General features: G+C 40.5%; 6 protein-coding genes, 1 long non-coding RNA gene and 1 pseudogene across 13 annotated transcripts; 6 read left to right on the top strand and 2 right to left on the bottom strand.

Moving 5' to 3' along the window:
* The first annotated feature begins 29,779 nt into the window (after positions 1 to 29,779).
* LOC103719034 (homeobox protein knotted-1-like 2) lies at positions 29,780 to 38,941 on the top strand. Of its 2 annotated transcripts, none has more exons than XM_039127914.3 (6): positions 29,780 to 30,741; positions 34,967 to 35,087; positions 37,154 to 37,347; positions 37,421 to 37,552; positions 37,727 to 37,863; positions 37,958 to 38,941. In XM_039127914.3, the coding sequence occupies exons 1-6, from the start codon at positions 30,085 to 30,087 to the stop codon at positions 37,959 to 37,961; spliced, it is 1,245 nt and encodes a 414-aa protein (XP_038983842.1). In that variant the 5' UTR covers positions 29,780 to 30,084; the 3' UTR covers positions 37,962 to 38,941. The 2 variants fall into 2 exon arrangements, with proteins under 2 accessions (XP_038983842.1, XP_038983841.1); XM_039127913.3 differs by having other exon boundaries at positions 37,950 to 38,941.
* Positions 38,942 to 47,469: 8,528 nt separating this feature from the next.
* LOC103719035 (pyruvate dehydrogenase E1 component subunit alpha-1, mitochondrial-like) lies at positions 47,470 to 54,204 on the bottom strand. Its single transcript, XM_008808093.6, has 8 exons — positions 53,286 to 54,204; positions 53,114 to 53,193; positions 51,000 to 51,077; positions 48,764 to 48,859; positions 48,611 to 48,682; positions 48,270 to 48,323; positions 48,117 to 48,182; positions 47,470 to 47,818 (listed from the first exon to the last, which is right to left on the bottom strand). Exons 1-8 carry the CDS (start codon positions 53,980 to 53,982, stop codon positions 47,774 to 47,776), a joined length of 1,188 nt encoding a protein of 395 aa, XP_008806315.1. The 5' UTR covers positions 53,983 to 54,204; the 3' UTR covers positions 47,470 to 47,773.
* A 7,988-nt stretch (positions 54,205 to 62,192) lies between these two features.
* Positions 62,193 to 69,657, top strand: LOC103719036 (serine/arginine-rich splicing factor). Its single transcript, XM_008808094.5, has 6 exons — positions 62,193 to 63,039; positions 65,196 to 65,247; positions 67,708 to 67,800; positions 68,691 to 68,755; positions 68,859 to 69,011; positions 69,093 to 69,657. The coding sequence occupies exons 1-6, from the start codon at positions 62,365 to 62,367 to the stop codon at positions 69,159 to 69,161; spliced, it is 1,107 nt and encodes a 368-aa protein (XP_008806316.2). The 5' UTR covers positions 62,193 to 62,364; the 3' UTR covers positions 69,162 to 69,657.
* A 768-nt stretch (positions 69,658 to 70,425) lies between these two features.
* LOC103719037 (uncharacterized) lies at positions 70,426 to 74,045 on the top strand. The gene is made up of 3 exons (XM_008808095.6): positions 70,426 to 71,368; positions 71,518 to 71,606; positions 73,727 to 74,045. Exons 1-3 carry the CDS (start codon positions 71,330 to 71,332, stop codon positions 73,872 to 73,874), a joined length of 276 nt encoding a protein of 91 aa, XP_008806317.2. The 5' UTR covers positions 70,426 to 71,329; the 3' UTR covers positions 73,875 to 74,045.
* Positions 74,046 to 75,459: 1,414 nt separating this feature from the next.
* On the top strand, positions 75,460 to 97,310 carry LOC120111289 (dynamin-2A-like; annotated as a pseudogene). The gene is made up of 22 exons (XR_016397849.1): positions 75,460 to 76,320; positions 76,529 to 76,579; positions 76,690 to 76,810; positions 77,018 to 77,125; positions 79,335 to 79,396; positions 79,718 to 79,835; positions 79,995 to 80,337; positions 81,088 to 81,235; positions 82,246 to 82,347; positions 82,438 to 82,557; positions 83,174 to 83,257; positions 83,849 to 83,976; positions 88,672 to 88,756; positions 88,916 to 89,054; positions 89,433 to 89,509; positions 89,614 to 89,670; positions 91,969 to 92,119; positions 92,215 to 92,378; positions 92,611 to 92,724; positions 92,816 to 92,883; positions 95,220 to 95,392; positions 96,888 to 97,310. The product of XR_016397849.1 is annotated as a dynamin-2A-like (transcript).
* A 272-nt stretch (positions 97,311 to 97,582) lies between these two features.
* LOC120111290 (uncharacterized) lies at positions 97,583 to 102,446 on the bottom strand. 2 transcript variants are annotated; one of them, XR_016397851.1, is made up of 3 exons: positions 101,833 to 102,446; positions 100,641 to 100,808; positions 97,583 to 97,773 (listed from the first exon to the last, which is right to left on the bottom strand). It is a non-coding gene; the product is annotated as an uncharacterized LOC120111290 (long non-coding RNA). The 2 variants fall into 2 exon arrangements; XR_016397850.1 differs by lacking the exon at positions 97,583 to 97,773 and adding an exon at positions 98,089 to 98,132.
* Positions 102,447 to 106,670: 4,224 nt separating this feature from the next.
* On the top strand, positions 106,671 to 107,183 carry LOC103719038 (uncharacterized). The gene has a single exon (XM_088707928.2). The coding sequence runs from the start codon at positions 106,671 to 106,673 to the stop codon at positions 107,181 to 107,183; it is 513 nt and encodes a 170-aa protein (XP_088564054.2).
* A 5,438-nt stretch (positions 107,184 to 112,621) lies between these two features.
* LOC103719039 (nucleobase-ascorbate transporter 6-like) lies at positions 112,622 to 117,800 on the top strand. Of its 4 annotated transcripts, XM_039127916.3 has the most exons (15): positions 112,629 to 113,107; positions 113,249 to 113,464; positions 113,923 to 114,020; positions 114,124 to 114,300; positions 114,387 to 114,487; positions 114,574 to 114,649; positions 114,849 to 114,908; positions 115,081 to 115,265; positions 115,532 to 115,628; positions 115,800 to 115,886; positions 115,980 to 116,038; positions 116,143 to 116,234; positions 116,875 to 116,952; positions 117,065 to 117,225; positions 117,371 to 117,800. In XM_039127916.3, the coding sequence occupies exons 2-15, from the start codon at positions 113,341 to 113,343 to the stop codon at positions 117,587 to 117,589; spliced, it is 1,614 nt and encodes a 537-aa protein (XP_038983844.2). In that variant the 5' UTR covers positions 112,629 to 113,107; positions 113,249 to 113,340; the 3' UTR covers positions 117,590 to 117,800. The 4 variants fall into 4 exon arrangements, with proteins under 4 accessions (XP_088563768.2, XP_038983844.2, XP_038983845.1 ...); XM_088707642.2 differs by lacking the exon at positions 113,249 to 113,464 and having other exon boundaries at positions 112,622 to 112,924; XM_039127917.3 differs by lacking the exon at positions 113,249 to 113,464.
* The last annotated feature ends 8,235 nt before the right edge of the window (positions 117,801 to 126,035 follow it).

Below are 126,035 nucleotides of genomic sequence, written 5' to 3'. Positions count from 1 at the left end.
AGATATCCGACTCGGGGTCGGACTGCTGGATCAAGGGGCAGCCGACTCGGGGTCGGGCTGCGAAGCCGAAGATATCCGACTCGGGGTCGGACTGCTGGATCAAGGGGCAGCCGACTCGGGGTCGGGCTGCGAAGCCGAAGATATCCGACTCGGGGTCGGGTTACTGGATCAAGGGGCAGCTGTAGTCTTCTTGGGCGCGCGTGCCGGTCACGTGGGGCATGGTGGCCGAGTTCCCCCGTAACAGTAGCCCCCCACTTCCGAGCCTGGAACCAGAAGGGGAACGGGTGAAGGAAGTGATGCTTCGAGATTGCCGCCATCCCTCGGAGAGGCGCGCGCGCTTCGAGCTTCCCGCCTTCTTTATGGCGTATGGCGGTTGTTGCTGACCTGGCAGTCTGAGGATTTCGGCGGACATCCTTCCTTAATGGCGTCGATTCGCCTTTGGGGCGCGAGCGACCCTTCGGCAGCCAGGCGTCCTCTGGCGTCACCGAGGCGTCACCCACCTTTCCGCCTATTTAACCGGGGGTCCTCCTCCGTCCGCCTTTCTCTTTACAGACACTTCGAGTTTCTCCTTTGCGCTGCCGTCATCGCCGTCGGACTGTTCGCTTGCTCCTCCTTTGACACTCTCGGAGCCGTTCTTCCTTCTCTTCCGGTGAGTTGCCCCATTCTTTAATTTAGGGCTCTCCATACTCTCCTTTTGTATTAGTGTACTCCAGTCGTTCCGGTCCTTTCCCCCTTCTTGACCCTGTCCTGACCGTAGATTCACTGGCCATTAGGGATGGGCGAAGTGAGAGCAGACCGCATTAAGTCGGAGTTGGTCGCCGAAGACCTAGATAGGTTCGTGGCTCGATACCACCTTCCCGAGGCCTGCAATGTTACACTCCCGGGGCCTGAGGAGAGGATGTCCCATCCTCCTCCAGGGAAGGTTGCCATCAATGAGGGCATTCTTCAGGCCGGGTTCCGCTTTCCCCCCTCAGACTTAGTCGTTCAGGTGCTTCGGGGTTTAAGAGTGGCGCCGACGCAACTGGTGCCGAACTCATGGCGCGCCCTGACGGCCTTTCAGGTTCTCTGCCGCATGCACGAGGTTCCCGCCACCCTGAATGTCTTTTGGGAATGCTACGGCCTGAGCGGCCACCCCCAGGATAAAGGGTGGTGGTGCTTTGCGGCGCGGCGAGGGTGCGGCCTCGTCAAGGAGGCTCCTACCTCCATTCACGGCTGGAAGGGGCGCTTCTTTTTCGTTGACGCAGATCCCTCTTGGGGAATCAGGGCAACCTGGGAGACGCCGATGAAGTCCCCGATTGGCCTATCGAGGTTGTCGAGGGAGGAATCCGATGGCGTCGCCGTCTTGAAGGAGTTGGTTGCCGAGGGCCGGCTCCCCCCGGTGGCTCGCCTTATTTCCGAGGATACCTTGGTGAACGTCGGTCTGAGCTCGGTCCCCGCTGACCGTGAGCCCGCCACCATTTCTTTTTTAGCTCCTTTCTCCTCCTTCGTCTCGTTCTTTCCTTCAGTTTCTCAACCTACGACCACCTCGTCCTTTTTGCAGAGATCGACGACGTCATGCGGTCGGACAAGGCAACGGCTGTTGGTAGGACGTCCCTACTGGAAGCAGTCCGGAGGAAGAAATGAGCTCCTCCGAGCGGGGCCCCACCGGCGAAGAAGTCCCGCCGGCAGGCGACTCCGACGCTGACAGACGGGTCCGGACCCACCGATCAGGGGGACGCCGCGGGCGCGGACCGGGAGTTGACGCTGTATCAGCCCTCCGATGCCGAGACTACCGTTTCTCCGGAGGCATCACCCGGGCGCGCCCGAGATGGACGGGTCGGACGTGATCGGTCCCCAGCCCAGCCTTCGACTCGGTCGGCTCCGGATGATACGAGGAGGGACGCGCCGAGGCCCCGGCCGAGCGGGACCCTGTCAATTCCAGGGGCGGTCCCCGCCCCGAGCATGGTCAGCATGACTCTTCCCCAAGCGATGGGTAAGGGTAAGGCTGCAGAACCACCGTCCGACTCCGGGGAGAAGTCGGGGTCGGCCTTCACTTTCGCCGGCGCCCGAAACCTCATCGAGACGGTACTGCTGGAGAAGGACCGCAGGCAGGTCCGGGAGATGAGGGTCCCTGACGTTGGGGCTGCCAGCTGCGTCTGTCTCATGTCGGTGAGTGTTCTTTCGGTCGCTTTCATCATTTATAGGCTCTGTTGATCCCCGCCTGACGCCCTCGTTTTTCCTATCTCTTAGCTCGCCCAGTACATGATCCGCCTGGAGGAGTGCTACGAGGAACAGGCGAGGCTTCTGGCGAGGGCCGAGAGCCAACTGAAGGCAGTAGAGGAGGGAGGTCAGGCTGCGGCGGGGAGGACGACCAGGGACCTCGAGACAAGGCTCCAGGTGGCCGAAGAGCGGGCACTCGGCTTCGCCACCCTCGAGAAGCAACTGTTGGAGGCTCGGGAGCAACTCAAGGTTGCCTCGGGTCTCGAGGGCGAGATCAAGAAGGCGGAGGAGTGGGCCGAGAAGCAGTCCCGGAAGGCTGCCGACTACCGGGAGAGGTGGGAGAAGGCCCAGCGGTCAGCCGACAACGCCCGCAACCGGACCCGGTCTCTTGAAGCCAAGCTGGGCGAATTGGAGTCGGCCTTGGAGAAGTCCCGCGCGAGCGACCAGGAGCTTCATTCGCGCCTGGAGGAGGCTGAGGCTGCTCGCATCGCTGCCGAGGCGAAGCACAAGGAGGCCCAAGCTGATCTGCTGAGGGTCTCCTCCGAGGCGGATGACCGGATTGTGGCGAAGGTCTTGGAGGCAAAAGCTCAGATTATGGAGCGAGCAGAGGCGGCGCTGGCCGAGAAGAGTGCGGAGATCGGGCGTCAGGCGGTACAGGCTTATCGTCAGTCCGCCGAGTTCACCCGTGACATGTCGGGGGCGGTACAGGCCTATCGTCAGTCTGACGAGTTCGTCCGTGACATGTCGGACGCGGGGTCCGACTCCTTTGTCTTAGGCTTCGAGGAAGGCCTGGCAAGGGTGTCGGCTAAGTACCCCGAAATTGACCTGAGTGGGATCTCCCTTCTCGACTCCCCTCCGGCGCCATTGCCTGTTGATTCTCCAACCGTCTCCCTACCCCTTGCAGACGTGCCGGGCGTTCCCGACCCGGGGGTTCCTCCAAGCTGACCCTCTGTACTTTTCTTTGTGTGTTGGCGTTTTGCCAAGTTGTATGGGTCTCGGCCCTGAAACAATAAAAGTTAATGCAAATAGAGTTTCTTCATTTCACTTTCGTCCTTCTTCTTTCTAACTCTTGGTAGCGTCTCGCTGACTCCCGACTCTTGAAATTCTTCTGGCGCTAGGCCAGGTATCTGAGGGTTAGGCCTCAGGAAATTCTTCCGGCACTAAGCCAGGCATCCGAGGGTTAGGCCTCAGGAAATTCTTCCGGCACTAAGCCAGGCATCCGAGGGTTAGGCCTCAGGAAATTCTTCCGGCGCTAAGCCAGGCATCCGAGGGTTAGAACTCAGGAAATTCTTCCGGCACTAAGCCAGGCATCCGAGGGTTAGGCCTCAGGAAATTCTTCCGGCGCTAAGCCAGGCATCCGAGGGTTAGGCCTCAGGAAATTCTTCCGGCACTAAGCCAGGCATCCGAGGGTTAGGCGTCAGGAAATTCTTCCGGCGCTAGGCCAGGCATCCGAGGGTTAGGCCTCAGGAAATTCCGCTCGTTGGTCGGCCAAGGCTGGCGCAAGCCGAGGCGACCGGTCGGGGCTTCAGGCTAGTCTGCTCCCGGGATGATCATCGGGTTAGCCTGGCATCCGAGGGCCGAGCCTCGAGAAATTCCGCTCGTTGGTCGGCCAAGGCTGGCGCAAGCCGAGGCGACCGGTCGGGGCTTCAGGCTAGTCTGCTCCCGGGATGATCATCGGGTTAGCCTGGCATCCGAGGGTTGTCAGGCCTCAGGAAATTCCGCTCGTTGGTCGGCCAAGGCTGGCGCAAGCCGAGGCGACCGGTCGGGGCTTCAGGCTAGTCTGCTCCCGGGATGATCATCGGGTTAGCCTGGCATCCGAGGGCCGAGCCTCGGAAAATTCCGCTCGTTGGTCGGCCAAGGCTGGCGCAAGCCGAGGCGACCGGTCGGGGCTTCAGGCTAGTCTGCTCCCGGGATGATCATCGGGTTAGCCTGGCATCCGAGGGCCGAGCCTCGGGAAATTCCGCTCGTTGGTCGGCCAAGGCTGGCGCAAGCCGAGGCGACCGGTCGGGGCTTCAGGCTAGTCTGCTCCCGGGATGATCATCGGGTTAGCCAGGCATCCGAGGGCCGAGCCTCGGGAAATTCCGCTCGTTGGTCGGCCAAGGCTGGCGCAAGCCGAGGCGACCGGTCGGGGCTTCAGGCTAGTCTGCTCCCGGGATGATCATCGGGTTAGCCTGGCATCCGAGGGCCGAGCCTCGGGAAATTCCGCTCGTTGGTCGGCCAAGGCTGGCGCAAGCCGAGGCGACCGGTCGGGGCTTCAGGCTAGTCTGCTCCCGGGATGATCATCGGGTTAGCCTGGCATCCGAGGGCCGAGCCTCGGAAAATTCCGCTCGCTGGTCGTGCGCCTGTCGCTTGCCGCCCGACGGGATTTCTCCGTGGCCAGCTGCGATCGTGTTTCTCCTCCTCTTCAAGCGTTGCCTGGGGAACACCAGATGGGCATTAAATGCTAATTGAGGGGTTACCTGGGAAATCGGATCGCCAGTTGCTGCTTGCGAGGAGTGTCAGTTAAGCGGCCGCGATACGCGCGTTCTTCGAGGCGGATGCGGCCTGGGCGCGAGCGGAGATACGTGGACCTAGGGGTACAGGCCACCCGGAGTGTCCTGCACAAAGAATGCGATTAAGGAGAATGACGCTTAGGAAATCGCGGGAAGATACGCCTCGAGAGCCGGATCGATGCAGGTGCGATGGGGCCTGCCAGGCCGGAGCTGTTCAGGTTGCCATGGATCGTGGGCCTCCTCTCCGGCGCATGGTTGAGAGACCCCTACCGAAGGAACGGGAGGCGCGCCCTTCGCGACTTCCGCCAACTAGCCGTTTCATCTGGGATCAACAAGGAGGTTCTCCCCGGCGGAACTTCGCTCTAGGCGTTTCATCCGGGATCACGTCTCCCCTCCTTGAAGTTCGGCCTCCCGATTGAGCTCCGCACCAGGCGCCTGATCCGGGACCGCGCCTCCATATGCTCTTCTCCCTTGTATTCCTTCTCTCCCCTAACACTGGGGAGGACCGGAATATCCCTTGGAGGTGGCGTTCCCCTGGAGGCAGCGGGAGCTTCGTCTGCGGCGGCTCCTCGTCTTTTTCGTGAGGCGTGGATGGCGCCTCCGGTTGGAGGCAGTGTGGACTTCTCCTTCGTCCACTTCTTCTTCATCCGCGCCGGCTCTTCGTCTTTTTCGTGAGACGCCGATGGCGCCTCCGGTTGGAAGCACCCACTTCCGGCGGGATTGCAGCCGCTTCAGATGGAGGTTTCAGGATCCCAGATCTTCAGCTCCTCGGAGTCTCCACCTCTTCTTTACTTTCTTTACACCCTAATTCCCCTCTGGAAATTCCTTGTAATCACACGAGCACGCCGTTGTAACCAGAAATTGTTGAAATGAAAAGTGTTATACATTTTTGAACTGTCTTTCTGGCATTGTCGTTCTACTGGTAATACATCCACAGGTTAGCGGAATTCCAGCTCCTTGGAATTTCTCGACCATCTAGGGCCTCCAACTGGTAGGAGCCAGGTCGGTTTACCCAGCGAACCCTATACGGGCCTTCTCCCAGGAATCTTCTTCATCTGTCTCGGGACCGGGAGGTCCTCCCGCCCCTTGATTTCCATGAGGATCTGGGCCCGGGGAGTCAGGAGAGGAGTGTACCGGTTGAAACGTCGGGGCGGAGAACGAGGGCGTAGGGCGCCGTGGTTCCTCGCCGGCGACAGGCTTCTGCGCCGACGTTGAGGCGTCGGGCTCCTCCTCTGGCGTGCCTCTTTTCGCCTTTTCTTCCCGAGCTTTGGAGGGATCTCGGCGGCCTCCTTGCTCCGGTGGGCGGCCGCCTCCTCGGCGTCCGCATACTGGTTCGCCCGGGACAACAGCTCCGGGAAGCTCCGCGGCAGGCGTTTGTCCAGGGAGAAGGTGAGTCTGCCCTTTCGGAAGCCACGCTTCAGGGCTGAAAGAGCCACCTCCTGGCTCAGGTTCCGGACTTCCAGCGTAGCCTTGTTGAAGCGGGTAAGATAATCCCGCAAGCTTTCTCCCTCGTTTTGCCGGACATCAAAGAGGGAGTCGGAGACCAGTCGCCGCCGGCTACTGACGGCGAAATGGGTGATGAAGAGGCGAGTAAACTGGTCGAAGGACTGGATTGAGTTAGCCTCCAAGCCGGCGAACCACGCCCTTGCCGGGCCACGGAGGGTCGCCGGGAAGGCCTTGCAGAGGAGAGGATCTGATGCTCCGTGGAGGAGCATAAGGGTCCTGAAACTCTCGACGTGATCCCGCGGGTCCGTCGCCCCGTCATAGGGCTCGATCGCCGGCATTTTAAACCCCGGCGGATTCGGGGTCCGCAGGATCCTCGAGGCAAGCGCCGGCTGGGAAGAGATCTCCAAGTCGGCGAAGGGATCTTTGGAGTGGCCCTTCAGGACCTGGAGTTGTCGGTGGAGATCGTCCACCCGCCGGTCCAGGGAGCGCGACCGATGGGTGGGAGACAAGGAGCACCGAGAGGGGGACCGACTGGAGCGCGGGTTCCTTGAGGACTGGGGGGTCTGGGAACGCGCCCGGGCCCGCCTCTCGTACCCCGCGCAGCTCCGATGGGAAGGTCCCGGCAGAATGGACCGTGCTCGAGAATCTTCCTCGCGCCGGCGCTCCTCCCCATGGGAGAGAAAGGAGCGCGGGTTGAGGAGGACAGGTGAGCGCTCAGGGAGCAGCGGCTCCTGGGCCCGCTGCGGCGCCCGAGACATCACACCCTGCAGGTTCTGCACTGCCTCCGCGAGGGTGCGAACCTGCTGGGCTAACTGGTCGAACTGAGCGGCTTCGACCATCTGAATGGGGGGTGGAACGGTGGAGTGTTGCTGAGAATGTGTTGGAGACGCAGCGGCCTCCCGGCCGGAGGCGCGAGAGGCCCCGCGACCGGAGGCATTGGAAGCTCCACGACCACCTCGCCGTGCCATTACGATCGCTCTGAGATTCGGGCCCTCCTTCTAGCGCCAACTGTTGCTGGTGGTCCAAACCGAGAACGATTGGCACAGCGGTGTGAACGGGGTTCCGTTTGAGTTGCCTTGGTTGGTGTTGATTGCGCTCCACCTTCCACCGGGAAACCTGCAAGCAAGCCTCGCACCACCACCCCCCCTTCTCCCCCCAGCCGCATATATACCAGGTGTTGCTGGTGGTCCAAACCGAGAACGATTGGCACAGCGGTGTGAACGGGGTTCCGTTTGAGTTGCCTTGGTTGGTGTTGATTGCGCTCCACCTTCCACCGGAAAACCTGCAAGCAAGCCTCGCACCACCACTGGGGTAGTGGGGGCCCTCCGACGATCAAGTCAGAGGAGATTGGAGGAGAAGGAGAGATAATAGTAGCAAGTAAGAGAATGCACTGGAAGTTCTTGCTTACCCCCCCTTCTCCCCCCAGCCGCATATATACCAGGCTGGGGGGTCCTTCTGGGGGGTTGGTCATCGTGTGGCACGATGGAGTTGCCACTGACATGGCCGTTACAGGGCGTCGTGGGGCAGCGCTGGGTACGGCCATGACAGGGCGTAGTGGAGCTCCGCTTTGTACGGCTGTTACAGGAGATCGTGGAGCAGCGCCGGATACGACCGTTGCAGGGAGTAGTGGAGCAGAGGGTCGCGGCGTGCTTCAGGGGAACAGCCTGTCGTTGTCGAGAGATTGCCGACTCGGGGTCGGATTGCTGGATCAAGGGGCAGCCGACTCGGGGTCGGGCTGTGAAGCCGAAGATATCCGACTCGGGGTCGGACTGCTGGATCAAGGGGCAGCCGACTCGGGGTCGGGCTGCGAAGCCGAAGATATCCGACTCGGGGTCGGACTGCTGGATCAAGGGGCAGCCGACTCGGGGTCGGGCTGCGAAGCCGAAGATATCCGACTCGGGGTCGGGTTACTGGATCAAGGAGCAGCTGTAGTCTTCTTGGGCGCGCGTGCCGGTCACGTGGGGCATGGTGGCCGAGTTCCCCCGTAACAAGTATATTTTTCAAGCTGGAGGTACTTGCCATATTATATTATTCATGGGAAAATAATCTTAATATATCCCCAACGCATTTATTGGAAACAAAAAGAACACCTGCAGTGAACATGAAAGAAAAATAGGTAAATAAGTCACTAAGTTCTAGGGGGCTTAGCGAGGCTTCGCAATACCTCCAATTTTATCATACTAACTTTTTTTTGGTAAAAAAGATATTATTAGGCTAAGGTAACTTACGTTTCCAACAAAGACTAGGAGCCCTTATACGTAATTGGCCTCTCTCTCTCTCTCTCTCTCTCTCTCTCTCTCTCTCCTCTTTCTTTTGCTGTTTTTACCTTTTTTTTTTTTTTTTTTTGTTGAAGGTGGGGATTACTAACTTACAGTTCCTTTAATTTTGTCGAAATACAATATAATTAGAGCTGATTCATAGGTCGGGCCTCGAGTCTGAACTCTATTTATTTTTTAATCACAGACCGGTACTATCTAAAATTTGATATTGTTATGCCCGTGTTATATTCCTGCTGGTTTAAGCCCGTTTGGGAACTTATTCCTATGTTCATGAAAGCGTTCAAATTTATGGGCTAAGCTTAGTCTATGGGCCACGGTACCCAATTCAATCCCATTGACTCCTTGTTCGAAAATTCTGGCCCAAAATTTGTCAGGTCATCATCTCAAAGTTTGGCCCATCAACTTTTATCAGAGGACGACTACTGATTTCTACTCCATTCTCTGCCCAATTCCTTGTGTCGCAGTCAGATACATGGATGTCTCCCATCTCCCCATGGCTCGTTTGGTTTATGGGGAAACAAAACAAAAAAATGGTGAGCAAAAAAAAATAATAAAAATGGACGGCTCTGATCGGTGCTGCCTAAGACTGCGGCAATCAACAATGCTGTGCAACTTCAAATAAACATATTCGTTTAATGATATAATTTTGAAATTGAAAATAAATTGTCTATGTATGATTACATGGAGAAAGAGACCTGAAGATGATTAGATCTGCAAACTTAGAGCTAACTCCATCCACATTGTAGTTAGAAATATAAACCAACCATTTTCCTCAATCTTATTTTTGAGTTATTGGTGTCTTGAAATTCGTCGGAATTTCAGTGGCCATCAATTTGATCCAAGATGTCTAATTGACAACAAGCTAAAGCATTTTTGTGAAGTGGCTATTGCAGCGCAAATTTGGAGCTTGTGTTCAAGAGGAATGCTAGAGAAATCAAATCCTAAAAATTGAAATGGAAAAAATAAGTAAAGCGCAGAAGAGGTTTACAAAGCAATTTGGTTCCTTCTGCCCTTATGGATTGTAGGCATCTAATCCAAAGGACATGGACCAAGTTGTTCGGATTTCGGATCGTTCTATTCAATGTTATCTATTCAAGCATATCTTATATTTCAAGCTTGCACTGAGGACTAAAATTGGATCGGATACTAGCATATCCATATCTATATTTGTTTTAAACGTATACGAATACAAATTGAATACAGAATATACGGAGACAAATCAGATAATTAAACTTTATTACTGCAGAATCAAAGATATTACTAAGTAGGTTATAAATCAAGTTAATAGCATGTGAATCTAGTCATTTATTTTTCTTAAAAGTTTATAAGTGTCATATAAAATTAAATAGAACTACAAATGGAATCGAATATTTGGATTCCATATCTATAGTTTTTTTTCTTGTAACGAATATGAATACAGATATAGATATTAGTAGGATGCTCAAATTTTTATACATATCCAAATAGATTCAGATACGAAAATAGATGCGACGGATATTATTCGATCTATTTTCGTCCTTACTTGCCCTTTTATCTTCACTAGCTGCTTGGGCTTGTTGGGCCAACACATTTGGAGTTTTATTCTAGCTCATTGGAGCGCCATCATTCCAAAACTTAAAAGAGAAAAATGATTATGATAAAAAAAACTGTAACAGGTAACCATTATGGAGGAGATAATCATAAGCAAGTGCAATATAAGATGTTCTGATTTGCAAATTGCAGTGTGGGGAAACAAAAGCACTTTGTCGTCGTTCTGGCAGCCAAGATAATTTGAAGCCTAACACTAATACACTATGTATGTCTCCCTCGAAACAAGTCCTCGACCGTTGTCCTCGGCCCTGTGAAGCTCCCACCGATAACGTTGAAGGTGTTTGCAGGAGATGGTGAAGGAGAAGAGATGGCAGGATTTGATGATAGATTTAGGCTACGTATGCCTCGTTGCCGTCGAACCGGATAAGAGATGTGCTGACTGCAAGGTGAGGCCTTGGAGCAACCTCGAGGGTCATGGAGCGCACAACTGCAGTTTCGATGGTAAGGCCTTCGTCGGATCTCCAAGTCCGAGGCGGCGATGCAACACTCGAAGACGCACCGGAGCAATCCATCAGCTCCGGTGGCCATCGTCTTCCTCAGTGCAGCGGCGCCGCCCCTTGAGCTCTTTGCTGTTTTGGTTCGACTGTCTTCCTTAGGCACGCTTGCGGCTGTATTTATAGCTGAAATAGAGAGCAAGAGATGACAAGGCTCGCACCCTAAGTTCCGAGGCTTGGCCTGGGGGACTCCGCACTAGAATCTAAGCAAAGCTTGTCACCAGGAGACGAGGGTGGCTGCTGAGGACCCCAGCTAACCTTGGACCTCATCGATGGCAACTTGTTAGGGAGAGGGGAAAAATAGGCAAAAAAAGACAAGGGCATGAACCTTATCGACCATTTTCAATTCTGGATATATCCATCAAAAAAGAATTTCTGGATATGATTGGGGTGCCATGAAGGAAACTAATCAAGGTGGTAGCGTTTTACCCGCCAAGTCTTCTCTCAAAGTAGAAGCAGCTTCAAAATTGTAGGTTCTTGTATAAGTTTTTAGCTTTTTCTGAAAAAAAAGAACTTCAGAACTATAACATACATACAGGAGCGGCCCAATGTATTTGGGGGCCTAAGGCCATTTTGTCTTTGAGGCCTTTTCTACAGTGGGCCGGCCTAAGGCGAATTCACAAGGGGCCTTTTTTTTCATTTTATCTTTGAGGCATTTTCTACGGTGGGCCTTCTTTGGGCTGGGGCCTTAGGCGACTGCCTCAGTTGCCTAAGGGTTGAGCCGCCCCTGCATACATACCGCTATTTCTTGTTTCAATTTAACTGTGAAATTTATGATGCCATAATGGCGGAAGTTTACTCTCTTCATCGCTCTAAATTCAAGCAATGAATAGGAGACTCGTTTATTCGTTAGGTCAATCCAACCTGCTTCACAGCCGGTCATGCTTTCAGAGAAGCAAACCAACCTGCTGATTGGCTCTCCAGCAGATGAGCAAATGAAGAAATTTTCTCGGTCTCGGAACTCCATGCTGAACGCTCTGATGCTTCCGAACTGCATTTTTTTTCAGATTTTTGTAACCTTTCCTCCTCCTCCTCTCTCTCTCTCTCTCTCTCTCTCTCTCTCTCTCTCTCTTTCTGAGGTCTCTCACTAATGTAACCACAGTCCCCTCGGAAAAAAAGGGAAATTAAAGAAAAAAGTAGTGTCCTTAAATTTGTCATTGGCCTCCAAGAGGTCAATGGTTTGAAGTATTGTTGGTTATATTTATGGGCCACAAAAACCGGCTGCACATTTAAAGCCTTGGTTAGGACTTCTTCTATCAAGCTTTATTTAGACTCTCTAATTAAATGATGATAATGATGATGAAATTCTAATTGCAACTTTAGTGAGATATGGTCATGCCAGGCTTATATCACGGACAAGAATTCCATGTACTTAATCAGACATGCATGGTCTTAGAATCAGCCACCAGCCACCTTGTCATAAAGGATGCCATAATTTTTTATGACAGCATCTTATAGAAAGAACTGACTCTTAATCAAATTACATAGATTTCGGGATCTAACAGGATTAGGTCAATTGTAAGTGCTCCTCTGTTGTTCCTAAAAGCAGCCGGGTTTTCTGTCAATCAAATGGCTACAAAATACCTACAAATATTTCATGTTCAATAGCTGCATTCAATACTAAGCAAGAATAAAAAAATGAAGTGATCGATCAAGGCACCTTGAAACCTTCTTTGTGCTACGATAGTCACTTATAACATGATCATCATGGATTGAATAGATTATGACCAAGCAATTTGTTGATCAGCAGGATAATTTTTTTTTTTTCGTCCACTTAAGTTTTCTCCCCATGTTTCCTGCCCATTCCAAACAACTAAATGAAATAAGAAGTCTATAAGATTGTAGAATTCAAGGCACTTGGTCTGGTCTTATCAGATGGCTGATGTAGTTTTAAAATCATCCAAGCGAGCCATATACGGCATACCGAGTGATTAAAAAAGATGGTGGATGGAACGAAACCATCCTAGGAATAGGCTTGAGTCAAGTTCAAACCAAACTTGAATGGGTTTGGAGTCGGGATTCAACCAACACTCAGCTGAATACGCCCAAGATTTGGCCACATCGCGCACTCTGGTCATATCACGATGCGTGTTCGTGGAATTTATCAGGACCTTTTTGACCTTCTAAATTTTCACGTTTCTAGCTATTATTATTCGTGACAAAAAGAGAGGTACAACTTTTATAATACAGTGTCGAATCATCTGGTTTAATGCTTTGAATGTTAGGACGTGAACTCTTGCTATATATATATATATATATATATATATGACCTCACCCATAAGATTTCTATATTTTATTTCCAGATGATACAGGAGTTCAGTAAAACTTAAATACATAGTATACAGACAATTTTTTGGGCAAGGAAGTTTAACTAATAATTATATATTAATAAAAATTTTATTTCGTGATGTGGAATATTATTTGATTTTTTTAAGTGTTATGAAAAGCCAGCAGTTACTCTACGGACTGGAAAATGAGAATTGCCTAAAATGCTCTCCAATTTTGTATTTTCTGTTTTTTTGGATATATTTATACTAAAATTGTATGAATTATCCGTTTTAAATAAAAAATTTTTATTACAGCCTAAAGCATTTAGCCATGATTACATTACAATGCAAGTCCCAATAAAAGAAACAGAAACGTAAATGAGATTTCTAGCCATGCACTGAAGCCTTCTTCGTCCGCTTTGTAGAAAACTAATGAATTCTTGACGTCTTTGACAATGTCCGTCGGACCTTTAATGAGCTGGATATTTGGGCTGTCATGGCTTATAAATGGTGCCAATTGGCTTTCACGGTTGACTCGTAATTTTATTAATTAAAAAATATATAAAAATTTTATAATATCATAACTTTGCTGTTGTAAGTCATTATCACTAGTTATAATTATTGTAATAATGCAACAAACAATCTCTGAAAGCTACAAACAGAAAAAAAAAAAAGAAAGAAAGAAAAGGTCTACCTTGCGGGCAAGTTCTTTGATATCTGGATTTTAACGCGCAAAAGCTCCCATGCCTTGCACGTCACGTTGCAAATGCCTTCAGCAACAACAAAATAATTCAAACACTGGCTTTTCTGCTCTAGTTTTTAAGCAAAATAAGAATATATCATGACATTATAACAATCTATAATCTGTCTTTGGACCATGCTTGTTATGTACCAAATTTGGTGTCAATTAAAATATTGAATTGTGGGATAAGGACATCTATACTTAACCGTTTAATCTTTTTAACTTGATTCATTCTCTCATAGGTAGGATTAGATTATCTATTTGGTAAAATGATTATATTCGGATCTAAATTTTTGATTCATTTAATAAATAGATCGAATCCGATTTGATTATTTTTTTAATTTATTTTACATTCGACCTGAGCTAATTAGATCCGACCTAACTTATTGCCATCCCCTAAATAGTATCACACCAATGGATCACTCAAGTTCTTATTTATTACTTATTAGGTGCAGTGATCTGATCATTCCCGACCTAATTAATTGGCTGAGTAATAAGAGCGGAATGCCGACATTGTTGGCGACCCAACCCTTTCTAGTTCTTCGTCGGCAGGCTCTTTTTCTTGTCTTTAAAGCAGTACACCCACCGCGTCGAACCATTTGGGATGCCCCACGAAACCACCTTCGTCTTTCACCAGCAACTCCTTCTTCCTCTATATTCGTTTGATAGAGAAGAGAAGAAAACAAGGGGGAGCCAAAAAGGCTTCTTCTTGTTCTTCTTCTTCTTCCAATTCCGGTGCTCCAATGGCCGCTGCAGCAGCTCAGGTGATGCTGCAGAGCGTCTTCGACGGATGCATCGCCGCCTTCGACACCGAGATCCAGCGGCGACCATACCACCGCAACTGCAGCTGCGCCTTGCACCGATCCGGCGGCCTCCCGAAAGACCTCCCTTGCAGTACCAAGGTGTCGTACCCCGTCCGGCGATCGTGGGGAGCTTCCCTTGTGTCCCCGCCGATGTCCACCGCCGACTCCGCAGATGTTTCAAAGAAGGGAAGAGTCTAAGCTAGTCTCCTCAGCAGCAGCAAATGGAAATTTGGATGATCCTTTGAATGTTCTTGCTTGTTTGTTCTGCTACCCGAGGTGGAGGGCAGTGGAGTTTAAATATTACTGTAATAACCCAATAATGTCCGCAAATGGAGAAGAAGCTTTTTGGCTCCTCAAATGTACATTGAATTCAACTTTCAGATAAAAGATGATGGTGCAGCAATAGCTACTATTATGAAATATTATCTAAAACGTTAAAATTTATTAGAACTGCTCTGAATTTTTTTCCTCGATCAAATGATTTATCAATTTGCATTCTATAAACAAAAAAATAAGGAAATATTGATTGTTTAATTATGGATTTATAATATACTCATGATTAATTAAATAAATAGTTAAGAAACATATTGATGTTATTATATATTACTATGGATAGTGTTGTTTTTCTATTGTCCATTTTCTTGCCCTTTTCGCTAGTTTTAACAAGATTAGGTGCATAAATATTTTAATTATTTTATTTTTGTTATATTTTTTATTTTTAGTTATTTGAATTTAAAATGTTTCCCTTTGTTGAACTTGTAACTGTAGAATCAAAATCTAGCATTATAATAGCTATTATGATGAGTTCCAAGATACACTGTTATATGTTACAAATATATGCACATGCATACATGCGCATATAACGAGCTTTTAATTAACAATTATTATCAGTTTATTATTATCATGTTTATAATGATTGCTGTACAATTAAAAAAAAAGTAACAATTAGAATTTTAGCTGATTTATTTTCTTTTTCAAAAAATTACATATCCATTCTAGATTTTTTCTCTACTTTCCAATGAACAGTGAGATATATTTAAAATAATGTTACTACTTTCTTCTTATAGCATGTTATTTTCTCATTATAATAGTTAACAAAGACAGTTGTACTGATCATTATTTCTCTTTGAAGATACATAGTGATCATTATTTTGATCTCAAACAAATCCAACAATCACAAAAAAAAAAAGGGGGAATCAAAGGGTTGTTAAGAAGCTTTACTTTTATTTAGAACTTGGGTTGTTGTTCACCTTCCTTCTTTCACAATTATGGCTTATATACAGGTTATAGACCATCTTATATACAGGAAAGTTTTATAAAAATCATTATAACCGTGTGTTAAAAAAAGAAAAGAAAAGAAAAGAAAAGGCTAGAAAGTATATATAAGCTTTTTTGTTCTTTTGATCAGTACATTACGGAAATATCATCTTTGCATGACTTTTGATTCAACTTTAATTTCAACATTATTTAAACTAGTAGGGACAGGATTAATTGAATACTCCTAGGTTGACTGGTTAAAAAAAGAGGGAGAGAATATATGACGTTTTTTCGTGATGAACAGAGCTGTGGTTTTAGAATCTGTCAATTACCGTGCAGCACCTGGCACGAAGAATTACGTTGATCGACTCGTGCAATGCGTCAAATGTATGACTAGTTCAAGCATTGCATGCTTTCCATATCTCACGGCATATCGCGTTGGGAATCTAAAAATATGAGATGGAGAAATACTAAACTGTCCGCGACAACTCCAACGTCTTCTTGAGATTAGATTTGTGGATGGGTATAGCATGAGTAAGCTAGAGTACTAGACTATGGTCATGTTTGGAAGAGCTATTAGCGGTAGACAGGGGCGGCCCAAGCCTTAGGCGACCTAGGCGGTCGCCCAAGGCCCCGGCTCGAGAGAAGGCCCCCGCGGCCCCGCGCGACGGCATCGTAGCCTCGTAGGCTACTAGGCTCCTAGCCTTTCAGCTCGGCCTCCCGCTCCTGGCTAGCTACAGTGTCACTGTCTGTAGAGTAGAGGCAAGGCCGCAGGAGCCAACGGCTACCTCGACAAGACGCGGGTGCTCCACTCCCATCGACCATCGCCCATCATTCCTCTCTGGCTCTCTTTAAAATTCTCATCGTCTCCACTTCTCCTCCACTCCTCAGTTCTGTTCTGTACTTCTGTAACTCTGTTCGACTGGGTCTCTGGCTCTCTTTAAAATCCTCATCGTGCTCCCGCGCCTCCGCCAGTCCGCCTCCCAGTCCCCGCCTCCACGGGCCCCGGCATCCCGCGATGGTCCCCGCCAGCCCGCCTCCCCGGCATCCAGGCGGTCCCACCGCCCGCGACCTCCTCGGCTCCTCGCCTCCCTCCCGGGCCCTCGGCTCCCGTGACTCGTGAGGCCGTGTCGCCGTGACCCCGTCGGCCCGTCCGGCTCCCGCCTCCCGTGACCAGTGACTAGTGAGGCAGAGGCAGTGCCGCAGGCCGCAGCCCGCAGGCCGCAGTGACCTCCACCGCTCCATGGCTCCACCTCCTCGCCAGTCGCCTCCCTCCCCGGCCCCGGCTCCTGTGACCCCGTCTGGCCGTCACTCCCGTCTCCCGTGAGCTGTGACCTCCTCCGCTCCTCGCTCGCCCCCGGCCCCGGCTCCCGTGAGGCGTGAGGCCGTGACGGCAGACGGCGTGAGGCTCCCTCCCCGGCCCCGGCTCCCGTAGTCCCGTGAGGCCGTGACCTCGGCGGGCCCGTCCGTCCCCTCAGTCCCTCCCTCACGTCTGACGGTCTGACTTCTGAGACTAAGCCTGTCACTGCTGTCAGTCTGACACTGTGACGGTGACTCAGTGGGCATACACGGTGTGATTCTTCTAATCCCCTTTTGATTGTGATTCTTCTAATCCCCTTTTAATTATATTTTCAAATTTCAACATCCAGCGTTTAATTCCCCTAATTTTGTTGCAATTTCTATAATTTTGTTACAATTTTTCACTTCTATTTTATACTTATTAAAAATTTATTATTATTATTATTATTATTTTAAAAAAGGCCTCATTTAGTGAGTTCGCCCTAGGCCCCCAAATGTATTGGGCCGCCCCTGGCGGTAGAGCTGATGAAAGTAGAGCTATCTAAAGTAGAACTTTTACAAAAAGCTATTTCCTATTTGGTAACTATATTTTTAAAGTGTTGTGACATTTTAATATGTGTTTGGTAAACAAACTGAGAAAGTATTATTGTGTAACAAAATTATCATAAAGAACATTGCATAGTATTATATAACAGGACATAATAAAACATAACATATATTAATACATAATATACGATATAGTATAATATTACTATAATGTAAAATAATATTATTATAATATAGTAATATAACATTGCATAGCATGGCATAATAGTAATATAATTATTAAAGTAAACTGTCCTCGATAGCTCCAACGTCTTCTTGAGACTAGATTTGTGGATGAGTATAGCATGAGCAAGCTAGAGTACTAGACTGTGTTCAAGTTTATCCCATTCAATAGTTGAGCTCGAATTTGGCTGGTTCAAACTCCAGATTGGCTAGTCTAATTCATTATTCATATATATTTCAAGTTGATTTACACAAACTAACAATTTGCATGAGTATACCAGAGGCTTTTATGTAACTTTACCTGATTATGTCTCACCATTACATGCTGATTTAATGAACTTTATCCCAAGGCAAACCTCTCCCTCTCTATGTACATATGTATTGATTTATATTATATATTATGGTAAATAAAATATTTAATTAGTATGTAGATATAACTATGCCAGTGTTTGATAGCCATTCATCTTTCGATCGCAGTTATCAAATATAACATAATATTATATGGTGTAAAGTGTGTACCACGAGAATCGTGCTCACCAACCTTATTCCCATTTTCTTAACCAGGCAAAGGTTGTCCATGCTGCCCTTTTTCCCCTTTTTTTTCCTTTGAGAATTGGCCAGGCTATTCTGTTGTCAGTTACGTGTCAAATAATGGGAATGGAAATGCCGTCAAAGTCAACAATTTGACCAAAACAATACAACATCTCAGTCAAGCAAATGCTCGAATTCCAACCGGCGGAACCTGCAGGTCAAGCCAATTCCATGTATTCATTTTTTTTATTCAAACAATCACCATATCTCCTGTTCCTCTGTTCTACACTTCTTGGATTACCGTTTCATCAGCTCAGCGAATTATAAAAGGCAGTCAAATATTTCTAAGTTTTAGTCATTTTTGTTGGTAAGAATGTCAAAAGTCTTCGTTGGAACCTCCACCACCATCCATAAAACCGGTTGGCAGTTGGAAAACAGAACTACCAGGCAAGGAGCTGGGCAGATTCAATCAAGCAGAGGGAAGATTTATGGCCACTGGAGCTCAGGGATGGATCCAGTGTGCTCTTGAAGGCTGCATACCAGCCTTCGATTCAGAAATCCGACAGAGGCCATACCATCGCAACTGCAGCTGTGCCTTGCATGGCTCTCGTTTCAGATCCTGCCATCTTCACTGCAAAGCCCAGATATCGTACCCCATTCAGCCCTCCTTCAAGCCACTGCATCACACCACGTCAGCCTCTTCTTTTTCTAATTCCACTTGCTGCATAAAGACATCCTTCTCACGCCATGAGTTGAAGATCGAATGAAAAGAGCGAGCATCATCTTGGTGCGAGGGGCCAAATTGACATCAATAATAATTGTAGTTGCTGCTTCGTATCATCGACGCAGGAGGCTTTTAGATTCTTTGCAAATAGAAACAATGTAATATTGGTGGTTTTTGTCGGGCTTGCAGGTACACAACTGTTTGGAAAGATAAGGAATGTTAATGCATCATCATTACTGAAAAAACTGGCATTATTGCAGACTAATTTGTTTGGCCTGGTTAGGCATGATTTTTTAGTAAGAATAATGTTGAACAATGATCGAAATTATGTTTTAACAATAATGTAGTCATTGAAAAATAAATGCAGGGCCTTATACCAACCAACAGAGGATCTGGTGGGGGTTGTGTTATAAGGTAGATGATCCATATATTCTATAGCCCAACACATGCAAAAATTTGGAGAATTCTCAGCATCGTAGAATTACTGTTTGCAGAAATTTTATCCACGATAAATACGGTATAAGAGGCAGGGAATTCCCTCTATTTATATATATAGGTAGAGCTAAAAACTGCCATAACATTTCATCGCATCGAATCACACGCATGGAATTCCTACATACATATAGCTGTATTGTTCGAGCTAAAAGGTCACGTTACCATTTATTTTTCCTAGATTTCATAGTTTACATGCATTGTCTCTGTTATTTTGCCCATTACACAAGAATTGAAAGACAGCTTACAAGAACATGCTTCAGATGACTCTGAAACTAGAAGTTCTATTTTGGGATACACCAAGCTGCATTTTCTGTGCTCTAATAGACAATATAGTATCTCAGATGTACCGCATCATATAACAATAGCAAGAACTCAGCTTGCTGGTTTTAATTTCCAGAATATGTGCTTCTTTTCGTTATAGTTTTAGTTATCGAAGCAGAGCAGAATTGCACTGGGGGAAAAATAACGCAACTGCGCTATGGGCTGGTAAATTTCCAACCTCGTTAATTAACTTTGAGTTGCTGTATCATTTGGATTGTGTATCGTTTCTGTTTCATTATTCCCACCTATCTTTGGTTATGTTCCTGAACCAGACCTACATGGTAATGGTTTTTGCTGTTAAACCAAGCTAGTGCTGCCTAATAGGATATACTAAAGTGCATGGTTTGCTTCAGAATATGCAGTTCTACGATTGAGGATCTATTTACTTGTCATAATGCTTTCTCTTTCCTAAGTTTGCTGGTTTTAAAGAATGGTTTAGCCCTCTGGTATTGGCCATAATTCACAAGAACATTCTATAGTATTAGTAAGAGGAAGGGTTGAGAATTTATCTAGTATGAGATATCACATTGTTCGAAAAACTCTAGATGCTGTCAGAGTAAAGGATCTCGAAAGCCCATCTTCAAACCACTTAATATTCGGCTATGTTGGTTGGGAAGTCTAACTAGTTACCAGGCAATTGGAAGATGGAATTGTTCTTGAAGTAATGGTTTAGACATTCCATTTGGAGGTTCCACCGCTTGTTCCAGTGTGCCTGAGCAAGAGCAGACTCAGCTGCGTCGCGGGTCCCCTTTCCATGTAATTGTAGTCGGGACTGCTTAGGGCGTATCTGTTTCAGTACTTAATGCGAGTGAAGAAGTGGTTCGAGTGTTAATATATCTGGCGTTCGCAAACGTAGATGCTGTCATAAGTGCAGTCAGAACTATTTAAATCCAATTGGTTTCGTTCATTGGGGGGCTTGAGCTTTATTTTTCTTTTTCTTGAAGTTCATCTCTTGTATGGTGCAGTATTATTGATCATACAATGGACAGAGTCGTCTTCGAACGTTGTGATTTTCTTGTTCGTACTTGCTGACGGCATTGCGATAACAGCGTCTCCTTACCTCGTAATTTAAAGTTTATTTTTCATGTGATCATTTAACCTTTGAAAAATGCAAAACTTGTTCATCATTTGATGGCTTTGTACGCATGTTAAGATTCTATCTAAAAATTCGGATATCTAGATAAATTGGCCTAAGAGTATAAAAGAATCCCATAAAAATCTTTAACCTATCCGATGTAGCACTATTATCTCTCAACACCTCCTTCCATGTATAGAGCCCAAGAGACGGATACATTCATCAAGGGTTGGTACAGTTCATGCAGGTTGAGCAAAGTATCAAATGCCGACTAAAATGGAGCAGCGAATACATGGATGCGTCATAGCAACTTACACATGTTAATCATCATCATTGATGGGGCTAAAATATGTCAACCAATTAGGAGATGACGTATGGCATAGAGGGGTTTAATTTTATTTGAATTAGAACTTTTGGGCTAGCTAGTGAATCAAGGACTCTAAAGCTCGTATCCATCGGAAGAACTTTTTGCCTAAAAAAGAAAGCCCAATGCTTAAAGAAGGTATCGAACTCTTTTTCAATTGCTTCCTCTAGCTTTCTTGCTTGTCCCTTACTTAAACATCAGAGGCCCGGTCGAAGCCAATCTGACGAGCCTTTCTCTTTTTTTTTGGTATATAGGACAACAGATATGTTGTGAACCAGCGGAGCGTTGATTGTTTCGGAGCCCTCTGATCATCAAATTAGATTTTAGATGGCATTCATCATCATCATCATCATCATCATTGCTATTTTTCTTTTTCTTTTTTTATGGAATGTGGAGGTAGTAAGTTACTTCTCCCACTCAATTTAATTAATTTGAAGTAAGTAATGTACAAAAGGAAAGAAAATTTGAAGAGATACAAAGGAAGAGAAAAGAAAATTAAGGCGAAACTAAAGAGGAGATGCAACTCCAAATTTGACCATATCATTCAATCATTTTCTCCAGCCTCTGGTGTTCTCAAAGATTAAAAGAGTGGAGGATCCTTTGAAGGACAAAAAAATATAGATGCCTATCAACGAAGAAAGATTCTTTTGTTTCACTGGAGCCAAATATGCCAAACTATAGACAACAGCAACCGATCACATGCTCTTCTGAAGGTTGGTTGAATATACATTTTCCTCCAAGATATCCATAAGGAGTGAAGATTAAGTGGCCATCCTCTAACATTTACACAAGATTTCAAAGTAATCCAGATACTCCTGGTGAATGGACATCTAATGAAAAGATGAGAAATAGATTTCATATTACAACCACAAATAGGACAGTCTATTCTCACAACCCATCCCTTCTTGATAAGGACCTCGTTTGTATGAAGTTTGTTCTTCAAAGCAAGCCAAAGAAATATCCAGATGGCTTTATAATAAGGACAATAAGTCCACTGCTGTTGAGAAATCTATATTAAGAGCAATGACATATTGGAACCCCAGGGACAATGGGCCACGAGGAGAGATTTTCCACGGTGATCATCACCACTATTATTTATTGTCAATACTCTTTAACTTCTTGGAGACTTGCATGCCCACGTCCTTTGTAGATCCCAAGGCAGCCTTGGTAAGCCAGCAGTCTAGCCCGTTGTGGGCTATGCGGTTGGATGGCAGCCCAGGCTCGCAGGCATTCGGACGGCCTTCACAAACTCAGTTCAATTTTTTCAGGCTGCCCCAGTGCTCGCTACTCCCCTCTCAGGGTGACCTCAAACCGTGTCATCGATCCCAAGCCCCAAACAGTGAAAGCACAACCACTCCTTGTGGCCGACCACCAAGGCCGCTCTCATAGCAATTGCCTTTCCCCAATTATTTCTGAGAAGCCCAGCAGGGGAACGGATGGCTCCGTGCCGCGAGGAGACAGAGGTTTTGATCGAAGCACGATTTCAATTGTACCGAGGATAGAAAAAGATGCATGCGATCACGGTGAGGCATGCACGCAGGAACAGAGAATTCCTCCTTTCCAACAAACATCACTGTTCTCTCGTTTATTTCCTTCTCTAACCGTTCCCAGGTGACGTCCGGGGAGTACATGCCGTGCTGGTGATAGCAGAAACCGTGCGAGGAGCGGCCCGGAGAGAAGAATCCGTCCTTTTGATTTTGTGGCATGAAGCGTCACCACACTCCACAGCGCATGCTATCGTTAGCTCCTCTTCTTTTTTTTTTTTTTCTTCCTCGAAGTTGGAGCCATTAGAGCATCGATTTCATCTACTGCCCATTTAAAAATGGAGAAAGCCACGGATGCGTGAGCCACGGTAATATTTTGTTCTGAATAAAGTCACTGCATACGAGAAACACATGCCATGCAGCCTCAGCTTTTTAACTGTTGGTACTACACACGAAATCAGCCGTTGCACTCTCTGTGAATGAGACTAATCGATGGATGTCATTTCATGTCATCCAAAATCGCATAAACACCTTCGGAAGGTTTTGGTTAGAGGTTGGTACATATGGCGCCTATGAACAAGCAGAAACCACACACTTCCCCATGCATTCAAAAAAATAAATAAATAAATAAAGAAAGAAGAGGACCGAATGACAGTAAGACGTAGGGCTAGAATTGCAATATATATTTTTTTTCATAAAAATTATATAACAGTGCGGCTGTATCATATAAATCCCAATTGTTGATCCAAACTTTCCTCAAAAGAACTGCCGAATTTGCTACTAGATTTGAGGATTAGTATCCAATTTTACAGAGTCCTCCTGCATGTTCCCTTAGTTTAAGCGAATGTTAAGATATTCATTTAGTGTTTTGATCAGATTTCTATCTGATGGTTTTTGATCGCAAAGCTACGAGGCATATGTTCTGGATCAGTCTCATCTTAGAACATTAATGTATTAATTTGAAACATCATCATATGCAAGACTCTGTGAAAATCAATATGATCTTTGTGTTGGAAGTGACTTCCATTAGTCCGCATGTGTTTTATTGCTTTTGGATAATCTTAAAAAATAGTATTTTTTAATCTCTCAAAAAAGTTAATCTCTTCTTTAAGTGTTTTAAGTATGAAATATCATAGTGTACAGTTGCCCGGATCTTTGAGATAAGATCACCTCTCTTTTAATAACAAAGACAATGCTAATTGTAACTCCCACATAAAAATTCACACATGATAGGTCATGTTTGTTTCTAGAAACTCATAATTTCATCTAAAAAAATCAAAAATGACCCAAAAAGTTAAAGAAATAAGCACTAAAGAAAAAATTTAACTGGTTCAGTTTGAAAGCACACTAGCCAATTTCTCCAACAATCCATCCTATTGGAGAGAAAAAAAAGTATGCGACCAAATTTTCTATGTAATCACAAAGGCTGGTGTTATACCTTTCACCAAGGCTGGTGTTGTACCTTTCGCTCAAAGAAAAAATCCATCTTCTTTCGCACAAATCCATCGAATTGCATAATAGTCATTTTGGGATTTATATAGATAAATGAATGAGAGAGTTCGAAGTGCTTGAAAATTTATACAAGATGCGATCCAACAACTAATAAAAAAAATCAATCAATTTATACAATCCTAACCTGAAAGCTACAACCCACTTTTAAGACAACCAACAAAGCGGGGATGTGGATATCAATATTTATGAAAAGGAAAAGGAAAAAGGAGGACCCTCACGGGACTTTGGGTGGATAGATGATGATTCTCCAATGAGAACATCACACCCTTCCCACATTAGTCCTGATCCTCCAACCTACCAGCTTTAATATGATTTCTTTAATTGTGACATAATTTTATTATACTAAGCAAAATCTCCTTGGTTGGCTTTTACCCTGGTGGTTGCTTTGGTTCCGAGGAAAGACCCCTACCCTTTCGTGCTAGGTCCTCCGTAGGGACACGTGGCAGGTGAAGACTGGGTGGTATTTGCTTTGCTGCGGCCCAGAGGAAAGGCTAGGTCGCTGCCCTACGATACCTCGAGGCCTTGGATGCTGGGCCACAAGATCTCTAATAATTTCCCAGTCGACACGTTTCGACTGGTCGTCACCCCGGAGGGGCGTGCCTGCGTGGGGAATACGTCAAGAATACTTGGGGCTAATCGGAAAATAGCCAAGCAAGCTGTGGATCTTTTAAGGCTGACCAAAGCGTGTCGTCGGACTCGGCCGGAGTCCGGTTTTTGGACAAGAGAATCTTTTCGGCCTGCCAAAATTTGAGCTTGTAAATATCTGTCATGTACCAAAATCTGTCAATTTTTACAACTTGGATTCTAAAGCATCTGTCGTCGCCGGGGTCCCCAGCTTTTGGGAGTTCACGCTCTAACGTCAATGTTAGGAGGAAAATTCTTCAATGGCATCGTCTTTTGCTTGACTGTAGAAAGATGACAACTTTTATGTATGTGCTTTGTTGCCATTGCTGCCGCCCGTGTGTGGACCGAGGGGGGAGCTCGAATAATTCTGAAATTAGCTAGAGATGGGCCAAGGGACCAATAAATTTTCTTGATCGGATTTATTTAAAAAAATTTGGTGGATCGATAAAAATTGTCCTAAACCAAATTTGACCGAATAAGAATTAGGTTTGGATTCCACACTTGCATGTTTCACCCAACCTAAAAATGAATTCACTCTGAAAAATGTCAATCCACCGGCCAATTTGACCAAATAGTCCTTGAATAAAGTGAATAATAGTTGTAGAGAGATAATGTATCATATTTATCGTTGATGGAGAAAATATTAGACACTCCGACTTCAGAACTAACCGATCTCTATGTCGTTGGATGTAAATCGAGACGAATGACTTCGGCTCGGTAAACTACTTAGGCTCCGATCGAGGAGTTGTCGGCCATGGAGAACAATCGGTACGCATCGACTAATAGCACCAACAACTGACAGTCCTCGTAGTCCGTAGTCGCGATGGCACCACATCCTACGCCCCATTAGCGCACTCTATCGCCCATGTGGACTGGTATCCATACCGCAGCCATGCCACCGGCTACTGCCTAGCCATCATTGCACGCCACGTCGGCCCAAGTAACGATATACTGGCTTTTCTATATAAGAAGAGCAATTTGGGAGACCTCAGGTATATAATATACACGCAATATGCTACCCTTCTCATAAAGTCATCACTCTGCTGAAATTTTTTCATTCTATATTCTTGCCTCATTGTTTAGACTTAGGCATTAGAGGGTTCCCCCCAAAAATCGTCCGGCAACTAGACTTCTTGCAGGCCACCCAACGGAGGAGTCCAGCATCAAATGTCTCAACCAACCTACTCGGCCCATCTCTAGCCGATCTCAAGATCGTCCGAGCTATGCTCCTGCCTCAGTTCGGATACGAGGGCAACAACTTTATATTTGAAATATATAATATATATTTATTTATGGTCAATGCAACTTACTTTTGTTCAGATTGGACTAAGTTATTATTCTAAAGTAGAAGCAAATCTCTAATTGCATCCATAACTAGCTTGAATATTGGTATGCACAAAAATTCTTCTGAATGTGCATAAAATCTCAACTTTTATTATCTTCATTGATGTGAGCTATTACATTTGGAGATGTTGGCTCGTTAATAATGATAACTAAGATCATAATCATAGAAAAATTTATAAACCTTAAAATATATCAAGAAAGAAACACCTCAACTCATCGTGGGAATGGTCGGCGGTGAAACATCCAAGCAAGGGCCATTGCTAAGCATAGGAAGGGATGAGTGTTTTTCTTCTTCTTTTGAACTATGGGAAAATTGTTTTGCTACTGACTAGAGCCTTCCATATCTTAGCAATGCCTTATTAATTATATTTCAATATAAAGGGTGACCACTAGTGCAATCCATAAAGTTATTGGTTAGTGGTACTGATGACTTGAGTTATGCCCTCACCCAATTTTTCTGCCACCCTTCCAAGCAAAATTATTACTATTCATTAATACAATAGTAGCTATTATTAAATTTAGAACATATTATCAAATTTACAAAAAAATATTTAGTAATTATTATCTAGTCATTATTTTATGATAATCATTAATTTGTACATAACTATTTTTTAAGCTAAAAAAAAACACTATGCATTTCGCATGAATTTTCAAATATCTTCTTACATGTCCAATTATTGTAATGCTAACCATGTATTTTTCAAATTGTTGCAATATTGCTCACCCTCCTTCCAATTAGGGTCAGAGTTTATGAACGACGCTTACTTATCCGCTAACATAGATGTAGTTTGTTGAAAGTGCTTATTCATCAGCTAATGTGGCAAAAAGTGCCTACTTATCAATTAGTATGGAGGTAATTAGGTGATGATTGAATATATCATCACTAGCACCCCAATGAACAAAAACCCACCCTCAAATCCTAACCCTAACCCCCTCCCCTCCCCCAACCCTCCTGCCTAATACGGCTGCATAGCCACCATCGGTGACCCCTCAGCTGCTGTTGTTGCTGCACTCGTCTCCCTAGCCATCACTACCCCCATCCTCTTCTCTTCCCTCTCCGTCTCCCTCTCCATCCAAAAATCCTAGCCCACAGGAAATAAGAATTAGGAAGGCCAAGTACTAGATAAAGAAAAAGACATTAATAAACATGACGCCTCTCAAATGGAGCTTTCCCCTTCACAAAATCACCCTTCCTCTATCCTTTCACTTGAAGCGATTATCTTCTTATGGAGGCCACCACCAAGGCCGATATATTGAAACCTTGGAGCCTAGCATAGATCCCATGGGAACAAAGAAAGAGAGCAGAATAGAGAGAGAGAGAGAGAGAGAGAGAGAGAGGAGAGGCTTGGAGCTTGCGAGCTCCATAATAGCGAAGGCCTACATGGCGCAAACATTTCATCTCCCCCCCCCCCCCCCCCCCCCCCCCCCGCCCCTCCTATCGTCTCTCCTGATGGGTGGTTGATGTAGTGAGGTTGGCTTTAATTCAATAAATTTAGGTCGAAAATTAGTTGGAAAGTAAGTCTGGTATCTTCTCTTATATATTCATATAATAGGATGCAAGCAATCTTTTCCACAATTGGGCCACTAAGCAATGTATTTTTTTGTTTGTTTATGACTCACCTATCATGGAAGACAAGATGATATGCCAATTTTCTCATCTCATTCTAAAGTTTATCACTCATCAGAGCTTTGTGAAGCTATGCCTAATGGACTGGTTTCCTTGGTTCTTGAGGGCAGACAAACATTTGAACAATTTCATGACTAGAAGTATATTACTATGGAGCCATTTGGTCTGCATATGTGATGTTGATCCTCCATCTCCATTTTGGCCTATAAGAACTATCATGAAGGAACTGAGATAGTTTGAGCACAAACGAACGAAGGCTTTAGGACTTTAACCTTATCGCATTTATAAGATCAATCAACGTAAGTCTTGTACTTAAGTAGTTACTTGATGTAAGAAGTGGTCATGATTGGCTTGTTGGTTTGTGTCAACTAGTTGCAACCAAATGCAAACCAATCAAAACACATTCAAAATGAAAATTTTTTCATAGTCCCCAATCCACTGGAACAAAGAAAGAAGAGGCCTCTTCCACACCTTCTACGGCATCTTAGCCTATGTGGTTCTTGAGATCCTTACCCGCAAGGGCTATGAGGATGCGAGAGCCGATATTTGGTCATGCGATTTAATCCTCTTTATCCTTATGGTGCGGAAAGAGAGGGTGAGGGAGAAAAGGAGGAGGAGAGAGAGGGAGATGGAAAAGAAGAGGAAGAGGGAGAAGGAGGAGAGGATGGAGGCAGCAACAGTTAGGATGACGTAGGCCAGGAAAGACAGGGACGACAGTGGTGGTTGTTGGAGGGTCGCTGGTGGGGACTGTATGGCCGTTTTAGGAAGGAAGGTTGGAGGAGAGGATGGGTTTAGGGTTTGAGAGTTGATTTTGCTCATGGGGCGCGGTGATAACAGAATCAATTATCACCTAATTATTTTGGCAAGTAGGCACTTCTAGAACTACATCATGGAAAAAGTGTTCATGATATACTGTTTTCCCTCTCCAAGCGCATCAGCTGCCCAAGCCTTCTTTCTTCTTTTTTCTTTTCTTGTTTTCCTTTTCCAAACCTAATGATCTATTTGAAGGATTGATCCAACAATCGTAGTGAAAAAAAATAGCATTTCTTGATATTTTCTTTTGTTTGACACCAATGAAGAACATGTAGATGGTTTTTGTCAACAAATTGGCATGAATCACCCTTGAACTCCACGTCCAATACATGGCCTCCATGTAACATAGAAATGGAGCCCACTTCACCCAGAAGCTTTCATGGCCCATGCGGCGCTTAGGCCGCATTCATGGACAAGCATGCAGGTGTATTAATCGTTACTGATATGATTTTTTTTTTGTGTGTATGTATGCACCCAAAAAAAAAAAAATTCATCGTTACTGATATAATAAAATTCTCAGGTTGGGAGATCGAAGTGGAAGACAAATAGGACAGGCCACCGGCCAAATATTGAACAACAACATCATGCACATTACCATGTCACCTTTCCCGAGGGCGCAGAGCCGCAGGAAGGTCATCATCGACAATTCACCTTCCATTCCTCCTCCGATGGATGGATGGCTGTGTTTCCTCGCCAATTAAATCGCATGAAAAGCAATCCCAGAATATCTTTCCCAGCCCGAATAGTTTACCGTAGCCTGACGGCAGCAGCGGCCGCGAAGGAGTCGTAGCCGGGGGACCACTGTCCCCGCTCCCACGTAGCCCTCTCCGCCTCCATCCACGTGTCCTGCATCGTACTCGAGGTGGGCCCCAGGCTCGAGGACGACACCTTGCCCGGGGACCACCCTACCCCCCCTATTACCGAGGGGAGGGGGACCACGGGCGCGCAGCGGGCAAGCCGCGTTGAAGCCGGCGGCGCCACCCGGGTGTGTCGGCCTCTCATTAGCGCATTGGCGCAGCCGTGCTCCCAACTCCCCGGTGATCGCCTCCTCCCCGTCGCTGTCCTTCCCGCACCCTCCGATATTATCATATTTATTTAATATTAATATTTTCTTGAGAAAAAACTATTATTTGAATTATAAAAATCTGCGATTATTGTTCTCTCTCCTTCTCTTACCGGCCGGTAAACGTCGATGCATTTGACCCTCCCTCTCCCCCCCCCCCATAAAGCCATAGCATCGCAGAGGCTGTAAAGACGGCCGGATTTTTTTCAGGCTTTTTTCTTTTAACCACTGAAGCGGTTTCCCCATCCCTCGGGTCTCCTTCCTTGTTACATTATAGCGATTTATTTCTTTTTTTGTTTTAAATGAGGACCAACGAGATCAAGTCTTTGGGTTTCCTCGTGCTTTGCTTTCAAGTTTCGGCGTCTCTCTCTATGTAGCTATGTCGGTTTCTTTCCTTCTTTCTGTCACAGCTGGGTGAGTTGGGGGAGCAGGAGGGGTTTGGGTGAGGAGGGGATATTTTGTGTTATTATTATGGCGTTCCACAGCCACCTGTCGCACGAGATGGCGCTCCCGCCGTATGCGGAGCAGCAGCTGGGGGAGGGCCCGGCGGTGCTCACAAACTCCGACGAGGCCGTCAGGAAGGCGTCCGGCGGAGGAGGGGGAGGGCCGTCGTGGCTCAGCAACGCCGTCCTCCGGCAGCAGGGGCAGCACTACGGCGGCGACGGGAGCTTCCTCCACCTCCAGACCGCCTCTGACCCGTCCGCCTCCCCGGCGGCCGGCGCGAGCGGGGGTCGGTGGTTCCCGCGGCCGCAGATGCGCGGCAGCGACGAGGAGAACCCGGTGTCGGGCGAGTCCATGATCGCGGCGGCGATGTCTCACGGGGGCCGAGGAGGAGGAGGAGGAGGAGGAGGGTCGAGCGTGCAGGGCGGCGGAGCGGGGGAGGGGGAGGCGGACGCGGCGGCGGGGGAGGGGACGTGGCAGAACGCGAGGTACAAGGCGGAGATACTGTCTCACCCGCTGTACGAGCAGCTGCTGGCGGCGCATGTGGCGTGCCTGAGGATCGCGACGCCGGTGGACCAGCTTTCCCGTATCGACGCGCAGCTGGCCCAGTCCCAGCACGTCGTCGCCAAGTACTCCATGCTCGGCGCTGCCGCGAACACCGACGACAAGGAGCTCAACCAGTTCATGGTCTGTTCCAACCCTTTCTGTTCTCCTCCCTTCTCCGCTATTTTTCTTCTTTTCCCCTCTCTCCTCTCTCCTTTCTAGTGCAAGATAATATTCCAAACTCTTGCTCTCTCTCTCTCTCCCCCTCCGTCTTTGTATTTCTTTGTTCGCTTGCTAATTTAGCTTTGTTTCATGATCTCATGTACCATTGTTCGTTCTGGATTTGGGACTGGGTACCTTGAGTCTAAAGAGGAGTCGAGTGGAAATAAGTTAGGAGTGACATGATTAGTTTCAGTAGGGTTTTATGCTCTTTTGAGCAATCTGGCAAGCATGCGGAAGGTTAGGGATAGATGAGTTGGAAGCAAGAATTACTTAAAGCTGGTCCATTTTGTTTCCTGGGATCACAGCGGAGGTCTCAGGCTCCGGAAGGGGAGGAGGAGGGCTTGTTTTGTCGTTTCTGAAGGAGCATGTGAAGAAGCTAAATGTTGAAGGGGGATGAATAGAACTCCTGCAAAACAATCAGCTAATAATTTCCTAGAATATATTATATTATATTTTTATTATAATTATATATATATATATATATATATATATATATATATATATATATATATATATATATATATATATCAGAAAGTATGGCCAGCTTTACCAGCAAACTCCAGACTACATAGTAAGAGCAGCCAAAAACTTGGGAATAGCTGCTCAGAGGCACCGCAGCCAGTTTCAGCATATGTAGTTTGAGAATATTTAACCTACTGAGACTTTCAATATTTTCTGGGTTTGCCTTATGTTTAATGTGGTAGGGCCAGCAGTTGGTCGTCATCTTCATGCTATAACAAACAATGATTTCACTTAAGGTCAAGTAAGATAATTATGTTTCAACCTCAACCACAAATATATGTTGCTAGCATAAAAACTTTGGTTTCTAATGAAACCCTCCTTTTCTACTTGGCCTTGCCTGGTCCTTAGTAACATCATTTGAAGCTGAAATTTCAGGGATTCCAGTGACATAGGGGTGTAGCTCTGCCAAATGCCATGACTGCCGTTACTGCAACTCAAGCTACCATGGATTAGGTTGAAACTTCTGGGCTTTTTAAGCCGGAGTTGTAATACCATTAGGCACTCCAAAAGAAGCACTAGAACAGGGTTGTAGTAACCACCCTACTACATGCAACCAAAGACACCTTTTACCATGGAGACCTTTATCATTGTTTGTGTGGAGTTTTAGCTGATCTCAACTTGTATCAATGATTAGTAGATGACATGACAAATTCATCTGGGGTTAAATTCAAGCCTATGGATCAACATATAAGCAATTTTCTCGCAGTTGATCATTTTTATTAAAGGTTTGAGATGGATTCTTCTAAAGCTTCATGTGAAGACTTCACTTTCAGCTTATCTGCAGAAAAAAAAACTCCAACATAGAACCCCTTTACCTTAACTCTTCCAGTCTCCCTTGATATTGGTACCTTCCTCTGAGCTCCTTATTAATAACACATTAAAAAGCAATGTCTTACTTGAATACTTTAAAGCTTATATGCAGCTGAAACGATTATAAAAAACATTGTTAGACATTCTCGTAAAAAGTAAATTTAAGAAAAGATTGTTCAAAAAGATCAATACAACTTATTGAGCTTGCAACCATTCAGAATTAAGAGATCTCTTTGTGGCTTGAGGAATGGAAAGCAAAGAGATCTTCTTTTTTTTTTTTGATAAATAGAGGTCTCTTGAAAATTCAATCTGTAGTTTTCTCTCCTGAAGATTGAGGAACAGAAAAAGTCTCAACAAAGATAAGGAGGTCTAAATTATCTACTATGTGCAATCAAACATGAAGAGAGTCACCTTTCTTTGACCATGATCTCTAGATCTGGAACTATACACTAGAGGAACCACCTCAAACAATGTGTAAACATCAAACCCAAAACTTTTTTTTTAGGGGTACTCATTCATTCCTATAACCCATCTACAGATAAACATTGGAGGAGCAACTTCCTAGAACCTGTACTCATTAGGTTTTGGAATTTAAATATTCTCTAGGGAGGTTTTCTTAGATGCTTTCTTTCTTGTGCAAGAAAAACTTCTCAGTATGGCCTCGCTTGGGGCTAAAGAATAATTCCAACAATATATATTCATGTGGCAATGCTTCAATGGAGCAAGTTGGAGCTCCAATAAGAATTCATCCTTATGTAGTATTCATTGTAATGCTAGACCATTGCCCAATTATTAGACAACTTGAATTTCAATTGCATACCTGACCAATCTGGTATATAAATATGTTGGAAAAAAAATCTTCAAATGTTTTGTCAAACTTGACCTTGTGTGATGAGACCTTTTAAAACAGAAACATCCAGTTTGTTGTCCAAGTTAGACAGAATCTAAAGGTTCTCTGAAACGTATTTACTTCTTCATGGTGCAACGGGAGCGCTTCAAGAACTGTTTGATTTAGATATTGACAAATGTGGATGTATGGTCAATTGAGCGTTTATTCTAGTAAAAGTTGTGTTTTAACCACAAAAACAAATTATAATTTGGTCACTGTAACTAATTAATATTTGACTTTTAAACACAGCAGGTTCAGTTGTTCGATTAAAAGTATATCCAAGTATCTGATGCATGAATTTTTTGTTCATATTTGAATTTCCTTTGTAATCAAGTGGATTCACCGTATTAGGAACCAGTAACAGTCTGTACGATTTTAACCATTCTTTTTTTTTTTTTTTTGAGAGAGAAGGAATTTTGACCATGAATGTAAGTAAAGTGGAAAAGTTTGGGTCTTTCACGACTAGAGAGTTTCGGTAGCTGTGTGGTTTAGTTTAGGTAGTTCTGTTTATATGATTGACAGTCCATACCTCTTGAAATAAGATGAAAAATATTGCAATTTTTTTTTTTTAAAAAAAAACCATGATGGTGCTCAATTTTAAACTTCAAGGAGATTTTCCAATATTTTACAAACTAAAATGTGGCAAGTGGTTATATCTTTCACACTTTATTTACTAATGTTGTAATTTGTAGATCTTTGGATTTTTATGAGTTCTCACTAAATCATTATTTTTTATATTTAGTACTTCATATTTAATGGAGAAGATTGATGCAATAAATTTAATTTGGATATGGATTTTGTCGGTTGTGGTGATAACTCAGACAAACTTCCAAATTGACGTGCTATGTGAAGATGGTACACACACCCACGCACATAATACATACATACATACATACATAGGGGATTGATAACCTACTCTCTGTTATGGTAGGTTATCAATCTACCCATTTTTCATTGGACAAAAAATATCCTTATTTTTTGTAACTTTTAAGAGTGCTTTATGTCTTTTACAATCTCACATTAACTCACCCTCTCAACCCCCAATTAATGCTCTCTCCCTCTCTCTCTCCGGTGTGTGTGTATGCATGTATGTATATGTATGTATGTCTATGTATGTATGTATGTCTATGTATCTATGTATATGTGTGTATGTATGTATGTATGTGTGTATGTATGTGTATGTATGTATGTATGTGTATGTATGTATGTGTATGTATGTGTGTGTATGTATGTATGTGTATGTATGTATGTATGTGTGTGTGTATGTATATGTATGAGAGAGAGAGAGAGGGAGAGCATTAATTGGAGGAGTTAAGAGGGTGAGTAAATGTGGGATTGTAAAAAGACATAAAGCACCCTTAAAAGTTACAAAAAATAAGGGTATTTTTTGTCCAATAAAAAATGGGTAGATTGATAACCTACCATAACAGAGAGTAGGTTATCAATCCCCATATATATATATATATATATATATATATATATATATATATATATATATATATATATATATATATATATATATATATATATATTTATATATTTATATATATATATATATATATATATATATATCATAAGACAGTATCTGATCTACGCAGCTTCCTGAGTAATATTATTTCAGGTCAACCAAGAGAAAATCTAAAGTCATTGTCTCTGTTAACCTCAAATAAGATAATTCACAGTATAAAACAACTAGAAAATCTATAGCTAGTAATATTGACATGCGAATCCTTGTTGGACATGCTTTGAGGCTATTATTTACCATACTGCAATTTTTTTCATTTCATAAGCTAATATCTCTGCCATACATCAGAATTCTTATCTTGGGCAGAGCACTTGAACAAGATATTGAAGAATTGCTACCTTGTTTTAGTGTTTGATTGCTCTAATCCTAGTTTATGATTCCTACTTCCTTGTTATGCTTAGACACACTACGTCTTGTTACTCTGTTCCTTCAAAGAGCAACTACAACAGCATGTTCGTGTTCATGCGATGGAAGCAGTGATGGCCTGCTGGGAGCTTGAGCAATCTCTACAGAACCTGACAGGTGACTTTCACATTCTGCTTCCTTAATGCGCATATAATCTGCATACTATGAGGAGTTGAGTTTTATGCCTTAAGAAGCTTCAGTTTGAGTGTTAGCGAAGGTCAACCAATTCAACTGCATGGGCGTGCTACCATCATCCATTCTTGTGTTTGACAAGAATATAGCACGGCATGATGTTCTAGCCACTACATATTATACGTTTTAGCAAGAGGATAATGTTTTACTGGCATTTTATACACAATATCCTTGCCCTCCTTCTGGAGTCGGGGCAATAGAAAGCAGTGCATATAGGTTAACCAGCTCAAAAATTGTAGCTAAGAATACCACATGTCTATCAAACAGCATATCAAATCAACGATTTCTTGACATTTACCATTTAGAGTAAAGTACGCGTATAAATCAGGAACTCTTCAGTGGTGAACCACTGTGGTCTAACTAGATCAATTTGTTGCCCTCCATGATCTGAGAATTGTCCCAGGAACCTAGATGAATAGTAATATGAATGGCCTCCTCGTGCCTTTAATTTTTATTCCAGTACCATTTGAGAACTTGTCAGATGAAGAGGGCTTCTTTGCCAGTTTCACCTACTTCATCCAGTATTCTTCAATGCTTCCAAGAGCACGCGAGGAACGCTGCTTTCATTTGCATGTAAATTACTTGTGGTTTTGCATGTCTTGCCAAATTTGAGGCAAGTATGGTTGCTTTCTTCTTATGTGGAACAATAACTTGTTTCGCCTGCAAAGGCATCCATGACAGGTTCCATTGCAGGTTAAGCCTAAAGGGTGCTTGAAAATCTTATTCTGATCTTATAAATCAATGTACGAATCTTTAAGCCTGATAGAAGGTTACATTTTACCTAGCTTCTTAAACGTCTTCTTCCTCATCACACCATATTCAGAAGGTGAACAAAAGAGTGGTGCCTTGTGTGACATATCACATAGCTTATGAACACTTATTCCGTATCATCTGTCCAGAGAAGGCAGTTATATATGGGCCCTGTTTTCTCAAATCGATGCTGACAATCTTCTCCTTCCTGACTTTTCATTGCTCTGCTATATTAGTAACTTCCTTTTAGACCTACTGCCAGGAATTAGCTTCTCTGACTGGTACTAGGCCAACTAGATATTTCAGCCAGAGAGCAGATCAGGAATATCTTATGAATATATCTTCCCATGGAATGAATAATAATTCCACTACCCTCTTTCTTGGTGTTAAAAAGTAAATATTTATATAGGTCTTTCATGCATTGTGAGGACCCAATCTATGATCTTTAAGATCGGGAGGATGACCCACGATAGATTCTTATTGAGAAGTTATGGTTCTTATCCTTAAATTTCAAATCATGTCATACTCAGAATCCCATACTTCTTGCTTAATGCCTACCTGATACTGGATAGGTCACATACCTTTCAGACCTTACGAAGGACAGATTTTATTAGGCAATCACGCCCACCCATGAACAGGCCTTTACTAGGCATCTTGGCCTCCTTGCCTGGATAAAGGTTTTAAATCAGCATTCTTCTCCACCAAAAAAAGAAGGTTTTTAATTTAACACATCTACACCTTTACAGCAGTTTGGGAAGAATGGTAGACCTCATATTGTGTTCTTATTTTTTATTTTTTATTTTTCATCACGGTCTCATGGTTTTCTTCGAAGATTCTGCCATTGAAATAATCTTCTCAAAATAGTCAATCTATTTTCTTCGAATCCTGCTCCTGGGCGCATCTTGACATGATGCAAGATCTTCAAACGATGTACCGATTATGCAATACAGAACTGCTACAGGCCATAGTTTACAGTTTATTTCCTTAAATAAAGGCCCAGAGACGTAGCGATATATTTTAATTAAACATCTCCTGGGCTTTCATCAATGCACTATGCTCGATTCTAAAGTTTTCTTGCTTCAAATAAGCTGCTACTCAAAACTGCATACCTAGAAGAAAGTTGCTGCTGTTGATTAGTTCAACTTTTTTCATTATAAATACATTGGTTTTAAGTTAATTTTTGAAGAGGTGTCATACTTTTGGTGAGATGTTTAATGAGGAGCAAAATTATGATATGGCAGGCGTATCTCCTGGTGAAGGTACAGGCGCAACCATGTCCGATGATGATGATGACCAGGCAGACAGCGATACCAACTTGTTTGATGGAGGTTTGGATGGGCCTGACAGCATGGGGTTCGGTCCTCTTGTTCCAACCGAGAGTGAGAGGTCTTTGATGGAGCGTGTCAGGCAGGAGCTGAAGCATGAGCTGAAGCAGGTAAGGAAGCACCATGGGAGTGTCATTAGCAGCGACATCACTATTGGGTTACTGAATCTTCTTCACATTGTAGGGTTACAAAGAGAAGATTGTAGACATTCGCGAAGAGATCCTACGCAAGCGAAGAGCTGGAAAACTCCCTGGAGATTCCACTTCTCTTTTAAAGTCCTGGTGGCAGTCCCACTCTAAGTGGCCCTACCCAACAGTAAGCAATTATACACTCATTCGGTTCCTCAAATTTCCCAGTCAATAGTAGAATAGTTTCCTGCTTCTATACATATTTTCTCATGTGTTCTTTCTGTATTGTTCGCATTTTGTTCTCTCCTGTAGTGTTCCTCATGGTCCTCAAGGTGGTTAGTATTGTTTTTGTCTTCTTCAGGAGGATGATAAAGCACGGCTGGTGCAGGAGACAGGTCTGCAACTAAAGCAGATCAATAACTGGTTCATCAACCAAAGGAAGAGGAACTGGCACAGCAATCCCTCATCCTCCACTGCACTGAAGAGTAAACGCAAAAGGTAGACACCAAAGCAGGCTTATATAGTTAATCAGAATCCTATAACCATTGAGAGGTTTTCTTCTTATTTTGAATTTGAATGAGAAGTAACGCAGGTGACAACAATGCTGAGCACTTCATGTGAATGATGGCTGAGGATTTGAACTGCCCCAAAATGAAGCTTAATTTCTATTCCAGTCGTAAGTAAATATAAGCACAAAAATTCTCAAAGATGGGCTGCATGACAATCTGGAGAGACCGTCACATGTAAACTACTAACTACTCTGTGGTTTCTAGGGAAACCCAGTGTTACAATGGGACAAATCGCCATAGTTCTGTAAGCACTTGATATCCTAATAAGCAGCAGCTTTTCAGGTTCGTAGCCACGCTATTGCACTATGTGGTGACGTCGCTAAAAGGACAGGGTATCGCAATTACAATGCCAGAAGATTGTGTGGAACTTATTTCCTGTGTTGGCAGATTAAGCTCTTGTTTGCCACTCTGTGTATCTTGGAATAAAAAGATGGAGGTATTAGTGTACAGTATAATATTTTTGTAGTGCTTGTCAGTGCAGTGAACCGTAGCGAGTTTATTGTGCTTTTGCTAGTCATTGAACAACTGCTTGAAGCGTACTAAGATATGGGTGCTACGTAATTCTAGATTTTAAATTCTTACTGAATTCTCTTGTTCTGTTCGTACCAAATTTTCTGTTTTATTTCAATTATTTGGCGAACAGGTCCTGCAATGCACCAGCTGATAGAGGTGGCCTTTTGAAGCAAGACATAGGTAGTACCTAATGACATATTTTGGCAAACATTGATTCGAGTATTCTGTAGTAGATTAGATTGCATTCGCATGCTTAGATATTTCATCCGACTTGCATGTTTTGCTTTCATTCGTACAAGACATATGACATTTGTGGTCTGGTACAGAGCCTGTCTCAATTTGACAACCATATGCTAAGCTGGATCGATAGAACTAAAGGCAATACAGCAGAAATGCTGATCAGCAATTCGTATAGAAATGTTTGATGATATATTCTCTGATCTGATTATTAGAAGGCTGGATCCAAGCGCTTTGTTGGGTCTCCTTATTGCCTGGTTTACTGCTTGTGCCAAGAGATTGAACAACAAAAGGCCAACAATGGCAACAAGATATGGATACATAAACATCCAATCTTTATCTGTAAAAAAAAAAGAGAAAATATTTACTACTTGTATCCATATTTTTTTCCATTCATGAAAAATTGCATGTAGCCCCTAATTTGAAATGAGACAATGATATGGCTTTATTGCTTATGTGCATCTGCCATATGCAAAAGTGCATTTCAGATGGATCCATCGGATTTTTCAATAAAATTTTCTAACTATATTTCCAAGACCCATAATACAGCTGCTGAGGACTAAACAAACTAGATGTCTTACCCTAACTAGGACCCTCTAAAAGCAGACTTCTAAAATAGGACTTTTCTAATGGGAAATAACAAGGTAATAGCAGCCAACTAAATCCAACCATATATGGACTATTTGGACCCCACTTTAACTGAAAATAAGACTTGAAAAACCCTAGAAAAATAGCCCTAAAAATAGCATGAAAATAGAAAAATAAAAGCCTAAGGAAAACAAAATAAATTCTGCTATCACCCTTGCATTTTTTGAGTGCATAACAAAATCATGCAGATGCAAGTCCCAATAATAAGTTGACAATTGTACTTAAATTGGGGGAATTCTAACCATTTGTGAGTCAAACAGGCTCTTGGCACAAGTCCTTGTTCAGCACATTTGGTTTGGTGGGTTGTGAAGATTACCTTCCTCTAGTAATGCAACATATGGTTTTAATGCATGGAACCCCTGGGACGAGAGATTCCCTACTAGCTACCTTGCTGAGTCTTGGAGGCTGTAAATGTGCACCCCCTAGGACTTTCCAAGGATCCTGGTTGCTAAAAACTGAATCTGAAGAAGATGGTTCTCGAAAAAAAGCTTCCACATGTGCAGTGACTTCTTGTATTCAATGACAGCAATGGTATATTTCCACTAAGGGCAGCGAAATGATTGGGCGTATCCTTGGAGTGCAACTGAATGGCCTCAACTTTCCAATCAGCAACATGTACCATGTTATTATGATAAGCAGGAGTTGAACCAGAAGAGTATGCAGGCATCCCAAGGAGCTGCCCATTATTAAATGAGTTGAGAATAAAAGAATAAGAATAGAGAATTATATTTCTGTATGTGTTTTACAATGTACAGGAGCAAGCCGCTTTTATATAGACTAGGAGGCTGATGAAAGTTTAGTAAGGCCTACTAAGTTTGGCACAATCAATCACAAATCAATCAAAATGAAATTTGGTAAGACCGATTAAGTTTGACATAATTTCCTATAATGATTCTAATAAAATGGATGCTCGATCCTTACTCCAATATGATGCTAGGTGCTTGGCTAGTGCCAGCAGTTTGATGATCATGCAAGTGACTCACATCCGAAGAAGAAAATGGCAGATGCTGAATTGGTTTAACACAATTTTCCTTGGAAACAAGTCCCACTGGGCCATCAAGTTTTACATCATTAGAGTTTCTGAATTCTTGGACGGATTTAAATGAAGTGCCTCCATCCTCCCATCAATAGGTCTGACATGGTCAAATGAGTTTCCAGTCACAGAGTCTTGCATCACAGGTTCTGCTGCCTGACAATTTACACTTTTCACAGCATTAGCATCAATACCAGGACTGGTGATCACTTCCTGCTTGACTGAATACTGAATAGCAAAGTCTGCGATGACTGCTGCTGCTGCTGGTGGCCCCCTGAAAAAGGTCCTCAATATGGGCTTGAGGAGTGCCCAATAACATTCCACTAGACGTTGGTGTGTCAACTGATACGATTGTCTGCCTTCTGAATTCTGATCAGATCAAGATTATTTGCCTTCTGAACTACTGGCCTCTCGCTGGCATATTGTGCCTCAGGAACCTGAGGGAACCCATATATGGCAGCCGTGCTCTATGCTTTGGGTTCCACCACATTGTCACCTGAAGCTCCAGCAGCCAAATGAGGAGACTCATACACACACACACACACACATATACATCCATACATACAAAGACACACACACCGATATATGTGTGTGTAGATCATGGTATGTTGTACCGTACCGAACCAGACAGTACCGGATGTACCATATCATACCGGTTCGGTACCAATAGCGTACTAACACTCGGCACGCCTGGCGTACCATGTACCGTACCGACCGTATGCTAGTATGGCACCAGTATGAGGTCCGGTACTGGTACGACGAACCTTAGTATAGATATATATCTATACATATATACATATACACATACATATGTATGTATACGTATATACATATACATACATATGTATACATACGTATATACATACATATATATATATAGAAACACATATAAAAATATTATTGCTGTTATTAGTATTATTACTATTATTAGTACTATTACTCTTTTTAATACTATTATTATTAGTAGTAGTATTATTAGTATTATTAGTATTATTACTATTTTAGTATTCTTATAATTATTCCTACAATTACTATTTTTAGTAGTATTACTATTTTAGTATTATTGCTATTTTTTAGTCTTATTGCTATTTTTAGTTTTATCACTATTATTAGTACTATTACTATTAGTACTATTATTAGTATCGTATTTATTTTTAGTATTGTTACTATTTTTAGTTTTATTACTATTATTAGTATCATTACTATTATTAATATTATTACTATTTTGTACTACTACTATTATTAGTATTATTACTATTTTAGTACTATTATTCTTATGAGTATTATTACTATTTTAGTAACGCTGCTATTTTTAGTATTATTGCTTTTATTAGTATAATTACTACTATTAATAGTATTACTATTTTAGTATTATTGCATTTGGTAGTATTAATGCTATTTTTAGTATTATTATTATTATTAGTATTATTAGTATTACTAGTATTATTACTATTATTAGTACTATTACTATTAGTAATATTTTATTGTTATTAGTATTATTACTATCATTAATATGGTTACTATTATTAGTATTATTACTATTTTTAATATTATTATTTTTTAAAAATATTACTATCATTAGTATTATTAGTATTATTACCACTATTTGTTTTATTACTATTATTGGTATTATTATTGTTATTAGTACTATTACTATTATGATTAATATTAGTATAATATTACTATAATATAATATAATATTATTATAATTATAACATGATATATAATATATCGGTATAATATAATAGATTGGAATCCAATCTAATAATAGATTATATTATATTATTATATATTTAATAATAATATTATAATATATCGTATAATATAATATAATGTAATGTAATATAATCTAATATATTATCTTTTATATTATTAATCAGATATTATAATAATATTATATATTATCATAATATAACTATTACTATTATAATAATAATATGAAATTATGATTGTAATAATATGTTATATTACGCTTATAATAAAATAAAAAAAATATGTTATATTATAATTATGTAGTACTACAACAATATAATATATTATACTATTATAATATAATAATACAACATAATATATTATTAATTTATTATTATATTGTATAATAATATATTATGATATGTTACGTTATAAGATGTAATACTGATATTTATTGGTGGGGTCATTAGAAAAAATTTATTAAAATTAAAATAATTTTCAATATTAGTTAGAAAGCACTTTTGGAGAGAAGCTCTAAAATAGAGCTTTTCTCAAGTAGACCTTTTTAGCTTTTTGGCAAAGCTAAAATAGCTTTCTGATTTTTTTATCGAATGCTACTATATCATCCAAAAGTACTTTTGGAGGGCAAAAAAGTGCTTTCTAGTCCTCCAAAAGCTTTACTAAATAGGGCCTAAGTCAATGTGGTAATTAGAGAATAGAAGGAGGTTATCTCTCAATCTGTTAGGGCGTTCTTCTTTCTTACCTCTTTTGCTCTCTTTTTTTGTGTATATCCAGTGGAGGAGCCTACTTACCACCAGAGAATTATGGCATCTGGGTCGACCAGAAGTGACTGGCATGAGTACGACCGTACATCGGGCATGAATATTTCACACACGGATAACGCCATGCCTGTCACATCGATGATCTCGATAATTATTGGGTTCCTAGGTTAGGATGCAACCAACTGCGGAGAGTTTCTGATATGCAAGCTCAGCAGTATGGCGCTGAGCCCGCCGTATGGCCGCTCTCGATCCACCATGTGGCCACTCCCAATCCATTATGTGTTGGTGTCATGGCATGTTTTTATTAGTTAAACCTTTTGGTGAACTATAGCTAGTTTAGAGGCGTATTACTACATACGCCCAAAGCAATAGGACCCACCAGAGGATTTGGAGCTTTGGATTTTGGGACAACTGTCACCTGACACGTGGTCATGACCACAAGGGGGCTAATTTAACATAATCCCTGTGAAATAAATTAGATTGTCGCCTGATGTTGCACCTTTCTTTGAAGGTTATTTTTTTATAAATATCATTTTTTAAAAAAATTGGAAACTACCATTGCCCGGGAAAGGATCATACATATGCAGTCTTATCCAAACATATGACGGAATTATTTTTGTATTTTGAATTGATGATATTTAAATCATTCTGAAACAACCTTACTATTATACTAAAGTCTACACTCAAATATGACCTTGTTATTATCTTGAAATAGTAGTATAGCTGCTAGAATCTGAGTTGAGATTGGTCGCCGCCCAAGATCGATTGAGGTCGGTCAATACCAAGGAGAAAAACTAGTCCACCAAGAGTCAAGAAAGAATTTTGGGATGTTGAAGGGTTATCAGCACCACTCCAGAAGGCGAGATTGATCTGAAAAGAAACCTATTAGCTGAAAGGTTTCCGATAAGAAATCCTCCAATGCTTAAGTTAGTGAAACTTTAGAGCATCAATGAGAGAACGAGAGAGAAAAGTGGCAAAAAGTTCGAATATATTTATTTGAGAGTCTCCATCATCCCTATATATAGGATGGGGTGAGAGTCTGTTAGTTTAATCATCAAAAGGTGCAATAACCATGATAATAACGTCATGTGTTAAATGCATAATAATGGCTCCTCATGGTGAGCGCACAACGTTAATTGTGTTGCAGTATATTTATGGCCGATCTGGTGCTCCTGTAATGATCCTCAGCATTATTCCACAATTGGACCGTTCACAATAACACGCCAGCCAATACCGAGGTCATTCTCCTTGGATAAGTCCCAGGAAGATCGGAACAATCCAAAATCAAATCAGAATGGTCAATATTCTGCCCATCAAGTAGCATTAGTTGGACTTTAATATTGGATCCACGGAAGCATGCAGCTACCCTCCACTCATGATGGGGATTCACTTGTGATGCAATGCTTTTATACTCTCCAAACTGCAAGACAATAACTTATTCAAGGCAATAGCCATCATCACTCGCGGCCTCATCCAATTTGCTAACGTGGTTCCTGAGAAAAGGAATATCCAATCTATATTCCATCTATTTAGCTCTTATATACCTTTGAGAAAAGAAAAGGTGAGCAGTAGAGTCTAATTTAATTGAGGAGTCAAATAAAAAAAAAACGCAAAACAACTTGGGAGTTTCACAAAAGAATTTGATTGCAAAACAGTAGATACAGCATATATATATGATAGTTAACATGGATAATTGATTGCAAACGCATGTTTAGTTTCTATATCGAATATTCATCGAGCTATTTTGAATGGAATTCTAAATTATTATATATATAATATACACAATATATATATATATATATATATATATATATATATATATATATATATATATATATATATATATATATATATATATATATATATATATATATATATATATTCTCCATGGTATTACCCAGCCTTTTGTCCTTGATCTCATTGGATTGTTCAAATCGAGGAGACTAGAAAATATAAAAAATAAAAAATGACTTATAAATATAAATAGAATCATAAAACGACTAATTAAAAATATAGCATCGCAGCCCCGATGGTGTACACAAACAAGTCCGCGGAACGCAAAGAAATATCCCGACAGGAAAACCCTACCTTGTCCCAGCCGCCGGAGCCGGCGACACCGGGAGCCGCGCAAGGGACTTCCGGTGCCGGAACGCCTCGGAATCTTCGCTGCCGTCGTCACCCTCATCGAAGTTGAGGGAGTAGCTGAGGGGGTCGTACCGGAACCCGCCGGCGCGGCGGCGGGGCCTACCGATCCGGGACACGAGGATCCAGCACCTCTTTCGGAGCTCCGCCAGCACCTTCACCTTCGACCGGGGCCACGTGGACAATGACCGGAGCAGCGACGCCGGCCTCGCGTTCATTGAGGCACCGAAGCAGCAGGAGAAGAAGGCCGAGCAGCGGCTCTTCTTCTTGAGAGAGGACGGAGGGGAGGAGGAGACATCGTCGCCACGATCGCATCTCATGGTGGTGCTCTAGGGTTAAGGTTTGGAAGGGATAAACCCTAAAAACGGAGTTTAATTTTTTTAACAAAAGAAAAAAAACAGAAGGGAAGGAAGAGGAAATGGATCGGTTTGGGGAAGGCGTTGGAAGGAAAAACGGAAGTGATTTTTATAATAGATGGCATGGCTAAGAATGGCACCGGGCGCATGCAAGCGTCCCAAGAACGAATCCGCGGACTCCAAGTGAATCCTAATCACTCGCGCTCGCACGTAAGATGTGGATGCGACTCACACGAGCCCATAAATTTTCATAAATTTTCTTGTGCTGGGGGATCGGCAACCGTCTAAACGAAAGGCAAATGTCGCTTAATTTACTGATTATCCACTTAACTAATTTTGTGATTAGCACCATGGTATGATTTTCTTCCCAAAATTAATGATTGTTGTTATCTTTCCTGATCGTCGACTTAGGTAACTTAATGATTATCGTTTTGGCATACTTTCCTTTCCTAATTTTAATGATTATTGTTATAATATATTGTTGGCATGATCCCTCCTCACGTGGGACCCATCTCATTTAATTTATTTTTAAAAAAAGATAATAACGAAACCGCAGACGAGGTTATCTCAAAAGCAAAGAAATAGGAAGTCATGAGGCTCTAAGAAGAGAAAAAAAGAAAAAAAAGAAAAGAAAAAAAAAAAAGAAAAAGAAAGAAAAGGTGTTACTTTATCTGTATGGTTGGTTGTGCGCAGATTTGGGTGAAATTTCAGCATTTTATTTTCAGCATTAAAACTACAGATTGAACGATTTAGCTTTTTAAAAAGCCTTCTCTATTGATTATTTCGAACATCAATAGTTGATGAGATTTATTCTCTATTTTGTTGTTTATTATTGAAATTCATCTTATCAGTAGGGGGTGCAAATGAGTCTGATCGGGTTATGAGTAACTTCGACCTAACTTGGTTTCTTGTTCGGATGCTAATTTAGATCCAGACCCAACCCAATAAAGATCGGATCGGGTCAGATCCATATATGACCCGGACCCAATCCAAAAAATTTAAGTCCGATTCAGATCTGGTTTGGATCAACCTATTCATGGCTTCAAAACTTGTTTGCACTCCCGCGGGCTATGGCCTGCGAGTCCAAATAATTTTATAAATTCTGGTCGAGTCGAGTTATAGAATTGAAAATCTAAAATTATCCAAATTTCAAATTGGTCGGTCAGGCCTCAATTCAATAAACTCAGACCCGATTCTGAAGATAGAATGGGTCTAAATTTAGGATCCAACCCGACACCATAGGTCCTCCAGAAGAGGTTGAGTCGAGTCTAAGCAGGTCGGGTCGCGGGTCAACCCAACCCATTTGTAGCGTTACTTATTGGTGATGCATGTTGTTGTTGTAAAAGTCAAAATTAAATCTTGTTGATATTTGTACAGTCTTTAATTGAACTAGAAAGGATCTATTGTAATTTCATTATTCTAAATAGTAAATTTTTTTGGCTAAACCAATCCCCGTGGTTTCTTTTCCTTCGTATAAAAGGATTTTTCACGTTAAAAATTGTGTTGCCCCTTGTATGTGGATTGCTTTATTATTTTGCTTGTTAATTATTTGAATAGATTGTAAATATAATTGTCGCTTGAAAAGCCATTTAATCATTGCTTCCATCTGATTGTGATAACATCTAGAATAATCATTATTAACTACAAAGGAAGTAAGTAAAATACCAATCTGATTGTGATAACATCTGATCAGCATTTTCTCTCTTTATTTTAAAATAATCTTTTTGGATCAATCTTTATGTCAATGCGTGACATAATATTTTCTTTCAGTGATGCAGATAGTCATAACCAAATTGCAGTATCATCTTGAGTATATTTTTCATTATCTTTAACTGTAATGGTAATCTTCTTGTCACAATAAACAACATTATTCAACAGTGAGTCGTTATCAGAGGATATTCCCATAGGTTGAAACATTGAGCTACGGAGTATATTTATTTCTCACCTTACGATAAATGAAATGCCATGCCTGAATCCCGGCAGGTATCTCAAGGATTTCAACGCAGGTAACGTAGCATGGGATGGCATTAGCAGATGATTCCAAGCAAGCTCAAGTTAGCACTTATGTCAGGTATTGCTGCAATAAACCTGTAGCCTCCTCTCAGACGCCAGTGGGCCAGGAACGAAATAAATAGATAACAAGAAGATCCGCTTTATTCCGAGTGCACTCATCCAAGCAAGAATAACAAACGTAGTCTAACCGTGCAAACATGAAATTTCTGCGTTCCGCTCAAATTTTAAAAGAAGGAAAAATGAAACATTATGGGTGTAAAAATGCATGAGGGATAAATACAATAACCTCAATCAGAAAGTTAAATCAAACTCTATACCAAACAAATGGTGGAGAAATAAACCAAAAGTCTATGAATTTGCCCTCCAATTTTATTATGGAACTTCTGTGAGAAGATTTTTCTTGCAGTGATATGTGGCCTTGCTTCAGGGAAGAAAGGCTTTCACCTCTTTCCTATCTGCACCAAATGCCTGTAATCAGAACAAGAAGCAATTCAGTTGGCACAGTCAGCAAGAACTTGTCATAAACGTGCACATGCAGATGTCAGAACATTGAACAAGAACATTGCATGAGCTGAGATAAACATAATGGTCTGTAATAAAGTTCAAGAGATTAAGCTTAAATTTTAGCCATCATAGGTAGAGAGATATCCACATCATCGATTTGGGGATATCATAAAAGCACAAAAAAATCCTAGAAGATGGAACGATCTAAGAATAAAAAATACTAAGATGCGAGTGAAGAGACTGTGTTTCCTAGTTCATTTACCTCCACACCAAAACCTTTCACATAGACATTAGTAAATAGCTCGGAAGGATCGGGCATAGGGCTCTCCTGAAAAATGGGGAAGGGAGAAAATAAGATTACCCAAGCACAAAGTTGCAATGAGCTGTCTAACATTGTTCCCAATTTGGTGCTTACCTTGGCCTGAGCAATGGCCTCATCTACCTCCTTTCTCACTTGTTTCTCGGTATCCTGCACAAACATTTTCAGACGCATGATACAGAGACAAAAGAAGTATAACTAGTTTCCATCTATAAACATTCACATGATAAAATCTGCAGACTAGATCAGATCAAACTAATTCTGGAAGAAGACGCATTAGTACACATAACAGGAATCTCAGCCGACCAGCCTTGGCTCAGCTAGTTGGCAATTTGCATCCCTCTCCAATTGGAAGAGGTCCAGGATTCAAACTCTGGTGGTGGCGCCCCCAGTGTATTTCTCCGAAGCAAAGGAAACATAGGGATTCAATTCAATACCTTGAGTTCAGCAGCAGTGGCTAGCTCATGGGATAATATTAGCTTCCTAATTCTTTCGATTGGATCACGCTCCTGCCACATTACACAAAAGGCCAGATGAGATGAATACTTGCACTATACAAGCAACGCAATTAATATCTGAAAACAACTGACCTGCCTCACACCACTAATCTCATCACGGGTACGGTAGGTACTCCCAGGATCCGACATGGAGTGACCATGGTACCTGTAAGTGTCCATCTCAAGAATCTACAAACCAACATTAAAAGAAAAGCATATGAGCATCATAACTGCTTGTCACCATGTAGAAAAATAAGACTTTATTCTCTAGATAATAAAATCATTGGCTGCCTATAAAATATACATCATAGAAGAAGGAGAAGAAGCTTCCCAACTGCTTGTATGAGTACCAAAACAAGGTAACATGTTTCCAATAGGTCCAGACATGATGTGCATGAAACATAGCTGTGGACTACATTTACTAGCAGGAACATATCAAATATGTGCTGTACTGGAGGGAGAATATCAACCATGTTTCCCAATAAGTACTAGCGTAATGCATGAATGTTACAAGAGCAGAGTAATGTAGTTGTCAAGTCCTAGTGCCATAAGCAAGGTGGACAACCAAAATCAACAACCCAAACTATTCATCATATTCGATTTCAACATATCATAGAAGCACATGGATAGAAGTTCTATATGGTTCTTTCCAGTCCAACCATTGATCAAAATTAATCAGCTGTCATAAAAATTAAAAAAAAAACGGTCAGCTTGTGACCACTTAACACACAGGTACAAGCCACTAAAAACATTTGAATTTTTGCTTAGATATTTTGCACAATGTATATTGTACAATGTGATAAATAAGGTGGAAACTTTGTTTAGGTACAAGTCCCTAAATACCCTCTCTCCCTCACATAATTCCATACCTCCGCATTTAGCCATCTCTGACCAGACTCCCATCCTTCTGACCTCTTCCATGTCCCCCAATCCCTAAACTAAAACCAACCCCATTGTCTCCCCATTCTGCAAGGCTCATTTCCCTCCTCATTCTGGCTCTACTCTAAACCCATTCCTCCCACAATCCTCATCCTCTTCATTCCTTCCCCTCAAATCTTTTGCAAATCCATGCCTGCCTCTACACCAGGGCACCTCCACCTCAACATTTTTCACCTCTTGGGAACAACTTTCCATCCCAAGCTTGACATGATCAGGTCTGATCCAATTGGATCAGATCAAGCCCCCAGGGTGCAATGTGGGTCACTCATTCAAGTGCAAGGAGTTGTTAAAGGTTAGTTGCATTCCTGGAAACTTTTTATATATTTGGGATTGCAAATAATTTGCCATCAAATTTTTACTTTCATTATTTTCATGTGCATAACTGATTGAAAATGAATGAATCATGTATGGTTGCAATCAAATCATATGTGATGCAGCAATTGATTTAATGAGAAGAAGTATTTGATGGTTGGATTTGATCTCAACATATAATGAAAACTAGTAGGATGATAAGATTTAGAAATCATATCGGAATTTTAATTGTGAGTTTATGAACGAATATCATTGTGTCTATGCATATTCATCCAATTAAGGAAGTTTAAGTCTAATTTTCAGATTAAATGATTTTGATTAAAGCATTTGATATCTGTTTTCCTAAAACTCTTTGTTGAAGCAGTACTATGCAGCGATTTTGGTTACCCATCACTTGTTTATGTGCTTAAAAATAGCTGTTTCTTGACAAACAATTCACATGCAGGCACCATATCCAACTAAAATCCTCACCAAAACCATTTTATAATGTTCAAAGAAGCCATAGCTTTGAACCAAGCCCCGCACTAGTTTCCAGGAAAAATAGGTCTAGTATAAATTCAAATAACAAAATTCAAGTGGGTGAAATTCCCAATTGCCATCGACAAAACAGCAACTTCCCTCTGCCACTTCTCTTTCATATTACCTTTTTACACCTTTAATTATGACACAAGATATAAATTTGGTTGCATTTAGTTTTAACTAATTAAATAGATATTATATAACTAATACCACAATTCATAATTTTTCACATATAGATATAAATCTGAAGCAAAATTCGAATTAGCGTATCATATTGTGGCATTAAAAAAGCTAAAGTTGGAAGAAGAAAAGAACAGTTTCAAGTGCAATTTAACAGTAGGGCCATGTCCTTGTGAAATATATTGTATCTGAGTAACCTGGTATATCAGTATTTACGATATCATGTTCAGCACAAAATTTTTGAAACCAACATGCATGAAGCTTTCGAGTCATAGGGACCCAGAAAGAAGTTAACTTGTAAGATCAAATAAAAATGGATATCAAGGTTCCCAAATATGAATAAGGAACACAAAACAAATGAGGAGGGTTAAGTATTCACCAAGGGTCCATTCTTCAGAGCATAGTCTTTAGCAAATTTGCAGGCTTGCTTCACAGCAAAAACATCCATCCCGTCAACCTGTTCTAAAAGAAAGCAAGATTAAGAAAGGATGCTAGTTTTTTAAAAAAGAATGTTATCGATAATAAACCTGTGTTAGGCATACAGTGTAGCAGTGCCTTCAAAATGCAGATCATGCAGAGCAGCAAATATATGCTAAAATAACCTACCGTCCGTTATGTGAATCAGAACACTCATGCTTTGAAAAGATATGCACTAAATTACACAGTATAAATTTACCATAACAGCACATTAAGGAATTTCAGAAACTGTTGTCGTGAACAAACTGAAAAGGCATGAATTTTATTTGCTGACAATCAAACAACACCAACATCAGAACTTTGCTAACATGTACTCCTCTTCTCCCAGTGCTTTTGCTAGAACATTGTCTACAAATTGCCACCAATGATTTGTAATGGTACGATACTTGATTCTTGCAATGCAAACAGATGGACTTTCAAGCTCCTAGAGAGGGAGTGGCACTAGCATTTTGAAAGGTGAGAAAAAAGTATATCCAGTAAACCAATTTCCTTGATCTGAAATAGCTTTCAAATTTCAGCCAAAAAAAAAAAAAAAGCTTTCAAAGGAATAATTTGCAGTATAGACATATACATGGAAATAAAAGATAAGTGTTAATTGTGAGGACATGTTTTACCCATTGACAAAAAATTTGAAAGAGCATCAGATAGTGGCAGTGAAGTATTTTGCAGCAAAGACAATGTTATAAATGTTGAAAACTGCAAATAAATGAAGTTTTCAAGCAACCTAGAATTGTTGACATTTCTTGTACATATCCTCTTAATTTAGCAGTAAACACACTTCCATAATAGAGATCCAGTTTTTAGGAAGCAATGGTTTTCCAAACCAACTAAATAGAGACTTATCAAACACATAAAACCAAAGGTAGTACAACCAACTAAAGTTAGACAACATGGAGTTTCATTGTGCAAACTACTATTCTAAATTTCCACATATACCTGGCTCTCAGAAGAAAAATAAGAAAATATCATTCCATATAGGTCATGCCAAAGGCTCAATACCATTTATCCATCAATTTAACTAGAATAGGACTTCACCCAACTTGTGAAAAGCACTATAATACATAGTCTCACAGCAGATGGGATACTATTGCTGACTCTAACAAAAGAAAACGTTACAACCGCAGAATAAATCCAATCTTACATGGCAATAATAAATCGTAATATAACTCAATATTTCAATGATCAGGAATTCATGCTATTTTGCTATATATAGAAAAATTTGACACGATTAATTTGCATGACTGGACAGCCAAGTGGGTTTGTCTTAGCAACAAAATGGTTTTATATCTAGCTAAGAGTGTTCAGTTAAGGTTACAGCCTTCAGATCTGGAACTACAGTTAACATAGAGTACCGATGAAAGTTAGCACATTCATACACCAAATAGAATGCATGCAAGTGTGATTAGATGGAAACAATTAAGATTGCACAAACATAGCAATCTCGGATTTGCTTGCAAGGAACAACAATACATGCTCGGGCATCACAAATAAAGATAAGCACCAAAATACCATCATATACACATAATTTACACATCTAAGCTAGGATATATTTTCTTGATAATCATTACATCACTATTGTTCCAAGCTGATGTATGGAAGGGTTTGTTTTTGCTGATTTGGATCTTCATGTTCAAAGTGTGGATGATTGGATGTCTGACTTGTTGCTATAAGGTGTCACAAGATGACGATAGGGTCTAGATATTACTTTTAGATAACAATGTGAATAGTGAGGAGCCAGATCTAGGTTTCTTGGTCTCCTAAATTGTCCGACAACAGATACTAATGGACTAACAGAAACCAACCAAAAACATAGACCATCAAAACTTAAAATGTAACAGAAAGCGGGGGACAGAGACTGGATAATCTTATTCCACCTTAAGAGTCAAACCTAGAATCCTATTACTAACAAAAAAACAACAACTATAACGTGATCCTTTTCTCCAGAGAGAGAGAGAGAGAGAAAGAGGTAACAACGTGATGGTAATAAATTGATAAAAAAAATATCTTCCACCTCACCTTCAGACCGGGGACATAATCCCCTCTCTTATAGTATGCAGGGCTCTTTGCCGCCCTCCATTCCGCCGTCCCCATTCCATCTACGAAACAACAAGAAACCAATGAGAAAGAAAAGACTTTTTCGCTCCCCTGCCCTAACACAAGATTAATGGCCAAAGAAGTCCAGACTCACAGTGATTGTTCTCGCAGACCAAGATGACGGGCAGATCCCAGAGCGCCGAGATGTTGAGAGCCTCGAAGAGCTGCCCCTGGTTGGCAGCCCCATCGCCGTACATGGCGAAGGTCACGTTCCCATCCTTGGAGTACTTCTGGGCAAAGGCAACGCCGCAGCCGAGGGGGACCTGGGCGCCGACGATGCCGTGGCCACCGTAGAAACCGGCGTCCTTCTTGTAGAAGTGCATGGACCCGCCCTTCCCCCTGGAGCAGCCGGCGCGGCGGCCCATGAGCTCGGCGAAGGCCTCGAAAAGGGAGCCGCCGCGGCCTAGGTAGATGTTATGGTCGCGGTAGGCGGTGATGATGCCGTCTCGCTTGGTTATGGCGGCCTCCATGCCGACGGCGACGGCCTCCTGGCCGTCGTACAGGTGGCAGAAGCCGCGGATGAGCTTGGCCTTGTAGAGGGAGTCGGCGGCGATCTCCATGCGGCGCATCACGGACATGTCGCGGAAGAAGGAGAGGAGCTCGTTCGGGTTGGTGTCGACGGAGCGGGAAGGAGGGTCGATCTTGTGGCTGATGAAGGGGAGGCTGGTCTCCACCGTGAGGACCCGCTGGTCGGCGGCGTCGGCGGAGGAGGAGGAAAAGGGTCGGAGGAGGAGGATCCGCCGGAGGGAGGCGGCAGAGAAGGAGGGGGAGAGGCGGCGGACGGCGGCCATGGGGCAATGTGGGGAGCGAATCCGGGAGGGGTCCGAAGCGAAGAGGGGAAGGGGAAAAAAGAGGGTATACTTTGGACCGCAGGATGATCGATGTCTTTCGCCTGTTATATCAGCGAATGTTTTGACCGTTGGATGTCCTGATCCGACGAATAAAAGCGATTTTGTTGTTCGTCGTTTATTTTGAAGCTACAATTCAAACCTCTGATGTGAGAGAAGTCAGGCAAGGTTGGTGACTTTTGGGCCTCGCTGGAAATCGTTGAACCATCCCTACCGTTTAATTTAATTTCCGCTATTGGCTGCGGCCCCGAGTTTCCTTTCCTTTTCTGTGGTCCAATGGCCCGCTTTTAAGAATTTCAAGGCCTTTATTTATTTGCATCAATCGGACTGTCATAGATGGCTGCTATCTCGATCCAATTTCTTCTTTCCTTTTCCTATCTTTTTAGTTTTTATATAAATAATGATGGAAGCTTTATTTTACTAACCTATTTTTTTTAATATAGAGAGAGACTGTGTGTGTGGAGGGTCCCGGGTTGTATACATCCAAACTGGAGATTCAATTTTGTATAGAATTCTCCATTTACCATGTAAACTAGGTATGACACCGATCTTAATATGGTTCACTATTAATACAATTTATAAATTAATATGTAACATATATTAATAATATTGATATAAATATATTTAGCCATCATTATATTTTATTATTTAATATGTAATAAAAATTTGACTATTAAAATACAATTTTTGCACAAATGTCCCTAATATAATGGTTTTTCTAACATTGTTAATAAAAAAAACATATTTATTTTAATTAAAAAATAAAATAAAATTTTAAAATTATTTTTTTATCCTCCATTGCAATCGGCTTATAAATGTTTCTTTTTGCACATCTACCAATTAAGAGTATTTTAGTTATTTTAATTAAAACCGTTAATTTTTTAACGGCGTTAAATGGCGCGGCTACATATGCAAAAACAAGGATAAAAAAGGGTAGAATAGCAAAACAAGTATTTTACTCGGATATACGTGCAAATATTAATTTTTAGAGGGTATTCATGCAAAATTTGATATTTAGGAGGGTATTCATACAAAAAAAATCTAAATTTTTAGTATATTATTATTTATTTCATTACGTATTGCATTTTAAGAATAATTTAAAAAAAGAAGAGAGAAATTAGGACCCTCCTGCATTGCTTGAAGTTAATGTTAATGGAGCGAATATTAACGAAGGGAGTTTCTATATGAAAGTTTAGCTTATGTAGAATTCTTTGTTTGTCATATTAATGATAATATTAATAATATTGATATTAATGATAAAAATTGTTGCTCAGGAATTTTTAAAATTCGCTGCTTAAATATAATAAAAATCAAACTATTAGACTATTTTATTTATATAATTTTATTCCAAAAGTAATTAAAAAAATTGTATTACGATAATCAGATAAAACAAAAGTGCAGACAATTATAGAAATAGAAATCTTTGATGTTTCTTGGGGAATTGCAGCTTTGCCATCCTTCCTCCAGCCATCTCTAACCTAATAGGAAAATTATCGGCACTAATGATGTCATTCTCTTCTAGTATCTCCACCGTTATTTTTTCTATTTTGCGTCTCACAGCTACCATCAATTCCTTCCATCAGGGCTCTCCATACCCTCAACTAAAGCCGATCATAAGCTGAGTTTAAGCATACAACATATCAATTTTAAATAAATCTGATCTTAGGCCCAGCTAACAATAGGCCCAACGTCTAGCCCATAATCAACCTTATCCTCTATCCTCAACTCTACCTACGCACCATTAGCAGTTTTTTGGTGCTTCTTTTTTACTTGGACATTGAAAAGTGCCATATGGTGGCAGAAAGGGTGGTGCGGGCTTTATAATCAAGGGTCCAGACTCTAGAGTGGTTGTAGCTGATGGGTGCCAAATCTTTAATATTTCTGTTCATAGGACAGAGCTAAGGGCAGTTTGGGTTGGTCTATATCATGCCTGGTATGTTCTACGGACTAACGCAGTCCTGCTCGAGGATAATTGGCTATAGTGATCGACTGAATCTAGGGGTGCACGAGTGCCATGGTTGGTTGCCGCCCATTGCTCTCGAATATTTAAACTATGATAGGTAGAGACGTTGCTTTTCAGGCTAAGCATGTCTATAAGAAGGCCAATGGAGCTACAGATTGGGTGGCTTCGTATGTAGCAAACTACTATGAGGGAGTTTTCTGGTTTGGTGAAAAGGAGTTGCTTGGAGTGCTTCATGACTTATTACATTTTGATTTTTTGGATATATTTATACTAGAAGTATACGAGTCATCCATTATAAAAAAAATATATATTGAAAAGTATAAGCACTAGTGGGCTAGATTCTGAAATTTATCACACCGTCTGCTCCTCCACCATCATCTGGTGCAATCTCTCCTAGACAAAAAATTATATCATATATGATGTGCACCATAGAGTCATGCACGTGGATAATTATAAGCACTCGTTTCTGTAGCGGTGCGCTGATACGAGCATTTGATAAACGATATTTATGTAAACGAGCGGTTGTAATTGGCAGGGTGTAAGGTTGAATGGTGGGTCTAAGTTCTCTTTGCAGATGTTTTCCTCCGACTACCCTTCTTACATGCCGTAGCATTTCCTTTGGCTTCCATCTCCCCCACCCCTCTTCATTTTCGCGAATTCAATCCCCCTTCTTAGAGGCCAAACCCCAAAACTCCTTATTCCCATATCCCTCCTCATCCTAGCCTTCTTTTTTTTTTTTTTTTGTGTTAAGGCGGATGGATCATACTTGACAAGTATGGATATACCCAATAAAATAGAAAAATAAAATACCTCGGAGTGTCCGGGACAACTCTCCATCTCCAGCCTATAGGGTACTACCGGAGTAATTGACTACATAAGCAGCCACCCAGTCCGCACCCCTATTAGCTTCACGGAACATATGTTTGGCCTGAATTGCCCCTCCAGCCTCCACCATTATCCAGATATCTTGGAGCAAAAAGTGGGCACTACCATCATCCTAGCCTTTTTTTTTTTTTTTTGCTAGTGCGGGTCGATCATACTCGGCGAGAGCGGATAGACCCAATAAAGTCGAAAAATAAAATACCTCGGAGTGCCAAGGGCAACTCCCCATCACCAAGCCATAAGGTGTCTCCGGAGTGACAAGCTACAAACGCAGCTACCCAATCCGCAGCACCGTTACCTTCACGGTAAATATGCGTGGCCTGAAAGGCCCATCCATCCCTCGCCATGGCCCAGATATCCCGGAGCAGGGGATGGTCACACCCGCCACCCCTCGGACCCCCCTGGATCCAACTAATAACGGTGGCTGAGTCGCCCTCCAGGATGATAGACCTAGCCCGTAGGACGCATCGGGCATAGCGAACGCCCGCCCAGGCTGCACTCAGCTCCGCACATGGAACCGACGTATCAAATAACTGACTGCCACCAGCAGCCACGACCCTGGCAGACGGATCCCGAATAACAAAACCCGCGCCTCCCCTCAAACCACCATCCAGAACAGACCCATCAAAGTTGACCTTAAGGAAACTCGGGGGTGGGGGTTCCCAGGTGAAAAACACCGTACGGGATACTGATGAGGCAGGGTGGGAACCCCAGATGTCCCGAGCTATCAAGGTCCCTCCAACAGGACTAGTCGAACACAGCTCAGCCGCCCGAGCGCAAGCACTCTCGACCACGAATCGCAGTGACATGCGTCGTTCACCAAACAGGCGAGCGTTCCTGGCCAGCCAAATCTGGTAGGCAAGACAGCTCGCTCGAATAGCCGCCTGACGAAGCACTGGGGACCCCGATGCCTGACGCATGGTCTGTAGGAACACATCCCTGCATCGCCATACCCCATGTGGGACCCCTGCCAGACGCCAAGTAGCCCTAGCCCATGTGCACCGAAATAGGGCGTGGTCCACCGTCTCGGTCGCACCACAAGCCCCACACACCAGTGGGATCCTCACACCCCGACCGCCGAGAACAGCACTCGTAGGAAGACGGTCCCAGGCCACCTTCCAGAGGAACAACGCTACCCTCGGATGGAGCCCCAATCGCCAAATCCAGGCACAATCCGGCCCTGGCTCACTACCTCGCCTAAGGAGACGGGAAAGGTCACCCATCCTAACCCGGGACCTGGTCGAGGAGCTCCACACACGAACATCAGGTCCGCCACTCTGTGGTAGAGGGAGTGAGCGAACCCGCTCCGCCAAGTACTGCCCGAAGAACCTGGCCAACCGAGTCTCATCCCAGCCAGCCACCCCGGGAGTCATGAGATCACAGACTCGAAGACCCTCCCCAGCCTCAACACTAACCGTAGTCGGCCAAAGCCGCAAAGGAAGGCCGTCGACCCATGGGTCCCTGGCAACATCGATACTACACCCGTCGCCGATCAACCATCGGGTGTGACTAGACACTAGCGGCAAATACCCCGCAATCTCGCGCCATAGAAAAGAGCAGCTCCGCCCTCCTCGGGCCCAGCCCACTGGGCCAGGCCGTCCATAGCGGCTAGTGATGATCCGACTCCAGAACCCCCGCGGCTCCAGAATGACTCGGGCGGCATGCCGGGCAAGGAGCAGCTCTCGTCTCTCGAGGAGAGATACCACCCCTAAACCACCCTCGCTGAGGGGAAGGCATATGCTTTCCCACGCCACCAGGTGCACCCCCCGTCCTCCTCCATGTGAGCCCCATAGGAAACCCCGAAAAAGTTGCTCAATCTTCAGTAGAACAGACTTTGGCACCACCGTATTTGCCATAAGATAGACGGGCATAGAGCTCAAAACTGATCGAATCAGCGTGACTCTGCCCATCATCGACAGGGATGCTGCCCGCCACCCCTCTAGTCTACCCAGAACCCGCTGCACCAGTCCAGTACACTCGGACACACGCAATCTCCTGCCCGAGATCGGAACGCCCAGATAGGTCCAGGTACCATCCTGCTCGGGCATCTCCAGAATCCTTCGGATCCCCCGTCGGACCGCAAGTGTCGTACCAGGGCTAAAGGAAATGGAGGATTTCTGGACATTCACTCTCTGACCAGATACAAAGCAATAAGCAGCCAAAACCCTCCTGATGGTCTGAGCATCCACAACGCGGGCCCTAGTCATGAGGAGGCAGTCATCAGCAAAAAGTAAATGTGATATCGGCTGGGCCCCAGGAGTTGGGACGTAGGCCCCAAGCTCACCGGCAGCACATACATCCCGCAGCGAGCGAGATAAGACATCAGAACAAATAATAAACAAGTATGGAGATAACGGGCATCCCTGCCGAAGCCCCATAGTAGATCTGAAGAAAGGAGATGGGGAACCGTTGACTAAGATAGAAAACCTCGGTCCCCGAACACACCCCATAACCCACCTAATCCATGTCTCATGGAACCCCAAACTCTCCAAGGCTAACCTAAGAAAGCTCCACCTGATTCTATCGTAAGCACGTTCCATATCCAGTTTAACAGCCATCAGGCAATGTCGCTTCGGGGCCCGTCGAAGATCCCACATCATCTCTTGGGCCACCATGACATTGTCTGAAATATTCCTACTACCCACAAAAGCACCCTGCTCGGGACAGATAATGTCAGCAAGGAAGGGCTTCATACGAACCATGAGTATTCTGGCGACAACTTTATATAAAGTTGTACACAGACTAATCAGCCTAAAATGGCTCGGCTCGACCGCATTCTGACGCTTAGGTATAAGAGTGACGAAAGTGGCCTTCCAATCGTCAGGCATCCCAGCCCGCCTAAAGAAACACAAGACCGCTTCCACCACTGCACTCCGAACGATACCCCAATATCTACGGAAAAAGAAAGGTGGAAAGCCATCTGGGCCCGGAGCTCTATCCTCCCCTAGAGCCCAAATGGCCTCACGCACCTCTCCCTCCGTAACTGGTCGAACCAACATAGCGTTCTCGGTCATACCAATTTGGGACTCAACCCTCGGGAGCTGGCCCGCAACATAAGACCCACTGTCCTCCGTCCAACGAGATCGAAAGAAATCGAGCAGAATACGGCTGATATCTGAATCGCCCTCCACCCGATGGCCCTGGTCATCCTGCAAAGACCGGATCATATTCCGCTGCCTTCTGATGACCGTTGAGCGGTGAAAGAAACTAGTGTTCCGATCACCCTCTCTGACCCACTGGATTCTGGATTTCTGTCTCCAGAAGATTTCATGTTGACGCAGGATCGAGTGATGAGAGGCGAGCAGTCCCCGGAGGCTAACCATATCGGCCTCAGGGAGCACACCCACCTGATCTTCTCTTCCTTGAAGGTCGGCAATCGCGGCCTCCACACCTTCCAATTTCCTAAAGATATCACCCACAACCTCACGATTCCACCGCCGCAGCCGTCGCTTAGTCAGTTCCAATTTACGTGAGACCCTCTGTATGGCGTCGCCGCGAACCGGCAGACCCCAAGCTCCTCGGACAATGTCCCAGGATTGAGGGATAGACAGCCAAACCTTCTCGAAGCAGAAGGGGCACTGATCATCCTAGCCTTTTGGTGGCACGAAAACTACACGAGTAGGCAGAGGAAGCAGTCCTACAATAAATAGCTTTACTTCTTTCCCAGTGAATTTCAGCACAAATTTCTCCATAAAATTTGATTTGATTACAAAATCCTTAGCGTTTGGAGTAACAATAATATGAATAGAAGAACCTCGTTGAACCTCAAACCAAAAACAAAACTACAGATCCCTAGAACAATCCATCCATCTCAGTTTCCAGTTACACCGTGTGAAATTATACATAAAGATGGGGTTTTAAATTGCTAGAATCCTCTTCAAGATCCCCTTTGCACATCTCGTCTGTCATCGGCTTTCCGACAGCCAAATATAGGCGTTTGCGAACCAATTTGAGATCTGAAAAAGACTGATGCATTATTTTTTTAAAATTTTTTTTTGCTAAAGCGGGTAGATTATACTTGACGAGTACGGATGCATCTAATAAAGTCAGAAAAAAAATGCTTCAGAGTGCTTAGGGTAACTCTTCATCTCCAGCCTACAAGGTGCTATCGAAATGACTGGCCACATAAGCAGCCATCCAATCCGCAGCTATATTGGCTTCTCGAAAAACGTGCTTGGCCTGGAATGCTCCTCCGTCCCTCAACATTGCCTAGATATCTCAAAGCAATGGGTGATTGCTTCCGTTACCCCTTAGACCCCCATGGATCCAACTGAAGAGGATTGTCATGTTAACCTCAGCAAAGCATGCTGGTCTAGTTTCTGTGCCGGCGGTGGGATGAGACCAAAAGCAGCAAAAAGAAATTTTGCAATCAGTGTGAAGGGATAAGGTGGGAAGGGAAGGATCGAAGTAGGCAGCGCAGAGGGCAGGGGAGGAGTCGTTGCAGCCAGAGGGGAGGAGACGAGGGAGGTAGGAGGCGACAACGTCGGAGGAGGGGAGGACGAGGGAGATGCAGGTGAAAAGGTGTATCGAAGGATTCCCCAGGCAGAGATCCACAAGCTTTCGAAAGGCAACGGAGTTCCACGAGATGCACGAAGTTTCAACTAGCATCCAGGACTTTTCTTGTTTTATGAGAGCCCGATCTTTTGATTTTTTTAAGATAAAGTTTGATGGCAGCATTTCTGAAGATAAAAGCAGAGGAAGAGTGGACTTCGTGATTAGAGATCAAGACTCCAAATTTATTGCCGTCGGGGTCGGTACATCTTTGACGAGTCTATCATTGCTGTAGAGCTGCGAGCTACATGAGAGAGCATCACTCATGTTAGGCTACGTCTGGGTGCAGATTGTGTTTATCTTAAAGATGATTGGGTTACGATATCGACTAGATTCAGGGCGAGGCTAGCTAGGTTGACCGACATCTGCTGAGGCATTTGCAGACTTGCGGAAGGATGGCTTTTTCTTGGGCTATTTATGTCTTTTTGAGAGTTGAGCATTATTGTTGACTAGGTAGTCGAACAATTCATGTATTTTTTTCTCAAAAAGTTTTGAGTCTGCTCCTCTTTATTCTTATCACCTTAGCCTTTCTCATGTCTTCGGGTGTACTCTTGCATGTTTAATGTGAGTTGCCATTGTACCTTAAAAGAAAGAAGAAAAAAAAACAGCGCCGCCTTTGGTCATGATGGGGCGGTTCACGGCGGACTTGAATGGGTGGGAGGAGAGGAATCGTGATTGGCAGGGTGCGATTCATGGACCCGCACCTTTCTCATCTAATCTGGTTAATTATGGACTCGGGCCCGACTAAAGGTGGCTTGGCGACTGCGCTTCCGTCCCATCTCGGTTATCGCATCTCAAAGCGCGAGGGGGAGTAGATCCGATGCTTAGCGACACATCGAACGATGAAGTAATGGGATCTCGGCACGAACCTCTCATAGCCCCGCGTTGAAAGCAAAGGTTCTTCCGTCTCCGTACCGGTAGGGGCGTCAATGGAAGAAGAGAAGGCCGCCGCGTACTACGATGAGCTCACCCGGAAGGGAGAGGGTGCCGCCCGATTCAAACGAGGCCTTGGCTACTCCTCCTCCTCCGCCTCCGATTCCTTTCCCTCTAAATCCTCTACCTCCGCTTCTCTCTTCTCCAGCTTCATCCGCGCCTCCAGCCCCGGAAAGGCCGCGGAGCTCGAGAAGCAATCCGTCCTCGAGAACATCCACAACAAGCTCATCAAGGACCGCCGCCGCCGCTCCCCTTCCCCTCCACCTGACCGCGATCGAGGTGGCCGCAGGAGCAGCGACAGAGACGACCGCCGTTCCGTTGGCTCCCGGCATCCCCGGTCCTCCAGCAGGGAGAGGCGCAGGGAAAGAGACAGGAGCCGTAGCCCGAGGCAAAGGCACCGATCCCGTGAGAGGGAGGAGAGAAGGCATAGGTCTCGGAGCCCTTTGAGAGAGGAAGAAGGAAGAAGAGGCAGACATCGAGACAGGGATAGGGATTGGCCCCGCCGGAGCAGCAGGCGTAGTAGGAGCCGGTCACCTCATAGGTCCGCCCGCAGTGGAGATCGAGATAGAGGAGGTCACGAGAGGGAGAAGGGTAGCCCCCAGCGTAAGAGCTCAAAGAACAAGAGTGCAAGCACTGATTATTCGAAGCTTATTGAGGGTTACTCTCAGATGGTGAGTTTTCCTTTTTTTTTTCCATGTTTTTTGGTGGTTTTCTCGTTTCTTTCTTCAATTTCTTGTGCACTTTCTTGACCGTCTCATCTAAGTAATTATCTTTTTCGTGTAACAACAGACTAGATTTGAGTCTCCGAACAAGAATAGATCCGACGATGCTTTCATTATACTCTGTGGTTATGGTTTTTCCCTCTTTCTTCTTCATCCTTCTGCACTATTTTAGCCTAACTTATATATTAGTGTTCTTTACCCCCTTCGCCCTTCACCTTGATTGGACTTCATGTGATGGCTATCTAATGCATCTATGAATGTCAGTCCATTCGTCATGTTCTTTACTTCTTTCAGCCAGTGCCATCCAGACTGTACATTTGAAACGAACAACAGTTCCGTCAAAGCATCATAGAAATTGGAACTAAACGGATGGCTTGGATTACATCTAGATTTACAGATAAATGGTGCAAGCTGAGGTCGTCAGATAACCTCCTAAATCTCCAAAAGACTGATTGATGTGCTTATCTTGATTACTTGTGATCATTTGCCTTGGCGCATAAGTTTATTACTAATGTTCCTATTGTGAGGACCTGTGCATGCGTGTGATTAGTCCCACATCGGTTATTCGCCGAGATAATTTTGAATACTTATACAGGACTAAGAAACCTAAAAAGTACCTTTCAGCTAGCTATTTTAGGTAAGGTCCCGAGTTGTGATAAATAGTATTAGAGCGAACTTGGCCCATAGCATATGTGGACTAAGGAACACTGCAACCCGGCTTTATGGAGGCTGACCACGGGCCTATCGTGGTGCTTATGATTAAATTTGAATGGATTTGAACCCTCAGCTTGACGAAAACGTTAGGATTTGAATGGAAGAAGTATGTGAGGACCTGTGTGGGCATGCATTTAGTTTTACATCGGTTATTCGCCGAGGTGATCTTAGGTACTTATATAAAACTAAAGAATCCAAAAAAATACCTTCCGGCTGGTCTTTTTGGGTGAGGTCATGGGTTGTGACAACTATATATGCAAGATTTATGTATATAAGGTATACTTATTGGCATACTTTTGTTGACATGGGAGAAAATCTATATTTCATGAATTCGCAAAAACTACGCTTACTTTTGATGTAGTCTAAAACATTCTTGAGTGATGCTTTTATATTTCTAGCATTGTATGCATCTATTCCAAAATCTCTCTCTCTCTCTCTCTCTCTCTCTCTCTCTCTCTCTCTCTCTCTCTCTCTTTCTGTTTCTGTGAGAAGAGATTATCATGTCCCAAAAAAAAATAGTTGATGCCATTTTTATCCATTGCATGAGCTCAAGCTTGGGATGGGATGCCATGGTGGCATGATTCATAGCATATGATTACATGGTGAAAGAACACTCCCATGAGACACTAGGACATGAGTAGTTAGTCCTTGCATTTTGTGCTACTCAATAATATATATCTGCTGTATTTTTTCATTGGAAAAAGATCAGCCCAATCTCTTTCTGTTGGTCGCAGTATTTTGAAAGACCAGTATCTCTGTTGGTCACAATATTTTGATGGGAAATTTTGCAAATTCTAATTTATATTTCTCTGTTGGCATACCCTGGTCAGATGATGTGCAAGTCCCTCATTACAACCTTACACCCTTCCTAAGCCACCAAGGAATGGATGAAGAGTTATGGGTGGTATCTTCCCCTAACTCTCAGGCAACAATTGATCTATCAATTGCAACCAAAACTGAAGGTGCAATGATAGCATTATTTCATACTTGTACAACCTAAACCACCTGATATGAGCTGATGATATTGGCAGCATCCAGTCTGGTGTTATACACTTATATGTATCATTCTGATAGTCATCTACATATCTTTTTTGCAGTCTTGACATAATTGAATTCCTTTCTAGTCTAGGTAGATCATGCCTTTGATGTTGAATGAGTAAGTGCAGAATGCATTCTGTTTCTCTAATCGGCGAAAAAACATACATAATTTTAGCTTGATCTATTTTTCCTTTGTTCTTTCTTTAACTTCACTATAACGGGCTATTACGGGCTATTATGCAATACACTATGAGAGTTATTTTCTTTTGTTGAAAACTCAGGCCTTTGTATACTTTTCTTTTTACTGTTGTGATTAATAATGATATGATGCTGACCTATTTATTTCTTGACAGGCACCTGCTGAGAGAGTTAAAGCAAAGATGAAGCTTCAGCTCTCAGAAACTGGTATCATTGTTTCTTTTCTTTTTATTTTCATGCTTTGTATTCTTACCCTCTAAAGCTTTCCTGTCACACGCTGTTAATTGCACCAAATATCTTGTTGATTGTCATGCATTATGTTAGTTAAGTTCTATTTTATGCTACCAAACAAGAAGAAATAATGAAAGTTTTCTAAACCTAAATTCATGTTTGTGAGTATTTTGAAATCTTGATGGCCTCTTTCATGAAATTTTAATATCCTTAATGCTGAAGCCAGGAAAATTCTACCACTCATTGTGAGATAATGGTTCTTGCTTTGGTTTCATTTCTATTATTCTAAGCTCTGCATGTTATTCTTACAGTTAAGTGCTTTTTCTTTTACCGGTTCAAGCATTAACAGTTTCAAGATCTTTAAGATGTATGAAATGATCAAGTTGCTCTATAAATATATAATTGCCTAGCAACCTTTTGTAGGGTCATTTATTACATTATTCTAATATCAACATATAAAAGTGCTTTTACAAGGGAATGTATGCTGATACGTTATACAATCATATCAAAATTAAGCTGTAATCCCTTGAATTCACTTTTTTGTATTCATTTCTGATTTGATTGATATGAGCGCTAGATTTCACAATCACACCAATGGGAGGATATGAGCGCTAAATTACACCTCTTCTCATATATACATGCTTTATAGTTCTTTTTTATCCTATTATGCATTTCTAGGAGAAGTTATAGTTTGGTAGAGGAATGAAGAGACAACATAGGGTGGGAATGTGTATGTAACCACCCATACAATTCAGGAATGATCAGAACAAGAGTGATAGATGTATTTGAGCACTTTAATTCCAGGGAAGAAATTAACCTGAACTCATCATGTGCTCCGATGTGCCTGAGTCCATTCACCGAACAAGAAATTTTTGGTGAAGTGAACATCTTAGACTATACAATGTTATGTGAAGCTCTGGTTGAAGGTTGCTTGATGTGAAGCATGGTTGAAATTTTGCATAGTCTTCTTTGGACAACTCAAGAGTTCCCTAAGTGGATGCATCTGATGGAGTAGTTTTGGATCCATAGGTGTCCTGGTGATTTGCTGCAGTTCCACTAAGATTTTTAGAAAGTATCAGCTGTATGATTTGGTAAACTACAATATGAACACTTTATTTCTGGTATCCATATATCTGATAGTGCACCTCTCATCAACTCTAAATGTTGCATGACCAGACGACAATCTCTCCATGCGAGATAGTTTGCTACTATTGGAAGCACAAGCACACTTTACCAACTTGTTCAGCCAATTGGTCACTCTATTTGGTTCACTCTATTATATTTATCAGGAAGTTCTCTGATATGTCTCACTGCTACGTGTTCTCACGAATGCTTTTCTCATGGAAAACATTGTCAATGTTGGTATAAGATAGACCCAAGATTTTTATTTTTATCTATTAGCTTTTAGGATTCTTAAAGTGCAAAAGAATTAACCAGAACTTAGGCATGGTTTTCAGCTGGAAAGGAATAGGACCAACAGAATGGATTTTCACTAGCAATTATGAAATAAATATTAACACATGGAAATAATAGGATTTATGGTTTTTAAGAGGATTTTCTGCTGACTTGCTCTTTGGTGTCTTTTATATACCCAAAAATGTTGATTTACATAGATTCAATCCATAGTGCAGTTGACTAGAGATGACTTTTCAGGTTTTTTTTTTTCAATTGTCAGTAGGTAGTCCGGCAATATGTAGCTGAAATATTTGTAGCTTTTCTATCAAACTGGTACTTTTGACTTAACACTATTGCTATGTATCAGCTATTCTTAAGTTTTTGCCCCCTAACTTCGGTATGTAAAATTTAAAATATGCCATGCATAGAGGTATTAATTCTATTCACTAGGAACCTGATTGTACTCAAAAGTGCATTAGACTGTTCATTTTGATAGCTTCCATCAAATGTAATTGCTGGCCCTCATATATCAGACTGGTATCTTAATGTCTTAAGTTCTTAACATTATTGCCATTTATCACCTATTCTTAAGTGTTTGCCCCCTAACTTTGAAACATGAAATTTGAAATATGCCACAGGTAGAAGTATTAATTCCAGTCACTAGGAACCTGAGTGTACTCAAAAGTGCATTAGACTGTTCATTTTGATAGCTTCCATAAAATGTAATTGCCGGCCCTCATATATCAGACTGGTATCTCAATGCCTTAAGTTCTTAATATTATTGCTATGTTTCACCTATTCTTAAGTGTTTTACCCCCTAACTTTGAAACGTGAAATTTGAAACATGCCACAGGTAGAAGTATTAATTCCAGTTACTAGGAACCTGATTGTGCTCAAATGTGCATTAGACTGTTCATTTTGATAGCTTCCATCAAATGTAATTTCTGGCCCTCTTATGGTCTGGAATCTATTGCAGCGGTAATAAGGTGATATAATGCTTCTTAAAGATGATCTTTGACGTCAAATTTTGTTCTCTTGCAGCTGCAAAGGATACAACTAGGGGCATGAACACTGGATGGGAAAGGTTTGATTTCAACAAGGATGCCCCGCTTGATGATGATGACGAAATTGAAGGTTAGTTTAGCTTCTCCTTGCAATTATCTTAATTATGATTACATAAGATGATTTGAATGATCAGTCCACAGCAAATTAGCCAATACTCTGGCATGTGTGTGATTGTGCATGCATGCATGTCTGGATATTTGTCTGCATGTGCGCATGCATGTTGTATGTGTTGTTGGAATCGGTGGGTCAAATATGCAATGGAAAATAAAGTTTGGACCACATGGTCATGTCTTTAAACTAGGTCCATCAAATAACCCCAAAGGATAGATAATTATGATTTTTTTCCTGTACTGTCATTGAAACTGACTCCAAAATTGTTATTAAAAGAATTTCTATTAAATATGTCAGAAAATGGTTAGGCAAACCTGGATCCAAGTATTTTAGACCCTAGGCTGCATTACCCTGGACTGTTGCCTTTCTGGCAGAATTTGTTAGGTTAGGCATTTCTCAGGGTTGAGGATTACAGTGCTACTTTGGACTTTCTGGCGTCACGCAGGCGGGTTATCAGAACTCTACAAAAATTGTGTGCTACTATATTATCCATGCCATCTTTAATCACTTAATTTCAGCATTATATTGGTGTTTATCACTCTGATAGGCATAATATATGCCAACGTGCAGTTATATGGGCTTGTGCCCTGTTCTCATAAGTTCTTTGTCCAACTGCGCAGAAAAGCCTTATTACCGTTTGGAACAATTTCTGGCATTTTGCAAGTCTGTATTCTTCTTATAAACTTGATTAAAAAATTGTTATATATAGTAAATACCTTCTAAATTATTTTATCTGGCAGAAGATTATTTGTGTGTCCACTAAAATAAAATATAGATGCACCTTAACTTTATTACGTATATATGATGTTTAACATATATAGTACCAATACCATTGCCTTTATTTGCAGTTGCAGATGATGATGCTTCACTGGTCAAGGATATAGGAAAGAGTTTCCGATTTTCTGCAGTTGAGGTACAATTGCTTAGCTTTGTAAATTAGAGATTAAGATGTAAATGATACATTTCCTTTTCAAAACAACTTAGGAGTTCCCTGTCTTTACTATATTGTTCCATAGGCAAAACGGGAGGAAGAACTGAAGGTTGCCCATGATGAGGCCATGTTTGGAGTATCAGCAGCTTCACCACTTCCTGAAATGGGATCTACTGAAGATGGTGATGCAAAAGATGGTAAGGAGACACATGTCAAAGATGCTCTCGTAAGCGATAGGGTGAGACTTTCCTAACCTATTTTGTGTTTTTATGAACAATTGATTCAGATACAGTTGCTTATGCTGCCAATGTCATTGTAGGTGTTTGCCATGCAACAAGGTTCTTGGCGAGATCGAGCTCGTAAATTTAGGAATGATACAGAAAATTGAAATCCATCGTCTCTTAACCGGCACGGGTGCATCATGGAGACAATGAGAGTTCTAGCCGAGAAATCTCAGTGACCCCAGGAAAGGGGACCTCGTGGTGGCGATGCGCTAAAAGAATTTTACAGCTGATGCCATTTGTCAAGCTCTGGGTCATGGAGTGGGTATGCATATGTCAACAGAAACACCTGACAGAAACTCGTTAAACCTGATTGTGAACATGAATTAATGAAAATATCATGTGCCTCAGTTCTTCCCACAAATTCTTTGGGCAGTGATCCTGTGCATCAAATGCGTACCTTGAATGCTGCACATTCTTTTGTTGGAAGGATGAAAGCTTAAGGATGCAGTCTGTCTTAAAGCGTTTGGACCATATTACATGTTCTGCTTCAGGTACATCTTTGAAATGTGGACTGAACCATATTCCATATTTCTCATTTTAATAGAAGTATGATGCCACGATATCCATAGCGTGGGTTGAGATGATATTTTCCAAACCAAATAGGAAAGCGAGCATGTACCAGTTCTTAGCCTGAAGTGATTTTTGCATTAAAAATTGATCTAATTATTGATTTGGCAACTTTCTGTTTTTGCAGAATGATATATATATTTAAGGGGTTCTTGATGATGGTCCTTAGTTCCAAGTACTTGATGGTCAAGTTTGAACAAATATATAATAGATATTCAAAATGTGTGTTAGATATTCAGCAATAGATGTGTTTGATGTTTTGGTAAGGTGTATTATCCACTTCATATTTAGATTTAGGGGTAAAATTGCCCCCAAAAAAATTCTAAAGCATATCATTCTGAAAAAAAGAAGGGATCATTTTTTTTGTAAAATTAATAATTAATAATTTTTTTAATACAAAAATTGCTAGTCTCGAGGTGGTACGTTTGAATCCAAATAGGTCATGCTGCAATTGGGGTACCCCACTCGTTAATTAGAACTTCGGTGGCTTTTGTTTATCTGTTTTCTCGTTCAACACCAAACTTATTTTGAGATATATGCAGACGAATAAATGATAAAACCCGTAGGTGCTTTCAAAATCTATGCAATGGGCGTAATTTTTGCCGTCCTTCTCATCACCCCAAAATTAGCCGTTCTAATGAAAGTGGGACTTTTTGAATAATTTTTCTAGCCCTTATCATCACTTGTACTCATGTTGCCTGTCTGGTTTCATTCTTTTATTCTAGGTTGTCATAAAGTAAACAAACCTTTGTTTGATCTTTTCACAAGTCATAGTGCTACAACATAATTCCACGCATGGTCATTATTTGCCTGATTATTGCACTAATATCTTATAATTAATATTTTTATTATAATACGATCATGATCTGCTTCCATATAACAATTAGGGCTCGTTTGGTTCGCGGAAAATATTTTTCCTCCTAAAAATATTATTTTTGGAAAACAGATTCCTAGGAAGAGGATGCGTTAAAAAGTACTTTTGTCATGTTTGGTTGATCATGGGAAAGTGACAAATTTCCAAAGTGCTTATGTTTGGTTGACCATCCACTTTTTTGGAAAAGTTATGTATAATTCCTATTATGCCCTTAATAAAAATTAGGTTTTTAATGTCTTTTTAATGATTCTTTAATGCTGAATGACCTTTTTGGAAAAAAATAAAAATAGAGTGATTCTCGCCTCATGGGAAAGTTACTTTCCCATATTTCTCATGGAAAAGCTTTTCCATGAAATGTGGGAATCATATTTCCGTGGGAATACAACTTTTTCGTTTCTCTCTTTTGAAAATTCCAACCAAACAAGAAGTGTCTCATTACTTTCATGTTGACCATACTTTCCCCCCTTGTTTTTCCGCGAACCAAACAAGCCCTTATGGTTAGGTGTTATAATAAAAATAGTTTTTGGTAATGACAGTAATGGCCGCTATAAATAATCAGTGTTATCTATAAAACTTTTAATAGGTCAATAAAAAACCTAGTCCGTTACGGTAAAGCATGCTCAAAATCCTCTTAGTCACAGGCAAGGAGCGAATGCGGATATTCTTCAAAAGGTAGGGGGCTGAGTCGTAAATATGTTCCCTAATCGGCGCGGTCTCCGCCCAAAAGCCCTACTATAAAAGGACCACCGAAGCCCGTTTAACTCCCGTTTACCAGCCTTCCCTTTTGGTCCGCTCCATCGTCGGCTCCCTTTCCTCTTTCCGTCGCCTCCCATGGCTTCTTCCCCCGTTAATCGCTGGCTGAGGCCCGAGGTATGCCTCATCCACCTCCTTCCTCTCCCTCCCCCCTTCTCTCTCTTAAACACATTTTTTTTCTTGTTTCCCCTTTGGGATCTCCTTCTCTTTCCCCATGATTCATGAACTGGGACCTGATTTTTGTTTTAAAAAAATATGATTACTAGGTCTATCCACTCTTTGCGGCGGTCGGGGTGGCTGTGGGGATCTGCAGCTTCCAGCTGGTCCGCAACATTTGCATCAACCCTGAAGTGAGGTCAGTTACTGGTTGGATCATTAATTCGACTGCACATCGCATCCATGTTTATAGCTTTTGTCAGTAGTTATCGGCAATTCGTAAAAGTTTAATATCGAGCAGCTTGAGGGTTTAGGTTCACGGGTCACCAATTCAACCTACCCATGGTTCAACTGCAACTGAGTCCTCCTATTTGTAATCGAAATCCTTATTCATCTGTTTCTTCTGTAAGCACACAGCTCCCCTTGACCACAATCGCCTCTATTCCTTTTGAGCCAACCTCCACAACCCCACATCGGTTTTCCTCTAATATCCCTTGTTTCCTTGTCCAAGAAGAGATGGAGGGTTGTTGGATCTCGCTAATTGATGGCAATCTTATCGCCTTCTGGCTTCTGGGTTGACGAAGAAGAGCAAAGGGCTGGAGGAATGTCGGATCTGGCCGATTGTCGGCAATCTTGTTGTCTCTGGTGCCTAAGAAGATAAGAAGAAGAGGTGGAGGGCTGTCGGATCCTGCTTATCAATTATGACCTTGTTTCCTCCAGTGGCTAGTGATGCCACATGAGGACCGGGGGGCTGCTGGCTCTTTCTAGCATCCTTCTCCGACGAAGGCTGAGCCACTGGCAGCTGCTAGTAGCGAGGGCTGAAAAATCCATAAGCAATTGAGGTTTCATTTGAGATGGCACATTAAGCTTTAGTTGATTTCAGCCTTTTTTTTTTTCCCAATTCAAGGATCGACCCAGCCGAGGTCAAGTTGTTGATCTGGATGGTTCGATCGGTTGTACTGCTCGATCAATGACTTTAACAAGTTTTCCCATTTTCCTGGTTTGGGCTGGTGAAAGATCGGATAGATGGAAAACACTGGTTCTAGGTATTTCCATTCTGATTTTATAGGTTCTTTTCACCTCTCAGCAAGATCCTGAATGATGAAGGCTAATGGGAGCTTTGCTTGTCCCAGGGATTTTGGATTCAAATGTTGCTTGCCTAACTGAATCTATGATCCAACAATCCCGAAAAATATTTGGGACTGTCTAAGTTACATCTAGACTTGTATCTTTGCCATTTTACTACCATTTTCTTCAAAAAGAAAAAGGAAGATCCTAAGAGGAAGTGCCCGACATGCATTTTGTTGTATCGGGTAGATGCGGCTATACCTGCTTGGTTGGTAATTGATAATATTTATGGTCAAAGTCAGAGAAAATCAGTGTTGCACGAACGTGTTCTCAAGTTGAAATATGATATGTGTTGGAGAATCTTACTCTGCAATATCAAGAAATCTGGTTATAGGGATTCATCGGGATGATACACACATATATTATCAGTAAAGTTTATAAATCTAATTAGAAGAATGTCATATTTAATCGTTTTATATATCATTGTCAGCATCTCTGGCAGCTTCACCATTTTTAGTACCGATGAGTAGCAGGCCTGAAATTGATCACTTTGTTCTGCTGAATCTTCTCAAACATCACATTCATAGTGCATCTACTGTGATGATTCACATTATTTTGTGTGTTCTTGGCAACATCCTGATCTGCAGCCTTACCTGCCATTTTCGCATGTTATGCAGATTTATTATCCATTTATTCTATTTATTGCTCTTAACAGATACCTCCATGTGCAAGTGTGGTTTCGTGATTAGTTATATGATGTTTTGATTTTGACTATTTTTTTTTTATTCTTTATACCCCTCCATGATTCCATCACAGCAGTCCCTCAATCCTTACTCATATAAGCACTTAAGATTTAGTAATATATTCTTCCATGATTCCATAACCACATTTATCACCTTCAGCCTATTTCATCTATACCACAGTTAATCAGTGAAGACAAAATTTCAAAATTTATGCTCGGTGATGTACAAATACAAAAGTTAGAGAGAATTCCACAGTATGTGGAGATATTCTTCACAACCCTTAATTTTGGTGCATGTATGAAGGATATACAAGGGACCGTCACAATGTATGAGCGAGCTTTTCTTTCTGTACACCAGCCATTAAAATTCACACAGCTTGTCTTGATCATCTGGACCTTTGCCTTTCTTTGATGCAATGCATGTGAAAAACTCCATTTGTACATTGTTTTTCTTCCTTATCTCTATGTTCTTAATTCACCCCCACCTTCATATATGGTGATTTTACCAGGGTCAGCAAGGAAGGCAGGGCTGCAGGAGTGCTGGAGAACCATGCTGAAGGAGAGAAGTATGCTGAACATGGCCTCAGAAGGTTCGTTCGCAACAAAGCCCCTGAGATCATGCCGTCGATCAATAGGTTTTTCGCTGATCCCAAATGAAGCCTATTTGACCAAAATAATGCAAAACATTTATAGTGGTTTTTAGTTGTTACTCTTGTTCAACTTGGATAATAATTGCGCCAAATATGGCCATGAGATTGGACAACGTGTTTGTGATGCTATTGGACCCGTCAAGTTATAATATGAAGTGTTTGTCATGTTGAACATGCATCGTTTTGGTTTTCCTTGAGAAACTTGATGACCTGTGAACAGATGTATATCTATGGTTTGATTTTTTCCCCTTATTTTTTTTTCTGTGCATTCCTTTTATTTTTTTCTAATGAGTTCTTAGTGCGTGTTCAATGATATTGGTAATTTATCTACCATCCGTTTTTCATCTGTAATTCATCCTTAAGGCTGGTGTTTCGCGAGCTCGGTTATCTATTAAAAAAAGTGAATAAAATGAAAGAAAATGAGAAGTTGTTCATGGAGAACTAGTAGGGGAAAAGGCAAGCTTTTTTTCTTCTTCTTAATTCCTGAGACCAAACTCCATGCACAGACTGAGCTGTAGTTACTACAGTAACGAATTCGTGCAACTCTGAGTAGTTCTCTTAAAAAGATAACGGGACAATGGAGCCTGGGTTGAGGGATTGCTTTGTGTTTGGTTGATGAAGACAAAGTAGGGAACGCTGTAGTGATTAGGATTGCCCGAGGCTGACCAACCCGTGGCAAGATCGTGTGGTCCCTTTGCTAGAAGAAGGGCACGAGTTCCCTTCACCACCACTGGATCTGCTCAAGTCTGAAGCATTTCAGACAGGCTTGGACCTGGATTTTAAACTCAACGGGCCGAGATGGGCTTAAAATGCAAGCGTGTAAACAGTCCGGACAGAGGTCTCGGCATTCTATTTTTTTTAAATAAAAAATTTAAAAAGCCCGAGATTCAGCCCAAAATCTGAGTAACTACCAGGCTCGAGGCGAGCCTGAACTTGACATATTTTAGTTATTCATATCTAATTATATATAATTTTTATAATTTTTTATAAGTTTTTTATGACTAATTTAAAAAAATTGCATGCATGTATATACATAGATACTATTTATTGTTGCCGTACCAGTATTTCTTTTACTACATTTATTATTCTTGCTATTCAATACTTATGTGTAATTGAATAAATAGATATATATATGCTATAAAAAAATCTATGCTTTCTCAATTTTATTATTTTTTTTCGAAATTTTGACAAATTTTTATTGGATTTATTTCAAATTCCAAATTATTATAATTTTTGTCGGATACAAATGCTGTTGCTATATTTTTTGTGTGCGAGTGTATGGGCGTAAGACAACACATTTGGTTGCTTGGCACTAGGTGCAGTCTCAGGCCGGGTAGATGCGAGTTAGTGATCAACTGTAAGTTTAGATGTTTAAAATTTTGAACTAAAAATTTTAAAAAGAAATCTTAGATCATATTTGTTATTTTTAATTTTATTTTTTTAAAACAAAAATATGAAATCCGAACCAAAAAAAATATGTTTGATTTTCTATTTTTATTCCACTTTCATTATTTTTTTAAAAAAATTAAAGTGAAAAACTTTTGTTTTCAATTTTTTTAAAATAAATTTTCATCTTTCCCTTTCCGACCTCTCTTCTATCCGGTCTCACCTTCAACCCTGTTACCCCTATCCTACCTCGTTGGCTCCTCAGCCTCACCGACGATGCCCGAAAAAAAAAATCAGATATATTTTCTATTATCAGAAATTTTTAAAAATTATTTATATTTTTTTAATTGATAAAGATGCGAAATGCGGCATTAGCTCATCGTAGTTTTGGGGAGGGTACAACGGTTGCATAAGTACCCTGTCAGATTCTTCTTTCAACCTCCACCGCGCCACCGCACCAAAAAAAATTTGAAACCCCGTGAACGACCGGCCTCCGACCAGCTCCCAGTCTTTTTTTTTCCTTTTCTCTTGGTTTTTGTTAAAGTTAAAATAGCCGCCCGTCTTATTAGTGGGGATGTGCGTTCGTGCCTTTCATCAACCCTTTGTCTCCTCCTTCGTCCCTTCTCCCCATGCTCTCCTCCCTCCGTTTCAACCATCGCCCACCGCTGCCGTCGAGAAGACTCCCTTGGTTCGGTGCGCATCGGCGATCCGACCCCCTATAGATTTCATCGATCTCTCTTGTTCTCTCTCTGTCACTCCTTCTCGGAGCGCTTCAGGTCCTCCGGCCGGCGATCTCGTCGAAGTTCCAGAACCGGATCCTTGCTCTCCGATCGGACTCCTTCCGGGGCCGTTTCTTGGAGGCATTTGGTTGGCGCTCGGATCGGATCGGTGTACCCTAAGATCTAGATCTTCGCACGTCTTCGGGAATCATGGAGGCAATGGAGGAGTTGGTCCAGCTGTCGGAGTCCATGATCCAGACGGCGGCCCTCCTCGCCGACGAGGACCCTGACGAGCTCTCCTCCAGGAGGACCTCCACCTTCCTCAACGTCGTCGCCCTTGGCAATGTCGTAAGCCCGCTTCTGACCCTAATCGCCCCCTTCTTTATCTATTAACTCCGTGGTTACGATTATCTTTCCCCTTGTTGAAACCCTATCCGTTCTATTTTCAAGAAAACATGGAGTGTTTTCGTGTTGGATTCGGTCCTTCTTCTCTTCGTCCGAATTAAATCTAGTCTTTTTGCAAATCTTGATTCTCGTCACTCTAAGCTGTTCCCAGGGTGCTGGAAAATCGGCGGTCTTGAACAGTTTGATCGGGCACCCTGTTCTGGTACGGTTTCTTGGAAATTAGGTTTCGACTCTTTTTATATTGTTTCCTTATTTTGATCCTCACATATGAGTCCGGCCTGTGTCGATGGGTGGTTGTCATCTTTGTTAAAGCCAACGGGAGAAAACGGTGCCACTCGAGCGCCCATCAGCATTGACTTGCAAAGAGATGGGTCGTTGAGCAGTAAATCGATCATCTTGCAGATAGACAACAAATCTCAGCAAGTTTCTGCAAGTGAGATTTCTTATAGCCCTGGTGGATGCTTTTATTTATGTGTTACTTGTGGTTTCCCTTATTATTTTAGTACTATCAGCTAATTAGATGTTTTCATGTACTGTCTTTTTCGCTAACCATGGTTTTGTGATGACTTGATGAGCCTCTACTGTGTGCTTCCTGCATTTCCTTCATGATAACTGTCATACTTTCTTGTTTCTGCTGTAGGTGCTCTTAGACATTCTCTTCAGGATAGGCTAAGCAAGGGCACAGGAGTTCATAGCTCGCTAAAGAACTGCTCAGATGAGATATACTTAAAGCTTCGGACTAGTACAGGTTTGTTAAAATACTCTACCGGCCCAGTCACTATTCTGTGCTCCTTTAATACTCAAAATTAATTTTTAGGGGAATCTATGATATTTTTTCCTTGGAGTTTTGAGGAAGATATGGAGGTTATGTGATAAGTGAAGCAAGAGAGAGATGGAAATTGATCGATCATGTATAGAATTTTATAAACTGTTTATATAAAAATAAATGCAATGATAATATTGTAATGCTTCTCAAATTTGGCATCCCTAATTTACCATGGCAAGAAGTCTATAACTATTGATATTCTCATGCATATTTTATGATCAACTGCTTATATTCTAATTTTTTTGAGTGCAGAGCAAAGATTATAAATGTCACCTTCATATGACAAGGAAATTGTCAATTTCCGTACTGTCTTTAGCTTAATATTGTCTTTCCTACCTTACCTCTGTTTGTGACATTATCTCTTGCTTAGTCATATTGCATTGAGATACTTACTTATTTTCTAAACTCAGCTTAAAAGTGATATAAGGATTTCATATAAAAAGAAAGGTAAAATACCGAAACAAGATATAGAAGCTTTTGTAGTTGATGTTAATCTGAACCAGACTTGCTTTAACTATAACAAGTCAACAATTTATGGAGCTTTGTCAGCTTGATTATTTACAAAAAATGACAGTAATGTTGGGCCAATGGGTCTATCACAAAGGGTGTTGGATTGGGTTCGCTGGCCAACCATCATGCTCATTGGTAGACTGGGAAAACCAGTTGTTATCTGATCTTAGATATTGCTGCTTGGATTGCTTAAGAGTCATATGATATAGTCCTCCTATTAGAAATATTAGCAATTAAGTTAAAAACATGAAGATAAATTGTTGGTGACATGATGATTTTCAATTGATTTCTTTAAGTTCACTTCTCTAGGCTGCTTCTAGGAAGTCTTTTGGAACTACAATAGAGTGACTGGTTTTAATTCAAAATCTTATAGGTACATCTATTGTAGAGATGATAACAAGCTGCATACTTACCAGCCTTTGCCCAATCATTTTTTTAATATTCAAAGGCTTTTAAACCAATTGTTATGTTCCAATCCTTGAAACTTGACATTTTTTGCTTCATTCATTGTTAGATTCAGCACCCAATTGCCATGTTGTCTTTTTTTTTTTACAATTTATTTTTCCACATTAAGATTGCTTCCCTTTAATTTTTTTATGGATTTCTTTAGAAATTCTTATAGTGCAATTAACCATCCTATCTCCACCTTTTCATGCTTTATTTTCCCTCTATCCTTATTCATCCTTGGGCATCTCCCCTTTACCTTTAGTTTCTAGTATATGTAATTACAAAAGAGTGTTGTTTTGCCATACTTGCTAGTAATTTTCACTTGATAATCCTCACAAATCTCTCTTCGTAATTTTTTAACGGGAGAATAAACTACCTGTGACACATTTGATGCACCTGGAATTCAACAAGTGATTTTATGTTTCAGAATGCTTGGGATAGCCTAACATGGCCTTGGTTTAGAACATTATCTAGTTATGCATTGTATCCACATGTTTTATAGGAGTGTCACTACCTATTATTACTCTATATAATAATGTATTCTACTCGATTCCCTGCAGTAGACTTTTTTTTGAGAGAAACCATACAGTGGATTGTATGAGAGATAACACTACTTAAACTTCAATCATCATCACCCATCTTCATGCTCTTAAATATCTACTCTAGCTCTAAAAGCACTAACTTTAGATATTTAAGAGGCCTCTTGGTGTGTTAATATAATATGATATTGACTGATGAGACTAAAAAGAGGTGAATACCAAATGGTCACTTTCAGAATATAATTAGAGTAAATCGTTGGTAAATAGGATGCAACTTGGGAGTTTAGATGGAATCAACTATTAAATTATAATTTGGGAACATGTGATTCTTCAAACTTATCTTTTTAAGCTGGTTGTTTCTTGTGCACTTTGACATTAATCAAGCTCTTTGTGCTGGTGGTCTTATCAGCAAAAGGTGTATTGAAAGATTCAAGTGCATGTTTTTTGATTGGCTAAGATTATAAAGCTTAAACTAATTTGCAGTCTTTGTACTGAATTACTTGTTTTTGGGTGGTTGTTTGAAGATTTTGCTTTCGTTAGTGACACTTCTGCTGTGGCATACTTCGATGTCCATCTGTTGTTTTGTTTTAGTCACTTACATTTACTCTGAGCTAAAATGCTTTTCTTCTTACCAGCTCCTCCTCTGAAATTGATGGACCTACCTGGTTTAGACCAGCGGGCCATGGATGAGTCTGTGGTGAGTAGCTAGTGAACACTTTCCTTCAATTCTAATATTCATAGATGTTATGGGATAATCAGCTACCTTTCTACCGACTGCTGCTAGATTCTTGATAAAATGGGTGATATGCTCTGGGTAAGAGTAACTGGCACAATAGAAATTGATCTAAATATAGGCAAAATAATGGTTATTTAGTGGTTTTGAATTTACCTGATATCCTTGCTGAACTTTTGTTCTGGTTTATAATAATTTTGTAAATTCAGTTAAGATGCTATCTGGCAGCACTAATTCCTTACTTGTCTGTATCGGGGGCTGTGGTGGTAACATTTCTTGTTTTAGATCAGGGACTATGCTGCACATAATGATGCAATATTGCTAGTTACTGTACTGGCTGTCCAAGCACCAGAAATTTCTTCCTCTCGAGTTCTTAGACTAGCTAAAGAATTTGATGCAGAAGGTTAGTACCATTATAGCCAATTGCCCAATCTCCAAAGTTTTAGCAGTAATTGTAAGAATAATATTTGTGTGAAGCTTGTCCATTGATATATTTGTTTGTTGTCATCAATTGATTCTGTTGTTGTTATTGTTGTTGCTGCTGTGTTCCTATTTGTTGTAGGGACAAGAACTATTGGAGTTGTTAGTAAAATTGATCAAGCAGCTGGAGATCAGAGAAGCCTTGCAGCTGTTCAAGCTCTTCTTTTAGATCAGGGGCCACCAGGAACTTCTGATATCCCATGGGTTGCGCTGATTGGGCAGTCTGTTTCGATTGCTTCAGCACAAGCTGGATCTGTGGGATCTGAAAATTCGCTTGAAACTGCTTGGAGAGCTGAGAGTGAAAGTCTTAAATCTCTACTTATGGGAGCTCCCCAAAGCAAGCTTGGTAGAGTAGCATTGGTGGATACCCTTGCCAAGCAGATTCGCAAACGGATGAAGCTTCGACTTCCTAACCTTCTCTCTGGGTAAATCTTTCTATAAGTTTCACGTGCTTTTAGCTGCACTATTAGTTATATGCTATCGCTGTTGCCTTATACAGATTAAAAAATTGCAAATGTTTGATAAGAATATCATGTGTTTGGAGAAACAGTATGCTAAACATATTAAATTCTCAATGCGTTTTTCTCTCCATTCATTTTTATTCTCCATTGGATTATGAGTTTCTCACTTTAAAAGGCATACCAGATTCACCATAAGAAAAATGTTGTTCAATAGGCCCAACATCTCCAAAAGACCTCTGCATTACTTTCTTTCCCTAAAATGAAGTGTTAACATGGTCGCAATTGCTGGCCATGTTAAGATTTCATCAAATGCACTTTTGCTATGTGAGTGTTTTGATATTTGAGGGGTTATTATGCTTCTTTTAAGTGCATGGTAGCCCATGACACTATTTCCCCTCCTTGGTGGATGCATTGCATTCTTGCAATATCTAACACTCCTCAAGCGACATGATTTCAAAGTAGAAAATTGCATTCCAGGTTTTCAGCTATAATTTCAATTACTTGATGTGAGAGATTGGTTCAATCTCTGCTAATTTACATTAATGGGTGTAATTGATTTGCAAGCTCTTAGAGACAGTATACTTGTCCAGAATGTCACAGGCTGAAGTTGATAATCTCTGCTCATAGATGTTTTTTCTGGCTTTAGATTGCTAAAGTTGATAGAAGTTCAGGTTAAATTTGAATATCATTCATTGTCCAAATAAATATTTGCAGGTTACAGGGTAAGTCTCAGATAGTGCAAGATGAGTTGGCAAGGCTCGGTGAACAAATGGTACACAGTCCAGAAGGTACTAGGGCTATTGCTCTGGAGCTTTGCCGAGAATTTGAAGATAAGTTTCTTATGCACATTGCCACCGGTGAGGTCAGTAGTTCCTTATAATGTTTGTGGTTTTATCTTGAGCATTTTGTTTTGTTTTTATTCAAAGAACTTATGAATATCTCGGTATACCACATATCCATTTGATATAAGGATAAGGGTGCTTCCATGTTCCAACTATGCTTTAATTTGCAGGCATCATGAACTGGAGATACTCGCTGAATGTCTGAGCATCATAAGTAAATGATGGGCATTAATAACAAGGCTTCTCCGATAATATATTATTGTCTATAAGAATCCTACTTTCTCTAAAGTTTATATATTAGATTAGTTCATTTGATGTGGAAGATATTCTAAGCCAATTTGTTGCTGGTTCTGCTCAAGTGCATATAAATATTATTCTTGTAGGCCGAGGGATCTCATAGCTTCAGAGAAGTTGGTTGCTCAGTTGGACATCTAGGTAAATTCTTAATTAGATTAAAACTAGAAAATTAGCAATAAGTTGGAAGAAATTAAAGGTAAAAAGTTTCATATGGAAGTCACTGATGCAAGTACAATTATTTTTACAAATTTTAAAAAAAATATTCATAAAAATTTAATTCAGAGGTTATTGTGACAAGCAACTCCATCTGCTAATGAATAATCAACACAGGGTTAGAAGTTACCAAACAGCCGAGAAAGAAGTATGAAACTTGTAAGTTGTAACTGAGCATCATGTTTGGACACTGATGAACAAACAATGAGTGTTATAATCAACACATTTGACACTTCAAATACTGCAATACATTGTACAACCACATGGCTCAAATTTACTCAATCACATGCTATCTTTTCCTTTTCTTTTTCTGATTCTTGATCTTATGCTGCAATTTGCTTCGTCATTTTTTTTCCTTCAATGTCTTGTCGCAGTTTTTTTGACAATACTTAAGGCATCTAGAGGATCATCAACACTACTTGATATCATATTCTCAAATGCCTCTTAGTTCTCTAGATTCTGTCATTGATTGATCTCTGCTCTTTGTTAGATACTCTCAGATCATGAATTTCATTTGCAGGGTGCAGGTTGGAAAGTAGTTGCGAGTTTTGAGGGAAGGTTTCCTAACAGAATAAAGCAGCTTCCACTGGATAGACATTTTGACATCAATAATGTCAAAAGGGTAGGTTATATATATTTATTTATTGCTCAGCTTTTATTACTCTTATCTGTAACTTCTAATTGCTCTTCTTTATCTGATTCTGCGTTCTAGATTGTGCTGGAAGCTGATGGTTATCAGCCATATTTAATTTCTCCTGAGAAAGGTTTGAGATCTTTGATAAAAGGTGTTCTAGAACTTGCAAAAGAACCATCACGCCTTTGTGTGGATGAGGTATTTAAAATAATTGTATGGACGCATGTTTGCTTAGTTCAAAAATCTATATCTACATGTTGAATCTCTTCATTGCATGGTATACACAAGCCATTGTGCATTCTTTGCATTCTACATAATCTCCATGCAACTTCTGCTACATCTTGGATGTTGATGCTGGAATATATCTACATTATCTTTCAAAGTATTAACTGGTCCTTGCTTAGAGTTCTGCTTTGCTGTGGATTTTGTTCATTTGTACTTTACAGTGTTCATCAGCATGTTTCTCATTACTGAGTACCGACAGGGCTTATTAGGGATCAAATATTTGCTTATAGTTGCTTGCATTAATATCTTTCTCAAACTCTCTTTAAGAACTAGCTTCAACTTTTTAAATGGGAGCTTGACATGATTTTTAAATATTTGTATTTCTTTTCAGCAACCTATATAGATTTTTACATTCTGATATGCGTGAGAGCAAATACTGGTCAAGGACATACAATCTATCATCTAAAATTGACATCCATTCTTTAAATGATCTTAGCATGTTTAGTCATTTTGTATGTATGTGTGTGTGCATATGTAAATTTGGGGTGCATACCTTTAGTTTTTACTTATATTTTAAATGTGAAATCAGGTTCACCGTGTTTTGATTGATATAGTTTCTGCTGCTGCAAATGCTACCCCTGAACTTGGCAAATACCCATCATACAAGCGCGAGGTAGTTTTTCTGCCGATATTGATCTTATTTAATATGGTTTTTTACATGAATACCCTTCTAAATATTCAAATTTGCGTGAATAGCTTCTTAAAATTTATATTTATTTCTATACCCTCATAAAACACTATTTTGGCACAAATGCCCCTAATATAACGGTTTTTCTAACACCGTTAATAAAAACCATATTTATTTTAATTAAAAATAAAATAAAATTTTGAAATTACTTTTTTGTCTATCGTCTTATAAATTTTTTTTTGCACATTTACCCATTAAGGATATTTTAGTCATTTTAATTTGAAACTGTTAATTTTAACGGCGTTAGATAGCATGGGTACATATGCAAAAATAAGAATAAAAAAGAAAAAAATAGCAAAACAAGTGTTTTACGAGGGTATACGTGCAAATATCACTTTTGAAAGGGTATTCATGCAAAATTCGATATTTAGGAGGATATTCATGCAAAAAACTCTATTTAATAAGTAACACTTGATTTTTTTCCCATTCTTTTCATTCTGACTAGTACATAAGACTGTTACCATGATAGTTTTCTATAGAATTTCAGCAATTGCAGTGTTTTATTTTTTTGGCAAGGTTATTGCAATTGCAACTGCTGCGCTAGAAAGTTTTAGAAATGAAGCTAAAAGGATGGTCGTTGCGTTAGTTGACATGGAGCGTGTTTTTGTTCCTCCTCAACATTTCATCCGTCTAGTGCAACGGAGGTTTGTCTTCATGTCCTGATGACACTATTGTTTGGTCATAGTAGGCTAGTAAATTGTATATTCATGAATAAATAAGTAGATATTTTTGATCTTCCCCAAGCAATCGTCCTGGTTGTGTTCATAACATTTGGCTGTCTTTTCTCCTCCAATTATGTTATGGTGCATTTGCTGGTTATGTTCTTCCCCTCCTGCACTGTTTCTTGATAACTGCTGCGCTACCACCTATGTAGCAAAGTGCTGACTATTCCTTTGGAACTCAACTGCTTATGGTTCTTTTTATTTTATTTTTGAGTGAAAAAATGTTCCTAAGTTGTTAATCATCAGTGTAACCTCTTAAGTATTAATGGAAGTCCCCTCTTTCTTTAATGCTTTTGTGGATTATTTTATATTTATATTTTTTTCAAAGATTCAGTCAAAAGTGCAGGGCATTGTAAGTTTGCAGAAACCTGCATTGAAGTTATTTTTTGGTAAGCCCAAAGCTATCATTAGCTAGAAGATATTGCATATTAAGTATATAATGTTAATTATATTGTGCCTTTTCATGTCTGGACAATTTAGCTGCATTGCTAATGGTTTGGGAGAACGTAGACTGGGGATGTCAAAGTCTTTGGAGTTTCCATTCCTTATTTCCTTGAGTAACCCGTTTAAGTTATTGTTGTTTCTGCCGGGCTGAAATTTGTTTATATAAAAAAGTATATATTTAGTTGATTTGAAACCAAACATTTTGATGTTTAAATTAGAAATTAGGTTTTTCATTCATGATTTTGCCCAATTGGGGCACTTTATTTTCCTTTTTGCAGATTGTCACCACCTTTTCTTTTTGTGGGAACAACCTCAAGGCCTTCAGCTCAAGTCAACTAAGCCAAATCCCAAACTACTGGGGGTCAGCTACATGAATCATTTTTGTCCATTCTGGCCGCTTTAGGACCCTACTTTCTGAAAAAGAATGCCAAGATATCAAATCTTTACTATTTCATTCTATGTAATTTTCGGTCTACCTCTACCTCTACCTCTCTTCATTCCTTCTACATGTATTAAATCGCTCTTTTGTACCGGTGCATCCCCTAGCCTATATTGTACTTGTCCAAACCATCAAAGCCGTCCTCTCAATTTGTCCAAAATTAGTGCCACCTCCACCTTTTTAAGAAATGACTTCATCTCTTCTAGGAATAGCCTAGTTTCAGAATTTTTGGATGCTTTTGGTTTTGCTCCAGCAAATACTCTCCAGCCATATGTTTAAATGAAATTGTACCTACATATTTGTTCAGCATATAATGCACATTCACAGGCTGGAGTGCATCTGTAGGACCGGGGGCAAAAGATTATGAAAAGTTTCAGGATCAGGTCATTCGTGCTAAAGAAAAAGTGATCCAAATTTGCAAAAGAAAAAGATAAAGTCGGCCTTCTTTGCAAATATTTATTAATTTTTACTCATTTCAACCAGTAGGGATTCAGCAAGTAGAAGCTTGAAGATTCCATGACTCCTAGGCTGCAAATGGGTCGGGTTGACCCGTGGCCCAACCCGATCCGGTTAGACCCAACTCGTTTTAGAGGACCCATGGATCCGTGTGGGGTTCTAAAATTGGACTCGTTCTGTTTTTTCGGGTCGGATTTGGGTCAACCTAATCTCGACCCGACCCATTTTTTTGGGTCAATTTTGGATTGTTTACTCAACGACCCGATCCGACCCAACCCAAATCCGGATTACCCATTTTGACCCGCGGCCCACTAGACGTAGCCGCAGCCCGCAAGAGAAATTGCTTCGACAGTCGGTTTTCCGTGAGGAGTCCTCAGGCCCATAACCCAACCCATAACCCATTCACTACTTGAAGCGTAGGTTAGCCAGAGCCATAAACCCATTCGCTCTCTTTCGAAAGGGATCCATGGCCCCATCCGTAAATCACCATAAGCCCATCCATTGTCCCATTTGCTCCAGACTCCCCAGTCCTGATTCTCCATTTCTTTGTTGAGGGCTGAGGAGGAGGAACCCTAAAGAAAACCCATTCTTCCTTGATTGATCTCCCCCTTCGCGCTCATGCAAAACCGTAGAGCCTTGCTGATTGTTCTAGTGTTCTGCACACCCATCTTCCATGGAGTCGGGAGGGGAAAAAGAAAGAAAAAGAGGTTCGGGTTTGTGCACTTGGAACGACGTAGTTAGGGTTTTATTGCTTTCCCCTTCATCCTCTTTCTTTGTTTGCGCCTCTCCATCCCATCTTCTCCTCTCTTCGTTGGACTTGAGATTTTGGGATTGAGATGGCTTTCACATTGCTGGCATTCAAAAAGCAGCGAGAATATGAAGTTTGGGTTAAACCTCAAGTTCTTGGAAGTGGATGCAATGGTGAATGCAATCCAAAAAGAACTGAAAAAGATTAGGTTTGATTGGTAGTTGAGTGTGGAGTGTATCGACTGAATTCTCTTCTCTTCTTCGCAATCCCAAGGAGGCATCATGGGAGTTCGCAAATTAATATTAAGATGTAGAGAGGGTTTGGGAGCTTTGCTTTATGACTCTGGCTGGGGGAGATCATTCTCTCTCTCTCTCTCGCAATCAATCTATCTCTATTTTAATGGAAAAATTATTGGTTGGGGAAAAGTTTGTGCCTGGCCAGTAAGACTTCTAGTGAGATAAACTCTAATAAGAACTATAGAAAAAATAAAATGCATTGCAAAATTCGCTGTAAAATTTTCTGTTATAACTTGGACCCGGACCTGACCCCGACCCGGACCTGACCTGGACTAGACCCGACCCGAACCCAAATTTTTTGGGTCAGGTCCGGGTTATACACAGGCCCAGCCCGACCCAACCCAAATAATCCGTTGGGTCAAAAATTGTATCCGTGGACCCGACCCGATCTGATCCGATCTTCAGTTGGGTTGGGTTTGGGTCCAAAATTAGGACCCAAACAAGAAACCGGGTCGGGTCGAGGTCACTCAATACCCGACCCGACCCATTTGCACCCCTAATATTGACTGCTTAAACTCAGTCTATCTCAAGGACAATGGCATGACTCACTTTAAATTCACATGATCATATTCAATCTTACCTGGTATCATAAATAGTAACATGTATATGTAAAGTCATATGATTACATTACATGCCTCTTTTGCCCCTGGGTTTAAGAGACCTTTGAACCAGATTCCTACCTGCCTTTTTGAGAACTTGGTGAGGGTATTATTTCGCCATAGTCCATATATATGTACCTACCTACATATTATGTACATAAACACATATATTCTTTTAACTTTTCTTTTTAAAAATTGCCATGAAAATGCATCTTCTTTTGAATTTGTAGCTGATTATCACTCACTCTGACTTGTAAAAGGTTTGAGCATTTTTTAAACAATTTAATCCTATTCACTCATTTGTAGCAATCGATAAATAAGTTTCCAGTAATTCATTTCATGCATATCTGATGGGCTTAATGCATATTGATGCACATTGAGCAGACTTGATAGGTTTAACAGGCGATCTCAGGTAGTTTATGATACTCTTGACTAAGTTATTACATAATGTATGGTTAAGTTGGTATGCAAATGCTAATACAATAAGCAAATACAGGGAGCAGAAAAAAGTTATGATAATTCCATCTTATATTATTAGTCATTATTTGTCTCATTTGTGGTTTTCTATATTGTTTCTCTGCATGGTAACTGAATATGTTCCAGTATTGAAGTTGTATTTGATACTTCCAAAGTTAGCTGTCAATGAATCTTCTTGCTGGCTCTTTATATAATTATACAATTTAACAGTTAATATTTTGGCATATACTAATTCATGAGCTTCATGGTGTTCTATAGTGAAGTTTCTAGTTACCATAATGAGTGAAGAAAGTAGATGAAGTGAACGGTATTAATGTGGAGAACTGGAGATGGTACTTGACCATTAAAAAGGAAGTTCTTATGAGGAGGCATTGATCTTTTTGCGTCTGCATTGTTGAGCACTAGGTGCATATTAAATTAGTAGTCTTGTATGTAAAAACGTTGGTTTCTGCTTTCACTTTTTCCTTGCCGTTTGGACTGGCGTGCTGCTGAGTTCCTTTTTCTATGTAGGCTAGGACATTTTAAGTTTTTGTTTGCTTTGCACATTGACCCTGATAATATATTAATTCTAATATCATAGAATGCCTTCCTGGTATAAAATAAAATCAAGTTCAGATTTTCTTTTATTGATTTACTTTTTTCCTTAATTAAAATATTTCAATTCTCATTTGTTTGGCAATGTTTGAGGGTAGATGGAGAGAGAGAGAGAGAGCTTCCTTTCTATGATGGTCTTAGGTAGGAACTTCAAGAACTACAAGATTGTTCTCATGGAGCTACTTCCACAAATCGCCCACCGGCATAAGCCAGGATTGGCACAATTAACAGGCATTATTGACATTCTCTTCATCTTCGCTCTCTCTCTCTCTCTATATATATATATCTATATATATATATATATATATATAGATGTATATGTATACGTATATATGGGAGTTTTCTCATCTTAGAGTTGTGTGCCATAGACAGTCCGTAGTCACTGGGAAAAGGCTTGGTTGCTATTCTTGATGCAATGAATTCAAATATGCTGTAAACTTAGGCCAGAGGTTGGTCAACCTCATGAAAGATTTTCAAAATACTGTTAATCAGTTATATTTATGCAGCTCTCTGACAAATATATATATATATATATATATATATATATATATATATATATGCCAGAATGGATAGACAGCGCCGTGAGGAGGAACTGAAGAATCGATCATCGAAGAAAGCGCATGAGACAGAGCAGGCTATGTTGAACAGAGTTAGTTTTGCCTCCTTTTGTAATGCAATATAAATTCATCTGGGTAAAAGAAGGCTTGCATGATTTTGGAACAGTTCGTGTTGTGTTTGGATGGTTATATGGCATTAACAGAGTTCTTCTGCTTCTTTTCTTATGGCATATTTCTATTGTATTAACTAGGCAACAAGCCCTGAACCTGGATCCCAACCAACAGGTGGTAGCTTGAAAGCAATGAAAGAGAAATTCAATCAACCAGAGAAAGATGCAAAAGAGGGATCCGCCTTGCAGATTGCTGGTCCTTCTGGAGAAATAACAGCAGGTTCATTCACCAACAGTTGGATGAACTTTTTTTTCTTATCATGTGCTTTTAGCAGTATCTTATATGCCACATTAATTAATTTTGTAAGGTAATATACCTAGGCACCTGCCTAAGCTTTATGCAGTCCTCTGACCAGCTGCATAGCCTTTTAGAACACCGGGGAGGGCATGATGGATAAATGACTATTTGTTTTCCCAATGGGCTCTCTTCTTTACTTATATTAGTTACTTTCACAACCACTCAACCACACTCAATTACATTTTCCCACATATGCCCCAAATGTTGTTATATCTTGAGCTAGCTTTCTTTCTTATTCATTATGAAGTTTATATTGGCTTTGTTTAAGTCCGAATATTATGCCTTTCATCTATCTAAAAGGGTATCTATCGAAGAAAAGTGCAAAAACAAATGGCTGGAGCAGGCGGTGGTTTGTTCTCAATGAAAAAAGTGGAAAAGTTAGTAGTATGATCTTTCTATTTTTTTTTTCTTTTTTTGATATATCAAGTATGTCTTTTGTTGGAAGGTAGAACCAATTCCTGACGATGACTTAATTTTTCAGCTTGGTTACACTAAGAAACAAGAGGAAAGACATCTTCGTGGTGTCATCACTTTGGAGGTATTACTTGCTTTCCTTTTAATTTCTTTGGATATGCATTTCAAATAAATTAACTGGAAAGGGTGGTACAGGGTTGATTTCACAGCAAGGTTTGCTATTCTTTGGTGCTTGTTGGAACTTGGGAATATGTTAAGGAGATTGAAATTGTGACCAATATCCAAAATTTTAAAAATGTAATTAAGTTTGCATAGTGACTTTTTTCTGCTTTTGCTCCATTTCCAAGTAATTTAGTCCTGAAAATGCATTTTTAGCATTCCATATTATTTTTGAGAGCCGGGATAGGAGGAAAGCTATAGCATAAATCAGGTGAGAGTGGCACTCGAACCAAGGTCACGGGTGCCGACCCCCAATGACTTTACCAACTCCATTCCATGTTATTTTGACAAGTTTTGATTATAAAAAATGTCCAGTTTGAATTCATTTGGTGAGTTAGTTTGCTACGATAAGCATATTTACTAATATTTTTTTCCCTCTTTCACCTTACTATTTTGGTGTTGCAAGTATGTGTTTTGTTGTTCTTACAAGGATGGGAGGTAGTTTTGGACTATCTTGTGTTGTGTGTTTTGTGTATCCAACATATTGCTTGTCTGCATCTTATGGGTTTGTGCTAGCCTGGCTACTACTAGAATTTCAAGCATGAGTTTGCATCTTAGGTTGTGTATCCAACAATTTTTGAGTTGAAATTCAAAAATACGGTTGTTGTAGCTTAAAGTGATAAACTGGGAGTTGAAGCGGGAATACAAAATGTACTTTCTATATTTGAATGCAGTTGGTGGTATTTAAGTTGGGACTTGATTCTTTTGGTGGGCATGGAGGCTCAGTTCTTCCTTATGTAGGTTGGTTGATGAGGTTTCTGTTTTCTGTCATTCCACTCATTTGTCTCTTATTTCTATACTTATTGGGGATCAACTGTGCCACTTTTGCATGAGAAGAATCTGCAGTCCCAAGAAATTGAAATTTCAGTTGATACTGAAATGTTAGACTGAATTTGTATTGCCCAAGTTTTGCCTAAACTAACCAGTTTCAGTTTGATTTTAACCTGTTTTGGCTGTTTTAGTTGAAATCAACTAGTTTGACTGATAATGGCTTGCATCAAGGCAAAAAAAGGGCATCTGAATGCTCAAGGCTTTTGCTACTGTGGGTCTGTATAAGGTCAGATGTGCAAGTCTTATCCTCATTTGCAGAGAGGTTGTTTCCATTTGTCGAACCCGTGACACCTAGATCATAATAGTGTGACCTTACTGTTGCACCAAGGCCCGCCCTCAATGGCTTGTATAAAGGTTAAGAGCCTTATTGCGAAGTTATTTGTTAATTTTTTTTAAAGACTGAGTTTGCTCATGTCCAATAGATCGATACCCTAGGAAGCATCTGCACAAAATTAGACTCAAACTAAGTGTGTTTGAGTAGGTTTTATAACATACTGGTGCAGACTAAGGCTGTTAGCATTTGCTTACATTTTATGGAGTTTGAAAAATTATAGAAATCCCCAAACTGGCATTTAAATTCATATGAATAGCATAAGGGATCAACTTTTACTTTGACATGAATGCATATATTTGGTGTATAAAAATTTCTCTAACTAGTATATATAAATTTGTAATGGTGTTTAATCACTTTTAACAGTTGTATGGCTGTTTTTAATTTTTATTTTTTCTTTAATTTTTGAATTTTTATTCTTTTAATTGATTTCAACATTTTTTAAAAAATTTCAGACTGCCGAACCATATGTTGTTTATTGATATGTTTTAAAGATTATAAACAGCACAATGCACTTCAATTATATATGCAATAATCCTTTTGCCTTTTTTTTTGTATGTTTGTTATTTTAATTTCTTGGTTTTGTTATTGTTTTATATCCAGAATTTTGAAGTTTTAACCAGAACTGCTGTAATTGAAACTATCTTGTCTCAACTGCAATTCGAACTGAAACCAAGTTTCAAACCTAGCGCAATTCTTTTCTTTCGCGCTATTCTTTCTATTATCAACTTAGCCTTTATTTACTATCTTTCGGAGGATTAAGAAGATTAAATGCATATGCGTGTGATTCAGTGGTCTTTTGCAAGGAAGTCAGTTGCCTATGAAACATAATAAGTTGTACAGTAGTATACAATTTGTATATCGGTTTCCCATTTTGCTGACAAGATTGTTGCTTATACATTTACATATGCTCTCTCATTCTTGATTAACAGGAATCATGTCACATTAGCTTCAGAGGCTAATCATGCAATTTTCTGTTGTTCCTATTCCACGACTTCCAGTCCTCCAATTCCTTTCTTTATTAGCATTTTAGTTCTGCAGGATTGCAATATTGAAGAGGTCTCAGATGAGGAAGAACCTCCTCCTAAAAGTTCCAAAGGCTCCAAAAAAGCAAACGGACCAGATTCTGGTAAAGGTGCCAGCCTTGTGTTCAAGATAACTAGCAAGGTTCCATACAAGACTGTTTTAAAAGGTAACTTCTGCATGCATGCTTACTGCAAGGTTGCTTGTCTCTCTCCTTTATAATCTGGTTCCACATTTAATTGAAAAAAAATGTTGAGCTTGCAGCACATAGTGCTGTCATGTTAAAGGCTGAGAGCATGGTTGACAAAGTTGAGTGGGTAAACAAGATACGGAATATCATTCAACCTTCGAAGGGAATGCCGCCCAAGGGCATGCTAGATTCTGAAGCTAGTCCCTCCATGAGACAAAGCCTTTCAGATGGCTCTCTAGTAAGTCCTAACCTTGTGCATGCTATCATCTTGAACAAAAGATTGGAACTTACTCCCGTTGCATTCTGTAACATATTCCGCTGGTGCTGATCAGACACCAAAGATATGCTCGAACCTTATCAATATTTCATTGTGCTTTTGCACAACACATTAGGTCTTTGCCAAATTTTAGTACTCTAACTAACTAGATTATTTTCCACTTAGTGCTCTAACTAACTAGATTATTTTCCAGGAGAAAATGTCTAGAAGGCCTGCTGATCCAGAAGAAGAACTTAGATGGATGTCTCAAGAAGTTCGTGGTTATGTGGAAGCTGTTTTAAACAGTCTTGCTGCAAATGTTCCAAAAGTAAGTCTAAATTATATCTTTTTCTTTTTCTGGGCCTTATTGACCTATTTGGCATATTGTGAATCTTCTGAGTTCTATTCTGACTTCGCAGGCAGTTGTGCTTTGTCAAGTGGAAAAAGCAAAGGAAGACATGCTGAATCAGCTATATAGTTCTGTAAGGTTGGTCGCATGCCTTTTATTTTTTTTTCAGAATAGTAAATATAAGGGTATAGATATATTGTACTCAGGGTGGGAAAAGTGAACAGAAGTTTAGAAGCTGCCAATGTCAAAGATGGGTGGTTGTAAAGTGGGAATTTATGCCATTGAATGTGATCTATAAATACCTATAAATTAAAAAAGAAACACATTTAGTCTGTAGAACCCTTGTATTTGAATCAAGTCAGCTTGATAGTTCCAATGGCATGATATGATATTTTGGTGTGGGATGATTTAGTGAATAGGCAAGGGTCGTACAAAACCTATGATTTTTTGGTTATAAGCATTTTAAATCAAGGTACGCCGTACCGGTACCGATGGGCGTACCGGTCGCCTACCGGACCGGTATGGTTCCGGTTCGGACCGGTACTGAACCGGCAGCGCGCTCGCAGAAAAAATTCCGCGAAGCGCGTAGCGCGCGCTTGCCGCATTAAATGCCATTCTGTGGCATTAAATGCCCTGCGCGCACCTACGCGTGTGCACGCTACGCGGTTCCCAACGCCCGCGCGTGGGTACCGGTGCGAGCCAGTCCGGTTTGCACCGGTACTGGGCTTGTGCTGCTCCGTTCCGACCCCTTGGGTTCGGAACCGTTTTCCACGCTGAAACTGGACTGGTCCGGTATGGGCTGAACCGGCTGGTACGGGTCGGTTCAGCATACCATATTTTAAACCTTGTAGAGTGTTCCAATTGTTAAGATATTCATTTTGCAAATCTTTGAATTTGGTAGTGTGTGTAAACACTTCATTCCCCCCTTGGGTGTTTCATAACTATACTTGAACATATCTATGGATACATGTGTAGACATGGAAATTCATGAAAACACAGTTTAGTTATTGCATCCTTGAAGCATTCAATGATTTCTGTTGTTTCAACTACCAAAACCAAATGCAACTTTTCATAGGTCAGTCCTGCTAATTGCTTTGGTGTCTGATGATCACCAGGTCTGTCTGCATGCTTGCACATGTATATCCTGGGTGTGCGTGTGGAGGCATGGGTATAACTTGTGTTTAAATGCATTTATTACTTTGCAATTTTGCATTGTTTATATAGGTACTTATGTATGTATCTATATAGATGGACTAGCTTCCCCTCAAACCTTCCGAGTTCAGTAGTTCGCTGTTGGTGAGGCAGGATGAAGTTACAGACAGAAGATTTCATGCCAAGCACCCTATAATTAGGATGTAAATATCGATATATACTGGTCTGTACCATTCTTTCCAGAGTGTACTAGTAAGGTACCAGTATGGGTACAGACCCTGTATCAGTAATGTGTCGACATTTCTAGTATCCTCATTTTTTCTGTGCCTGCAAATGAGGCATCCCGTATCTCTGTAATAGTACCACATTGTATTGGTACAGGTACTGGTGCTGGTACTTTAATCCTTGCTCTGTATTCTATATGCTGTCTCATTTTTATGCCATTTCTAACTTTCATGAAACCTTTGATGATGCTCTTGCTTGAGTTCCAGAACCAAAATTTTATCATGATTTACATTCATGTTTTGTCATCCATTTTTGATGTTATCAGAACTCTTGCCTGGCCATCGAAATAAATCCACAACCAAAAGCATACTTGTATTTCTTTGTTTTAAATTCTGGTATGTGGATCTTTGCTGCCATAGTTAACCATATCGTATTTAATGGTAAAGAAAGCACAGCATTATTTGCCTTAACCTTCTTTGTTTTAAATATGGTAATCATCTACTAAAGATTTCTGGTTATTTCAGTAACACTGTTTTTAGCCATGGCCTTGAAGCCTCAAATAGCAGCCGTTATTGAAGAACTCAGTTACCCTTATATCATTCAGGATATTATCTGCTAAACAATCTACCGGGAGTGTTTTATTTTTTGTTTGTATGTTTCTTTTATTTCAAATATTAGGTTCTAAACAGTTGAATCATTGATTACATGTGATCTTGATGTAAGGAAGCTATTATAGATGCTAGTTCACATAAGTTATGGACCTTTCAGGTTGTACCTTATTCATCCTAGCCAAATGGTATAAATTACTTGATTCATACATTTCTTTGCAAAGAGAACCATTATGGCTGATGTGATGCTTTACTGAGTCTATGGTAAAAATCTGAAGATCATATAATTTGAGCTTTTATTTTGTTCAAGGTGAAAAAATTGATACCATGATGTGAAGGTGACACTTTCATGCTGTTTCTCTCACAATAAAATTTATGTCATGATTGCATTGTTTGTGTCCAATTTATGCCTTTAAATCCTTATGACGCGAGTTTTATTAATTTTTGTAAATTGCAATCAAAACCTTGTTTTTGTTTGCTTGTGTCTAGTGCTCAAAGCACAGCGAAGATTGAAGAATTGCTCCAAGAGGATCAAAATGTCCACCGTAGACGAGAAAGGTTCCAAAGACAGTCTTTTCTTCTTTCTAAACTTACTCGTCAGCTAAGCATCCAAGATAATCAAGCAGCTGCTGCTAGCTGGTCCACTAATGGCAATGGTGCAGGCAAGAATTTTGTAACTTCTACTAACACTTACATTGATGCGATCTATAGACTCTGTCATTCTTATCTGGACTGCAAGCTTTTTCTTGGAAAAAGAGCAATGATACCTGATGCTTGGATATGCATTTGATTGTTTGCCATAATACAAAACTAGGCCATTAGATCTCACGAAGACAAAATTAGTTTTGGTATCAAAGGAGTATTGCTCGTACATCATTGGTTTTACACAGTTCCTATTTCAATAAATTTGTGGTGAATTGTGAATTGGCAGCCAATTTGCAATATGGTTTGACCTAATATTGGCATTAGATGACTCCTTCTAAGAACTTCAGATAGAAGTTTGTCTAATTAACTTGCATAACTTTTCAGCGTTCTCTTTTAAAGATCCAACAAAAACACTTCTATTCACATCTTATGCTATCATAAATGCAAACCATCTCTTGATATTAAAAATACTGTAAACCCTAAAAAGGAAAAATCTATCCAAGTGAATCCAACTTTGGAAGAGCAGAAATTGTTTGTTATGAATCCAAGCTAACACCTGGCAATTGGACAGTAAATTACTCTTATGATATTTTGTTTTTGCTTGATATTCTTTTTATATTCACTGGCAAGTATCAGACTCTAACCATTATTCTATTGTCGGTTGTAAGACAGTTGTAACAGTAACATCTGCATATGTAATACTATTGTTATTTCGTAAGAATGATTGAGAACTGACATCTTTTCTTAAATTAAAGAGTAATTTTCTTATCTAGGTATTCTGGTTTGATAAATTTCTAGATCCTCGACTCTGTAGAACATCAGGGCATGAATGAATCTTGCAATACAGGTAGTTTGTGCTGGTTCTGAGAAGTACATGTAATCAGAACAATTTAAATGCAGTTTATTGACTTTGACATTGTCTTGGGGGTAGGTCAATGCATAAGTTCACGATGTGTTTTGCTTAACATTTTGTAGCTCCTAATATCAGACCAGATTATTAAATTTCTCTAGTTCTTTTATTCTTTTTTCTTTTTGAACATTTAATATCCCTGCTTTCTGACACAGATGATATTGTTCTCATTAAATATAAATAATTACTGTCCAATATTCCATGGTGTTCTTAATCATAAAAGGTTCACTTTCATAAACTATAATGGAATTTCATAAAACCAATCTTATTGTACTCCATGTTCCTGCATAATGGGGCAAGCTTTATGTTTGTGTTTGTAACTTGTGAGCTAGTTGTATACCAAACTTTGCCTCCAGCCTGTGCAGCTCCATCAGTTTATTTAGCATGGACTGCACATTGTGGAGGTATGCACATGGCATATATAGGCTTTTGTTGCTATGCTAGCATCTTTTTTCTGGATTATGGTGTGACTTGTATCTCGCCTGTGAAAATATATGCATGTTGCATTGTTCTAAAAAGCATTGTAAAGTCGATCAATTTTGGTTGAAGTGCCTAATCGAGACTGGAGTCTGATTTGTATTTTGATTCTAATACCTTGGCAGAAAGCAGCCCAACTGCCAATATTTCTTCGACTGATGATTGGAGATCAGCATTTGACGCTGCAGCAAATGGACCCGTAGACCACTCATTTGACAGATCTAGCAGCATCAAAGGCCACAGCCATCGGTACACTGACCCTGCACCGAATGGTGATGTTAGTTCAGGTCAAATTCTGGCAGCCGTCGGACGCGAAATAGGTTGCCACCTCCACCTCCACAAAGCAATTCATTGGTGTATATATACTAGGCAGCTTATGGTTTGCTTGGCAGTTAATATTCTATGTATTCTTGTTGGGGGCGCATATCCATTTGCTTTTCTCATTTTGGTTAGCTGATTCAGGCCGCAGTAGAGCAAAACAAGAGTGTACCCCAACCTAGTAGAATATTACATTCCTTATAGAAATATATAGATATCTATTTTTTCAACTGGAGATTACAAGATGTCTATGAGATCTAGGTTCTCTTGCCATGCCATGCCATACATCAGCAAGGAACCACTCAATTGTTGAGTTGTAGCAATTTTTTGCTTCAGTTATTTTTTTTTTTTGTTAATTGAGTTAATGATACATTCAGATGTAATTTCTTCCCTTTTTAAACCTTTATTTTTAAGGGGTTGTAGAGGTACAAGCACTAGAATATGACTGAACCACTCGGTCTGAAAAAATAACTACCGTCGCTCTCTCGGTTCTGTACATATATATATATTCTTCCAAAAGGCAACTCTAGATGAGCTTCAAATTCATTAAGAGAACATGCTTCATATGACTTTCGACCATAACAGGGATTCTGAAATGCATCTACTTTTATCCTTTGACCATCTGTCCCACTTGTCGCCGCAGTAATGCGAGCATGTAGCCTGAGAAACCAGCAGCAAAATGCACTGCAGTTCCTGCAATGTAAACTCAGACTTGTCAAGTGATCTTATGAAAGAACACTCAGAAGCCTATGCGTCAAGTCATTCTCGTCAGATAAGAAGTAGAGAGTGCAAGGTATGAATAATGGTATTCTCTACCTAGAGGAAGAACAGTTCCATACTGTATACACAATCATCAAAATTCTGGATCTCCCGGATTGCATGGTTTCCCGTCTACAACCAAGAAAGCAGCCACTACTGATGTAGACCATCTAAAAACAATTAGAAAACTTCGCATCTTCACTTGGCCCCTCTACATGCAAGACCCCCCCCCCCCCCCCCCCCCCCCCTCCTCTCTCCTCTATTCCACCTCCCACCAGCTATTGTTGTAACACCTACAAAAAGATTGACGATTTCAAACTGAAATTGCCTTTATTTTTTATCTTATTATTTCATGCTTCAAGTGTTTTTTTAGCTGTTATTTTCCAGTCATATGTTGGAGCCCTATGAACATGGTCAATTATCACTAGGAAAAGCTAGTTCAAACAGAGCCTACTAAGCAATTATTCTGTAGAAATATTTCTTAAAAAATGAACACCATCAGCAATGCCATTTGCCTATTGGGAAAAAACAAAGCAAGAAAAGGCTTAGGGCCTGCTTGACATTGTTGTTATTTTGTTTTTTCTGTTTCTACAAATTACTAAAACACCATTATTGAAGATACAATTGCACAAAACTTCTGCTATTCCACACCATTGTTGAAGATACCTTTGCACAAAACTTCTGCTATTCCTTGTTTATATTTTTTACTGTTTTCTGAAAAAATAAATCGTAAAGATTTCATCATCAATCCGGTTCATTTTTCTTCTTGGGAAAGAAAAAAAACAAAACAATACCAAACAGGCCCTTAAATGACCAAAATGCGGAAGTCAGAGGCTGCAGTTACCAGAAAAGAATTGGACATCTGAAAATTAGATGTCTGGTTATGCCGATCAAAGAAGTCACAGTAACAAAGAGTTCAACTTGACCAGATATTCTTGGTTTATCTCAATAAATTGAATTGGGCCTTTGATCTAATTCCTTTTTCTTTCGAAAACTTGACAACATATTCTGCAAACTAAACATGAAGTCAAAAAAGAAATAAAAGTGCAAAGGAGGATTAATGATTAAAACGTAATAATAGAAATTAGAGCATGCAAAACAAGAAAAAAAAAAGAATACATGCATACAGGAGGATTAATGATTAAAATCAGAGCATGTCAAAAAAGAAAGAGAATACATACATAGACTATAGAGACAATGCAGTGGCTGAAATTTGTTTAATCCATGTCCATATCCACTGAGTTGTTTAAGCCATTGATGAAAATGCTTAGTCTCCATTTTTTTATATTTTTCAAATTAAAATAATATGAATATATAATAAGTTACATAAAAAAAGGTGCACTATTGCATGAGGCTCTTGCTATAATGGGGTCTAAGGAGCGTGCAAAGGTTGTTTTTGTCTTTTGAACCTGCAACATCCATGTCACAGTGGGGCAATCTTACCATTGCACCAAGACCCACCCTCATAATAAAATATATTTAATCACATGGCTTGGTTGGCTTAAAAAATGCTAAGCCCGGGCTCAACAAAATCAGGCTAGGTTGGGCTGAGCCAAGCCGGTTTTGCTCATGTCTATTTAGTACCACATATGGAAGCATCTACAACTTTTTATTTTTAAAGACGCCTTATGACTTGTGTGGATATTCCATGGAAAGACTTATGCAATGTATAATGGCTAGTTGGGTGAAATAGTGTATGGTGACACACCACTTGACATGAAAGGAGACCTATGTACTACACTGGCAGTGATAATTTCGACATTGATTTAAGATGTGTGTCAAATGAAGGCATCTTATTCTCATGTTTGTCTTCATGAATTAGGATAGTTTAAACATATAGAAAATATAGTGAAAATTTCCAAATTTGAGAGCTAAGATTTTCTCAAAAAAAGTAAGAGTGGAGATAGGCGAGATTGGATTTTTCTTCCACATGTATTGCATATATGCATAACAATGTGGAAATCACCATAATTCATTTTTTTTTTCTAAGGAAATTTAGCATTCAAATTGACTTTATAATATATAAATTATTTATAAATGTATGGCACAAAATGACTTTTTTTTTGCCAATAAAAAGCACTATAGACTTTATATAGCAAAAAACCACCACAAGACCTTTTGCATCTAATGAGCATAACAAAAGCAAGCTTTTGGGGAGCCAGAAAGCATTTTCTAGGCCTCTAAAAATACTTTTAGATAGTACAATGGTGTTTGCTTAAAAAATACTTTTATAGGAATTGCTTATCACTGAACCAATCAAGAGAACATCATCATCCGATCCCTTTAAAACAAGGCCCACTATGGAGCATAATGAAAATTGGGTGGTCCACACCTCCCTTTTCTCAAAAAAGGTTAGCAAGCGAGGAACATTAAAAACACCAATGATTCTCTCAGTTATGGTGCAAAAGATTTCCATTTGGCATTTAAACATAGGACTGAAAAAATTCAAAGATCAATAAGTTAGCTAACAAGCTCAGTCCGTACTAAATATTTAAAATGACTCCCATTTGGAAATCCTTCTTTCAGAACATCAGTATAATTGCCAACAAACATGCATGGCATGAAGCAGATTATGTAAATTATAGCTTCAAGGTACCATTAAATTGTGCAATTCCAAAGATATAAAGTGGCTAACCAGGTGCAAATGATCTGCCCTTACTTGAGATTATGTAAAAAAATATTAATCAAAAAACATAAACATTACATTTTGATATACTAGGTGCGTGGCATCCATAAATCCAGGCTCTGTCAAGAAAATAACCATCCTATGATTAAGGTATAAGAAAGCCCTTTTGGTTTACCTGTCTCTGATTTTCCTGATTGCCTTGTTCACAATGTCTGAGACATAGATGTTACCCTTGTGAGCCACTGTAAATCCCTTTGGATGGTTCGTCCTTGCTTCTCGTGGTTTCCCATCAACATGACCCCGGTACCTTCTGCTGAACCGGTAACAAGCTTTGGTCTGCTGTCTGTTTTTTCCCCAAAGTTTGGAGAAGATGTTTATGGTCAATATAGATACTTCAAATAGAAAGCTAGAAGATTTAAAATAGTACAGAAATATTTTTTTTTTTGAGAGGATCTAGGCAGACAAGAATTTAGAACTCAAAATGACTCATTTATGGAATAAACTTACTAGAAACTATGTATTAAAAATATAATGCAGCAAAATAATAACGATAAAGGCATTCATGAAGATGATAGAACTGATCTAGACAAGGACTGGTACCATCTTAGTTGGTTGCCTATACTTTATAAAAGTCGTGATATCCTATCCAAATCAACTGTTAAGACAGTTCAATACGAAGGCCTTGAATAAGGTTATACTTTGTTAGATAAAGCCATATGGATTTCTCAGCTAGCATAAGGATATCACAATCTTCAGGAAAGGGTGAACAAACTGAAAACAATAAGTTGCATCAAAACCATGAAACCGGGCAAGCCCGGATGTTTCAGAATAAACTTCTAAGTAAACTGGGACCTTGGTATTGAAAACAGAAGATGAGCAGTAACTATTCTCAAAAAGCAATGAAGAAGATTATGGACTCTATACACATACACCTTGGATTTTTATCAACAATCATAAAAATTAAATCCAAACAACAGTACTTCAAAAGCAAACCAACAAGAAAGAAAATCCCAGCTTATTCATGATGGGTTCATTCAGAAGTTTAAATAAAAGTAGTAAAACTCATATAGGATAATAGGATTGATCGACATAATAATCTGTGGCTTCAATGGATTCTTGTGAATAACCAGACTAACAACACAAAACTGAAAGTTCCTTCTAAAGTCCAGTTATATTAAAAAGTTAAAATGACAGACTTTCCGGAAATTATGGAATGTTCACCATCAGAAACCAACGTAGTTGCAACAAGGGAACAAATTTGCAAACCTAACAGAAGATCGGAAAAAAAGCCCACCCACATCAGGGCAATGGTAGCGGAGATATCCTGTAAATGTTGCTGTTCACAGAATCAAGAACCAGAAGCTCACCGCTCAGAGACACCTTAACGTAGAACGGCTCGATTCCAGGCTTGCTCCCATCGAACACTTCTCAACAGTGTACCCACTCTCGAATTTCATCACCGGGCGCCCGGAGATCGCCGAAGAGAACCGAATCAAATGACAAGAACCTCGAAAAATCCCAGAAAGAAATCAGAAGGAGATGAACACAGAAGAACCAAACCATTGGCAATCAAAAACCACAACCGCCTCAAGAGAGCAGACAATGCAATGGAGAAGAACCCACCGACCAGCCCCAGTGAAACAAAAGAAAGATTCGAGATCGAAATCAAGAAAGCCCAATGAAAATATATGAAGACGAAACTAGAAGAAGAAGCGATACCCACTTGCCAGCGAACCGAGGCAAGAACACCAATTAAGACCACCAAGAAGACCAGCGCGAGCCCTTTCTTCTTCTCCATCGCGGCCAATAACCCAAAATATATAGAAAGGATGGGCTGCGGAGGGAGGAAGGGAGGAGTGAGAGAGAGCAGAGGCTTTGATCAATCGCTCAAAAAGATCGCCGGCCAGATGATCGAGAATGGATGAAGCAAGAAGGAGCCCCAGCCCAAAAAAGGAAGGGTGGTCTCTTGAAATTTCCTCCGCTTATAATGGTTCCAAGGGGTGGAGGGTCCCTTCTTTTTGAGCAGGGACACACTAATTTTGTGTGAGCACCGCACGAGTCTTTAAAAAAAAAAATACACACCAAAACTGAAGAACAGATACCGAAGTGGTAAGAAGGAAAAAAACCAATCCAATCTGCAGCTCAGTTCATCTCCTGACGATATACATGTACAATCTAGAAGGCATCATACTCTCTCAATAACCTCTCGGTATACTTACATGTAATCCTTAATAACTAGATACTACAGCTTTTAACAAGCAGATTCAAATTTTATGATTAAGGACTACTACAAAATACAAATAGAAAGTTGGATTCCTTTTTTTTTTTTTTTTTTTTTTTGTGCTTACACGGCTCAAGATTTGGGTTTCAGTTTGGGATCCAGTTTGAGAGTCGTTCTTGGGTCTCCATGATCTTGAAAATCTATCCAGATTTTGTGGATTCGTGGGTATCGAAACATATTACCCATTCTCCGTTCTCTCATCTTCTTTTTGAAATGGTTTGCGATGCTGTTTGGCGCGGAGCCTTCGTTTCTCCCCATTGTTGGGTATGAGCTCCATTTGCTGTGTGCCGCCGCTTTTTGACAAATGGATTGACAGGAAATTGCTTATCTAATTTGCAAGGTTAAGTAATCTACTAGCTTTGTCCGCTTCTTTGTAAATATGTGAAACCTCAAAAAATAGTGGTGATCGCAATAATCTTTAGCAATCCTGTAAAAGATGATGAAACCTACCCTCAACATGGGACCAATCAGAAAGTCTTGTGATAGCGGTCACTAGTTAGACCTCTCACCCTTTCAGTTTATGAATATTTTGCATGCTAATTTTTATGGATATATTTATACAATATTTACGTAGTGTTGAGGGAAAAAGTGGATCACCTAGAGCACGTGCACCGAAATTCGGCGGCGAGCGTAACAACGGCAAGCATGCTCTCGACAGTCACAACCTCAACATGCCCGACCACAGCGTACCCGACCTTAGCATGCTCGACCACCGCGCATCCGACCTCAATGCGCCCGACCTCAGCGCGCCCGATCTCAGTGCGCTCGACCTCGGCATGAACGACCACAGCGCTCACGACCTTGGCAGTCACGACCTCGAAAAGCCTGTCCTCGGAAAGCATGGTCTCGGCTAAGTTAAGCTTGATTGATCTCAAGGCCAAGAAAGACCCAGTCAAAGGAGGAAACCGACCCCCACTCCACCAAAAATCAAGCCCTACGTATCCGAGATCAAATCCCGCAATCTCCGCCTCAATGGCTATCAGCGCTTGAATACACACGATCTCAACCGATCGCTAGCTAGCTCGAAATCTCGGGCCGTTTACAGTAATTCATTGAATCGCACAATCACACCCGACAGCAGGTAACAGCTGCACCCCCTCCTATAAGAAGGGGGGAAAAGCTCTAGGGGGGATCTCCTTCCTCTCCTCCGGCCCAAGAAAACATATCTCCATTCTTTCCCTCCATTAAAAAGCCCCTCTCTGACTTAAGCATCGGAGGTCCTTCGTCGGAACCCCCGGCCAAAGGCTTTTTGCAGGTCTGCCCAAGACAGTCGCCCGCCACCGTGCCCGCAACCGGAGCTCCTCCTTCTCGGTCCGCGGTCACCCCCGGATCCAATTTCCAGCAACACGTAGTATATCTAGTTTTTAAAAAAATATTAAATTTCATCTTATTTCTAAAAGAGCTTAAGCTTAATTATATTTTTGATGTAAAATCCATGGATTAAAAATAACTTCATGGAATAATGAAATTGAATTACATAAGTAAATTATTTACTCAACCGGTGGTGTCACATCCATAGCGTAGATTAAGCTATAAATATTGTGTCCTACCATCCTATGGAACTTGCACTAATAATCCTATTAAAATATTTAAAAAAAAAGAAAAAAAATAATTTTATTTCTCAGTTCTATCACATCCGATGCATTTCAGAGGTTATATATATTCATGTACATACTCTATATAAGAAAAATAATATAAGCTGATATAAGAGCACATTAATAAAAAAAATATTATGGTTGATACAAATTGTTATATGATCTCCAAAATCACTCTAACAAAATCATGCTGACAAAAGAAAATAATATAAGATGATATAGGATACGCTAATAAATAAAAATATTATAGATGATGCAGGTTGTTGCATGATCCCTAAAATTATATTAACATCCCCTCTCAAACTCAAGATGGTATTCTAGGTGCCAATTTGAGTTTAAAAACTAAATCACAAATGTACCTAGAAACTAATGTACTATATGAAGAGCTGAAGTAGCAGCTTAGAAGCTGACGTGATAGACTAGGAGTAGATAGAGCAGTGCAGAGGTTGACATAGTGGTAGATCAAGAGCTGATATAGCAACACAAAGCCTGATGTGGCAGAACATGAGCTGATGTAGCAGATTTAGAGTTGACATAATAACTCAAAAGCCAATATGGCAGACTGATATGTTAAGGTAATGCGACAATATAGAATTTGATATAACGGAACAGAAGCTGACATGGCAGCTTAGAAACTGATGTAGCAAATCAGGAAGCTAACCCAATAAACTGATATGTTTGGCAATGTTGATATAGCTAACTGACGCAATAGACTGATACGTCCATTGACATGACTGACTAACATAATAAATTGGTGTGTCTGTTGATGTGTGTGACTGACGTGATAGACTAATGTGTTTGCACATGTGGTTGATTAACTTACCTATATTGTAGCGAGAAGATGCATAAAAGATGGTAGTTGCAGTGAGGACAAAGCTCGGAGAGAAAGCAATCGAAGGTCGACGATCCTTATAGATGGAGGCATAATGAAAAAGGAGCAAGAGACCTCAAATTAAATGGTGAAGGAGCCGAAGGCATCAAATAAAATCGGAGATGGAGAGAAAGGGGTCGAGCGATAGTGAGGAGAGACGACCGAAGATCTGAAACTGAGAAAAAAAATTGTGAAGAGGAGCTGCATATCCATTAGAAAATGACGGATCTTCAGATCTTAATCTACCAAAAATAGAGGATATGCATATCTACAAACGAATATAGGATCTTCGAACGTTGATTCACTAGTAAAGAGAGGGTCTACAGGGAAACATAAGATTTGCAAATCTACCAAAAAATAGAGAATCTTTGGATGTTAATTCACTACAAAACAGAGATCGATAAATCGGCAATAAGGGATCTTCAAAGTTTTTAGATATGACAACGACGACCATAGCAAAGGCGGAAGAGATGACAGCAGATTAGGTAATTGGTGGCTCTGATACTATGTTGAAATATTTATAAAAAAAGAAAAATAAGATAAAAAGAGGAAAAAATGATTTTATTTCTTTGTTCTACCACATCCAGTATATTTCAGGGGTTATATATATTTATGTACGAATTCTATATAAAAAAAATAATATACGATGATATAAAATCATGCTAATAAAAAAATATATTATGAATGATATAGGTTGTTATGTAATTTCTAAAATTATTCTAACGAGAGCATGCTAATAAAGAAAAATAATATAAATTGATATTAGATCAACTTAATAAATAATTTCTAAAATTATGCCAACAAATCCAATAGCAATTTTGTAAGCAGGAGGAGGCTTGCTTGGTGAACTTGAGAAAGACAAAAAAAAATTGGGAAACACCTCGGATGGTAGCAAAAACAAGAGGCACGGAGTCCATGAATATAAGGTTTTAGAATTTCAGCACCATGCTGAACTTGGCATGCAAGCAGCCATTGCAAACTCCGTCGCGTTCACGGCTGCCAGTCTCATGCGGGGGTGACGGAGAGAGGTGGAAGAATAAACCCGGCGTGCATTCTATTTTACTTATTCGGACCGTTATCCGGGATTATCGGGTCGCCCCGCGGGACCCACTACCCAAAACGTCCTTCTCCTCCATTCACTGCATCCACCCGTCGCCAGCACAGCATCAGAAAACAGCTGGCTATCCCGCCCGTTGAGGCCAACCGTTTATAAGCCCCTCTTTTGCCTCATCCCTCCTCTTACGCCTCCGCCTTCCAAAGCCGACGAGAGAGAGAGAGAGAGGCACGGAGGAAGAAGAAGGTAATTGGGGGATTAGGGTTGGGGGTGTACCTTTTTGCCTCTTCCTCTCGTCTCTCTCTCCTATCAATCTCCATGGACAACTGGTCCGATCTTCATCTCATTTAGCAATCCGATCCGTTCTCCATCTAATTGTTTTTTTCTTAATCGGCGCGGTATATATGGCTTCTAACGCCCGATCGGACCAAGCCGAAGAGCTGATCTTGGGAACCGCCGAGCTGTCGTTTGCCAACCGCGGATGCTGCTGCTTCTGGGTGCCCTGGTCCGGCTCCAAGTCCTGGGAACGGATAGCGCCGGCGGGGGACCGGGCCGAGGAGGCAGTGGCCACCAAGGGGCGATGGTGGTGGACGACGGGATGGAAGGCATTGACGAAGGTGAAAGAGTGGTCCGAGATTTTGGCCGGCCCACGCTGGAAGACCTTCATCCGACGGGTCGGCCGCTACGCCCGCCGCGGCGGTAGCGGCGGCGGGATGCCGAGGAGCAGGTTCGGGTACGACCCTCTCAGCTACGCCCTCAACTTTGACGATGGAATGGACAGCGAAACCGACGAAGACGTCGTCCACCGGGGATTCTCTGTCCGGTACGTCGCCCCGCCGTCGTCGACCAAGTCGTCAATGGATCTCGGTGGGCGAGATGCGCCGCCGTTCTTTGTCGAACCCCCTGCAACCAGTTGACGTGTAGATTATTCATGGAGGATCATACGTTCGTTTTGTCGAGTGGTGATTTGTCTGTTCGTTTGTTTTTTGGGGAATTTTTTGAGAAAGAAATATAAAATTCCTATCCTTCATTTTCTTTCTTTTATGTTTATTTTCGTTTTTCGGTTTGGAATTGAAATTGTAATTCTTGGTAAGGAAAAGCATGTATAGGTAACGCTGGATATATAACGCTTACAGCTTTTTATTTTTTTCTGAGGACAATTCAGGAAGAGAGGTCTTTTTTTTGGTGAAAAATCTAGGATCTCAATAGAGAGAGAGAGTGTGTGTGTAATAATCTAGGATCTCAAAAAAAAAATAAAAAGTTGGTAAAAAAATATTTTTTAGATTTTTTAATTTTATATAAGTACTTAAAGATTTTTGTGCTGAATAATCAATATAGACTAACTACACACCTACATGAATCCTCAAAAAGAGCTACACAATCTAAATTCTAAGCTATAAACTTCTCATAAGATCAATGCGTTTCTGATAGGATGCTTGTGAAATGTTCAAAAGGCTATTCGCAAGAAGAGACATTTCTTGACCATTTTTTTTGGAAATTCTTCCACACTTGTTCAGAGTATGAGACATGAGATATTCCATTTTTAAATAGATAAAAGAGTTATTAATGATTGAAGATATATGCATAGCATGAAAAATAGCATAAATTCAGCTAAGAGGAACTTGAATCCAAGAAGGTAAATTACAAAAACCTTTATACGGAGAAAAAAATTAAATTTCAATATTGTCATAAAATTGTAAACGTAGAGAAGTTATCCATCAAAAGAATAAGAAGAGACTATTTAGCTCTGCCTGAAAGTTTCAGATTCTTAGACAATGGCCATTAATTGACATTGTAAAACAACAACATATTGCTGCAACAAAAGATATTGCAATTCCCTCTGTTGCAATTACGTTGGCATTGCACTAGATGATTGAAACACCACACAGGATGCGTAATTCATACTTCAACCATGTTCCAGAACCCATTAACTAACGTATGACAGATTATGGAATCTAAAACAACAGCCAGGCTCTTAGAATTTGCCTTTGTAAATGATGTGGCGAAATTTTGAACTAAACAAGAAAAGGGAAGGTTTTGGCACATCAGCAACTCCTAGAAAAAACTGATGGGACTATGAAGAGTGCCAGAATCTGATACAAATTTGCGAAGGTTTGCATTATAATGACAATCTGTCCTATTTTTCAACATCTTTATTGAAAGGGTGGGAACTGGAAGAGGAAAACGTAAGTTGACAACGTGGTAGCGTAATGGATTAAGAAGCACCAAATTCTCCAAAGAGTACATGAAACAATTGGAGAAACTTCTGACATTACTACAAATCAAAGTACAGATATAAGCATATAAGCACGTCTTTAACAGACCAACAATAAAATGCAGACTTACCAGAAGATAGATAACAAGAACTGTATCGTCGAGAGTATAGAAGTTGTTTGACATTACTCCATGCAAGATATATATATCAGCCAAATCATGAAGTCATGCTGTAAACATAAGATGGAGAGCTAGCTACACCTTAGAAAGCAGACATGTGAGACACACTTTGCCTGTTGAATATCCTGATAAATTAATTCAGTAGATTGTTCATAATCTCCATTCTTTAATTTTGAATTTATCAGGCTGAAGCCGAATATATTCTTAGATTTGTCTTGGAAGCTCTACAAAGTAAATCATTCAGCAAAGCAAACTTTAATGAAAGTAAAATATCAAGCAACATAATCTTGCACTTTATCTTGTTGGAGCGAACTATCAGTTTGGCCAGCAGTTACTGAAAGAATCAGACCAATTGGGCTGACCTGGACCAAAGTCGGCACGCCCAGACGGCTTTGGTCCAAATTAAAAAAAAAAAAAAAAAAAAAAAAAGCAGAAGAAAGGATCGAAACAGAGGATGCAATCGCGATCCTCTGCTTCCTTCCTCTTCTTAAGCCGATAAGCCATAGTAAACCATGGTTGTTGTGGATCGTGCACAACCACCACTGGGATCCAATGACCGTCGAGCTTATCCCTCTCAAACCTTCTATAAATCCCTCCTCTTTCCTCTGCTTGATCCACCATCCGGCTTCCTCTCTTCTTCTTCCTCGTCTCCAATGGCCGGCGTGCCACCTCGGTCGACCGCCGCCGCCCAAAACCCCCTTCCTCCCCTATTCCGCGTGCCATTTCCTCTCTTCTAGCTGGTCCGAAGTTTACCGCCTCCATCTCTCGCCGTTGAGTTCCCACCCTCGTCACCATCTCCTTGGGCCATCTTCTTGAGTCCACCTCCACCAAGGCAGCTAGGGGCGCCGCCCCTCTTCCTTACTTTCTCCTTTTTGGCCGAGCATGGTCGTTCCCTTCGTCCGTCGCCGCGTGCTCTCTGTTGTCGCCACCGCCTCCAGCTACCACCCGCCGGATCTCGACCACGGCAGCCATCATGAACCACCCTCTCATCCTTCCCCTGATTACCAAGAAAAGAAGAAAGAAGAAGAAAGAAAAAAAAAAAGGAGGAAGAAGAGGAGGAGGAGAGAGAGAAAACCTATCCCTCTCTTCCTTTCTTCTCTCTTCTCTCTTCTCCCTTCTTTCTTCTTTCTCTAATCTCCCCATTTCTCTCCCCAAAAGACCGAAACCCAGGCAAGAAAGGTCGGTTCGTCCTTTCTCCCCCCACTCGATTTGTAAATCTTAGACCGATTTACGCAACTAAGACTTGAGCAAAGTCTATTTCGAATTGTCTAGAGCTTTTTAATTTATATTTAATTTTTAAATAGTAAAAATTAAGTAATTTATTTTTTTAAATAGTTTTGATAGGTGCAACGGTTTGTCCAACCGAACCTAGCGATCTTTGGACGAACATAGATAAGTAACTTAGCACAAACCTTACTAATTTTTAAATTATTGATCAATTTAATTTATATAAACTATAAAAAAATATAAACTATATTAATATGATGGGCTTTGCAATGAGATTGAGTATATGATTATTTTTACTATTTATATTTTTCATAATATTGTCTCATGGATGAATGATTTTCAAATTATGAAAAAAGTATATTTTTCTATGAAGATGGTACATATAGGATCTAATTATAAATTATAAATTTTTATAAAAATAGCAAATTTATAGAAAATAATTTCATGATAGTTCTATTATTAAAGATTATTTATGGATTACGAACTCTATAAAGCTATTTAGTATTTTACTCATATATGATTTTAAAAAAATATAAAATATTTTTTGAGTTCTCAAATTGCTATGATCGCCTCTAGAAATAGAGGCCAATCGACATCCTAGAGCTAGCATCCAACGAAAACGACCCTCTACCAACGAGTTAAAGTTGATAACGAGTACAAATTATGATACTTTGTCGATTACGAAAATAACCCTGTCACGAATTATAGTGACTGTAGCGTGAAAAATCTATGAATACTATTTTAATTAAAAGTATGGATAAATAAATAATTATGAATATTTTAAATTGCACTTTCAATTTTATAAATTTGCATGGTTTGCGTATAAATGGTCGGTCTGGTATGGCACAATTTATTATTATAATTATATTTTATAATATGATTTTATTTTTTAAATAATATATGGGATCATGTAAAAAAAAATTATTCTCGATCGGGTTACTTCAAATCTCACGTGTTTTCTACAGTAACGTATGCTGAACAAAGAAACGAAGTTTGTTCTTTCCTCTTCGTTTCGCATCAGGTATTATATTCTATACACATATTGTCAAATATTCTTGGCGTACAACAATTGTAAGTGAGGGGGACGCTACTAATGGTGATCGGACTTCAGAGAAGACACTATGATAAGAAGTGGGAAAACACCACCATACTAATTGCGCCACCCCGGTGGAGGTAATAGCAGGGCAAGGTTATGACTTATGAGAAGCGACAAACCCCTGAGATCGACATGGTCATTTGCTCAATAATAACTTAAATGATGACAAGATTCAAAGGTCTTCTGAGCCTTCTTATTGTCTTTTCTACAAATTTCTCTCTTCTTCAAACTTCCTTGATGGAAAGCTTTAGTTTGTGCATTATCACATTATACTATAGTTGAATGTTTGGACTTTCGATGAAAGTTCCAAAAGAGGTTATTTTATATGATAGTATAGACACATACGGAAGCTTCAATATTTATACTACTCCACGTAGTTGCATTAGTGATGCAAATTTTGTTTTAACTTTAACAAATTGTTGCAATTCTAGTTCTTTTCATTTCTCACGGAGAATTCTAGCTAATATAATCGACTTTGGAGAGATGTAGTCCCAATCAACATAAATCTCATGACCAACTACGTTAAATACTCACTAATGACGTTCATGGATCAATGGAAATTAACAAGTTCAGAAGCAAATGATAGCGACAGATGTGCCATCCGAGTAAATAAATATGAGAATACATGACGTTATGATAGAGAGGCATCACCAGCATCCGCTCCCAGTGGACTCGGACAATATGCTATACTTGGCCTTTCCCTTTCTGCAAGCCGCGCAAAGATGGTAGACTGGGTGATGTGATGTTGGGGCGTAGCTGAGCAATTATCCGATAAGGAATACTCCTAGCAACATCATAATAGAAAATAATTTAGGAATGTCGATTTTTTATGTGCAGTGCTTCTAGGTTGTTTCTTTATCTTATCATTCTCATTATTTATTAGTATAACCCCGTCTCACACAAAACGTGCATGAGTGCAGCCAACAAAATTAAAGAAAAAATGAATGAAAAGAAGAAGGAACAGAAGCTTGATTCTCTAGAGCTTGTTTGGTTCGCAGAAATATGATTCCTGGAAAGAAGATTTATAGGAAAAGAATACCTATAAATGTACTTTTGGCATGTTTGGTTAAACATAGAAAAGTGACAGATTTTCAGAGTGCTTATGTTTGGTTGACCATCTACTTTTCTAGAAAAGTTACGTATAATTTCCATTATATCCTTAATAAAAATTAGATCTTTAATGTATCTTTAATGCTGAAGAAACTTTTTAGGAAAAAATAAAGATTGAGTGATTTCCGCCTTATGGGAAAATAACTTTCTAATATTTCTTTTTTCATGAAATATGAGAATCATATTCTCATAAAAATATAATTTTTTTATCTTTTTTTTCTGCGAACCAAACTAGCACTAAAAGAAATCTTCCAGTATAACGAGCCGCAAAGAATGCTTGCCCTTCAAAAAAAAATCTTCCAGCATAAAAATAAATCAGAATCGCCTGCACAAGAATAATTCTGTCCACCACAGACAGGGCACCCTGTTCCTCCCTCCTTCAAGAATGCGGATCAGGAGGCTACCTACAGTCCTGTAATGAGAAGGAATGGAAAGATTTACCATCACTTTTTCGAAAATTATAACAGCCTTTAGTTCAAGCAAACCAATAGTCCACATATGTATTATGACAGCCTTTAGTTTCACGTTGGTTCTTGTAAAAAAATGTTTCTTGACGACCGAGTGCTCTTCTGGGGACAGCAGGATGCGTGAGGAATGTGTAGGCTGCCTCTTTTTGCTCCACTCAAAAAGCAACTGTGCGAAGTTCCACCCCTTCTCCTACTCTCTTTTCGGCTTTACTGGCCACTTTGTCTACGTGAAATGCTTGCTTCTGAATGGCAGCAACCGGATCCTTTTACACTCTTCCTTGCTCGCCTAGAAGTGTGAGAAGACTTTTGCGCTCCCTCCACGGCAGAGAGAAAAAGAGGAGGGGATTGAAGAAAAAAATAAGAGGTGGTGAAGGGGGCCCTGAGTCTTTTTTTTTTTTTTTTGAGGAACTTTCTCTGGAGCCTTGAATCGTCTCTTTATGCCCTTCAATTTTATCAGCTATGGTGGGGGACTGATGGTGGCTTTCCTCCCTCGAATCTAAAGCCACCTTTGAGAAATAGCAAAGCAAAAAAAAAGGGTGGAGGTTCGGTAGGCTGCTTTCCTTTTCTCTCTTTTTTCATCTTTTTATACTGCATTCTGGTCTGGGTTTTGGTCTCTTCCTCTTTCGGTCGGTGAGGGTTTCGAGACTTCTTGGTGAGTTTTTTTGATGCTCTGGTTTTCTAATTGTAGCTTGTTGGAGGGTTGAGGAGTGAAAATTCAGAGGAAGTTTGAGGGGGTTTGGAGGATATTGTGGTAGGTTTTTGATTGGAGGGAGGAAGAAGATGGCCGGAGGTGGCGGAGGTGGCGGATTGGCGCCGCTGCCGAAGCAGGAGGAGTTGGTGCCCCACCCAGTGAAGGATCAGCTTCCCAACATTTCCTACTGCATCACCAGTCCTCCTCCATGGCGTGAGCCCAAAACCACCATTTCTCTCTCTCTCTCTCTCTTTTTCCCCGAATTTTTGCTATTTTATATTGTGTTTGCTGTATAAGAACTGATTGTTTCCTCTCTTTTTTTTAACTTTTATTTGTTTGAATTTAGTTTACTCGTTCGAGACCTGCTTGACTCTCTTTGTATCTTTAATATGCTTCTTGATTACTAATATGAAAATAAATGTTCGTATATGTGCCGCTTGTATCTAGTTGAAGTATTATTACTCTCTTATCTGGGTAGGTGCTCCTACTAGATTTGGTCTTTTGTTGCTAATTCAGTAGGATTTATTTTATGTTCTTCCTTTTTCTGCTTTTGAGGGTTTCATTACTTTGTTTTCCATCTGGTGTGGGTTTTTGGCTGTTAGCGTCACCTGTTTGGCTTAATGGCGAAATTTCGATGCAACATCAATGATTTTGTGGCTCTTCTAATGCAGCGGAGGCTATCCTTCTCGGTTTCCAGCACTACCTGGTTATGCTTGGCACCACTGTTATCATTCCTACTGCTCTTGTTCCTCAGATGGGTGGAGGAAATGTATGACTTAATTACACAAATATGCATGATCCATGAGGTTGATGGTTCGTTTAGCTTTTGTTTTCAAAAAAATTTGTACGTGAAACCACTTTTATTGCTTTAGGATGAGAAAGCTCAGGTGATCCAGACATTACTGTTTGTGGCCGGCTTAAACACTCTGTTACAGACCTTGTTTGGAACTCGTTTACCTGCTGTGATCGGAGGCTCATACAGCTTTGTTCTCCCTACCATCTCCATCATCCTAGCTGGCCGTTATAGTAACATCCCAGATCCTCATGAGGTTTCTGGCACACTCTACATTTTCTTTTATGGCAGTTTAATTCTTTTAGCTTGAAGTGTTTAATTCAGCATATAGTTGCCTTGCAGAAATTCCTACACATCATGCGGGGAACCCAAGGTGCCCTGATTGTTGCTTCAACTCTTCAGATCATATTGGGTTTCAGTGGGCTATGGCGCAATGTTGCAAGGTTGGTGAAAGATCTATGCTTCCGAGTACAACAGATGTGCTTAATTTGTGCTTATCTATTGTTTTTGAATATTCATATGACTACAGATTTCTAAGTCCACTCTCAGCTGTACCTCTTGTTGCTCTTGCCGGATTTGGGCTCTATGAGCTTGGTTTCCCTGGAGTAAGTTCCCTTTACTTTGTATCTTTGGGTAGAGTTAGCTTATGTAGATGCTCATAGAGGGCTGTGATTTTTTTTTTTGCTGATAGTCATGATTGTTGTACTAACTAATAAGGCAATGAAACTTTGTGTGGTCTTTGTTTTTTTTACCTGCTCCATCTTTGTTGTCTAATAGCTGATGAATTCTGTGATGGACACTCAGGTGGCAAAATGCATTGAAATTGGACTTCCACAATTATTAATACTGATAATATTTTCTCAGGTATTATACTGTGATGCATATCTTAATACATACCCCACCCCTTACTGTCACCAAAAGCCACTCAAACAATCAGCCACTGGCACTGCACCCATGCATGCGCGTGCATGTTTAGTGAAGTTTTGATTTAGCTAATCCTGACTTAATGAATGTTTCTGGAAATCATTTTATGCAGTACATGCCCCATGCTGTACATTCACAAAGACCTGTCTTTGACCGGTTCGCTGTCATATTCTCTGTTGCAATTGTTTGGCTTTATGCTTTCATACTCACGATGGGCGGGGCATATAGGAATGCAGCACCGAAAACTCAACAGCATTGTCGCACTGATCGTTCTGGACTTGTTGGTGCAGCTCCTTGGTAAAGCTTAACCCTTTTTTTTTTCCAAAATGTTTTAATTATGTTGTTCTGTCTCCTGCATGCATCTGTGCTCTGGAGAGTTGAAGCCCACTAATTCACCTTGAAGGGGTGGGTGTTGGCCAACTTGTCACTTTTTGGTGGTATTGATCACAGGGAGATAAGGGCCTTAAGTTACATCTCCTTGACAACCAACTGCATTCTGTAATATTTTTATTGTTGAAATACCATATGTACATCCACTCGAAAAAAGAATAACATATGTGCAGGATAAGAGTTCCATATCCTTTTCAATGGGGAGCACCAACATTTGATGCAGGTGAAGCTTTTGCAATGATGGCTGCTTCATTTGTCGCTCTTGTAGAGGTCTGCCTACATTTATGTTATTATATTCTTAAGGATCAGCTTGAGGTGCCTTTTTAGGCTGTTACTGCCTCCATTGCTAATTTAGCTAGTTTCATCAGCATGGCATGGTTTAGTGACAGTAAAATTTAGCTGACTGGAAATTTTACCTGTACATCTTTTGTCACATTGTAGTCAACTGGTACTTTTATTGCGGTTGCAAGGTATGCAAGTGCTACACCATTGCCCCCATCCATTCTCAGTCGTGGTGTTGGTTGGCAGGTAACAGAGTTTGATAGCTTTTCCTGCTTTATTCATGATTGCATGGTTTGACCCAGGTGATTGTTGAACGATTAACTATTGTTTCCATTACAGGGGATTGGTATCTTGTTGGATGGGCTGTTTGGAACAGCTAATGGCTCCACAGTATCTGTGTAAGGCTGATGAGAAACATGCATTTTATCTGGACATGATTTGGTTAGTGCATGCAGACATTAATTGCCTGTTCTGAAGATCTCATTATTTTTTCCTGGTACAGTGAAAATGCTGGTTTGCTAGCCTTGACACGTGTTGGCAGCAGAAGAGTTGTGCAAATTTCGGCAGGCTTCATGATATTCTTTTCCATTCTTGGTAGGTTGTCTGTTTCTGCTGACTTTATTGTCTGGAATATACATGAATGCTTGAATCATGGTCCAGGATGTGAACTAAGAGTGGAGCATAATTCATGGAGCGCAACTAAATGGCCAGAAGAGGATATAGTCGGTTATGATTAAATGTCATGGATTATGGTGACCGACAGGACATATATCTTGATGTGATCAACTTAATTGCATGGATTGTTTGCTGAACTTGAACTGGATAAGTTCTTTGATTAATTTCTGGATATAATTTTATGTGTAGAAACAGAATTAGAACTGTTACCCTGATATCCCTAAGTGCATTGCTAAGTCCTCTAATAATATAAAAGTATAATTTGATTCTCTGCCTTTAAGTTCTCTATGTATTCTGTTTGGATAATTGCTGCTTCTTAAAATTGACAAGTTAGCTTTTCATATGCTTTTCTCATGTCTGACAACTTGGAAATTTGACCTCTTACATCACTTACATGACTATACATGTCACTTCTTCAGAACTATGTGCATGTAATTCTTTTTTTGTTTTTCTGATGAAGCTGTGCATGTAAGTCTTAACTGGACTTTCGTAAGGTAGTCTGACAATTTTTAACCAAGAATTATTTTTGACTGTAAATTTTTGCCTTGGGTCAATGCAGGAAAATTTGGAGCGGTTTTTGCATCCATTCCAGGACCAATAATTGCAGCTTTATATTGCATTTTCTTTGCATATGTTGGTACGTACTGACACTTGAATAGCTGGTTCTCGTTCACCATGCTAGATCTATCGCAGTCTGATCTATGCGACCATCTCGTGTACCCTTAATTTATGTTGTCGTGTATAAACAGGTGCAGCTGGTCTCAGTTTCCTTCAATTCTGCAACCTCAACAGCTTCCGGACAAAATTTATCTTAGGTTTCTCTGTGTTTATGGGTTTGTCTGTTCCACAATATTTCAATGAGTACACGTCGGTTGCTAGCTATGGTCCGGTACACACTGGTGCAAGATGGGTATGTCCTCAATCTGCAATCATTATTTGAGCACCACTGAATTATCATTTTTGACAATCCTCATAGGAAATAAAAAATAAAAAAACAATGAATTATCATTTTTGACAATTTACTCAGAGCTAAATTGAAGTTCTACTATTTCCAGTTCAATGATATTGTCAACGTGATATTCTCTTCGGAAGCATTTGTTGCGGGCCTTGTGGCATATTTCTTGGACAACACCCTGCACAGGCATGACAGCGCAACCAGAAAGGACAGGGGCCGTCACTTCTGGGACAGATTCAGATCCTTCAATGCAGACAGCAGAAGTGAGGAATTTTATTCATTGCCATTCAACCTGCATAAATTCTTCCCATCCGTGTGAGCGTGCAGCTAGGCAGTATTGAACACCATAATGTCCTTGTAGGATTTTTTTTGTCGCAATGTTACAATGTTGGTTCTTGTTTTCTATTCCGACTCCTAAGGGTTTTTCTCTGTGTGTGTGTCTTGTGTGTTTATGTGCTTATTTTGTTTATTTGATAGGTAAAATACATTAAAAGTCCATAAAATTATTGCTGCCTGGATTTTGCAATTTATTTCGAAGTAGACAGAGATGCGTCAAAAAAAAAAGAAGTTAGGGCCTTGTTACTGTGGTCTCAAGTAGTGTCTGCATTTCCTTAACAGCTAGCTGTCTGTAATAGAAGCATCATGGAGCCGAAGTGCTCAGCTCCTTTGTTAGTTTTTGCCGGTCGGAGTTCCATTGGCATGGTCCATATTGTCCACGAGGATCCGACTTGCACCAGAAACATTTACATTCTGCGGCAGCATCCTAAGGAATTATCTAAGCTAGTTTTGCCAGAATAAAAGATTGAATTGCTCTGGTCCACGGGTAACCTCAGTCGTCTTTAGTTCTTTAATGCAAGCAAATGTATGCCTCTCAATTGGATGATCAAAAATACTTGAAGCATTTTCTTAACTTAACGCCTGCACGGTGTGGTAAAAGAATCCATCTGAGGGTGCTGTCGTGGGGATGTAGCCATCCTACTTAAGCTCAGCTTTCATCAATTGCATATTGCGCACCTATTCAGTGCATGGTATGGCACAAATTTCGACTTGGGTACTATATGGGAGATGTTATTCTATGGGCATTATATGGTGTCGTTATTTCGCAATCTTGACGTGCAAATTTAATATCATGCACCATTTGGAGATATTATTATCAGCTATGTAGACAAATATCCTGCACTTATTCATATGCCCATTTGCCCAGCTAAAGATGCAGCAAGTATGCCTCAGAGACTTGCATATGATGCTCTGTCCCACTTAAAAAAAAAAAAAAAAGAATGTGCACATGATGACTACATTGACAACCCGCTGAATGACAAGACCGCATGATGACTAATGAAGACTCATTCTGCACTGGGGCCAATTTGCAGCAGTCATGTGTGTCTTATGAAAGTTTATGAAAGTTAACAAAGTCCCGGCTTATGGCGTTTGGGTTTCTCCGGCCTGTTTTCTGTGGCCACCCAAAGCAGGTTAATTTCTGAACTATTTCTACCACAAAATGGTCTCCTACGCCACGGTTGGATGTAACACCGGGCCATATCGCTATAATTTTGGCCATTTCATCCTCTAGACAACTTAGTTCACCTGAAGATCTGTGGACAAATCCAAACTCTCAAGTGCTAGATTTAATTAATAAATTTTCTTTAGAATCAAGTGAAATGGCAAAAACTGGTGGTGAGCAAAACCTTGTTACAATTAGAGTGGGTTAATCCATACTAAAACGCTATGGAATTTCCTTGCCTCACCACAGCTGATGCAGTAACCAGTGGTTCTGTTAGAGCCATTGATGACGTAACACGTGATCCCTTAAAAGAATACCGTTAATCAGCTCTCCTCTGACACAGGTAGAGCAACCTTTCCTCCATACTTTGAGAAAACACCCGTGAGGAATGCCCTCTCCTTGATCTTTAACCTGAAGCACCAAACCACAGAAATCAAGATATTCCCCAAAAGATTGTTGTTAAAGCAGAGCCACATAGATGCCGATTCTAGAGTATATACCTGATCACAGAACTGGACAGGCTTAAATTTGATGTTTTCACTGATGTTTTATTGACAGTTTTCTTCTTTGAATCTTTTTGTTTCCTTTGTGCAACGGAGTAGAAACATTTGAATCCAAAGCTTCTGCATTTTTAATTTTTTTTTGCTCTTTTTTTTTTTTAAGATGAATTTATCAAATATGTCCGATATAAATATATCTAATAAAATCAGAAAATAAAATATTGCTCCAAGCAGCAGAAATAGCAAGATTACTACCAGTCAAAAAAAAAATACTTTCAAAGTGCTCTGCACGAGACCTTCCAATCAGCCGCGCTATTTTCTCCCTTCTTCAACAACATGGGAAAGTGAGGTCTTCGAATGATGCATGCCAGTTTCTCTTGCTTTGAAATGATACGGCAGACAATCCGAGCCATTCTCAATCAATACAGGTTCTTGTGAAGTCTTGTCAACTACTGCAGCCTCAATAGTTCCACCACAAGAATCCTGGGAAAGTTTATTCATGTCAGACCCGTAGGAAGTAAGTCACTTCCAGCTGAGTGGATGTCTGAGTGCCACTTACTAACTGTTGAGAAGAGTTGGAAGAGCCACCTGACTTTATGACATTAAAAGTAATCTGCTTCTGTAGCTTCTCGAAAAGTACATTTGTCTTGGAGTATTTCTGTATAAACCTGGCACAAAAAGATGGTTGAATAAGCTTTTTTTTTTTTGCTAAAAAAATAAGCTAATTTTTGAGAAGGGGAAAACGACATTGCAGGATTGATACTAATAAAGATGTAAACCCTATTTACAACGCCGAGTTCAGTATGTAGTTAAATAACCAATAAAGGAATTGAAAATTTTATCTGGTGGAGACAATGTTCTTCACAGGAGAGAATATCAGAGAATATAATGACAAAAGTTGATTGGAAGCCTTCACTTGTGATAAAGCAATTATATGACAGAAATTCAATAATCATGAGGAAGAGGAACAAGAGCTTGCCAGACGAGAGCGCAGAAGCCCCACGCGGGGGTATCGGCATTTATGCCGCTAAAGAGATCTAAAGTTGGGAGGAGGGAAGGTTTTGGAAGCGGGAGGAGCGCGGACGGAAGGGCGATGATAGGTGGTGGGGAGCGCTGCGAGAAGGGCTGCTGCTATCGCGCACGCCACCATCTTCAGAGAAATCCCCACTCTCCCACTCCCTATCTGGGGAAGTTTGAGCAATAGAAAGTGAACCAAAAACTCCAGTTTCTTATTTACTCTCATACTTTCTCAACAATATCACCCCATAAACAGCAATATATTGTAAGAACAACTGGATGCTCTGGTTATGCTAGGCAAGGGCTCTTTTTTTTTTTTTTTGCTGAGAAAAAAAAGAAGGGGAAAGGAAGAGACAAGCCCACTCCCGCGTAGCAGCCCCCACTGAGCCTCCACCCCATTAGGAGAATGTTCGATGCGAGCAGAAATGGCGGTGTTGGGCACCCCGACCGGTTTTACTCATATCCTCTTCACCCGTGGGCCCGGCTCAGCTACCCTTTTAGGCTCTGGCACGAGTCCCACATATGAGTACGTCACACCTGGCACCACCCTGACTACTAGAGGTCCAAAAAGCATTCCTATGCCTCATGTCCAAGCAGTGGCCGAAGCCACATTTTAATCAACGTCGCAGCGACTCGAACTTGAGACCATGAGAATAGAAATTCCGCCCAGTACCACTAGACCTTGGTGGCGGCAAGGGCTTTTAAAAACCGCGATCAATGCTGAGGGAACCTAGATAAAATGCATCCCAAACTTATGTAGATAACTAGGTAGCTTTATATCCAAAGATAAAACAAAATGGAAAAATGATTGGCTATTGCATAACGCAATGATTTTGATATCTAGTGACTAGTGAGTGATAAAACAATAACAAGATAGTTAAAAAGAGCTCAAACAGTCTCAGTCAGCATATCAATAGTTAAAAACAGATTGTGCTGCTAGCAAAGTTGCATTGCTTACCTAAATAGCAGCAGGTCTTTTTTTGCCTTTGAAAATTAAACTTTATCAGAAACCATGCCTGAAGAACTTGAAGAACTGGGAACTGATCTTTTGAGGATTGAAAAATTGATGCCTAGAAGTAGTGAATAAAGATGTTCATCATGAACATAACAAGAAAGTAACTATTGCAAAATTGTAGAAGGGAAGGCAGCAGAAGTCCACAATTGTAAAAGAGAGAGTAATAGAAATGCAAGCAAAGAGAATGAAATTTATAGAAAACTAGGTTCATCATGAAATAAGATATACAGATGGTATAAATATATTAAGAAATTCGGCTAGAAAACAACTGAGACATTCAAATGCCCCTAGCAATTCTTTATTTGATTACTTATGATATAAAACCCTGGTAAAAAATGCCTTTCGCACCAACAATCTTTGCGTTGTTTCCATTATTCCTTCAAAATATCTATCTTAATATATTTCTTTCCAATCCCCCTTTCTTTCTCAAGAGGCTGTTTGCCTAGATCCTCTCACATATTGCGCCAACTGTGTACATGTCCTTACAGCACCCAACTCCATGACCAAAGTGCCTTGTTTTAAGATAATAATTTAGTACTTCTAAAACATAAACAGCCTATGGTGTACCAAAGTCACACCTTATAGGAAGAGATTAGATGTTCCTTTTTCAATTTGAGCCAAACTAACTACCCAAGAGGTCTTTCAACAACAAATATTCAATGTCAAATGGTTCAAAACCATCACCCGCGATCCTGCAGAGGCAGTTCAAATCTTATCTCTCATATATGATGAGGTGGAACTGCAGGAGGAGGAACATACTCAAATCAGGCTTCATCCATTTGTTTTGCTCTAATTTCCACCAAATTGTACGATATTGATGACGCCGTATTGAACACTAGGGTCATCTGAATTGGAGATTAGAGACACGCTTTACAACGTTCCCCTGACTGTGCTCTAGGCCCATTTGGTTTCCTACATCACTGGGACATACTTTTGAGGAACATCACATTTTAAAATATAGTGCATGCTTCTACCCGCATCATATTACTTATAAATGATCATAAAACATGGACAGAGAAGTCTAAGTTGATGTGGGTTTTTAGGCAGGCTCAATACCAGTATTGAGACTGTCAATATTAAGAACGTCAATATGTTAATTATGTTGTTATTATAGCTATTAGGTATTAAGTACTAAGTAACAAGCACTAACAATTAGTTGCTACTATTATTAGTATTGCCATAAAACAATATTATTGTTATTATTATATTTAATATATTTTATTTATTCTAAATAGTTAATTATCTTGGGCCCTCCCCAAGATAATTAATTGCCCATGATCAAGTAAGTATGTCATAAGTTGGGTCGTCTGAGACAATGCACTTGCTTCGTAAAGATAAGGTTGGACAAAGTTTGATGAGTATCAAACTAGACATAGAAAAGGCCCATCAATATATTTGTTGGATTTCCTCGAGTAGGTCGTATTAGGTCACTTGAGTCATGGGCTACACCAAAGAAGTTCCTTTCTCTCGATCTCAATTTCGAGCTCGCTTTTCACCTAGTCCACTACAACTTTGAGCTTCAAAGCAGTGTTCTTATGCATTAATTCTGATACTTGTTCATTCTCTCAAACAGTATATTGTGAAGGCATTTCTACCATCAAACTAGCTCTGCTGGCTACATTAGTATTCTCAACTACAATGAAATGTCATTCTGTGCGCGCAAGAAGAGATGCCAAAAGAAGACATCATCTTTTATCTGAAGCCTTGAACACAAAGGCTTATCCAATATGTGCACGTAGAAGATTCTCCAATGATCTTGAGTAGCAAAATAGGATGAAAAAGCAACAAAGAGAGGATACTTCATTTTACCAAAAGAAGAAATAGAGAGAGAATGCAAATTTCTAAGCATTCAAATTCAATCTGAAACACCAATCTAAGCCCTTAGGAAGCCTTAAAATTCTAATTCCAAGCCTTTATACAGCCTCACAATTATATCTTTAAGAACTTTTGTAATTTAAACAAAATAAGGAGAGATAACCAAGTTTAATCTGGATTATTCTATCAAACACACTTCTGCAACCCACATTTTTCCAAAGAAAAAGTAGCATTTCAAAAAAAATTCAAGAACCTCAATTTCCCCACCTAATCTGGACAAACTATGATAAATTTAATTTCTTGAAAAGCCGGAATAACTTTATTCTCGGTTAAAGCAAGCTTGTGGGAGCTTATTTTAGTCTAACCCGTTTTTATCCGGTTCATTTGTTTTGCAACCAAACAAAGGCTTGGTGTAGCTGGCCCCCTAATTTTTCAGTTTGGAATTCAAAATATCAGAAAAAGATTTTTTAAGAACCAACATTACCATCAAATCCCTTGTTAGTCACAAAACTTAATCCAAACATATTTGCAGCCTCTAGAGAAGGCCCTTTACTTCTTCATATGGCATCCAGTATAAGTGATTCAAAATGAGTCAGATGTTTATTTAGTAAGACTTCCAACTATCATAGTTTTGGCTTCAGATCAAGTTTGCATGTTGCCCAGTGAGCCTTTTTTAAGCTGTTGCCATCAAGGTTCGGCCTGCAAGATTTCCTCCAAGAGAACTTCAAGTGTGACTCTTGCTCTTGAACCATGAATTGTACCTTGGATTTGTATTATGTGATCTCACCATGCAGAAACTTGCCCTCAAGCTAGTCATGGAGTCATATTTCTCTATCTTAAACCTAGTCTGCACAAAGTCACATGACATGCAATTGAATTGTAGCTTTATGTTTTTATACTCATATTGCTCGAAGTGCATGGTCAGACCGCTAACTTCCCTCAACCAATGACTCTGTCCAACAGAATTCTAGCACCAAATCATACTTGAGTAAGGTTTCAAGTATTAACTTAAATTTGAATGTTTTAGCTGAAATAGATCTATTTTAGCAAAAAATAATTGAACAATTCCTAAGTTTCAGTAGATTCAGTAAGTTTCTGCTAGTTTCAGCAAGAACTAAGAATCATTGCAAGGCTATTTCTTTTCTAAATAGAGCTTGTTCATGGCTAGCAGATCAAGCCTCTTTACAAGATCAAACTAACTAGAAGTTTGAAGCTTTGAAGTATATGCGAAAACATGTAGACGCTGGGTTGCACAAAATTATAAGGGAGACTTATATTTACTATATAATAACATAGGAGTTCAAAGAGTGTGCAAATAAGATTTTTGGACCTTGCTGACATCTCATGAAATGTTACAGATTAATCAAATTTCACAAATCAGGATTCTTTGGTCAAAAGAAAAGAAACTTTTGCAATTCTAGCATGACTTCATAAATTTGATATATAAGATATTCATTATGTAACCTAGCTTTCTAATTTGTACTTTTTCCTTTTTCTTTCTATTTTCAGATTTTTGATATTTTCTAAATACTTAAAGGTTATAAACTCTAAAACCACCAAAATCATAGAATACAACAAAAATTTTCAAATGATTCAATATATTCTAAGTTGTACTTAATACTTCGGCTTTTCTATAAAAATTTCATTTTACTTATTTTTTTTTGGTTAGACCATAACTAAACATTGATTTGGAACCTCCAAAAATTGTCAACACTAAATCTCGTTTGGCTCAATTGAGACCAAAAGTGCATTTCAAAATTTTAAAAGTATGAGGCTGCATTTTTATGACAAATTTTTAAAGTCTTGCTCAGCAGGCAATTTTCTAGGCCATCAGGTTGTTATACTTGTTCAAACATGTAGGAATCAACTGTAACTATAGTCGAAATTTTGAACTGTCAGAAAGAATTGCAGCCATCTTTGCATCAAGCTCTTCTCACCTTCCGCACAACTCGAGACCAAGGGCAACAATAATGAATGCTTGAGCTTGGGTTTTTCGAATCAATTAGGAATAAATCATCCAACCACCTAAAAAACTGCACATTAAAGTGAAAACGAACCAAAGGTTAAAAATAATTTTGGGTCAAAGATGTAGTCAAAATATTCATGCTAAAGCATAGGCAATTTACGCACAAGAAAGTCAAAATTGAATTGTGATCTTCTAATTATTGGTTAGAGTATTTTGTTTGAATTCTTCAGGAGGTCAAATATTATCTATTTTCTTGGAATATTCATACTTATTTTTGAGCCCATTTCGATATTGAGTATATTTTGAGTAGCAACATCATCTAGTGTCTTACCTTCGATGCTAGTTGGATTAGAGAAGTTTTACTTATCGGAAAAAAAAATATTCTTAATTGAAAATATTTTTCCTAATCTTTTACGTGGGATCCTAGAGCATTACAAATCTTACTATGTTAGCGAAGTATAATTTGGCTCCTCTTTTTGCCAGGATAGTGCCGAGAAGAGGTCCTTCTTCTTCTGGGAATTTTATTTTGGGAGTACCATGGCAGCCTGCAGTCCAAAAAACAAAGAAAGAGGAGAGTTTACTGTAACTGAATAAAGTTGTGCAGAGATTTTACCAAAAATATCTGGAGCTCCTACTTATTAGTGTCTTTTTAACTTCTAGCTAATTCAGTTCGGCCCAGGTCTTTTCTTCTTTTACCACCAGAGCTGTTTTTTTTTTTTTTGGTAGAAAGCATCTTTACGTTTTTGAAATGCAGGTTTCCTTCACTTCATCCTGATGATTTCAGATCCGATACGAAAATAGAGACCTTACAAGCGGCATAGATTAACCATTGAAGAATTGGTCTGCACCGGCCAAAAAGGCATGCGACCGAAAAGATTTCCATTGTTTCATATAAAATAATCTTCGTTAGTTGTGTGACATTATTGGATCAAGAAACTTTTCCACTCACTA

Source organism: Phoenix dactylifera, chromosome 11, assembly GCF_051530095.1.
Source record: "Phoenix dactylifera cultivar Ajwa chromosome 11, Ajwa_hap1_PhDact_Kaust_v1.1, whole genome shotgun sequence".
Lineage (NCBI taxonomy): Eukaryota > Viridiplantae > Streptophyta > Magnoliopsida > Arecales > Arecaceae > Phoenix > Phoenix dactylifera.
The sequence above is the reverse complement of the archived record's forward strand: the minus strand, read 5'-3'. Positions and strand labels throughout refer to the sequence as shown.

Bases quoted from the DNA above. Each gene is read 5' to 3' on its own strand.
- LOC103719037 (XM_008808095.6), top strand. From the start codon at position 71,330: ATGGCTTCTTCCCCCGTTAATCGCTGGCTGAGGCCCGAG. The intron at 71,369-71,517 runs GTATGCCTCATC...TATGATTACTAG, and splicing joins ATCGCTGGCTGAGGCCCGAG to GTCTATCCACTCTTTGCGGC. The intron at 71,607-73,726 runs GTCAGTTACTGG...TGATTTTACCAG, and splicing joins TGCATCAACCCTGAAGTGAG to GGTCAGCAAGGAAGGCAGGG.
- LOC103719036 (XM_008808094.5), top strand. From the start codon at position 62,365: ATGGAAGAAGAGAAGGCCGCCGCGTACTACGATGAGCTCACCCGGAAG. The intron at 67,801-68,690 runs GTTAGTTTAGCT...CTTTATTTGCAG, and splicing joins TGATGATGACGAAATTGAAG to TTGCAGATGATGATGCTTCA. The intron at 68,756-68,858 runs GTACAATTGCTT...ATTGTTCCATAG, and splicing joins TCCGATTTTCTGCAGTTGAG to GCAAAACGGGAGGAAGAACT.
- LOC103719034 (XM_039127913.3), top strand. From the start codon at position 30,085: ATGGCGTTCCACAGCCACCTGTCGCACGAGATGGCGCTCCCGCCGTAT. The intron at 30,742-34,966 runs GTCTGTTCCAAC...TGTTATGCTTAG, and splicing joins AGGAGCTCAACCAGTTCATG to ACACACTACGTCTTGTTACT. The intron at 37,553-37,726 runs GTAAGCAATTAT...TGTCTTCTTCAG, and splicing joins CTAAGTGGCCCTACCCAACA to GAGGATGATAAAGCACGGCT.
- LOC103719038 (XM_088707928.2), top strand. From the start codon at position 106,671: ATGGCTTCTAACGCCCGATCGGACCAAGCCGAAGAGCTGATCTTGGGA.
- LOC103719035 (XM_008808093.6), bottom strand. From the start codon at position 53,982: ATGGCCGCCGTCCGCCGCCTCTCCCCCTCCTTCTCTGCCGCCTCCCTC. The intron at 53,194-53,285 runs GTGAGTCTGGAC...GTTGTTTCGTAG, and splicing joins GGTCTGCGAGAACAATCACT to ATGGAATGGGGACGGCGGAA. The intron at 48,324-48,610 runs GTATTGAATTGA...ATGTTTGTGCAG, and splicing joins CCACTGCTGCTGAACTCAAG to GATACCGAGAAACAAGTGAG.
- LOC103719039 (XM_039127916.3), top strand. From the start codon at position 113,341: ATGGCCGGAGGTGGCGGAGGTGGCGGATTGGCGCCGCTGCCGAAGCAG. The intron at 114,021-114,123 runs GTATGACTTAAT...TTATTGCTTTAG, and splicing joins CTCAGATGGGTGGAGGAAAT to GATGAGAAAGCTCAGGTGAT. The intron at 114,488-114,573 runs GTTGGTGAAAGA...ATATGACTACAG, and splicing joins CTATGGCGCAATGTTGCAAG to ATTTCTAAGTCCACTCTCAG.